The 144,179-nt window shown below is 42.1% G+C and overlaps 1 protein-coding gene across 1 annotated transcript; it reads left to right on the top strand.

Moving 5' to 3' along the window:
• Positions 1–65,338: 65,338 nt before the first annotated feature.
• On the top strand, positions 65,339–131,335 carry LOC121855735. The gene is made up of 7 exons (XM_042350830.1): positions 65,339–65,357; positions 72,837–73,328; positions 123,155–123,393; positions 124,690–124,830; positions 125,670–125,891; positions 126,228–126,357; positions 126,538–131,335. The coding sequence occupies exons 2-7, from the start codon at positions 73,253–73,255 to the stop codon at positions 126,705–126,707; spliced, it is 978 nt and encodes a 325-aa protein (XP_042206764.1). The 5' UTR covers positions 65,339–65,357; positions 72,837–73,252; the 3' UTR covers positions 126,708–131,335.
• The last annotated feature ends 12,844 nt before the right edge of the window (positions 131,336–144,179 follow it).

Here is a 144,179-nt window from a genome sequence, read left to right as displayed (position 1 = left end):
CAGATATTATATTTCTATACACACAATTTGCATATATATGAGTTAAAATCAAATAACTCCCTGATGCTGTGATGTGTTCGTTGACTGAATTGGCGTATCCAATGATTGGGTGACGTGTCCTACTGTTTAGTTCAGTACACAAATAACTCGGCTGGAATTCCGTCTAAAATCAAACCCCGTGACGAAAATTCAAATAAACAGTACAGCACTTTTCTAAGCAGTTCATGTTCCAAGCAGTAAAAAGGGTAACATGCAATGAATTTTTTGTGTCGAGAATTTCTAGTTAAGTCTCTGCTATCAGAGGCCATGTATCGAAAATAAATATGACTATTCGGAATAATAAATGTGCTTAATCTGTTTTTAAATATAAATTAAATATTAATACAACTTCCCCACGCCACAGCAACCCCCCCCCCCCTGTATATAAAACACTGGCAAATTCTAATCACCACAAACAAGTGCCACGTACCAACAGACCATACATGACCCAGACATCAGCACAGCTAAATGGTGTAATACATTCACCTGCATTAATATAGAGCGGGTGAGTGCGGGGTGCTATATATCACCAAGTTGCAAACCCGCCAGGAGCCTCCGTCTGAAAAGAGAGATTAACAGCTTGTGCATCATCCCAGCGGCCGCTGCCAAACTTACTGCTTCCATACACAATGTAGGCGTTGGGGCTGAAGTAAGAAGCGGGGCCGCCACCAATGACACCAGAGGACACGGAGGGTCTTACACTCAAATTTATACAGACAGACGACAGTGTTCAGAATACCTGGCCCCTAGACCAAGAGGGAGGATGGTGCACAACCTGACAGGTTGATAGGAAGGTAAATACACACGCAAGGAGATGAGAGGGAATTATGTTACATGCATGACCAACTGCCGTTGTCCGCCATCATTTATCTCACCACATTAGCTCGAGCTTATTAATATTCCTCCAGCACCTGGCTACCTTGAGGTAAACATGTCACATGCACACGTGCAGAAAAGCCTAATACCTAACCCCACCACCTTCCCCGAAAGAAAAAAAAAAGTGCCAAATGAAGCAGAACCTCCATATTAACAGGCTTGACTCACAAAGGCGCTTAATATGCACGGGGCAGCACAAAGCTTACAGAAGCCCAAAAGGGAAACATGAGAAGTTTTGTTTGTCATCTTAGAATTAAATCATCTGTAAGAGGCGGTGAGTGAAGGACCACCAACCACAGTAGTGTGTTACCGTGAAAACGAAAACAGTCTTTATCGGAAGAAAACTGTGCAGATTCCTCTTTTAGAACCAAGAGTGGCAGGTCTGTAATAAAGTCAACTGCCACGCCTGTCTTATCACGGAAGGATGATGTGAAGGTGACGGCTGGGGACCTGCAGGGGAGGTAAGGTTTAGGTCATCCAAGGTTGTTGTGGGGAGAGGTATGGGAGTTGGGGCGCCTACAAAGTTTGCATGCAGTGCGACCAGGCTCAGGGTTGTCAAGGTATTCCCAATAGAATCGATATCCAAGGCGCAGCGTCTTCAACACCGTCTGCAGAGGCCGAGTCAGGGGTAGATATTCTTTGTAGTGACGATTGGCATCACCAGCACTGCGTCGGAATGGCGCAGTGTGCAGTCACCGTGGATCTAAAAATTCGCCCAGTGTTCAGCGCAGCGAGGTGTATATCCTGTATTTGAGATGGTTGATAGAGGGGGCGAGGGTGGCTTCTTGTTTTCTTTGCGAGCTGATTTTTTTGGGGGGGCGAAACATTCAACAGTGCCTCAGACAGCAAATTTCTACGTGATAGGGAATCCTGAGATACTTAAGCCCCTCGAGGGTTGCTTGGATATGTTGGATGACTGTGAGAAGAGAGGAGGGGGAGAGGCACTGAACTACGGAAGCGTGGATGTGCTTTCGTTAATGTGGACGTAGGCAGCGTCCTTATTGACACCCAATTAAATGCTTTAAGTATCGGTGGAGGAGGCCAAGTTTAACTCCGATCCACACCACTGCCACAGTTCTTCCCAGGGTGTCAAGAAACTCATCATAGTACACAAGGACTATAGGTTCATTAGCAGCAGACAACAGTGTCAATTTTCGCCAGGCAGATGAGTTTGAGGACATGACTGTATTGGCATCTTTGGGGCCACGGAGAGCCTTCAGCTAGTATGTTAGCAACAATGAGCTTGACCTGAGATAAGGAAAAACACATGGCCATAATCTTCCCACCATTACCACCCAGGTGTGCGTCTACATAACCTGAGAGCAAACCAAACTTCATAAACAAAATACTGTCCTCTAACATAATTACGCTTAAAACATCAAACATGCACAACCAAATCGTAGCTTATGTAAATAATTTGATTAAGTAAACACATAACCAGACCATTACTTATATAAGTAAATGACTACCACAGCACTACTTAAGAATAAACTGTATATCCACTATCAAGGCGCTCCCGATACAAGAACACATATAGGAAAAGAACAATGTAAATAATATACCGTATATATAAAAACACAATAACACTCTTGCTGCCACGTCCCCCTGTACCTCCTATCACTCAGGCATCTTAACCCTCAACAGTAAGACTAACAGGCACTGTACACTGGCCGGCAGCAGGTGACCCAGGGGAAGCATCTGAGGTGTACAGAAGAGTGGTGGACTTTTACGTCGGCAGGAAGATCCTCTGACATTTAAGGCCAAAGGTAGTAGTGCGGTATGCGAGGGCATCCAGACCTACACAACTACCACCAGACAATAAGGCGGGAGGATGGTGGACAGGCGGGAAGATGGAGGGCAGGCGGGAGGATGAAGGGCAGGAGGCAAGACAACAACAATCAAGTAGATAGTATTGTGCGTCGTAACCATCCCCCAAGTCACTATACTGGCGCTCGTTCCTTCACCACAATAACCGCAGTGAGTGTCCCTCCAGGCCAGTGAGTGCATCATTGTCACTGAGCATTGCCTGCAAATATAAAACACCAGTAACGTGCAAGTTGTACCGCCGACACTAACCACTCTTAACGCTTATCACTCGTACACGCACGGTAAAGGCTTCATGATCTCCTTTAAGTTTATCAATCTGTGTGATCTATGAATGAGAGAGAGCAATTTCCCTCAGCGAGAACAGACGAAGAGACAACGTCCTTGTTTTCCATACACCAAAACCAGTGAGAGGGAGGCTGACATTAACCACACAACCTCACACTACGTATATTAAATACTGCAAGAGCGACACTAAAATATAATATAATTTAAATATAACGTGGAAATTCGTAAAAAAATATATATATATAATAAAAAAATAATATTAATTCAAAATCTGGAGTTCAAACAAGTTGTTCCAGAAATTACGAACAATAAAAAGTTAACCTCCGCACAGAAAGGGAATGCAAATTATGTTTCCCTCTCTGCAGGTCATAGTCTACCTGCGGGAAAATTACCAACAAATTTACCTCAAGCAAAATTCGATCTATAATCACCAATATATTTTAGTGATCTACAATGTACATTTTTTGGGGGGGGGGGGGGTAGAGGATGGAATCGAGTCTAAAATAATCTGGGTCTCGTTAGGTCCACCACCACTCTCTCCAACACCACCACCTTATTCCCCACTACCCCACTGTCCACTACCTCTCTCTCCACCACATCACTCCAACACCTTAACTCTCCACCACCACCACAATCTCCACCACCATTCGTCGCCAAGACCAATAGTATATAATTTACGCCCCGACCATCACCCGCTGATGGTCTATACATAACAAATGCAAATTATCACATTGTGGTCAGCCTCGCGTTTACGGTATTATTCAGGGATCGGTGCATTTCAATAATTTATTCCTTTTCTATCTATCTTTCTCGTTCTTCCTTATTATTCTTTGTTTATAAAAGACAAGACATACGGTACATCTTCCTCTCCTCATATCCTTATTTACAGGACAGATAAAGTACCTGTTGATTATATGTTTGATAAAAAGAAGAAAAAACAAGTTGAATTTCACAGTAAGAAAAAATCACGTTATTGCTGTCTCCCGTATTTTATGGCGTCATCTGTCAGTCCTCCGCCCCATCCAAGAACCCCGAGACTCGTGAACCTGTGAATCCGAGACAGGTTCATGAATCTCAGGTCGGGGGATTGATAGTTTTTTTTTCCGTGACTGCACCACCTAGAAAACCAAATCACCGAGTTAACAAGTATTTTCACATAATATCTAAAAACTTATTTATTTATTTATTTATTATTTATTTACTTTGGCATGACTAAACCCGGCATTAAGTTATTGATCGTGTCAAAGGTAATTGCTCAAGTATCATTTCGAAGTTACTGAGAAATCCCTGGCTGAAACACAATACCCCCGGGAGGACTCACTATCTCCTGTCATATGAGCACAGCGACCCACTCCCCGCTTGGTAAGGCCTCAGGCACTAATGAACAGCCTGCCTGTCAGCACCACAGTAATTAACAGGATCATGTTTTCCAGTCGTCCACCACCGCAGCCACTCATTCCTCACCTTGTTACCTTCTCGGCTATCACCTCTACGCATACTAACCTCTCCACTACCACACATTACCTTCTCCACTGTACATACACTAACGTCTAAACTCTCCGCTTGTATTCGCTAACCTCCCCATACCCTCACCAATCTCTCCAATACATGTTCCCCTCTTCACTCACACGTAAACTTCACCACTCCACAATAACCTCTCCGCTATCCTACAGTTGCTGACGCCTCTCAGAACTACACTTACAAAGGCTGGCTAACCTCTCCACTCCTACACTTTTACAACACATACACACCTCTCCTTGCCACAAAGACATGTCTGGTTAGGTTAGGTCAATATAGAGAAGATAATGTTAAGTGTAGAATAAGTTGTGATAGTTAAGTAGGATAGGGTTGAAGACGTTCGAGTAGAGTGAATTACGTTATGTTAAGCTTAAGCGAGGATGGTTAGGTTAGGTCAGTTAGGTAAATTACACAACCTACGAGTGTATTCATAGTTTTAATTTTAGGTTCGCTGTGTATTCCTATAAACACACATTAATAACGCACCAAATAATGCAACAAACACGTCACTTAACAGCAACAATGGCCGGTGTTTATCACTTCTCAAGAGGCACTTCTGGAGTGAGGCGGCGCTCGTCCTCTTGCTAGATTGATTATAAGGTCTGGTAGCGCGACTCCTGAGCTCCCGGGACGTCCTTCACTCACCCACCCACCCACCCACATTCACCCCCACCACACATACACCGACCCCCCCCCCAACCCACACACACACATACAGTAGCTATAGTGATCATATGTGTGTGTGTGTGTGTGTGTGTGTGTGTGTGTGTGTGTGTGTGTGTGTGTGTGTGTGTGTGTCAGATACTACCGCTGCAATGATTCCCCAACAAGAAAATAAAATATACACATATAAACTTACCCCAAAACATGAAGTTATGAATAATAATAACAAAGCAACAACACTGAGCAATTACTGAAAAATAACTTAACTACAAACATAAAAAAGAATCATAAACAAACATAAAAGAGAATTGCAAACAATAATTTTAGGACGGGAATAAGAAGCAGGAATACCGGACTAGAATTACATTTAATAATTCACGAAAAGCGACGCCTTGGAGTTTTAAGCACAACACGCCTGGCATAACTCACTGTCCTGGATTATAGCCAAGATTTATAAACACCAATTAGAGCTAAGGATTACCATCTCCACTGAGCGTGAAAATAAACACCGAGGAACATGTGGGAACAAGTAAGAAAAGAGAAGACTAGAGAACAATGTAGAACAAATATCAAAATTAATTAACTTGAACAGAAATTATAGTGGGAATCTCATCATGGATAACATGGGAGAACAATAATAGAGAATATCAGAGAACACAAGAGAGCAGGAAACACAAGAGAGAACAGAGAACACAAAAGAATAGGAAACACGAGAACTGAGAACACAAGAGAGAAAAAGAAACACGAGAGAACAGAAAACATAAGAGAGAACAGGGAACACGAGAGAACAGAGAACACAAGAGAGAACATAAGAGACCAGAGAACACGAGAGAACACAGTGGGAACCTCATCAGGATATCACTAGTAACTAAACAGCGAAGAATCAAGTCCTCGCCTCACGGAACTCCACCCTTGACCTCTCACTCACAGTACCCTCTGCCTGGGGACGATTCAATTAACTAAATGCACACACCAACGTTATAATACGACAGCTAATATCAACACCAATGAGGATTTATGGTTCCTGTCCAGCTTATACCTTGATGCTCCTGTGATCACACGTTCAGGAGTTTGTTATTATCATCGCTAAAAAAAGAAAAGACGTCAGACATAAATTTTTACTCAGAAGTAACGTTCAAAAAATAATATATGAAAAGGTCATGTAAATATTAAGCAAAATGTAAACAGATAATGCAGATGAGACGTAAAAATCAAGAGAAAAGGTGAGAGGGGAAGAGAGTTAGTTTGGTCTTCCGGGATAAAAAAAAAAAAACATACTTGAGAAACCCGTACATATGTTAGTGTCGTCTGCCACACCCCCCTGCCAAAACAACTCGACTGACAATAACCCATAAACAACAACAATAACAACAACAGCAACCAACATACACATTTCATTTTATGATCACAGCTATAAAAAAAAAGGTCTACCTCACAGCAACTATACCCAGTGATCGAGAAGTCCCTGTGCACCTACAAAACTATGCAACACGGGTTTAACAGGGACTTTTCGACCACCGTGTAGATTATCAGAATTACCCTTTTTTTATTATACAGTTTAGCAGTCCAAAAGATACGGCTCTCTTGACAGCAATACACTCACTTAACTTCGAGGTATCAAGGCTGTAATCTAGTATATGACCTATGAGGTGATGTCTCTCTTATGCCTCGTAATATTAAGGTGGTGAGTGTAGTGTGGTGTGGTGCAGCTCTACCTCCATCATCATATTCATCATCATATTTATCATTATGTTTAAACCACCATCATCATAATCATCTTTATTATGTTTATACCTAAATCATCATCATCATCATTTTGTTCTTTCATCATCACCGTAATCTTGTTCCTCCATCAGCACCATCATCATCATCTTGTCCTTCCATCACCATAATCTTGTCCCTCCATCATCATCACCGTAATCTTGTTCCTCCATCAGCACCATCATCATCATCTTGTCCTTCCATCACCATAATCTTGTCCCTCCATCATCATCATCATCACCTTCATCTTGTCCCCTCCATCACTATCTTACCCAACCACCATCAAAGGTCCCAGAACCAGTACTCTCATCCTAGCTATCCACATTCTTCCATTTACAAAACATGAGTCGAGCAACTGGCCAAAAAAAATTATAACAAAAACTCGAAGAAATTAAACCTTCTCTTCACACTAAACACGGCGAAGGAAAACTAATTAATTCTTCATCTGGCAAACAACCTCCAAAAGTTAACTTAATTATTTAATCTCAATTTAATTTCACGGATAAAGATTTTTTTTTAACTAGAATGAAAAGAAAAACCGAACTCTTCATGACCCCTTTAACAACACAAACTATTCAGATCATTAATTTAGTACCTTAGGGATAGAGGTAGGTGGTACTAAGCTGAGGATATAGGTAGGTGGTACTAAGCTGAGGATATAGGTTGGTGGCACTAAGCTGAAAATAAAAAAGTGTGTATCCAGCTTAGAGTTAGTGTCACTTGTAAGGAAATAATATCCAGCTTAATTTAGTGTCATACTTAAGCTTATATGAACTCCGACTAATATAATTTAATTCGACATTGAAAAAAAATGCCTTGGTGGAATATCTATCAGGAAAATCTAATATTTCCTCTCAATTATTCTATTTTGTTTTGATCAAACACCTATCCACATTACTTCCTTCTATCCTTCCACACGTTCCTTCCACACATTTCTTCCACACGTTCCATCCACACGTTCCTTCCACACATTCTTCCAAAATTACACTATTCTCATTATATTTACGTCTGTATACCAAATTATGTATTTTTCCTTCACCACACTCAAGCTTAGACTACATTAACTCCCAGCTTGATGTAGTTAATGAGAACCGGGGGAAAAAACAACACGCATAAACTAAAACGTGGAATTAAACAAGCTGGAATCAGGTTTATTCATTCTGCTCAAACCATAAGAGATGATTTAATTAACTGAGGTCCTATTGCATCATAAACACCATTTTAAGTTATGACGTAAACCCACAGAATTATAATACTTTTCCCTGGAGGAGTATAATGACCCCCCCACCCCCACCCCCACCTAAGACCCAACCAAACAAAGTCAGAGGCTTTCAACTGTTTCTATAATTCTGAAATCCCGTGGCAAGAGGATTTGGGTGACTACAATTTTAAATACTGAGAATTTCAATAGGATTATTTCATTATTTTAACGTGACAGCGTGAAACTTCTTTGTGTGTGTGTGTGTGTGTGTGTGTGTGTGTGTGTGTTAAGTACAATGACCTCTTTGACGATTATAATCCTTCTGCAATATACGTCAGGCGTCACTGTAAACAAAATGAAATAAAGAGGCACAGGGCTTAAACGGCTGGTGATACCTTTAAACACCTCAGAGAAGCATGAAGCCAACTGGCAGACATTAGGCGTCGAAATCAAAGAACAAGTGAAGGAAAGAATAACTAAAAGGGTTAATCTAGTCATTTACAAGAAAATTTACGGGTGGTCATCGATCGACTCCTCCCCTCCGGCCCCTTTATAAGGTTAAGCTACACGTCGTCAACACCAAAGCACAAAGAGTAAACATAAGCAGAACTTAGTAACACCTGCTGCCCTTGCCTCAGCCGCCACCTTAACAGAGTCATTTAAAGCTCAGGTGTTTTTCAGATGCTGTTAGGGGAGTAAAGCTGTTCTGTTATGTGCAAATATACAGAAGGGAAGAACTATAGTAAGCGACAGGAATCATAACTATTCAAGATCTATTTAAATTTAATTATTTCTAAGGAACAGTTACCCCAGAGTATAAAAGGCATTGATTAATTAAAAAAAAAATCCCATCTAATTGTTTTTGTATCCATGATATTTTTTCCAACATTGGTACAGACCCATGCAAGTGATTCACAATTCTCCAGACAACAGGAGCGAAACTGAGTCCAGGTCCAGGAGGATGATGCCGCTGTTCGACTCATAATGGCCCTTGAGTGACCACAAAGACCAGACTCCACTACGGGGGAAAAGCGGAAAAACCTCCAGTGGCGACCGGCGGAAGTCTCCAGTGAACCTCGAATTCCCCCGTCTTAAAAGCTCGCCAGAAAACTTCTCGCCAACTTAAAACTTAAAACAGATAATCTAACCCAAGTCTTTACTGACGTAGGTAAGTTTAGACCTGGGCAAGCCGCACCGGCACGTGTATGAAAGTGTAACTCTCTTGGCTGTATGTGTCAGCCAGTGTGGAGGTGTAATCATATTATAGCAGGAGCTGTAAGAGAGGCCACGCCCCTCCTCTACACTAAGACCATTATCAACTGAGAAAGAGGCGGGGATCTGGCCACGCTGTGTTTTGTCACCACCAGGACGATGAATCATCTTAGAGGCTGGTAACTAACTCTCTCTCTTGCCACTAACTCTTCTGAGACAATTGACCATCGGGGGTTGGTGGAGCGTATCTCTGCGGCTCTTTATTTTCAGTGATATATTTTAAATCAGATAACTTTAAGTTAACACAATAGACTTATTTACCAGTGGAATTATTTTCGGTCATTTTGAATATATATATATATATATATATATATATATATATATATATATATATATATATATATATATATATATATATATATATATATATAACATAAAAACAATAACTAAACTGGACAAGGCGAGGGAATAATATATAAGCAACACCTCACTCCAGCGAGGTGCCGGGTGGCGCCTCACACAAAGTTCCGCCCTACACCCAACTTTTGGCTTAAAAACTGCAGCTGTTAAGAGTTGTCACGGTGAATATATCTGCTAAGTGTGGACACTTAAATTCTTCCGCCCTCGTGGTATATTGTGGATACTTATATATATCTATATATATCTATATATATATATATATATATATATATATATATATATATATATATATATATATATATATATATATATATATATATATATATATATATATATATATAATGTTACAGGGAATCTGTGTAACTAGATACTTCACCAAAGCTGTAATATGTTGAGGTTAACCTAACCTAACCAAGGGATGTGAAAATATCAATGATCACGAGGGCATGTAACTCTCCCACCGCGCCACAGCCAAGTTTCAAAAGCCTATAACTCAGAAAATGAGAAAATGATGACGGTGATAACTTACCTTTTGACATTAACACCAATATAAGCGAACATTGACTGAACTTTTTGCACTAAGAACCTCCGGCCCTCCACTATCGGACTTGGCCAGGAGAGCTTCAAGCTTCCACCATTGGGTCTGGAGTGGACAGCCCTAAGCCTCCACCGTCGGTAGCCTGAAGAGCTTCAAGCCCTCCACCGTGGGATCAAGCGTGGAGTGCCTTGTTTACCCGGGAATATGAAACTCTCACCCTTAATGCCCGGCTCAACTAATTGGCTTGACATTTATACCGGTAACTTCCATTCAACTTTAACCTTATGTAGTGTATTTCCTTTACCCGGCGACCTACCGTATGCCTAACTGTTCTACAGGTATATAGCTCGTGGAATAGACAGGACGTTATCAGGTCTAACATTCGATATATACTGGGGTTGAGGACGGAGGTTGGTGATGATTAAAGGTTTAAACGGAGAGGGAAGATGTGGTGGAGGAGAGGGGAGATGTGGTGGAGGAGAGGGGAGATGTGGTGGGGGAGAGGGATGAGGTAGTGGGGGAGAGGGAGATGTGGTGGAGGAGGGGGAGATGTGGTGGAGGGAGAGGATGAGTGGGGGAGAGGGAGATGTGGTGGAGGGAGATGTGGTGGAGGGAGGATGAGTTAGTGGGGAGAGGGAGATGTGGTGGAGGAGGGAGGAAGAATGTGGTGGAGGATTGGGGGGGACTGGGGGTAGTGCAGGACCTATAGTGGTTAAAGATAGGGTTTGGGGTTATGGTTGATGGTGGGGTTATATGGTTGATGGTGGGGGTTATGGTGATGGTGGGGTTATGGTGGGGTTATGGTTGAAATTGGGGTTATGTTGACGGTGGGGTTATGGTTGATGGTGGGTTATGTTGATGGTGGGGTTATGGTTGACGGTGGGGTTATGGTTGATGGTGGGGTTATGGTTGATGGTGGGGTTACTGGTTGAGGTGTTGTGTTGAAGGTGGGTTATGGTTGAGGGAGGTGGGGGTTATGGTTGAGGGGTGGGGTTATGGTTGAAGGTGGGGTTATGGTTGAAGGTGGGGTTATGGTTGAGGGTGGGGGTTATGGTTGAGGGGTGGGGGTTATGGTTGAGGGTGGGGTCATGTGAGTGTATGAATAGGCTTCATAGGACAAATAATGAGGTTTAATTGGTGGGGAATAGCGTTTAGGGGAGATGGTGATGTTGTGGTAGTTGTTAGTGTGTGTGTGTGTGTGTGTGTGTGTGTGTGTGTGTGTGTGTGTGTGTGTGTGTGTGTGTGTGTGTGTGTGTGTGTGTGTGTGTAACGTAATTTACATTGTGTTGAGTAGCGTAGTTGCAGCTCAAGACGGAGTACAACACAGACCCAAAACTCCCCACTTAAAACACAGGTAAGAAAACACTACACAGGTACACAGGTATAAAGGGAAAAATAGCACAGACCGTCAAGGAATATATCAAGAAATTATCTAGTTTTCTCCGTAGCAACTCCAATTGAGACAAAAAACTACGAAATAACAACTACATTTACAACAACAATAATAACAGTATAATGTATATGATGAGGGAGGTGAAGCACGCAAAGCTGTTTAATATTTGATGCAGTATTAAGGGATGGCCTAAAAAGGATCTTACAGTGAGTGAGTGAATGAGTGAGTGAGTGAATGAGTGTGTGTGAGTGAGTGAGTGAGTGAGTGAACATTTGCAGTCAAAGAGTTGGAAAAGAACCTAAAATAAAAAAAGCATATGATTCAATAATTAACACTATTCTAATGCTTATTTCAATATCTTCGACAACAACAAAAAGTCAACGGGGAGGTGAAACGAGGGAAAACTATATCCATCTCTTAGCAGCATCTATGAGCGGTTACTTCCCTGAAATTAATTAATGATGATATTTTGAGGAAAGTTCGCTAAGTGGCAGCCGGCAACCCTTAGATACGTTCCAATAATGAGATCCAATTAAGTGTTGAGTGGCGGAATATTGGCAGTGACCCGGACCTCATCCCGGTAACTCTCTATACACGAAATTTGCTCGACACTTTCCTTCACTTAGATGAGATGACTAGTATGCTACGTAAAATTTTAATGAGACGACTCTATTATTCATTAAAATTAAATTATCCTGAAAGTTGGGTTTATTGAATAGTTGACACATTTTCCTATAGACTAAAGCGGTTTGGTGTTATCCGGAAACAGTTGTGTGATACTGTGTCATGTTGCAGTGACTAACAATAAATACTCAGCAAAAATTTTTATACTCGGCACCACCTCTCATACTGTACCTGCAGACCAGGCCAATAAAACCCCTGTAGTCTCGCAATGGAAAAAATGCACGATAAAACTCTAATTAACTTGAATATTTTAATGACTTTTTAGAAATTCACTATTGTAACCAAGACCTTAATTACAGAGAGCTGTGAGTCAGGGCACTGTCTCGACTGCCACGCAAGCAATGAAGTGTGAAACAGTCGAGCGATAAATATCAAACCCCACACAAGCAGAGTGCCGCTACCAGTGAAACACACACACACACACACACACTGTATAGTTGACCGTAGCAGGGTGCACGCTGGAGCCATTAGCCACAGTCGTTGAACGCTGTCACGACCACCACTCTTTTGATGAATTGACCACCGTCACACTTAGTCGACCGTCACACCTAGTCGACCGTCACACCACAACCAAAGAGAATCAACTCCCTGTCACCCACATTCACCACACAAGGTAACAGACCATGTGTTGGCGTGACAAATTACCTACCCGACCGACCCTCCCACCCCAACAATTACAGCAGCCTGGGATTTTGCCAATTATATATGACGGGGTTTCTCACTCCCTGGAACCTCGCCACGTCCACCGAGGGAGTGGCCACCGTTACTACTGGCGTTACTGTCACTCCTACTGCTGGTGTTACTGTCACTCCTACTGCTGGTGTTACTGTTGGTGATACTCCTATTAAATGTCACTATTGTTGCTACTGCTCTTATTGTATTTACTGTTGTTGATACCGTTGTTAACATTAAAATTGTAATGTTGTTAGTTACTGATTTGCTGTCATGAGTTAATGTTTTACTGTTTAATTTTTTACTGTTGTTAGTTGTTTTATTGTTTACTTTTACTGTTGTTCATTATTGTTTTACTGTTGTTATTACTGCTAGTGTTTGTCTATTTTATTTGAGTATAAATTACGGTTTAACTCCCCCCTCTCTCTCTCTCTCTCTAAACACACACACACACACACACACACACACACACACACACACACACACATACACACACACGTACGTTGCTAATTAGGTCACTTTCTGCCTTTAAAGGTGACTGTCTCATTCAGTATCTCCAAAGCCTCTGCCCGGGTACACTCCACATATCAGTCCCCTATACTAGTCCCCACGAGCACGCGCAGTCTACATCACCTACGGCGAGATTGACTGACTCACTCTCTCAGTAACACATTCCCCTCAAACACACCACTCCCTTTAAAAACTTAGTACACTCATACAAGGTGTACGAAAACTTCCGAGTCTGTTTACGGCCCTTTTCCGCGGTTGTGTTAATTACCTGATGTCAGCTGTTGGGTAAAACCAGGTAGCAGCAGAGATCAAGGGTTGGGCACAGCTCTGGTGACCCGGTTGCCATCAGGCATGTTGAAGCAAAGTTTTATGACTGGATGCCATTTATAATGCCAACCCACAAGATGGAAACAGCTGGCAAGGCAGAGTCACAACTCCCAGAGGTTATCAAAGACTCCCCGTGTGTGTGTACGTGTGTGTGTGTGTGTGTGTGTGTATATACCTAGACATGATCTTTTCCGGATACTGCAATAAACTTACATTTTGTTTCGAAACTTATGTCATATGCACATCCTGCACCAAGGCCCGTCTTCCCTGCCAACAGTTGCTAGACAAGGTTTTCACTTTACGATTATCAATTCCCATCAAGCCTGTAGAGTTGAGATTTTTATACACACACAGACTATCAGCATCCTGCAGTGTTCTCTCCAACATTTCATTCAGTGATTTCTCGAGGATGTTTTTCCGTGTCTCCGCTGTACAGTATATCACTCATAACAACTAACCCTGCCAAGTTTATTGAGCTTGTTATTCAACTTCTTAATGTTTCTGTGGCGTATTTCAATTCAAAAGACCAATCATGTTAAGATTAGCCACTCGAGCTTATTTCATCTTTCCCTAACACTAACCCCCCTCCCGCCACACACACACCTGGGTAGCGTTAGGGTGTTAAATCAGGATGGCGACTTATATTCAGGTAGAAAGCACAAGACCCGCTATGTTCAGTAGCCGAAAGTTTAATTATCAAGAGACAACAAACACCCAACTCAAAACATATAAACTCAAGAGAAAATCAACTTACCCAAGAATCTCCTACTGTACTGAAGACATATTAATAACTCGTATAGAACATTATTAAACTAAAACGGTCTCGGGTTTAATTAAAGTTATAGCACAAGCCTGTAAACACCGCAGCTCACTAAGTATAATTACAATCCTACAAATAAAACAACAGTCATATTTCATCCAACGCTCTGCCCTCCACACATTGGGAGAACTGTGATAAATTTGTCCCCAGGTGAAAGAGCAAAAATAGTGTACCAACAAAAGACAGTGATCGAATTTTAACGTCCTCCATTCGCCGTTGTGAGAAAATACAGTGATAACTTTCTCCCCCGGCAACAGCAAAATAGCTTTCCCGACACACGAGTTATTACGGCTATAGAGAAGGAGACCAGAGGCACCACTTTACTGTGAGTTAGGACGTGGCACCAGCAGCACGTGGCACCAGCAGGTAGTAACACCAGCAGCACGTAGCACCATCAGGAAGTAACACCAGCAGTAGATGGCAGACCCCCCCCCCCGTTGTTGACCACTCACCTGCCAAAAGAACACAACACATTTAGTACACCTTCCAGTTTATCAAGACTCATTTACCACCAAACATAAACACTATATTCACATCCTATCAACTACATAACAACAAAACGCCAACAGCTATCACATAAAATACCTGTCAAGAGAAACAAACAATTTATATTTAAAAAGAGTGAGTGATAAGACTACCACGCCGACACACAACAGTATTAACTAAGAGTACTACACAGCTTGTACAAATAATACAACAGAGAACAATAAATAAATACATGAATAAATTATCGTCTCCATGAATGTATCTGGTAAACAACACTGAGACTGACATGGAAGAAAAATCAGGTCAAATTAACTCAAAATGACACGATAAAAAAAAGTAAGTTTTTCGAGTTTTATATAATCTTGACCTTGGAGTATGAAAAAAAAATCAAAACTCAAATCTGAAATCCATAAAAATATTAATATTCAAAAGGAAATAATAATAATAATAATAATAATAATAATAATAATAATAATAATAATAATAATAATAATAATAATAATAATAATAACAGTCTTGAGTGGACAGAATATTTCCCAGCACAAACAAACAATCTCTTCACTAATTTTAATAATACATATTATCAGGGCCTTTAGAAGAAAAGTCACTCAGTAGTAAACAGCATGTCGCGATACCTGTAAACAACATATCAAGTTCCCCGTAAACAACATATCAAAAATCCTGTAAACAATCAAGACCCCTGTTATGTTTCCGCCAGATACCAATTATTCAAAGTTTCCAACGAGGCTAAAATGACGAGAAAAGAAAAAATAACGAGAAAGAAGGAAAAATAACGAAACAATATTCCATCCACCTCGTTAAGGACACTACACTTCTCATAACCCACCCTTGAAATTTCTACCAGTTATAGTGTCCCTAATCCAACGTTATCAACCTGGAAAATCTTACCATGAAAATGAGATCTTGTACCACCGAGTAAAAACAATACTAATATACTTAATACAATAACACTCACTTACATAATATTTTGAGTTAGTGTTAATATAACGATGTTGATGACAATGGCTGGTTTTGTGTTGGGTATTGTATTATGTGGTATTTTAATGGTGAATTGGTTCAAACTAGTGATGTTGGCCCAACCTGGTAACCTGCCCCAAACTATAGTGATTTTACCCAATCTGGTGACCTTCCTACGCCTGGTGATCTCCTATCCAGGTCAGTCTAACTGTGGCAACATGTCAGTCAGAGGGGGTCTACCCGCCGGCACGCAGTGTTGACACAGTAGACATTGAAAATACAGGTGGTGGTGGGAGGTCAGGCGCCGGGGCCAATATCCTACCATAAGAGAGCCACATTGTATAGGTAGAGAGCGAGCGAGCGAGCGAGCGAGCGAGCGTTCGTCAGGCGTATAGTGTCCAGAACTCTAATATTTATGGTAGAGATCGAAGTTTTCATACACTCGTTCATACAGACACTTGGTGATAGATTGACTCATATATCCTGTTACACTCATGCATCCTGTAGCACTCTGGCTCTTATAAATAATCTTACACTCATATGTGGGGCGTCTGAATCCCGAGACTCAGATGTATACAAAAAATATACCAATATCTCAGCTTAAAATCTTAAAGTAATCAATCAGAGCACCTCACCTTGCCTCACACTGCCCCGGTAACAGAATTTATCTCTTTTGTGAGTGACTCGTCAAAGTCTCCAGTGTACCCTTCAACCCACCCGGCAGAGGTCACAACATATACAGTAACTAGTAACAGGCCAGGGCGACTTATGGAGTTAAGCGGCTTAAAAAAGAATCAAGTTTAACTTTTTTCAGCTTTCTAGATACAGTAAAAATGGTTTAAATGTTTTTTCCTACTTAAAAGCCATTATAAACTCTGGGAAGTACAAAAGGTATTATATTTACAGTTAGAGTAGACTACTTTAATTGCAGTCACTAACACTACAAAATTAGTTCAACATTACATGGTGTAAAGACAACGACAATGTGGGAGATGACTGGGAAGGAACGAGTGGTGACCGTGTTCCCTCGAGGGGTTACTACACAAAGATGGAGACGCAGCTACACGCACTACAATTCTACAAGTCGCACAAACACCAAAATTTTAACAACTACAAAATTATAAATTCGCACGCCAGACTTGTCCCCAGTGTTGAGTACCGTACGTGATCAGAATGCATGGCTTCCTGTTGGCCGAAGAGCAACTGTTTTAGACGTAATTTTGCTACTTCCAGAATTATCAAATCCCATTTAGGACTTTGTGAAACTTATAAAACTACGCACTCTAGGGAGTACGAGTTAATGGATTTATTAATTTCAGTTTTACCCGGGGGCCAAACCTAAGCTCCGGGGATGACGACTCAGAAAAATGGTGTATTGTCGCGCAGCAGCAGAACACGACGCGTCAAAATCTCTTGGAGTTTTGCACAAGGGAATTGAGGCAGCGGGCGAGCAAGAGAGCCTAATGCTGACCAATGCTCGCTGTTTCGTGTGAGATGCAGTCGTCAGCAGCACTCTTCTGGGGATGGAGATGCTAGTTGATTCATTGTACTAATTCCGTGTTGGTTTACAGGGATTCAGTAATAAACCCAAGTCTTTCTAAAACAAAACCCTCTAGTCATCCACAGACGGCATTCCCATGATGAAACTCGACATGGATTATAAGCAAAGATGCAACAACTTTCAATAATGCATATAAATTGTGCAACAGTCACTGGTCTAAGTTTGAGAGTTTGTGAACTGCTAAACTTTCTGAACTCCTGTCACGCAAAACTAAAAACACTTATAAGTTTACACATCCTTCACAAACTTCATCATATACATTCCCTAACCCAAATTCACACACACACACACACACACACACACACACACACACACACACACACACACACACACACACACACACACACACACACACACACACACACACACACACACACACACACACACACTCTTCACCTCGTTCAAATCAATGCTCATCCACTGCACGCTCACATAAAGACCTTCACGAGTAATTAAATCATTCGCTGAAATGTATGCCAAGAAATTCATCTACATCTAACAATATCACACTGGGTAATACGGTCAGACAGCCTCATGGTGGTGTAACGGCTACTGTTATCCAAGTCACGTTCATATAATGTGTTGGTTCCTCACTTCTCACAAGCTACTAATTAATAGAAGTAGTAGTAGTAGTAGTAGTAGTGGGGAAGGTATGGCTGTGAGGGGAAATTGGAGGCCATTATAATGATAGTAGTAGTAGCTGTTGCTATAGTTATTGTAGTAGTTGTAGTAGTAATCGTCCCAGTACTAACCAAAATACATTTCTCTACTGAGATTTGTTTTGAAACTTTTTTGAGGGGGGGGGGGATGGGGGAAGTAGGCATTTCCATTTCTTTAAGACCATTAACTAATTTAAACACGTCAACAACTTAAACAAAAAACCTATATGAATATAGTAAAAATCTCCTAGTTGCCATTATAAACCCCACGATATATTCAACGAGCACACAGAGTATTAATAGCCACTGGATTAACCAAGCACAGTGCTGGTAACTTCCATCACACAAACTTCCGTAACAAGGTGTATTAGGTCTTAACTTATTATCAAAACTGACCAACACCGCCACACAGGCTCCGGATAATGGGAAATCTGAGAACCCCATGGAAACTACACCCCCCCCCCCACCCCCCGCGGAGAAACCACATACGACCCCCAAGAACACACACCAGAGAATCATATAAGACGCCTGAACACCTCCAGAGAACCTCAGAACACCTACAGAGATCTTCAGAACCCCAGAGAAACTCCATAACACCCCCTCAGAAAACCCTAGAATACTCCCCCAGAAAACCTCATAACCTAAACCTAAACGTCACCAGTGTAAGAAGATATATGACAGACGGGAAAAAATTAACATTCTTAAAACAGAAAAATTTAATTCAAAGGCGGAAGCGGATACAAAAAAATATGAAGCAGAAAAAAAAGAAAACAGGTACAATAATAAAAATGAAAACCAAACAACAGAGACGAGAGAGTCAAAGGATAACAAAAGAAACATCAAAAGACATGGAAGAGAAATGAAAGGGAAAAAAAGTTAAAAATCAAAGGGAAACAAGAAAAAAATGAATAAATCTTTCACGAAAAAAAAAATATATAATATTGAAAGAAAAACACAGAAAGGAGGAGAGACAAATACAGCTAAGAACAATAAAGACAAAGAGACTGTGTGTGTTAGCGAAGGAATGAGATCCACCACACTCGCTCTACCACCACACTCTGCACCACCACACACTCTACCACCATACACTCTGCACCACTAAACACTCTACCACCACACACTCTGCACCACCACACACTCTACCACCACACTCTACCACCACACCACTCTACACCACACACTCTACCACTATACACTCTGCACCACTAAACACTCTACCACCACACACTCTGCACCACCACACACTCTGCACCACCACACACTCTACCACCATACACTCTGCACCACTAAACACTCTACCACCACACACTCTGCATCACCACACACTCTACCACCACACACTCTGTATCACCACACTCTGAACCACCATACACTCTGTACCACCACACACACTGCACCATCACAGTCACCTTACCACCACACTCTATGCACCACCACACACTCTGCACCACCACAGTCACCTTACCACCACACACTCTGCACCACCACACTGCACAAGGGAATATACACTATGCAGGCTCTCATAAAGGAACAAAATAATATCCCAACCACACGAATCATCTCCAGATTGGCCAATAATACAACCTGGTTTTAATACAACGCCAATATAAGACTCCGTGACCATTACCAACAGCGAGCTAAGTCACGGCAACAATTCCTACGTAGAGGCTAAAATCTCCTTAAAATATTTTGTTTAATATTTACTAGAATACAAAAACTCTGAAAATGTTGTTATTGCTTTAGTCTTATTCGTTACTGCCGTCCTTCTTCTAGTATTGTGTTGAATCTACAAGACAAAAGAGGGGCTTTCATGACAGTAAAATTCATTATCTTCGACCACCAGCGTGTAGAAGGGTTCGTAAGTACGGTGATGCTTACAGTGGTCCTTAACTAACAGTGGTAGTCAGCTGATGTCCTCGCTTAAGACAATAGTGTGTTACGATGTTGATTCACCTTAATGAAAGTGATTAACATCTGGAGGTGTACGGCAGCCTCACCTGGAGACGCTTTGTGTGATGAAGATTGTCCTTAACGATCTGGTTAGTGGTCCCAGGTAACGCAGTGATGCCTGGAGCAAACACAGCAGTGACCAGCACCACCAGCACCTCGTGATACCGTGGCAACACTCACCATTGTGTTGACTCGATGTAGCCCATCACATGACCCAAAGTCAATAGCTTCTATATTAACCTCACACGACCTGTCACACAGTGTGACCCAGTATGGTTACTGTGATGACACTACGTGCAAATCACATGGTCTTGAAAATATTTGTTTTGGGTCTGAAAGGTAGGAGGCGCTGGGTCATATCACCCATATAACATAATTGACGAGGACTAACGGATCATGGGGGCTCGTACAGTATTTCCCACATACACAATGTGAACCATACGTAAAACACTCGTTACGTCAGTATATATATATATATATATATATATATATATATATATATATATATATATATATATATATATATATATATATATATATATATATATATATATATATAAAATGATGATGATATCCTATACCTGACACTACAATTATTTCCACAATGTTGTCAACACCAGTCCCCTTCACCTACCATCACACTCATAAACTCTACCTTATTTCATATAAAATCCAAATAAAAAAAATGAACCTGGCAAGTTAAGTAACACGACAATAAACAAGAAGAAAGAGGAGGAAATAGAGGTCAGACATCAGAAAAAATGAGAGAAAACAAAGAAAATAAAGATGAGCAGAAGACAACCAACTACAGCTACAGCTATAATGACCCTCGTTAAGGCAGCCGCAACAATAAGACAGACAGACAGACAGACAGACAGACACACAGACAGACAGACAGACACACAACACACCTCAATCTCACAACAGGAAACACCAACTATACCACCATCACTATATCACTTACTCAATAATTCCACACAATTCACAATTTTCCCCCTGGGCTAAATATTTCCTTTACATCCAATACTTATAATTAAACAATATATTAATAACATTCACATAAAGACTCAACTAAACACGAGAACTAATTACAGGGTAAAGAATAAAACAACTCCAAACAAAAGCACAGTAATTATCTCAATTGAATACTATTAGCATACATAATAACCCTCCGATAAAATTGCTATTGATTCCATACACAATTTATTCCGGGTGAATAATGTCAATATTAATAACGTGACAGCTCGGTTTAGATCTATCAATCACATCACTAATATAGTGATTTGTTGGATATGCTAATTTCTGAACATCGCTTCACTTTACATCCGGTTTCATTGATTGTCGGGTACAGTATAGATAGAGGAGATGGATTGCATAGATAGATTAATAGATTAGATAAATTTGATTAGATACGCAAGACAGACAGACGGACAAGAATAGATAGATAAATTGATGAAGAACATGTACAGTCGCTCAAAAAAAATACCTTTACAAAATTGTGCTGAGAAAATTTGAAGCAACGGGCGAAGGATTTTGACAACCCTACCGAGACAACAGGAGTCACAGTGTTCATTCTGAAACTCATCGACCCCCTCAAGTAAAGATAGTTTTTTGGGTGACTGTACTGCACTGTACATACAAGTGTAAATACAGAACATAAACAAACACACACACATGCGCGCGCACACACATACACTCCCTCCCACCCACACACACACACACTCCCACCCACACACATACATTCCCCCCCACCCCCACCCACCAACGTGAACGAGCAACAACTCTCTCATAACTCTCCAGGGAACGATAATGTGTGAAAGAATAATTACCACCAACATAACACAGACAGACCAGCCAGGACAACACGTCATATGAGGCAAAATGTGCGTTGCGTGTGGGAGCGAGGAGGAACATCCCGCTGTGAGGTGTGGCGAGCACTTCTTCTTGTGGCCGCGGGGCAGGAAGGAGAGAAAGTGGAAGGAGTAGAAATATGATGTCAGACTTAAAGAAGAAAAATAAAAACACAACGATAATCAATGCTTGTCTATATTAAACACAGTAACACACATACCTCCATTAGCTATAGGATATGTCAACAAACTCGTAAAATAATCAAATGAAAGTCAAATTCCCTTGTGTGCTCTAATGACACACCTGGGGGTAATTACAAGCACCTGTCAGTCATTTGGCGTTGAAAATGAACATCGGGCGTTGGTGAGTGTCTGGGATATATGGCGTCTTTATGAGTCCTTGTGAGGCATACGTGTTATAAAAATCTATCTGGCATCCTTATGAGCATCTGTGGGTCTCCCAGTGCCATTTGGGAGGATATGTGAGATGTCTGGGGGGTAATTATGAGCCGTGATGATAACAGCTGGTCATTATGAGCAGTGATGATAACAGCTGACGTAATTATGTGCAGTGATGATAACAGCTGGTCATTATGAGCAGTGATGATAACAGCTGAAGTCATTATGTGCAGTGATGATAACAGCTGACGGCATTATGAGCAATATTACAGCTGACGTCATTATGAGCAGTGATTATAACAGCTGACGTCATTATGAGCACTTAAAAGAGAGCATAAAAGCCAACAAGTGACCTTAAGTAACCCATAATGATGTTCAATTTAGACGTGTGTTATTATCACCAGGACTTAGGAGTGACTCAGAGCAGTAATGAGCAGCATCAACATCATAATAGAACTCAAGGGAGCGTGTGAAGAGGTAAGTAGCTCCCCGCGTCTCCAGCTGCAGCAGACTGGATCATAAAGCGTTGAAGAGGCCCATAAAGACAGCTTAAAAATATGATAAACTCCCGGAAGTGAAGACAACAAGCTTCCCAAACTCAAGACAATAACCAAAATTTGTGAGTAAAGAATAATGAAAGAAAAAAGACGAAAAATCTTAAATTACTCAATAAAACACGATAAAAAATCAATGATGAGCCTGTACAGTAATTTCATACGACGTTAATACAAATCAATTTCATATTAACTCTCTCCAGTTGTTCCCTTTGTGATGAGTGCAAATTAATACGTGACGGACAAAGGAATGGATGTAGCCAAGATATGTACCTCTCTGACTGAAATGGATAGTAATAATAAAAAAAAAAAAATAATAATAATAATAATAATAATAATAATAATAATAATTGTTGTTAAGGTGACATGGACATATTGTGAGAGAATGAAGTCACATATAGGTGAAAAGAAGCGAATAACTCAAAAGGGGAAGAAGGTATGAGAAACACGTGAACACCAAGGACAAATAAGGATGAGGTGAAGGAGGCGCAAGATGAGAAAGCAGCGGTGTGTGTGATGACCTGGTAGCATGGCGGTGAGTGGTTTGGGGGGGGTTATACAGTCCCGCTGGTGGTGCTGGGGGGTGAACGAGGTAAACCAGATCTTGGGGTCGTGTTGTATAAATGAGGAACAGAACCCATTTCTTAGGGTAGTTATGGAGAACGATAGATTATGAATGAAGGGTGTAGTGTGTGTTTGGTCTTGGTTCCAGCCAGCCTGTATTATGGCATAGTTTAGTTAGCAAGTATGAAAGATATAGGCAGTGTGTGGTGTCATGTCATTTGGAGACGAGACAAAAAACGTACAAGCGAATTACAGGACACACACACACACACACACACGTCAGAGCTGAGGACCATCTACAACGCCTTTATTCTCCCCAAACTAACGTATGCGTCACCAGCCTGGTCGTCTTCTCTCAACTCCACCCAACAACGTCAGCTAGAGAAGGTACAGAAAAGGGCCTGCAGAATCATGCTCGGCGCAGAATACTCCGGCTACACCAACGCTCTCTCCACCCTGGAAATGCCATCCCTCAGTGACCTCCACCACCAAGCACTGGAAAGGTTTGGCCGTGGACTACTACACCACCCTCGCCATCGCCACCTCCTGCAGCCCCCCACCCAACTCGCGCAGTCCGCCACTACAACAAAATTCAGCCCATAAGAGCCCGCACCGATAGATATAAGAACAGCACCATCCCATCTATTGTTAAAATAATAAACAACTCCTGATTTATGTACTGTACAGCCCTGTAAATGTATTGAACGTATATTATTATGTCTAAATCACATGTAAGTTTGAATATTTTCAACCACCGGCTGCAACTCTATTAATAAACCGTTTATTATTATTATTATTACACACACACACACACATGATAATAATGATGATATTAATCGTAAATTCTTCAAGATCCAGCTTACTAAACATTACGCTTTCAAAAAAAAACATAATAAAATTATTTCGGTTCATTGTTGGTGTGCTTCATCCACGAGGACAGAAGGGAACACACCACAAACAGTTAAGGTTTCATTATCAAGGATGGACTCATGAATAAGTTGCTGTAAAGGGCCTCCTGAATATGTTATATAACGTTGAGAACACCGGACGAACAAGTCCCTGAAGGAGGCACCAACTCAGGACCCTCCGCAGTGTGTACCCGGGAGCCTCGAGCAGCCCTGATCCTGTACAGCACTAAGGAGAAGGCAATGAGGCAAGTTACAACAAATATTACACCAACGAAAAAATATGAAAAAGTAGAATTTGACTACATTATTCTTACCGCAAAACATGATAACACAATAAATAATAATGCCAGTTTAAGAACCAAATATACCCATGGATAATAATTATGTCCCCGCAAATGTTTAAAGGAAATATCAGCGTGGTAAGAACAAACAGCCCACATAATATAAAGACGTATTGAGCGGCGTATGGACCAAATTCAGGGTAAGAATCCTACAACTTCATTCTTCAAGGCCCGCGTCCCATCCCCAACAAACAATAGTTCCACAATTGGCATGGCGCTCCGCTGTCCACAGTGAATAACGAATTTCTATCACAACCTTATAGGAAGCTCCGTTACATCTTTATAACCAGAACAAGTTATTCTATCATTTTTTATTTATAAGGCAATAATATCGTTGATGTATGACTGCCAGAATTATGATGATAAATTCTAAAAAATAAAAATAAAACCCCTCTTAAATTCTGACCTTCAGCCGTTTAACCCCTTGTATAAGAAGAGGGCTTAACTCCTGGGTATAATATAATCGTTATCAAGGGACTAGGTCATCACATTCATGAGGTTAAGTCCACGTACCCAAGGTGTTACCACTTCGTTAACAAGTTTAACTCAATTATTACCTGCACCGTGTCATAACCTCCACCTTATCAACGCCACTATTAACGGACTTGACCCCGGCTTGCTGTACACATCTCCAATTGTCAAAATCTATTATTTGCTGAAGTTGTTTGGTCGATACTTTCTTTTAATACACAAAATTCACTACGAGGAAACAGCAGCCAGTGACTCATGGCATTGGACAAATGTCAAACTATGCCAGCAGTAAACCTCAGAAAGATTTGGGTGAAAGGTACTAAGTTTTGTCGTACATAAAATATCAACAAATTGTTATATAAACTATAGCAAAATAAAGTAAACTTTGACCTTATACTCAAAAAAATATCAAAGCCAATTTAGTGGTCGTCCCAGACAGGGTTCAACCATCAATAAAACCAACTGAATATATACACTAAGAATCTTAATGTTATCAAGGAGTAAAAGACGAACGGACGATGGTGACTCTTCATAAGCTTTTCTGACTCGTATAACCTAAAGCCCTCACAAATTTAACAGAATACCAAAAATACTAAATATATTTACTCTGCTTACGGGGCGGGATATGATAAGCCCGTTACTGGAAAGGAAAAAAAAATTATATATATATATATATATATATATATATATATATATATATATATATATATATATATATATATATATATATATATATATATATATATATATATATATATATATATAGAGCAAAGGAGACAAGAGGTACTACAGGGAACCAACCAGTAACATACGCACAGCCACCACCATGTTACCACCGCTCACTGACGCCAGTATAAAAAAATTTTCACGTCAAAATTCGAAAAAAAAGATTCACAGAGGCTTAAACGTCTATAAAAACAACTTAAATACCAAATATCCCTTAATATAACCTAAAAAATCTAAATATCATCAAACACGATTCACCCCAGAGCAGAGACTAACAGAGTAAACATGTCAGAAACAGTTCATCACTAATTAATAAATATAGGAGAGTGTAATCATGGATGAGACAAGACAGGAGAACAAATATAAAGTATAATGAGAATAAACAGTAAGTACCGTGTAAACATTGGCTGAAGTTTAATTAACATGAATAATGTGGAACCAGTAAATTTTGGCGAAAGGATAAATCAGAGTAAACAATAGCTAACGAGAACTATTACTATAACAGGTAACGAGAACTATTACTATAACAGGTAACGAGAACAATTACTAGAACAGGTAACGATAACAATTACTATAACAGGTAACGAGAACAATTACTATAACAGGTAACGAGAACAATTACTATAACAGGTAACGAGAACAATTACTATAACAGGTAACGAGGGTAACAACCAGAAAAAGACAAATAGGTAACGAGTAAACAATGATGCAAATAATATCAATATAAACAACATAAAAACCAACATAACTAAACAAAATAGATTGAGGTCACCAACCCCAGGAAATTTGACTCTTAACATCCGTGTCCAAGTGACCTTAGTGCGGTCAAAACGCGACAAAATCAGGAGAAAGAAAAGAAAATCTAATTTGTCCCCGATTGAGTTGGGTTATATTCACACAACGTTTCATCGATAGCCGTTTTCTGTTGGTTTGAGTTGTAGAGCGGATGGGCGAGTAGGCGAACGGGCAAGCTGACGGGCGAGTGAGGGCGAGCTGACGTGCAGGTGAGCTGACGGACGGGCAAGCTGACAGGCGGGCGAGCTGGCGGACAGACAGGCTGTTAAAAATGTAGGTTCAAGACGAGCAAGTAGGACTGAGTTACTGTTATAATATGAAGAGTAAGTAAACAGTGTGAACAGAACCCAAGGGACGAATGTGGTTAAAACTCTGAAAGATTAATTGGACCAGCAAGCAACGCGCCTTACAGTGACATTCCAAGACTCTTGATATATGACAACTTTCACGCCATCCAAAACATTACATCCTGTCAACCCCGGGAAGATGACTACGCCCAGCACGACAAACGTTCCTGGCAGAGAAGTACAGCCAGCCAGCGAACAAACATTCCCAGCGTACGTCATTGTACACCCTGTCACCCAACAAATAGCTAACACTCCCAGCAGACAACAAACATACCTAGCGGACAGCAAACACCCAACCGGCAACCATACATACACAGCAAATATTCACACTCCCAGCAGACAACCAGTACACCTAGTAGGCAAAAAAAAAGAACCTCCAATCAACCAACAAACCCTCCCAGCAGACAACAGCACACCCAGCCACATAACAACATACACCCTCAGCAGACAACCGGTACAGCCAGCAGACTAAGTCCGGGCGGGGGAGCGTCTGTGAAAATGCTGGTGCCGCCAGGAAGTTTCGACATGAAATATTAGTGAAGGGCAAACTTCCTGAGTGGGAGCGCCCTCTTGCTGTCTGCTACGGGGCTCTCACCACCTCACGGAGCTCACTGTCCAGTTGAGCTCACAGTGTCCCGCGGAGGTCTATGTCCCGTTGAACTCACAGTGGGTTCTAAATCTGGAGCAGCTCATGGCATCCTGTGGGACTCAACATCTCGTAAGCTTATAACATCTTGCAAGGCTCTACATCTCCTAGAGCTTACAGTATCCCGGGGACCTCTTCATCTAGTGGAATGCGCAGCAACTTGCTGGGCCTATTTATCCAGCTTACATAATTTCCCAGAAGTAACAATATTTCACGGGTGCTAACAGCATTTCACGGGGCTAACAGCATTTCACGGACCCAGCAGCATTTCCTAGACAGACAGCATTTTACGGAGCAACTCCCTGGGAACAGTATCTCGCCAGACTCCCAAAATCCCTCACTTGGATCCCAGCATCTGTTAGAGCTTTACGTATTGTCAAAGATACACAAGCTCGGGGCGTTCACAGCATCTCTTAAGCATTCACATGTCGCGGACCTCCCACCACCATCTCCCCTGGCATCACAATTTCGCGGGGCTCCACATCACACCAAGCCTCGGATTGTTCGTATATCCCATGAATTTATCCCAATACTGATATATATTACAGGTATTCATTCTGTACAGGAAACTCTCCGTCTCTATACGTAACACGCATATATACCAAAGGACACTATAACCTGAAACCAACATATACATTACAATTACCATACGCAGACACCCATTGTATATTCTGAGGTCATACACATCAACATAATACAAACACAGTATATATATATATATATATATATATATATATATATATATATATATATATATATATATATATATATATATATATATATATATGCGTTATACATAATCCCATATGTTCGCGAGTCATAATAAACGTTTAAGAGTATTCACATGCGTCATTCCCCCACCACCACGTCACCCCCTCCCCCACCACCTCGCTTAACCATTCCCCTCTACCACGTCACCCCCTGCTAACCAGATCTCCCCTGCTGCTGCACAATGCCCGGAGAACTGCAAGGCCCGGCATCAATAACCAACCTCTCGTGCATCATTCTTGCCAGGCGGCGGCGTCTCACCAGCCGCCTCGGTGTCTTGGTTCATCAGTAAACATCTCCTCCCTCTCCTGGGATCTGTTTACGATTCTTGTATCTTCAAGCGTTAACTTCCAGGTTGGGACGCTGAGTCGATACAGTAACACGATACATGTGAACGTTGTAAAATAAAGTAACAAAACAGTTAATATCATCTAATAAAGAGTATTTTAAGTTAGTACCTTGACTTGAGGGGCAGGTGCAGCGCTCCCCTCCTATCCTAAGGACAGGCAGTTCGATCTCGGGGCACCCCCAGTCCACCCAGTTGTAAGTGTGTACCTGGCCGTGCAGTTGGGAAAGTGAAGGTAGTCGAGTGTAGTGCCGGCCTCCGTTGCCCCCATGAGGCCCGAAAAGCTTATTATTGTGCGCTGTGTTCATTATGTCACGAACGGGCAGTCAAGCCCTTGAGACTCACTTTCACGTTGAGTTGAAGTTAATGTAAATGTGCCCAAAGCTACTTAACGTCATTAAACCAAACTGAGTTATGAGCCTCCTTCATAATGCCATTAAATACTAGACAGTTTAACTTTACACCAAGTGTTCTGTTGACTACATTCCCTAGTAATTACATTAACTCAAGCTCTTAAGTCTCTTGTGGCATAAAAAATATTTATAAGTACCTCGTAAGAACAATAAAAAAGGGCGCTCGGATATTTTTTTTGGAAGAGAATTTTCACAATAATTTATTACAGCGCCACAAGGAGACAGTAACATGAGAGCGAGTTGTCGTACATTTGTTAAGATCTCACATAAAATTACACTCACCACTACACAATTAACGTCTTACATTTTCCTCGACAAATGTTGGGCCTCATAACAAACATCATCTCCCTCACTGGGTATAAGAACCGCGGTAGTCTGACTGTAATACGACACTATATTATACCTTAAATTAAATGAAGAAAATAAATGTGTGTTAATATCTTTAGTGATGGGAAAAACTCACCACACAAACCACTAACAATCCGAGTTTCCATGAAGGTGGCTGCTTGCTCAAGACACCTCAAGACATCATATTAGGCGAGGTTTGTCAGGCATCCGGCATGTTGAAAGTGTTGTTCTTTATATCGCTGAATAAACCAAGTCGACCCAGAGCTAAACACGACGACATCCGGGAATAAATCTGGAATCGAGCCACACTCTAAGCGCATTTCACGTCAACAGTACACTACGAGCCAACTATCAGCCTATGTTCACCTGTATCCCTAAACCACGACTTTAAAATAACCCGAAGTTCATCTGTAAAACCTAACCTAACCTAGAACCACTAATTTAACAAAACACTAAATTCACTTGTATCCCTGAACTGAATCATTACCGATAACTTAACAAAATCACATCCCTCCTCGGTCAACCATCATTATAAAGTTGACCAAACCCAAATCCTACGTTACTAAGTCGCCATAATCAATCAACATCAATTCCCCAACCACAACTAGAACCATCCCAGCCTCCCAGACCGACAATAATCCTCACCTAAGAACCAAACATCTTAACTAACTCAACAATCAACCAACTTGCTCAGTCAGTCACAACACTCAAGACTAACCAAACCTAGAAATAAAATTAATCAGGCTTCATCACAAGACAGATCCCACATCAACTAATTTGGTGTAGGCGTTAGGGTAAATTAGGCGATACACTAAATTGCTTGATACACCAAATTGGGAAGTCTGGTAAATTGGAAGATATCCTAAATTACTTGGTCAAATAAATTAGGCAATAGAGAAGATTGGGGGTGTGGGCGTGAGACGGATACACCAAGGAGAGGCGACTCACCACATAGAAGAACCAGATAAATGGGCATCAGGTGTGAGGTGTGTGGCAAGTATCCCCTGTATATGGGAGGTAGGTATGAGGGGTGGGTAAGGGGGTGTGGGCGAGTGTGTGGAGGAGTAGACCAAGTGTAGAATCGTGCCCGGTCTCTGGAGGATACATGGACTCTTCCCTCCCCCCACACCACCACCATCCTCCCTCCCACCGGCCAAACCCCAGCCAGTATTGACGGCTCCACCACCACCTCCTCTCACCGAACCCGCCCACCCTCACCCAGTCAGTCCCTCCCCTCCACTGACCCCGCCCCCGCACACACATACATACATACACACACACACACGCACGCACACACACCAGCGACACCCACTCGCTACACACCCTACAACCACGGCGCGACCTAAATTTGCAACGACACCCCCGCACTGTAGTTCCCACGATACTCTATCTTTCCTTCTCTACAACAAAGGGTTATTCACGAAATACCCAACGCACACACACACACACACACTACACTACACTACTACTACTTTGCTGTCACTCGGAATCGAGCATGACGAAGTAGTGGTAGTAACTGTGCCGCCCATGTGCAGAGTTGTAACTTGAGACTCCCGGCAGTCATCTCTGCCTGTCCCCGTCGCCACTCGTCGGTCGCCATAGGACTTTTGGAAGTATAGGGGTTTTGATGATGATGAGACGTATGATGAGCTGTATGATGGCTGCGCGTGAGTTGATTTATGTGGTGAGGCAGGAGCGCAGGCAGCAACCACACATTTTGGCTCTCCCTTTTCCTGATCCAGTGGTGCAAGTGTTGCAATGAATGGGGAGAGTTGCAATGGACTGCCGATAGCCCAGTTTGTTGGGTTTTGCCTTAGTAGCCTGTCCATCATGCATTGCCTTCGTCCGCCGGTGTAGTCGTTGGGTTCCCATGGTTGAATTAAATTGAATTGAAACAGTTTGTTGAGCCAGAAAAACACGGATACAGAGTGGATAATAATAACACTATTAACATGGCTGAGCCAGTTGAGAACATGAGCTCTCTTTGAGGCACCTGATATATACTATACACTTATCTCAAGGAAGTATTATGTAACATTTAGTATCATTTGGAATAGTACAATAGCATGGTGGTAATAAGAACACCTCATAATGTTACCACGGTTATCACTGGGGGAGCAGTACAACATGGGTTGTACAGTAATAAGGTTGAACAAGGTCACCTCTTCCGCCTATATCACCGCTGGGGTCTCGTTGGAGCTCTGTAAGCATGTCTGCCTGATGCAGGGCTCCACCGCAGATTTTTCGTTCGGGGTTTACTCCTGTAGCCTTTTAACTTCCTAGGTTAATCCACAAGGCAGCGGGGTAATGGTTGGTAGGCGCCAGAAAGTGTTCACATGCCAGTGGGCCTACGCAATCCCTGTGGGGCCCACTGGTACTCCGAGATCCCCTGCTGGTCTAGCCTGGGCCCACGAGGAGGCACAGCAGGAGTCTTGATGGTGAAGAGGCTATGTACTGGCAGGGGAAGATTTATGCAAATTGCTTCCCTGTTCGCCACACACACACACACACACACACACACACACACACACATAAGAAAAAGCTCATAAATAAGGTACACACGCAAATGCAAACACCGACACACATGACACACATACATTTAGAAACAAACGAACACATAAATACTCTCACACACACACAAATACTAATAGACAGACTTAATTATAAACACACACATACTCAAAAACACAGCACACAAACACAATAATAAGCATACAATTCATAAACACAAACCAAAACACTCACAAAATTACACAAAATCAAACAAACACTACAAAACACACACACAAAAAAGCACACACTCACACCAACAACCACACACCTACACACTAATAACCACACAAACACACGCTCACACCTACACACTAATAACCACACACCTTTCACACTCACATACTAACAAACACACACACTCACACACTAATAACCACACATACACACAGTCACACCTACACACTCACACGCGTTAAAATAATGAATACCGCGCCAATGGCATTTATTACGTCTTTGTGTTGAATACTAAAAGTGATACAACAACAAGAAGTTTTTTGTTTTTTTTACGAGAGCAATTGTAGTGTTGGTCCCGCATCTAATATACTGTTTGTTTTTTTATATTTCCTAAAGAAAATTTTACACAGCATCTAGACAAAAGTTCATCCAGTTACGGCAGGTGAGAGGCTGATTTATGAACACGTTTATAAAGGTAACTAATATGAGGAGCTTTTTTCTGGGATATGGGAATGACAGTTTGATAAAATGACCATGTTTATATTGATTCATTAAAAGAAGTTAGACTTGAGAAATAACACACACACACACACACACACACACACACACACACACACACACACACACACACACACACACACACACACTTCAGTATGCATAAGCCTCAACTAAACAGTTGCACAAACCTGGGTACTGAGAGACTGCATATGAAATAGCAAAAAAAAAAGCACTTCCACCCCGTTACACAACCAGGTTTGGCCCAAGGCTGCGGACACACAAGATGCGCTGCTGAATCACCTCATTTCTCAGTCTGGACCATTTACCAAGCAGGCCGCCTCAACCCACCTATCCCAGCAACCATCGCATTAACGCCCACCCCCCTGCAACACACCACACTAAACAGCCACCCCGGAACACACCATACTAAACACCCATCCCTGCAACATACCATACTGTCACCCACCCCTGCAACCGTCTCAACCTACAGTACTACCACACACACACACACACACACACACACACACACACACACACACACACACACACACACACACACACACGTTAATACCCCAAGCAAGACGAGAGAAAAGGAAGTGAAAACGCGAAAGGAAAGGAAGTGGGTCGAGGAAGTGGTGAGGAGAAACAGGAAGAGGAGGAGGAAGAGATGGAGAGAGAGAGAGACAGAATAAGAGACGTGACTAGAGAGATAAAACAGAAGAGGCTTGACCAGAGATAAGAGAGAACAGACGTGATGAGAGAAAGAAAAGTTAAATAAAAATTAGAGAAATGAGAAGAAATAAGAGAAATAACGAGAAAGAAGAGAAATGACAAAAATGGGGAGAGAAATAACAAGAGAAAAGGAAAATAAGAAGAGAAAAAAATGACAAGAGAAAGAAGAGAAATGCCACGAGAAGATAGACACATAAAGAAACTCGGGGCCATACAAACAGGTGAGATGAGAACTGAAGTAAATGATGAAGAAGTTATAAGGAATAAGAAAGCGACAAGGAAGAGGTAAGTGAATGTGAGTGAGAAAGAGAGAATGAGCAAGAAAATGGACTAGTGAAAGAAATGTTGAGAGAGGAGAGTGGTGGACACGGTTAGTCACGAGAGAGAGAGAGAGAGAGAGAGAGAGAGAGAGAGCCGTGTTCCTCAATCTTATTTTTTTATCTAGGAGTGGAAGGAAAGTTGTGTAGAGTGACAAGTACAGTATGGGGTGTTCTAGACTGAGCCCCCTCCCCCCTCCTTCTCTCCCCTCCCTCGCTCATCCCCTCCTCTTTTTTGTTTTCTCGTTCCCCTCCTCCTCTCGTTCCCTCCCTCGCTTACCCCTTCTTTTTCCCCTCCTCCTTCTCTCCCCTCCCTCGCGGACCCCTACACACCAGCTGCCACAAAACTATGTTCTTTCCTTTTTTAAGCCTTAACCTACAACAACCACGCCAGCTGTTGTATTCCAGCCTTAACCTACAACAACCACGCCAGCTGTTGTATTCCAGCCTTAACCTACAACAACCACGCTAGCTGTTGTATTCCAGCCTTAACCTACAACAACCACGCTAGCTGTTGTATTCCAGCCTTAACCTACAACAACCACGCCAGCTGTTGTATTCCAGCCTTAACCTACAACAACCACGCCAGCTGTTGTATTCCAGCCTTAACAACCACGCCAGCTGTTGTATTCCAGCCTTAACCTACAACAACCACGCCAGCTGTTGTATTCCAGCCTTAACCTACAACAACCACGCCAGCTGTTGTATTCCAGCCTTAACCTACAACAACCACGTCAGCTGTTGTATTCCAGCCCTTAACCTACAACAACCACGCTAGCTGTTGTATTCCAGCCTTAACCTACAACAACCACGTCAGCTGTTGTATTCCAGCCTTAACCTACAACAACCACGCAGCTGTTGTATTCCAGCCTTAACCTACAACAACCACGTCAGCTGTATTAGTATTCTACCGTATCCTCCCCGTCTACTGAAGAAATGCGCCTCCGAGCTTACACATGTATAGAGGCTCCATCCATCCTAGTCAGTAGTCTAATACCTGTTTCTACAACTGTCTTTAAAGTCTCTAACATCTCTCGGTCTCCAATCTCTCACAGTCTCCTACATCTCTCAGCTTTCTGGTTAATCAGGAATATGTTTCCCTCTCCCTCCCCTTAAGATAAAATGTTAGGGAGAATTTAATGTTATGATTCTTGATATTCTGACACCCTTCGATAAGAGTCTGTAGTATGAAACTCTTATCTCCCTGTTTCCCCCCTTCGGTATTTCCTCCGTTGTTATGTTGTATGGCGTCATCTCCAGGCAGGTCTCTTGCTGTTCTGTTTCTGTTGTCGATAATGAATCACCATCTTCCTCCTTTCCCATCAGTACTGGTGTTCCTAAGGACTCTGTGCTTTCTCCTAATGATTTTCTTATTTCCATGAATGATCTCCTTTCTCCAACTAGTAAAAATCCAAATCACACTTAAGTCGAGGATTCAACTCTCCATCTTCAACCTCTTTCAAATTCATTCTCATCTTCTCTTGCTCTATCTTATTCTCGCCACCATCTCTACTACTTCCTCAAATTCGTTTCTGGAAATGATTCCCCAGCGAGGCGGCCGTAACCTGGCGAAATTCAATATTTCTAAGATCCAATTTCTCTCCTCTTGTTCCTTCTAAAATTCTTCGTGACTTTCCATTACCATCGATGGCTTTACAATACTGCATTAAACAATAAATATAGTTGGCATTAATATAACCTTTGACCTGTCTTACCCTAATACAACCCAACTGCCTCCAAAACACTAGCAAACTCGTTCGGATGTCAATAATGCATCCCTGCTGAGCTATTACTCTAACTATACACACAGGAATGATTCGTCGTTTTATAGAATAGTGATCTCATACCTGGAGTGGGAGCCCTTAACGCTACACACACCTGCTAGATTAAAGTCGAGTCTCAAGCAATTCACCCTATCAATTCTCTCCCCTTCTGACTTACAAAAGCTTGACCCACTCTCCCTTCACCTCCATATTGATTCCCTCTCCCTATTCCATATACACTATTTCCGTTTTTTGTTCCCACGACCTGACTGCCTCCCATGTTGTTGTAGTCAGGTTCTTCCTCTCTACTGCTAAACATTTGAAGCAGTTTTTTCTTTCTATATTACGTCTATCCAGTCAACAATGATCTGTCCCTCTTTAAAAGGTAAGTCTTCTACCATCACAATATTCTCCCACAATTTCATTCTTTTTTAAATCCGCCTAAAAGGTCTGGCTTCAGTGAGTACATCTGTCTATGCCTGGAGGTTGATTAAAAAAAACGACGTTCACTATTTTATTCTGGCCTTTATCTACAGCACATACATCAAGTGTTTTATTCTTGATTTTATTTACAACAACTATATCCAGTGATGTATTCTAGCTGCTACCAACAACAACAACTACTGTATCTTACCTTCTACCTACAGCAACTACAAGAACGGCATATTTTAGCTTCTCCCTCTCCCTTTGTCCTTCACATACATATTCATCCTCAACGCCTTTATCCCATCTACCTCTTTCACTTCCCCCCTCGTTAATTTTCCCGCTTACTCTTCTTCACCGTCACTCCCCCCTTCCTCCTGCAGGTGGGTCATACGTCAACAAAGGCATCCTCTTCACGGGCGAGTTGGAGTGGCGACTGTGTCAAAGTTTTATGTGCTTGTCATCTTTTTATGGTTAAACTGAGAGGTGCAACTTCTTCCGCGGTTTGTGAGAATGTTCCTGTGTGTCGTGTGTGTGTGTGTGGCTCCCTGCCAGGTCCCACGCGCGCGCGCACACACACACACACACACACACCTCTGTTAGGACTATCATTGACGTTATACAGATCTACCACCAACTGGTCCTTATCAAAATACATATTTCCTGGTTCTAGTGTTTGACAGGACAAGGTTTCGATACCCATAAATCGCATCACCTAAGAAACTAAGAAGTAATGAGAGAGAGAGAGAGAGAGAGAGAGAGAGAGAGATACTTTTCTCTCTGGAGGGGAAAGTTCTCGACACAAAAAACACCCTCAAAGAGGAACCGGCAACCCAGAGAGACAGACAGATAGACCCAGGCAGAGAACGGCCACCAAGACCTTCTACTGCTGCATGCCGAGTTCAACTACACGACACGACACCCACTGCATGACCTGTGATGGATCCCTTTGATAATAACTCAAATCTGTTGCTGGAGAGTCGAACGATCACTATAATGCGTGCGTCAGAGAGCAACTTAGTAACGATACAAAATTCACCCAGGAACTTACGTACATCACAGCAGTGTTAACACAAAGAGATGAGGAGTTATAATAGCAATCATAATAATATTTAAGATGAAAGAATAACAATAATAATCATAATAGTAATAAAAACAATAACACTACTACTACTACTACTAATAATAATAATAACAATAATAATAATAATATTCTTCGCAGTACTGGCTCTATCATAAGAAACACACATTAGAAATAGTTCAGTCCGATAATAATCGCAGAGACAAACAATCCTTGGCCCAGGACCCAGCTGTCTCTTGCCCTCCTCCTCAACGTCTTTGGGTGATGGAGCACCATTAAACCCACACTAGAGGCCTCGGGGTAAGGAAACACCATTAGACGATACTCCACAACAAAATCTCCTTGTGTTGGGAAAGCCACTAATAGTTCCTGGACGGGTAAGAAGTGTTAGCTATCCACGACACTAGCTAAATGGGAGGCGGGGTATAATAATAAAAAAAGACAGTGATGGGAGGGGGGTGAAGACTGATGATATCTTCCTTCCGCCCCTCTCTCCCTCCCCATCACCGCCTCCGCCATCCCCTCCTTCAGGCAAGAGAGGCCACTACCCGCCACCACCATTGTCCGTCCAGGCCGCCCGCTCCCCACAACAAGACACACGACCAAGGAAAAGCCATACACAGTACACATCTTTGTCTGGCTTGAATGAGACGCTTACGGACTTAAAACAATAAGTCTTTACGTTGGTGAATAAAAAGTTCACTGGACAAGATAAAAGAAGATTAAGACACCTAAAAAAGGGTAAAATAAAGTAAAGATGCCACAATACTCATAACCAAAACAGCAGAAATAGAAACTACAGACAGGAGTAACAGTGGATCAAGAACTGACCATAAAACTGTAGTGTGGAAGGGACAGCAAATCTTCCGAACATAAAATTCCCCTCAACAAAAAAGTGAACACCACCTGACAACTGACCTTACAACTCTCATGGTGCAAGGAACTTAACTCTTAACACAGTAAGCTAGATTAACTTCAATTCAACCGAAAAAAAAATAGTTTCTATTCTATAAAAGGAATATGTATACACATTTTAAGCCCAGCAGAATAAAAACAAATCCTAAAACAAGCTGACGAAAAACAGACAGACAGATGGTACGACAATGTGAAAGTAGTGCCACATATCACCTTTTTTTTTTCAAACCAAGATATAAAAAATAAGGACAATAAGGGGGAGATATTTCCGTCAACTGACCAGAAGACGTCCACACAAAGACACGACAACTATCGGTATATCCTCCAACTTCCTGTGAGTCGGAGAAAACAATAAACACATTCCCGCCCAAGCACAATAACATGAACCTCCCAAAGACCGCCAGAATACGTGGCAGCCGTCGAGTTTCTCATGTGTGATTACTACTAAGACAGGGCGAGAATCCGTCTGTAAAAGCCCCATTCTGGGTTTAAACACTTCCAGCCAAAACTGAACCATTACAAGTCCTGGAGAGAGTAGCTCTTAGCTCTGATATTATTAAAGTGAGTTATAGTTACGGTAATGTTGGCTGGAATCCAGATTAAAGTGGCCGTCTTAAAGCTAGCAGCCGAGCTAAGCCTCTTACGCTACTTGATTTATAAGTAATACGGACGGATCCACATGAAGATTTGCTATGAATGGGCGTCTCGGAGGGTCCTTCACTGGCAACATGATCGCTTACAGACATATCCTAATCAATATATTTCGCAGGTGTGTTGCTCAGTATACAAACCTACAAGATAATGCCCCGAGTATATCTTCCCACTATGATATGTCTCACAACTACCACCACCACCACCTCTCCAGTTATGTCTCACAACTACCACCACCACCACCTCTCCAGTTATGTCTCACAACTACCACCACACCTTCCCAACACAAACGTAAACCTGGCTTTAACAAACTATCTCGGTGAAAAAATAATGATAACAATAACATATGAGAATCCACAATCAGACTGGCAATATAAATGTGCATTTTAAGAAACATTTTTGTTTAACTCCAAAACAAATCTAGACTATAAGCATTCAGTAACGTGAACAATCTCATTGGACACAGGCACAGCATTTTAAACACTATACTACGAGGGGATTGGGCCAAGATAATGACGGTGGGCAGCAGGCAATAGCCCCACAATAACCTGGGGAGGGGGGCACCAACACGCACTAAACCCGACAACACACACCGTCCTCGTATAGTAACACACACACACACACACACACACACACACACACACACACACACACACACACACACACACACACACACGTTTGGTCTACTACGTCTTAACTGTTAACTCCTATGTATCTTTATCTAAGATAGCAGTTCTCATCTACGTCTTGGGTTTCACCTGTAATCACGTCCTCGTGTGTAATTACGCCTCCGTCTGTAATTGCATCTGTGTTTGTCGGCGCGAGCGCGCGCGCGTGTGTGTGCGTGCGTGTGTGTGTGTGTGTGTGTCTTTCTCTCGGTCTCTCACAATACTGACCCGCTCTGTACGTGCAATAATATATACAGTACATTAAGTTACCGGAAAACATTTGATCTCGAACAGGAAAAATCCACTAAAAGCGCACGCGCGCGCGCACGCACACACACACACACACACCAACGCAACTCCATCACCTACAACTAGCATCAACATCCTCACCTTACAACCACCACCATCACCGCTGCCAAACATCCCTCTCACCCCTCCACCAGTAACTCTCCCGTTTTCCTCCAAAGTCCGTCGTGGAGGAGGGCGAGCCTTGATGTCCCAAATACATCAAAGTCGTCCTCCTTCCCCCTCTCCCTCCTAGTCCTTCCTCTCCCCCCCCCCTTCCTCCTCCTCACCACCCACGCTGGCACCCTCGCTAATAACCCATCATCACGCTGGGATTTACTTCATCACTACTGACGTTAAGCGAGTATTCCCCACACTACAGGGGAGGACAACAGACATAAATAGGCAGGCAGGGAGGGAGGGCAGCAGAGAAGGAGGGAGGGAAGCAAGCAGGGAGGTAGGGAGGGAGGGAGGGAGGGAGGGAGGGGCATTACCACTACAAATGAGGGCATCACCATAAAAGGGGAGGGCACTTTCATTAAATACGGGCGAGTTTATTGCGATATGCGAGGGCGTTAATACAACTGTCGAGTAGTGAAGACATCAACACAACAACCGAGGAAATCAGTACAAGCGAACACACGTCAACAAACTCATCTCATCAAATAAAATCAACATGCAAATTTTCACCAAAGTTCTGAAGTATTCGCTATAACCAAATTCCAACTAACCCAACAGATTGCTAATAGTACAGTAGGCATGTCAACATCACACCTCTCTACTACTATTATGGCGATTCAACTTTTATTTCTACCATAACTATCAATACCACCAGACTTTCTACAAGGTGCAATCATAATACAGCCCCTCCACTTCCCTGGCTCGTGGAGACTTGATAATGTAGCAGGAGTAAGGGTAACAGTTAAACACATAAGCGCCCCTCGGGTAAGTAAGACACACCATCACAAACAGCCAAATATGTACTTCCGAGCTCAACCTGACCCTAGAGTCTACTGCTACACAACACTTAAATTAACCGGAACACGATTGGTGAGCAACGTTATTAAAAAAAAAAAAAAACAATTAGGAAACCATGATACCAGCCACCGTCAAATTGTTTAAGTCTAAAATGGTCCATAACACTAGTAAACAATGTAGGTACACACTGATAATCGAAATTGACCTCAATATCCATCATGTGAGGCGGCCAGCTACAGTATATCTCGTACACCAATCCATGAAGACTTTTATCCTAAGTTACTGAACAGAAAACGACATTTACTACAGAGGTTACACTACACTACACTACACACACACACACTGGCACCATCAACACCACACACCCTGGCAGCACTAGTGGCAGGAAGTAAGCTGAGACAGTGGAGGTGGTGGGTAGACTGGCCCAGTAAGATGCCTCTGTGTCCTGTCCCATGATCGATGCCGGCCCCCCTCCATCTCTCCTCCTCTTCCTCTCTCTCTCCTTCACTCCCTAACCTCCCTTAACTGTCCACCGTTTTCCTCTCCCTTCAGTAACCATCTTCCGCCACTGGCCACCCCCCCCCCCTCTTCTTGATCACACACACACACACACACCTAAAATCGACTACTCTACTTAACATCATAGTTAGAAAGAACAAGCGACAGTAAAAGAAAGGAGTGTGTGTGTTGCTCATATTCCAGTCACCCTGTGTCATGAGGATAAATGATTGCAAGAGGGGAAATATAACACAACTATTGTGTTTATTTTTATATATATATATATATATATATATATATATATATATATATATATATATATATATATATATATATATAACACACACGGTACCTCCTTAATGGTAGAAGCATATTTCTATGCCATGCTTCTTTCTTGTTTATGGTCAACAATTAGGGTTACACGCCAGTCCGTTTCTTGGCCAATTGTTGTGTCCAGCATTAACTTGATCCAACAGCCACAAAAATGTTTTTCAATTTCTAATCTAGGGCTCTGTTCGACCTTTAGGTCACAAAAATTCATTCAGGGGGCCGTTGTGTTCACACAATCTTTAAACACTGCAGTAACCAATCTGGCTGGACTTGGGCCAGTTGGGCCACACATTCCTTTATACTACGCCATGTACTGTATAACATTTTACTTTGTGCACTATGATCCAGGGATTTTTTTGGGGGGGGGGGAGGGAGGCAGGGATTTATTGCATTGGTGAGCGAATGCAATAAACCCAGCGAAACGACATTCGCGAGTAAAAGCCCACTTTTAAAGTTATTATCATTATCAATTATGCAGTAGCAACAATAATTTACTCACTAATCTCTTTTATTTCCTGTGAATGTAAACAACATTAATATACCCCGTGGGAACCCATTGGGAGGTGGGGGGGTGAATTCTAAGTTTGTTGCGTGGGACAAAAACGTCACAAAATTCAAAGTCCAAATACAATACATTGTTTACGTAAAGTTAGTACTGTACTTGTTGATAAAGATTACATGACATCCTCAGAATCCTCCACTGTACAGTAATTCAGAGTTTTCGGTAGTTTAGGGAAATGCTTTTTAATGGCGAGAGAAAGACAAATTGATAATATAGAGTGCATATGAACCGGAGAATGCAAAGAACAAGACAAAATAGAAACGAGACTCTAGGAAGAGCTTAAAAAACATGGAAAGTTTTGCAGTTTAGCGTAAAAGAGATTGAGTTGGTGGCAGGGAAATAAAAGAGACTATTGGGAAATATACAGCGCCGGAAAAAATGGAAATGTTAAGATTCTGATAAAAACATTCTGAAATAATCTGAGAATAAAACTGAAAATATATTAATGTGTTTATATAGAGGTGGGATAATGAACAGGACAGTGGATTGTTAGACTAAGTTTAGGTAGATCGAAGAGTGGAATATAAGTCGAGTGATGTGACTGTATACTCTGAAGGCAACAGGAGTTAATAGTGAATGAAAGGTTATGGGTGATTAGGAATAAAAAAAAGATAAGCAATAAGTAAATTTTAAAGTCAACGAGTTGAAGAAAGAGTTTGTAGTTGAATTAAAGAAACGGTGAAGAGAAGGAAGGCTTTGTAAATAACAGGCCATGACAAGCTTGTAAAGATAACGAATGGCTGTTTAGGAGGGAACTAGACACTGTGTGAAATAAAGGAGAACAAAAGTATACACAAGTCAAGAAAGAAAGAAAGAAAGACAGAAAGAAAGAATTTGGTTTAGAAAAGAGGAAATATATAAAGACAGAAAGAGTAAGTATGTAAATATATAGAACTACTCTTAAATGTATCAGAAGTGTGAGGCAGAATTATCAGAGTAAGGATTTGGTGGTTAATTATGTCAAAACGATTGAGTAAAACGTGTCAAAGAATAAAATAAACGTATCTAGACAATAAAGCAAGTTTGTACAAGTCCATCACTTTGAATGAGACAAGAGAGGAAAAAAATATACTTGATGTTTTTAGTCGCCTTACTGTCCTTTAAGTATCTGTCAAATTTGAAATAAATATCTCTTCCTATTTCTATACAATAAAGCTGGATGAGACTGAGAAACAAAATGGCTGACCGTCCACCATTCTGAATGAAATCTGACAAGAAATGCGTCTGATGTCATGAATGTCTCCGCTGTACAGGTAATTTGTCACTGAGGCACAACTCTTGACAATATACCTGAATTTATGTCGTGAATTGTGACTTGGGATAAATGTTCATTGAAATGGCTGTATAGAAAATATTTTGCCCTTAACCTTCAACAGTAACACGAACCATTAACTTTATTGTTCCACGCACATAACAGACACCCATGTGAACTTTCATCAATATACCTCCTATGATATTTCGTGACCTCAACCTGTGTGACAAAGACCCTTTACCAAGGAGTGATGATACAACCAGACAGGACAAACCTTACGGGTAATTTACGAATGACTCAGTTTCCTTCAATTTTTTTCCCGATAGTTTTCCCAAAGTTCACCGAGTCATGGGGCGTCTTCGCATTTTGCATATTTAATAAAAAAAAATTTACACGTCTGGTTTAATTAACGCATAAATCTCTACTCAGGTGAAATCATCTAACATAACTTTGAATATAATTATGTTTTATACAGAATTTGAAACAGTTGTGACGTAATAAGAGAGTAATACGGTCATTAAATCTGACATTTAATTAGGCTAATTAGCACACGAACACAGACACACACACGTACGTACTGTAATACTCTCCTGGATGTGTTCACTGCTGTTAATGTTTTTGTTTTTTTTGTTTTTTTATGGTGAGCAAACTGTCGCTGTTCCAGTTGGTGTCTAGTGTTCAGTTAATATTGTATAACTTCCATTTAATATTAATAGTGAGTTAATTAATTATCTCACTTACAAGCGAGCCAATATACCCAGTATTTACTTCGTACACCAAAACTCAATGTTACATACCATGAATATTTCCTTTCTTTACACCCCTGCATAATATTCACGGTTATGAAGGGCGAACAAACACACGATCGAACAACAGCTGCAAAATTCCGCGACATATTTACTGAACGTTCATTTTCAGGCCGTTGTGCTGCCCGGGGGCTGCCACCCTCACACCTTTTGTTTTTCCGTCTTTTATTTTCGATAGAATGACACGAGCTACAGGCACCGACCCAACACTCGCGTTTCAGCCTCAAAACACTAAACGGTTGATAAAATCACCATTCATTTCTTTGGTTTATTAACGGTTTGTTGACACAGGACTTCATTAATCGTTTAAACTATAAGTACACTGTGTTTCCCATTAAAATTCATAAATTTATCCAAGATGTGTGTTTATGAGAGATGACTGGACACTTTCTCTACCCCTAAAGCCACGTCGCCCTCATCCTGCACCCACCAACTTCCCCTCGTGTGTTACTCCTACATGCTAAATCCATTTTCATGAAACTTTACGACCCTCTTGGAAATGTTTAAAACCAAGAAAAGTTACAGCAAGGATAACATAAAGGTAGTTAGCACAAATTACTGACGTCCTCCATGACCAGCAGAGCATCAGGCGTCACTGGGAGTCAGCTTATTTATCACACAACTATCTGTCACAGGGATCCGTTCCACATCTTTTGTAACTCACATACCATTACGACTATTTTTACTCAGACTCTGAAACCACATTTTTCCCTCATGAATAATGCACAACACACGGTCAGTCTACATGTTGATGAAGAGAGTTTTAATAGTGTTTTCGGCCGCTCCCAGTAATTCAGGAGCCTCATTCATCAGTCCTGACATAGAAATATCTCTGAATGTTTTTTTCTGTTCCAACAACTCTGCCGAGTTTACACAGAGGAGCTAAAATGTAACAGTTTTGGTGTCGAGAGTAATTCAATAAAGAGAAAAGTTTCGCCATGTTTGTCAAGATAAATATAGGTTCTCAGGATCCTACACCAGTAAATGTTTATATTATTACCTCACATGACATCCTTCGTCGCGGTGGTCATCATCAGCCAAGATAATGAAACACACCATCAGATTGTCTTCTCACTTCCCTCTCTATCCTGCCACACGGTATACCACTTTGATCCTCCTCACCCTATCTGGTCATGTAAGTCAAAAGGTTCAGAAATGACTCCCCACATGACCGCTTCTAAACACTACCTTCTCAATGTTCAGTCTACATGAAATTCGGAATTTGGGGAACTCAATGGTTCCAATAGTCTGTGTATCAGTTCATCCCTGAAAGTCCTTATTATGACCAAAGATGTAGCTTATAAAAATAGTAGACATGTTAACCCCTCCTACCTAACTCGCCCGCCCTGCAGTATATCACAGTGAAAATAATAGCCTAAAACTGGCCCCCTAAATTTCATGATGATAGTGTTTTCATTTTAATGAAACAGATGAATAACAGCAGGATTATTTTATAAGTAATAAAAAGAATGAGGGAAGAGGCACTAAATACTTTAACTTACCTCCCCTGTGTCGACTCCCATCACATTCAATGGTAATATTAATATCGTGTATCACTACTTACTATGTACCAATGGTGACTCAGTAATTACCCTAATGATATTACATTAATGTTTCACTCAGTTGCTATAACAAGAAGGCATTACGTAACTATCCCTCACGAATTTCACCATCAATAAAGTCTCAGTGTCACAGCCACCGAGCCACACACTAAGATAACGTTCTTATCCAGTAAAGTTTGATCTGACTGGTATTGTCAGACGTAAATGAACTGTTGTGAGTGTGTATTTCCTGCCTGAGGAGGACAGTGAATCCTCTCCCCTTTAAATATTTTACTTTCATACGACAGCTGCCACACTCACTCCATAAAGTTGGCTTCTTTTAATAAGCTCTTCACGTCACAAACACCTAAATTATTGGCCAATAGGATTCCCTTGCAATTACTTTGTTAAACACTGAACCAACATCAAGAGCTACAGACACCCAGCAAAACCTCTACCAACACAAGACATAACAACATACGAATACTTGGTGAAGGTCTCTATAATTCCTGGAGGTGAAGTTTGAAGACGAAAATTCAAAAGTCGGTCGATGATCATGACCCTGTGACCTTGACCACTGACCCGTCTTCGCTCAACACAAACACCTCAAAAGGGTAACTCTTAAAAAGTTTGTATGAAGATGTGGCAACAATGGCCTAAAGCGTTTGGGCAGCAGAGCTTCAATGCTTCATAAGAGACATCTTAGACACAATGGTCAAGGATTTCACGACAATCGATGATGCACACAAATTTTGAGGTCCTGGACAGTGTGGGGAAGGAATGAGTTACAACACCTGTCATCATAGAAGGTTAGTGTGCACGCCTGCTATTTTATTACGGTCTGGCCACTCACCGACCTCTACCGCAATAAGAGAATGATTCTACTCTGAGGTCTGATTATAATAAAGCAAAAAAAAATCAATAATAATTCAAAGACCTACAACAACATGCAAGATTAACATTAAACGCTATGTATAATAACTTTATCAATAACATGAAACACTATGCCAACCATCAAATCAGCAGCAACACTTCAACGTAACATGTCATCAATTACTTATATTGTACATAATATACAGTATATAATATGTGTGGCAACTGGCATCAAAGGTCAATTCCAAGAAACTGTATTAATCCGATAATTAACCTGAATGATCATCGTTTACAAAGGTCAACACACCACCTTTGTCACCTTCGTCAAATATAGACACAATGCTTAACCTCACTTCCTCAATATGGACGCAGGGCTCGGGGGAGGGGAGGGGAGGGGGAGGGGAGGGGGGAATACAATAACTCTCTACTCCACAGACACGAGCAAAAAATGAGAGGCACTTCCATCAAGGTTATATTGCCCGTGCTTGTTGAAGTGTATCTGGCGGAGGCTTTCTGACAGAAGAACAAACTGAAGCAGGATGGAACTACCCAGCTCCTCGATCTCACGCACGAGTGGGGGAAGGAAAGCTAATCCCAGCTTGGACGGCAGGAGATTACTTCTAGCCTATAGGGGAGACTTACCCTACACAAACATACACACACTCAGGTACACACGCCTACAGGTACACACACACACGTTCATACAAAGAAAAGTACAAATTAGTGTGTGTGTGTCTCTGGAGGATATACACGTACACCTTTCTATGGTGTAGTGGCCTCGCCTTAGTAATGTACCACTCAAAAATATCTCAGTGGTGGTGAGAGGACAAAAAGTGTCACCTACAGCACCAACCCCCCTCCCACACGCCCATACACCTACACTAATCCTCTTCAACCTTCCAGTCACGCCCCCACACATCTGCGCTACCTCCTGTACCAACCCTCCCTCCTCACGCCCCACACACCTGCACTACCTCCTGTACCAACCCTCCCTCCTCACGCCCCACACACCTGCACTACCTCCTGTACCAAACCTCCCTTCCTCACGCCCCACACACCTGTGCTACCTTCTGTACCAACCCTCCCCACACCCGCAGAAGCCCTACCACACCTGCACCAACCCTCCCTAACCTTTCACTCACACCCCACACCTGCACCAACCCTCCCCACACCTACAGTATCATAAACCACTAGTCGTTTAAATATGTGTAAAACTTCCGTGCGATTCCCACATCAACGAACAAAAACAACCCTATTAGAAAGGATTATATAAAAAAAGTAAAAAATAAAAATAAAATATTGACCCACCTCTAAAATTTAAAATATCGTGGGTAATCTATTACACCTAATTAAAAGTTACACGGGAGTTTAGGTGGAAAAAAGATGGAGGGGAAATTTTTTTGCCAATATCCGGGTAAAAACTTTCTCAGTCTAAATTACACATGAATAAAACTTGTCATTAGAGGAGACTTTCGAGTAATGGAATTGGGTGGAGTAAACTTTGAAGCCCTCAGCCTCACCCACTCTCTATCTCCCTTGTCCCTTCTTCACAAGCCACGCACCCTCTCTCAACACACCCTAGAGCCACGCATCCTCCACTGAACACACCCTCAAGCCAAGCACCCTCCACTAAACAAACCCTAAAGCCACACAACATTCCCAGAATACACCCTCCCCTCAACACACTCTAAAGCCAAGCATCCTCTACAAAACACACCCTTCCTCTAGCACGCTAACCCAATGACCGTACACACCGACTCTACACACCCTATCTCCTCTCACCCTAGGGAGCGACACACACCCTTGCTCTTACCTAACCTAACGGAGGGAGAAGCGAGAGAGGGCTTGTGTGTGCAAAGATAACATCTCCATAGTAATAACCGGCTGTAATGATCATACTCGTGCAAGATGGAGGCTCTGTGTGTGTGTGTGTGTGTGTGTGTGTGTGTGTGTGTGTGTGTGTGTGTGTGTGTGGAACCTTAAGTCTCCACAGTAAAACCTTTAAAGTCTCCACAGTGGAACAAAAACGATCACCTAACCCAACCTCCTCTTCCTCCTCATCACCTCACCTTTCCACTATAATACAGGTGACGTGTTTATTACTGTACACACCTTAGCCTCCGGACACACCTTCACCATTCCCTGCCTTCTTATTCTCCATTATTCAACCCTGCCGTCTGTGTTTCCTCTCACTTCTGGGTTGTAGGGAAATTTTTACATAAACTTTACCTCTTAAATTCAGGAGAAATAGCCAATTTGAGGTATATATATATATATATATATATATATATATATATATATATATATATATATATATATATATATATATATATATATATATATATATATATGATAAAATCACACGGAAAATTAGTCTTTATATATATAATTAATGGTCGAATGAGCTTATTTTAAGTTTTAGTCCAACATTAATTATTACATATATTACTACAGCTTCGTAATATCTAAGTAGCCATTACAATAATCCTAAAGCACCATCATAACCATAAACTCATCCTGGGAGCATTATCCTTGGCGCATCCTTGATTACCCAAATTAGTATCGTATAGCTCATCTAACAAGGCCATCCCCGCGGCATATTACCGCCATTAACATCACCAACTGGCAGCACCATTACCGCCACTAACCACCTGCAACTGTGCCATAGTGAGGCCGCCACTACCACCATCATCAAGTGGCAACACGCTCGACACCTCCTTCGACCACCAACAACCACCACCACCAGCTTTATTGCCATCATTTACGGTCCATTAGTCTCGACCCACAACTACCTTGCTAACACTGACACGCACGAGATGCCGACGACCACTGGCAACACACACACACACACACACACACACACACACACACACACATACATTTGCCGTAATGGAATGTCAATATGTGATGGCAGTTATCCGTGCACTAGAATTGGCCACCCCGAGTCTACCTACCCTCACAGCAGACCGGGTGGCGGCGGGGGCCGGCGTGCTGATGACGGGCTCACCGTTCCCTCACAAAATAACTATATACTTGATATGCAAATTTACCCGAAGCTGCTACTCGACGTGGGTAAACAGTGGTCATATATAACCCTTAAAGAGGAAGGCACGCCCCCTCCTCCCCCCTGAGGCTAACACTTCATCACTGTCCACACTAGTTACATTACACTATCATGGGTATAACGTACAGTACAGGGGGAGTGTTCACAGCACCACAAGTGTATCACCACCCTGAGACACTCACCAGGACCACGGCTTGGTAACACACACTGACTATACAGAGCATCAGAGCGAACCATTCTACTTCTGAACCATTATGAACACACACACACACACACACACACACACACACACACGGGTCACGTTTTCTCTTATGCTAGCTGGTAGCAGTCATCAGTAAGACACGACAATCTATACCTTACATCTAACACTGGCCTTCACTCCTTTGTGAGACAGGGACTTTAAGAAGACTTCACCCAAACGCACCCATTTTTACTCTTCCCATCCTCTATATAAAATATCTCCAGCAATAAAACAAAGTGGTCAGTATTACCGCCCAAAATACAAGCTCAGCCTCCCACTCGGCCCTCTACACAAGTCTCTCTCTCTCTAATAAAGGAGTTTAACCTTCCCTTCATCAGATCCTCTCGTCTAAAGTGAAGGGGAAAGAGAGAGACCCGGTACATGTTTTGTCATACACTTGTCTTCGTCTAATGTATTATAAGTCAACAGCCACTTTAGTCTTCCCTTCCTTTCCTAACTCAGAAGATTTACACCACCATATATTTATCCTCCTTATAAACCACCTCCCTTCTTAAGAGTCTTCCCGCGTCTTTGTTTGTGCTTCTCTATATCACTAGATGCCGGGTCTGAGCTTATCTCTTGCTTCCTGAGACTCCCTCCCTCTCCACTGTCTCCTCCTGTGTATCTATCTATCTCCTTTCAATTATCATTTCTTCCATCGATTCTCTTCCCTCTTTTCTTGTCATCTTAAGTTATCTTCTGCTTCACCTCCGTCTCTATTATTCCTGCCGCTTCCTCTATTTCATATCACTTTCAACTCCTCTTTCATCTTTTTCTTTACATAGTCTTTTCATTTATTTCCTCCGCTCGTTTATTGCTCTCTCTTCTCCCTCCTCCTCCTCCTCCCCCATCTCTGAATCTCCTGTTACAATTCTTTTATATATCCATCTCTTTCTTCAATCGCTTTCCCACTTTCATCTTCAAATTCATCACACACACACACACACACACACACACACACACACACACACACACACACACACACACACACCATGTTACTAACCTTCAACATGCTCTGAAAACTAAGTTAAATTAATCACAAACACACACACACAGACTTCCCAAACCAGCTGACTACTTCTAGAGTGGGAGGGAGGGGGCAGGGAGAAGGAAGGGCAGGAGAAGGGGAGGAGGGGCAGGGAGAGAAGGGAGGGAGGGAGGGAACGAAGGGGAGGGAGGAGGCAGGGAGAAAGGGGGAGGTAGAGAGTGGGGAGGGGGGGGACAAGTTCTCAGTGACAGAGCGAATGGTACTCGTCCCCCACTCAAGCCATACTCCAGTCTGTATGGAAATTTAATTGCTTTGCTTTATCTCTGAGCTGTGAGTGTTTCATGTAGGAGAAAGATTACATTTAGTGAATGATGAGTGTTCTTTTTTTGTCATGATTCAAGAATGACGTATATAATTGTTTTTATTTTTTTTAGGGAGATTAATCGACCTCTCTCTCTCTCTCTCTCTCTCTCTCTCTCTCTCTCTCTCAAATTTCCCCAGGATCACGGAAAGAGATAAAATAGAGAAGAAAACAAAAACAATACACGTGGAGATTTATACAAAGACCGAGCAGAATAAACGATAGTGTTGAAATTGATAAACAAAATAATAACAGAAACAACAAAGAAAACGGCGCTGTAAAGAAGTAGAATAACAGAACAGTAATAGCCAGGGAACGATAACATCAGAGAGAGAGAGAGAGAGAGAGAGAGAGAGAGAGAGTACAATGGAGGAAGGGAGGAATGAACGAACAAAGGAATGGAAGAAGATAGAAAGGAAAGACGAAATAAGTAGAAAGGAAAGGAAGGAAGGAAGGAAGGAAGGAAGGAAGGAAGGAAGGAAGGAAGGAAGGAAGGAAGCCTGAACCACGAGTTGCACAGTACAGTAACATATCGTGAGGTGTGGTTCCATCGGCCGGACATTACCCGAGGTATTTAATCAATCATACTACAGATGATAAGTATAAGATCTATAAGTATGGTAGTATAAGTAGTTTAAGTACAAGAAATAAATAATTAAGTAATTTACGTATTATCTTAAGGAGTAACATTAAGTAAAAAGTATACAAACTTTGCATATACAAACAGCCAAAATTAATACAATATTGGTGTATGAAAGACTATCACCACAGGCCAGGCAGTAAATTTTAATTACTTTTCACTCGTGTATCTTAATAATAATAAACCAGAGCACAAATTATCATGAACGGGGGAGGGATGATACAGTGTGTCCTCCAAGAAGCGGCTCTCTCACTCTTAACTAATGTTGGAAAAAGGAGTGACAATTTTATTTTATTTTTTATCTTTTTTTGTCGGAAGGAGATAAATTAGCCGCCGCACACACACACACACACACACACACACACACACACACACACACACATATTTAATCTCTCTCTCTCTCTTACAAACAAATTTTCCCAGAATCTTTCGTAATTGTGTGTGCTCGAATGACCCACCCGGTTAATGTTTATTAAATATAACAGCCATTGTAGAAGTGAACTGGTACTATAGAATGGGTGAACGAGGCCACTACACCCACCTAATTATCCTTAATTGATAGTGAGAATTGCCAACTGTCCACGTTAGCAAATTCTCGCGGCTGAGTTTTTGACGACACACAGAAAAGTTTAATGTTAACCCCCCCCCCCCAAAGGTCGGATTAGGTGAAGATTAGACACCCCAGTTTATTTCACGTGAAGATTAGACACCCCAGTTTATTTCACGTGAATATTAGACACCCCAGTTTATTTCACGTGAATATTAGACACCCCAATTTATTTCACCTGATGATATAAATCCCAAACGCTATACGAGGGAGTTAAGTTAGGTTAGGTTACCTTAGGTTAGGTCAAGTTTAGGGTGGTTAAGTTAGGTTAGGTTAGGTTTAAGGTGGAATAAATTGGGGTGCCTAATGTTCACGTGACCCAATAAAAGTCAATGAATGTGATATCTGCCCTCCCAATATTCGTTAGTCCTGGGCTTACACAATAAGAGTCCTGCAGTTTGTACCGTATGTTTCTTTGGACACATAAGCAGGATCTCAAGCTATTGCCTTAACACACACACAGACACGCTCCCTAAACTCGTCTTAACATCAAAAGTGCACCGCATCCTGGAAACCAATAACATGCGCCAATGAGTGCTTCCCCCCCTCCCACTCCTTTCCCCCTCCCACTCCTTCCCCCCTCCCACTCCTTCCCCACTCTCTCCCTCCCTACCTTCCATCTCCCCCCGCATTTCCCCAGCCCTTGATAAATACAACACGTCACCTTATTTGAGCCAGTTCCAAGGGTTACCGCCAGGCTTTACTCGTCCAATTACCATTTGGTCTCGAACATCCAAAAACGCATTATATTTTCTTTTATGATATAGCATTTAATAAGCTACATCAATGCTTAACAATAAATAAATAAATAAATGAATAAATAAATAAATAAATAATGTACCTTTATTTATAATTGTAAACGGATTCTTCATTAATTCATTTTAAACATATCAAAATTAACATAATATAACTCACAAGACTTAATGGGAGAGTAATTACATGCATACATACAAACGTCGTCTTTGTGTGTGTGTGTGTGTGTGTGTGTGTGTGTGTGTGTGTGTGTGTGTGTGTGTGTGTGTGTGTGATGAAAATTCTAAATGAGGTCATTATATTCCCACTAAAGCCATCTCTATCGAATCATCACCCGAGTATATTTATACATATTTTAGTTCTTTGGCTAAGTGAACATGTTGATATGGTAGCTATAGGAAATTATTATTATTATTATTATTATTATTATTATTATTATTATTATTATTATTATTATTATTATTCTTACTACCATTGAATTGAAACAACTAACACAATCTACGTTCAAAACTAAGTAATCTCCTCTATGTTTTTCTGTTACTTTCCTCACTACTGAACCAAGATCCAGCGAACACGAGAAAAAAAAAAGATCAAATTGCCGCTGTATAATTCACCACGGAAAAGAAAAAAAAACCGCTAATTTAAATTAAAACTTTCCATTTACAGTAACATGAATCACCTCTATCAGACTAACATTACATACATGAGCAGTTTGTTTATGTGGATATCTGGCCACGAAGGATACATTTGATATTAGCGTCAACACACAAATCATCCCAAGGCGTTTATCATCTATAGGCCTAAGCGTCACAAAGACAAACATCAAAACAACAACAGGAGCAAACAGTAGGGAATCATATTAGCAGCCTGTTAACGGTGCCTGTTGGCTTAGCTTATCGAGAATACTCCATAAATGACCAATTTCCTGCAGTGATTCCCGAATTCCCAACAGGATTATCTGACTTCAAAGCAATCGTTCATAGCAAGCAAAAACAATTATCCTACTTAACATAATTCTTACCATTTTTATTGCTGTTTCTATTACTCTTTTAATGTTGATTATGTCGGCTCTTCGTTATAATCATTTAGTAAGGTTGACAGCAGGGATTAAATTAACATAACTAGAAGAGAGACACAAGCACGTATTTCAAACAGCAACAACCTAATTTTACATGTATTAGTGTGTGTGTGTGTGTGTGTGTGTGTGTGTGTGTGTGTGTGTGTGTGTGTGTGTGTGTGTGTGTAATTAAAACAACCCAATAAACCCAAAGACATCGATACATAATAAAATCTACTGTCCCCCCAAAAAAACTACATATTCAGCGTTCGTGTCCTCTCATGCCACACGCTATCTTCAAGCAGGAAAAACAGAGTGAGTGAAAGTTACATATCACAGCTGAGGAGTGATGGGAGAAACAAAAAAGCGCAATTACTGAACCAAACCTCACCCCCTAAATTGAGTGTACAAATGACAGCTTCCATTTACCACTGATGGGACGCTACATCAAGCCCGATGCTGCTGCTATTTACTGCATGTTTGTTTCATCAGGTGGTGACGATGATGCCTTTGTCCCCTGTTGATGGGTAGGAGGGGTAGGGGGGGGTGGAGGGTTGGGGTAGGTGGTATAGGAAGGGTAGGAGTGGAGGGAGGTTAGGGTAGGAGGGGTAGGAGCGGAGGGGAGGTTAGGGTAGGAGGGTAGGAGTGGAGGGAAGGTTGGGGTACGTGAGGCAGGGGTGGGGGAAGGTTGGGGTACGTGAGGCAGGGGTGGGGGAGGGGTTGAGATGAGGTGAAGGAGGGTTGGAGCAGATGAGGTAAGAAGAAGAAGTAGAGGATAAACAAGGAGTAAGTAAAGAGAGAGAAAATCATGTCTACACGAAGTTACATTATGTAAACACCAAAACAAAACTATTTTCTCCTCTGTAAACAAATGAAAATAATGACATTTATAATTAAGAGAAGGAATTCAAATGACAAAATATATACAAACACACACTGACCCCCCACCCAAAAAAAAAAATCCACGCGATACTTGCCAATCACTCAAGAGTTTCACGGGTCACGGGACATCAAAGGACTTCTAAAATGCCACGTTGAGGACAATTTTCATGCTGTCGCCGTGTAAAATTGCCACCGGAGCGCGAATATCCAAGTTCTACATCAAAATAAGAGAATAAATGGGTCCACTCTCCGCCGTATCAGTGCCTTGTACTCTAAAAATTCTTCTGTATTAGTGATGATAAACTATTCCTGACACTGCCGAAATTCCTCTCACGTACTTCCAAAATCCGTAGATAGCGATTTACACAAAATTCTGTGTCTGATAATGTCAAAATACGTCCCTGGTCCTTGCTGAAATTTGTACCTAACATTGTTGAACTATGTCTTTGTATATTATTGAAATGTGTATCTGATTCAGTGGAAAAATCGGCCTTTTAATAATATGGAGAAATCTGCCTCTTATTATGAAAAAAAAAATCTGCCTGTAATATAGCCAACATTTATTAACCCCCTCCACACAAAATCTGGCCTGCATCTTGTTAACATTCTCATCAACTAAAATCCATCCCTTAATCTGACAAAATAGATCTTTTATTCCTCGAAATTTAATAACTTAATATAATAAATACACTCAATCCGCTACTTTACGGCCCAGTCACAAATTATTGAGAAATGAAATGTTATTCCTGGGCGCACTAAGTCATTCACCGTTATATAAATTACTGGATTATTCAAGTCAGACTTACCCCTGGCTCGTGAATTATCGAACACAAGCCAGATTATAGATTGAAACATAATAAGGCATATGATTAGTGAGGTGTTTTTAATATATGCTTTATATAGCAAAAATAATATAACCTACAATTTGTGGTTTGTGGTGTAAAATTGTAATATAAAAACTCACTATGAAGAATAAAATATCTTATTATATTTATGGTTTGTGGTGTAAAAAAAATAAATGAAAGTGGTAGTAGTTGGTGTAAAGAGCAAAAAAAAAAAACCTAAAATATGCAAATAAATAACGCTTATGGTTAACGTAGTGAAGATTAAAATAAAATAAAATAAGAAAAGCTTCCCGTGAAAATAAAACTAAAAACAAGTCAGCAAACAGAGTAAAAAATTATCATACAGAATGAAAAAAAAAACGAGAAGCGAATAGAAAGAAAACTTTTTACAGAAGTTACAAGGGAAAAAAAAATCAAATATAACCTTGGTGGTGAAATTTGATTTTTACACACATACAGACTCTCTCTCTCTCTCTCTCTCTCTCTCTCCGATGTATGAGTAATTTAAAACAAGCTTAAATCATCACAGTTTATACAATCATGACATACTACTGTATAAGCTTACCCCGTACAGTACATACCAGCTTACCCAGATGTGGAAACGAAGCATCAAAGGGAAGCTTATTTATGAAGCATATATATACGAGATACTTCATCAATACACGCTTACCAAAGGGCCAGATATACTAATAAAACGATAAACAGTCAAACAGATGAAAAATAGGTTGAGTAAATAGGGAGACAAATTATAAAACAAAGACTTAATCAGACATAATGCAAAAAAAGACTTAACAAAGAGTCAAACATAAAACAAAGACTTACCAAAAAGACTGACCAATTAAGAAAAACGTTAATATACCAAGCGACCACAAAAATAAAAGAATAATATGGCCAAATCCACCACCAACACCAGCCTTACCAAATCGTATGGAATAAAAAATACTGACAAGAAAATGAATTATGTAAACAATCTTATGTCACGTGGCGAATGACCCAAGACTGTGGAGGAAATGATCATGATTCTATTGAGGGTGATTCCTGATTACGTGAAGCCTCATCTCTAAATCGTGACTGGTGATGAGGAGGAAGAGGTGGTGGTGGAAGAGGGTGAGGAGGAGGTGAAGGAGGGGAAGAGGAGGACGAGGAGGAGGGAGAGGTGAAGGAGAAGAGGACGAGGAGGGAGAGGTGAAGGAGAAGAGGACGAGGAGGTGAAGAAAGAGAAGAGGAGGTGGAAGAGGTAAAGAAGGAGAAGAGGAAGGGCGAGGAAAAAGAGGAGGAGGAGGAAGAAGACGTAACTTGTAGCGTGAATGAATTGATTAGTTTATTATGATCCCAGAAAATATGGTAACTAATTTACATACTATGATGTAGGAGTGTGATGACTGACCTGTTCAATGAAACCTGGACCAGTGTGATAACTTGACTTATTTTTAGTAAGATTTGGACCGGTGTGATAGTTAATTTACTAGACAAGAGCTGAAGTAATATGAAATTAATTTGTTTGGTAATGCCCAGAAGTGTCTCTTAATTAATTGTTAGGATGAAGTAGAGTTTGATATTAAATTTAACTAGTATTACCTGATAGAATATAAACCGAAGTAGAAAAGTAGATGATTAAGTTTCCTATAGGTGACCTTAGCGGAGGAAATAACACATTTAAAGTTTCAACGCATATTATCATTAGTTTATTCCAGACCATTATAATAGAAACTACTACCACATACTTGGAGGGTCTGGGACAATTTAACATTCAATACAAACACGACTGCTTTTTGCCATTTTTTCGCTTAATAAAAAAAAAATATTTGTTACGAGAAATCCAGTCTAAACCAACCGGAGTTGGGTATGCAAATGAACATTACCATAAACCAGGATAATCAAGGCTACTTAAAAGTACTGATAGCCAAAACTTAAATACCCTACAGTGAATAATAAACCACTTGATAAAGGCGATAAATGATAAAGAGGGGGATAACGAGGAAGAATTAAGCGTGGGGTGGATAACTGTGTTAAGTGTGAAGGGTAGTGGAGGCAGGCAGGCAGGGGTCCCTCGAGTGCTTCCTCTTTAACCCGCGGGACTGGCGGTCACCGCTCACACCCGCACACAACACTACCTGGTTACCATACCGCTACCACTCCACGGTTACCACCATCCTTGCCTCTCCTACCATACTGTCGCCTTACCTACCATGCTCTCTCCATGGATGATAGCAAGCCTTACCTACCATGCCCAGTCTAGGGAAGAGTATGTGGTCCTACCATACTCGGTCCTGGCTATTATACCTTCCCTCGGCTACCATACCCTGACTTGTTTCACCTGGATCAGACTACCTTACCTAATAATGGTTACTCCACCTGGATTTGATATCTGTAGTTAGGCTGAGTTACTATACCTGGCCCGACCTGCCATACCCTGCCTTGCCTACAGTACCCAACCACACATACCATACCTGTCCTTGATTACATACTCCTCAAGCTAGAGACGCTATCACCCCTATAGGAGTTAAAACCAACGAGCGCTCCAGAGTCACACAAAGTTCCCCGAAAAATCACAAACTGTTCCCTGGTGACTCATGTATCCCAGGAACTGTTAGTACAAGTCCTCTGAGACGTCACCCCTTCCCCTCGACCCCTCAGTGTGTGTAATTTGGCAGGGGTGAGAGGGGGAGCATCTGACACCCCTCTCCGTCCCCTAAAACACTTATCATATTTATTTTTTTAATTATTACATTGTACAGTGATCCTATATTACGTTAGTCTACTCTCAAAAGATATACTGGAATAATGTCAATAATAATGTAAATATAAATAAGGTCAGCTTATCTTCCCGACGCGAGCACCAACTTCTTCAAACTTGAGAAGCAAATTCACTCTCCCTTAACGGATGATTGAAATTTCTTACTTTTACTATTACTCTGTTGATAGGAGGAGACAAGTAAGAAAAACATCCACAGAAAAACAGACAATGTCGTTAGTTTTTCTTCCCGCTGCAGTCAAGGAATCAAAACGAGAGAGAGAGAGAGAGAGAGAGAGAGAGAGAGAGACGTAAACAGTAAGCGGATGTACTGTACCCAGCGACCCGCGGCCAGACGAAGATGGACTCGCTCAATACGGATAATAAAGGAATAAAGTGCTTCAATTTGTGAGAGTTTACCAACATATCAGTTTTGTGTGTCCAAGTGACGTCACAAGATGAGGTGGTGGGTCCAGCCGGATCGCATGCAGGGATATAATGGTCTCTCTTTCTCTCCAGACAGACAGACAGACAGACACACTTATGACTCTCAAGTAACAAGCACCATAATAAAATAAACATTACTAAGTTGCTATACCTCCCTTCCTCCCCAGCCACCCACATCATATCTACGGTAACTTAAGTGCACGGTCTTAAGATTCGTCTGTTTACTTAGAGCTAAGACACTAAGCTCTCTCAGTAATGATCCTAACTGACTGAGAGAATTTTTTGCCCGGCCAGCTTTGACGCCGCTTTATGCTGAAGACTCGGTACAAACTCGACAACATTTTACCAGCTTTCTTTGTGCTGCTGCTGCCACCTAAAGTGACTCAGGTAGTTAGGTGTTGTTAATATATGGGGTTATTTTAGAGACTCAGAGGCCTCGTATAGTATCAAGATAACCGCCCTCACCTGCTGCCGCCATTTATAACAACCTTACAGCATTATATACATTAGCAAACTAACGTAATAATGTAACACAGTCATAACTATCATGTGAGGAACAACACAGAGGTCGAAAGACTCCGTACTGAAGGGTGTCTGGTATTCGAAAATGGAATCTATCAATTTACAACAATGATGGAACAATATATCTTGCTTGATTTATGGCTTTCGTTCGTTTTAACTATTCCCGCCCATCACGTATACATATCAACTTTAGTTTCAATCAGTTTACAGATACTGGAAGGTAAGGATAGGATTTCATAACTGCTTCTCTAAAAATAAACTAAACTCACTTTATTAAAACTTTCTTATTATCATCAGTCGAGTGGTTCTGAAAAAGTCAAAGCCAAGTTTTTACTTCACGATGCCATGAAAACCTGACGGTCCCAGAGCGATTACCCAGAGAAAATATTAAGAGCACTTGCTATAACAAACTTCCAGAAGTTTTATTAAAATCGGCCAGGCAATCGAAGGTTGGGGACGGCGTGACACAAGGCAGACCTAGCGTAAGTTCACACCAGTAAAATGATAAAACACACAGTAGACCTAACTGCGAATGGGTACCGAAATTTTAGTTGGAGTAGTGAAGGTGGTCGGGTGCAGTGCCGGCCACATTGTATCTGTTTACCGAAGTGTGTTGTACCCGAACTGCTCCTGTGGTACCTTCTTTTCACCATTCAAATTATTATTTTTTTCTATAGTACTGAAAATTATCACCTCAATGGATGGAATATTGTTTAATGACATTACCTCCATCAGTGTTTACATTCCGTGCAGAGAAATAGCTCTCTTGGTGAGTACTTACACTTGAACAACTTTGGAGAATTGAGTCATTTTACATGAAATTTTTGTATCGACCAAGAGTAAAACTTCTCTCAATTTCCAATACTGGAGACCGAGCAAGATTGATGACACCTTTGTGCACGTGTGTTGATGATAGTGATGCTTCCAGCGTTTACCAGTCTTTAACAACTCTACCCTAACTGTGAGACACGTTGTACTCATCACCTACTTTATCATCAAACTGTCACCGGTACACACAGTTAAAAGGACAAATATCGGCGTTAAGACCAAGTGCCGATAGTATATTTACATTCAATCCCATGGCTCTATTTTTACAGTTAGGGATAAAATATTTATTTCCTATTTTTCGATCATTTGATATATTGATAACTTTACTATTGGTGTAACTGGTACTTTTTTTTAACCCTTTTCTAACGTGGATGATATAATGTGAGGAGACTTTCAGAGATGTTATTTTACTTTAATTTATAATTCTATATCTGATCAAATTATTGTGTGCGGCTGTTTGTTTATCTTTGCCGTTCCTGTTTATTGAAACAAATCGTCATTAGCTTCATATATTCGTAAATGTTTCTAGAGAACCGTGAACTAAAGACAACGATCTCGATATACTGCAAATATACCTTAAATACGGACACTGTTCTACACCAGCTTGGACCCATAATTGATAAGACTAAGCACTGGAAAGATTATAAAATAATCCTAAAGAAAATAAAAAAAACACACACACATAATCTGTGTGTGTGTGTGTGTGTGTGTGTGTGTGTGTGTGTGTGTGTGTGTATGTGTGTGTGTGTGTGTGTGTGTGTGAAGCATTACCCTTACTGAACAAACTCGTGCCAATTGACAACAGTACGCCTTTGTAACAAATGAAAGCAACAAAACAAATAACGCGTCTTTATATTTTTAGTCGGGTTAAAAATTCAGTTTCGTGTAGTAACTGACAAAACAAATAACAATAATAAATCACAGACATGACTAACTCACGCTCGTCCTGGATTAGCCAAACTAAACCTGACATCGACAGAAAATATTCCCTTTCCAAATTGTGATAAAAATGTGTTTCGTAAAAAGTGGAGAGCAACAAAGAATATATCATTTTTACAAGGAATTTAAGGCAAGACGGACTACCTGAAGAACTGAGGTGCGGATAATACAAGATCTACAGTAAGTCTAATATAAAGCTTCATATTTGCAAGAGACACTAATACACAAGTGACACCTCCTACTACAACATAAGAACAAACACAAACTGCCAAAAATAAGGAGTCAATTTGGTTTGTTTTACTGATTGTGTTGAGTGATTTTTAAGGACTCTTGAACACCCAGATGTTTAAAGAAAATTTCGGTACCAGACTAAGAAAATAAAAAGTAAATCCTGGAGATATGGAACGAAAAAGATCCCAACACCGAAGAAAGGTATTTTAAAGTTGAGGTGAGTAAGATACTTCACGTAAATTACTCAAGAACAATAAGGCTGTTCCACACACTTTACAGACTAGCACGACACCACAGCTGTCCCTCATGTTTCAGAATACGAATTAACCAGATGAACCCTCACAAGATGGACCAGGTTGTACAGGGTTGGAAGATAAAGGGAAGCATTCCTCCACTTGCAGCTGGGACACTAGTCAACACTCCTCCCTGTCTTGTAAATTATGGACCCTCGTTGAAGACCAAATCGTCACTCCATCCAACAAATATAGTGTAGAACAAACGGCCTCTGATGCACAACGTAAAGGTAAAATTGAATACAAGTACCCATTTACAGCTGGGTAGACTGAGAGTGCTCCGGAATTGAATTAACGACTCTTAGGAGAAAAGGCATATAATTCTGGATGGCAGGATAAAAGTATAAATAATTAATAGGTAATATTGAAAGTATGAGGGACAAAGCAAGGCAGAGACGGGTTGATGAATTAAATTAAAAAATGGGACCCAGAGAGAGAAAATTTGGGAGGATTAGTAAAGTCAAACCAAAACGTATGGAGTGGAGAGCCATGGTCGCCAACACCCTCACACACGGGGATAACACCTTGAATGATTGAGTTATAAACACCAAATAAGAAACCAGTGAGCCAGGCTGTGTGTCCATCACGGTGGATGAAGAACACAACAATACAACCAACCCAACTTCTCAGCCTCCCTCCCGCTCCTTCCACAACCCAGGAGCTGACCCCACACATTCCCATCTACTTTTAAACTACCAGACACCCTAAGCCAACTACTGTTCTTTTGTACGCCGGACGCTCCTCAGGGTTATGGAAGACGTAATTCACATAGAGGATTATTCAAGGGCATGGCGCCATTCACTCCGCAAAGGACGTGAATCAATGTAGGGCAGGTGTTGCTGACTCTTTAAGACGACGCCTCTCGAGACACACTCACGTAGGTCCAAGAGCATCACAATAACTGGCTCGATATATGGGAGACAAGATCCAGATACTTAGCCATGTTCGTATATTTGAGTAATACAATGGACATGGCTCATAAGGAGGACTCTTTAAAGTCAGCTAGGTGTATGGAAGAGCGTGGGCTTTGGCGGAGACGGTAGCCAGCAGTCTGAAAATTGTACGATGGATGAAGACAGTCAGTGGCTGGTATGGTGCAGACGTTGGCGGGGTCCTCAGTCTGGCACAAGACTTGATGCACAGGCAGGCTAACAGGTTCCCGACGCTGGCTGGGTACACAGTCTAGAGACTCTAGAGAGTCTAGAGCACGGCTTAGTGCAGACAGTGGCTGGTAGACGCCAGACGTGGGCAGGGGCGTGGAGACTGTTGCTATTAAGGTCTAGACGGGCGGGGTCATTTAATGTACGACATGATGGAGACAGGGAGTAGTTGGGCCCGGGAGTTGGAGAAGTAAATGATCTGGCGAGAAAAACCTGTTGGAGATACCGAAAGGTCCGAGTGTTGGCGACGTTATTGTCTACCGTAAGTCTGAGAGCAAACTGTGACATTTAAAGTCCAGGAGTTGAAAACATAGTTTCCCGTAAGTCTGGGTTGAGAACAACGTCGAGTATTCTGGCGTGGCAGATTATTATTATCATCAACATAATGAAACATTTTAGGAATGTAAAGCTACAATACTAACTGACATAACAGTTTGCAGTCAAATATAAACACAAGACTTTGTTTCTGTTCACTCGTGGCGAGAATTATACAAGTACATAACTCATACTGTACAATTCTTGTGTCATAATATGTGTACAGAAACACAGCCTGGAAATTACAGGCTGGCATCATGCCTCATCCTGAAATGTGAAATTTTATGAATAGCAGCATATATATATTAAACGTCGCTCAAACAAAACTTAACCACGTCTTGATATTTTACCTAAGTTAGGTTCGGTTTTAGGTCAGGTGGGGGTAGAAAGGGCTCTTATATATCATGTGCAGCAGCAGACAGTTGTGGTCAACGCCAGGTGGTGGCCCGCCTTCCCTGCATGCCAAGTGACCTACTGACCGCCGCCTCCCACCGGCAAACACTGGCCAGGTAGGCCTATGTTTGCCAGGAGGAAACAGAGGGGTGTGTGCCTGGCGGAGCAAGGATGAAGGAAAAGAAGGGTCAGACGTGTGGTGGAGGGAAGAAGAGGGGTATTCTGGTCAAGCGTTTTGTTGAGTGGGGGGAGGCAAGTGTCAGTCGTTGTGGCAGAGGAAGGTGTGGAGGCGTGGGTCAGCCGTGTCGTGGAGGAAGGAGGAGGCGCGGGTCAGCCGTGTGGTGGAGGAGGTAGAAGGCGCGGGTTAGGCGTGTGGCAGAATGAGAAGGAAGAGGAGGCAGGAGTGAGGTGAGTAGAGAGAAGGAGGTGAAGGTCAGCCTTAAGACCGAGGAAGAGAGGAAGTTTGAGAACCGTGAAGAGGAGGGAGGCAGGGAGTCAAGGAGATGTATGGTGGAGGAAGAGAAGAAGAGAGGGAGTCAGGGAGGCGTTTGGTGGGAGAGAGGAAAGGAAGGAGGGACAGGGTAAGAGAGGGAGACGTGTGGTAGAGGAAATGGGGGAGGGAAGCATGTGGTGGAAGGAAAAAAAAGAGGGATGCGTGTAAGGGAGGGAAGGAGGCATGTGGCGTAGGAAGGGCGGGTGTTAGTGAGGCGTGCAGTGGAGGGATGGAGGGAGAGAACAAGTTTGGGAGGAGTACAGTAATAGGTGGGTTTTAAGGCATGTGGTGGAAAGAAGGTCAGGTGTGTGGTGGAGAGAAGGTCAGGTGTGTGGTGGAGGGAAGTGTGAGCGAGGCGTGTGATGGAGGAAAGGAGGATTGGAGTCAGACATAGTGCAGAAGGCGGGAAAGAAGCACACGGGTCAGATGTAAGGTGACGGGAGAGAATGGAGGAGAAAGAAAGAATGAGGAGGGGAATCACGAGTCAGGCACGTAGTGGAGGGATGGAAGAAGGCGCGGGTGAGGCGTGTGGTAGAGGGAGGATAGGGAAGGATGGAGGCTAAAGTCAGATGTGTGGTGGAAAGAGGGAGGAAGGAGCCGGCCAGGCGTGTGGCAGAGGGAGGGATGGAGGAGGCGTGTGGTGGAGGGGTAGAGGGAGGGAGGGAGGGAGGCGCGGGCACTAGCAGGGGCGCGGGTGCTGGTGGACCTCAGTGTCTCGCAGGTCGGTGTAGCGGGTGGAGGAGGGCCGGGGAAAGAGGGCAGCGGCATCACTGGCCATCATCTGTCACGCATCGCCACGAACGGCCACGTACAGCCACGTATCTCACGAAACAGCGGGCTGCGTCGCGGCCCAAACGGCTGGGCTGCCTGGGGCGACGCTGACCTTCCTGGTGCAACAATCCCTCACAAACTCTCGTACAGTGAGAAAAGGAAATATGCGGACGAGGGAAGACTAAATGTGACCACTAAGTAGTGTTAATAGGGCAGGAAACGACAAGTTGCAATACTGGGGGCGTCTTAGTGCAGCAGGTTGAGCCACACTCGTCACCGGCTCAATTCTGCAGTCATCACTAGTATAACTTCATTACCTCGTGTCGTAGTCTCACTCACAGTGATCCTGCTTCCTCCATAGCAGGAAATTATCTCCATTCTAACTAATCAATATCACTATTTTGCTCATACACTTACCTAATCTTCCTATCGAGGAAGTTTGTAAGATAATCATAGTTGCAATGCTAAGTGCAATACGGGGAGAGTAAATGACTATTCTCACGTTAAATCTGACGAATCAAGTGTCTGTCACAAATCTAGGTTCATTAAACTGACGATACAATATCAACTATATAAATCCTTTCCATCACTCATACACAAAACTCTTAAGTCTATCCCTCAAGATCTGTGATAGTCCGTGTCCTAGTAAGCAAAGTTCACACACACATATTTAAGTGCGATAATCTTCTCTTACTGTAGATAACTCTCCTTCTCTCTCGGGAGCCACGCCCCCCTCCTCCCCACAGCTACGCCTCTCACAATACTCAAGTACTCTACACAATTCTTACACGTCTGAATCCTAAAACAACTAACCAAACTAAATCTATACTTCCAGCCCACAACCACGCCACCTATGCTCCAGCCACGCCCCCACCCCACGGTCACGCTACCCACACGGCCATGTTTCCACATATTCATCCACCCATCCACACTCCAACACCATCCACATAACTACCAATCACACCACACCATAACAACTCTCAATCTATAACCACGTGATTCACCTAAACACATTACAGCAACCACCAAACAACCACGTAAAACCACTCCATAACATCGCTACCTGTACCAGAATGTCCACAACCACGCCATCTTTACCACATTCCAACCACTCTATCAGTATTATCCACGCCACACCACACAACCACATCACCCTTGACTCTACTCCTACACCTTCAACCTAAACTCCCCCTCCCTGCCTTCCCATAACCATGTCCGCCACCCTAATGTTGCTCCTCCACCCTCATAACCATGCCCCCATCCTACTGCTGCTCCCACCACCCTACTGTTGCTCCCCCACCCCCATAACCAAGTCCCACATCCCACAACAAGGCTCCTGGGGGTACACGTACTAGCCTCTCCCCTAGACCAAGAAACACAAAAACACAAACGTCATCATCTCTTACAATACCTTATCAGTGTTTCCCTCCCCTCCCTTGCCCCCCACTGACAAGATTTATAGCGTCACGTCGTCTGCCCAACACAAATGTTACCCCACACCCCTATATTTCTACGTCGTCTTCCACTCCTGATAAGAGGAAAAAATAATGACATACTCCAATCTGATTCCTTTATCTTGCCAGTCGCCCTCACTCCCTCCCTCCTTCACCCATTGCCATACTCTCCTCGCCTAACATCCTCCATCATGATCCATTCACTCCATAATATAACTCCGGTTCTAGAGTCCTTCACATCTATGAAGGCTTCAGCGCCAACCAACTCCTTCCCAATAGTCAGTCTCTCTCTCTCTCTCTCTCTCTCTCTCTCTCTCTCTCTCTCTCCTCCTTACTCTTTCCGTGCATCTCCTTTCTTCAATTCCCCCTCCTCCACCCTGGCAACTCACCCACATTCAACATTTTCTCGGTTAGGATCCTCTGGGACGACCAATTTCATCCTGTCCCTCGTTCATCCTTGTCCTCAGCTACTCCCTGCGGCTTCTTGCTCTCAACCTGTGTCCCTCACGTCCAGGAGCCACTATACCAACCACCACAATGTAAACACTGGATTTTGGAGCCGGACCTTGTGCTAGCAAGAGACCGGTTTTCATACCAACCGAATGTCAAGTTACACTACCAGGCATCTGAACTCAAATGATCCCAGAGCCGGTGAGGGGGAAACAACTAAGGTTCCTTCGCATCTCTCTCTCTCTCTCTCTCTCTCTCTCTCTCTCTCTCTCTCTGTACTTGACCAAGGCACAGGAAAAAAAAAAGTTCCCTTCAATTTAAGACTATCTTCTCTTTCATGTCGCTTCGTTAATAATTAAAACTCAAACATTAAACCATCGCACTCCAGGTCTGGTGGTGTGTCAAGGAGAGAAAAAAGCAATCATAGAGCGTCCTTATGTCAGGGGACCGTAGAAGTCATTGTTGCTTGGAGTATATGTGAGTCTGACGAGGAGGGAGTAAGCTTGGCCTCCTAGGACATTTTGCCTGTGTGTGTGTGTCATCCCCTCTCTAACAGTGTTGTCATCTACCTTACTCCCTCTCCCCTTTAAACCATTCACCCCCTCCCTCACCCTCTCTTCCTCCTAAGCCTTCCTGCTCCTTGGTCCCTCCTACCAGAATCAATTAATGTTTTTCCCCTCTCTCTCTCCTGACCCCTTTCTCATCCTTCCTCCGCCCGGCACTTCATAATATCTCTCTTCGCCCTCTCCCCATCTACAACCATTCTACATTCTCTTCTCTCCCCCCTAGTTTCATCTTCCCCTTCATTGCTCCCCACCCTATCTATACAACACCAAGGCTCGTTATCAACACCCTTGTACTCCCTCTAGGTAGTCCGGTAACCCCACACACTCCAGCACCTGTCTACGCTGACTCACTACTGTGGCTAAATTTCACCTTTTGGCCTTAAAGAGCAATTTGACCTTTGACACACTCTTGAATTTCTTTTTTTTGTGTTTTATCGAGGAAAAGTTTGACACCCCCACACACACACATACACCCACACACCCACCTGTTAATATGTCAGGTTATAAAAAAGCGTACAAAAAAATCTGAGGCACAAAAAATCTGAGGCAGACACAGGCATCAATACTCGAGGTAGGAGAGAGTGGGTCACACAGGACTATAGGGAGGATCTGAGAGAGAGAGGAATGATACCAGGAACAAGTCGTGGGTCTCAAAGTGGTCGCCGTCCTCACTCTTCCAAGACAAAGGACATCAATGGCAACCCGATGAAACTAATTCGGGGAGGTGAAGGACACGGGTGGTGGTGGTGGTGAAGGATGTAGTGGTGGAAGTGGTGCTGGTAAAAGGACTAGTGATGATGGTAGTTGTGGTGAAGGTGGTGGTGGAAGTGGTGGTAGCGGTGGTAGCGGTGCGGTAGAAAAGGGGATGTAGTGGTGGAGGTGGTGGCAGTGGTGGGGGTGGTGGTAGTGGTGATGGAGGTGGTGGTAGTGGTGGTGGAGGTGGTGGTAGTGGTGGTGGTGGTGGAGGTGGTGGTGTGGTGGTGGAGGTGGTGGTAGTGGTGGTGGTAGGGGTAGTGGTGAAGGTGGTGTAGGAAACGGGTTGTGGTGATGTAGGAGAGGGGGAATTGCAGTGACAGTGAGTGGGTGGGTGGGTGGGTAGATTGGTGACAAAAACGACAGTTGTGGTGACAGTGAGTGGACGGTGAAGGCGAGTGACGATGGTAGGTAATAGTGGTGTTGGGTGATGCCTTTGTGATGATGGATAATTGAAGTGGTGTTTGTATACGTTAATGGTGTGGTGATGGTAGCGGGTACTGGGTGGGTAGTGGTTGTCGTTTAAATGGCTTGTTGATGTTGGTGACAGGCATTACCACACACACACACACACACACCATCACCAACACGAATATCACCATCATCATCACCACCACCACCACCAACCAATATCACTATCATCACATCACCAATATCAAGATCATCATCACCACTCATAACATCATCAATAACACCATTATCACCCCCACAAACACAAGAACTGTCCACAACAATATTCTCGGAGGAAATTTTTCTCCAAACTTTCAATTCCTATTCAAGTCAATTTCACACTGACCGATTACAAAGTTGTTTTCATCCCCTGTGTTGGTGCCAAGTGTGAAGGTTGTGTGTCAGAATGGTGATGTCAAGTGTAGGGTTGTGTGTCAAGTGTGAGGGTAGTGTGCCAGAATGGTGGTGTCAAGTGTGAGGGTTGTGTCAAGTGTGAGGGTAGTGTGTCAGAACGGTGGCGTCAAGTGTGAGGGTAGTGTGTCAGAACGGTGGCGTCAATTGTGAGGGTTGTGTGTCAAGTGTGAGGGTAGTGTGTCAGAACGGTGGCGTCAAGTGTGAGGGTAGTGTGTCAGAATGGTGGTGTCAAGTGTGAGGGTTGTGTGTCAGAACGGTGGTGTCAAGTGTGAGGGTTGTGTGTCAAAGTGGACGTGTCAATTGTGAGGGTTGTGTTTCAAGTGTGAGGTGTGTGGTGTGTCAGAATGGTGGTGTCAAGTGTGAGGGTTGTGTGTCAGAATGGTGGTGTCAAGTGTGAGGGTTGTGTGTCAGAACGGTGGTGTCAAGTGTGAGGGTTGTGTGTCAAAGTGGACGTGTCAATTGTGAGGGTTGTGTCAGAATGGTAATGTAACGTATGTTTTGTGTCAAGTGTGAGAATAGTGTGGCAATGTTGTGGTGTCAAGGATGAGATCTGTGTCAATAAGGTCATGAGCAAGAGACGTAGTGTTAGCATGGTAGTGTCAAGCCAGAGTTGTGTCATTGTGTTGCGGCCAAGCATGAGTGCCGCGTGTCAATAATCACAGCGCCAACCATCCCCCCTCCCCTCCCCCCAGCCAATAACCCCCTCCCTCCTCCACTCAGTCAATAACCCCCTCCCTCCTCCACTCAGTCAATAACACCCTCTTTTTCCCCAGTCATTAACCCCCTCCCTCCTCCTAGAGTACAACACCCACCTACATTGATCTGTTTCACCAGTAAACACCCAGTCTTCCTGTGCGTTCATGAAATGGTGGTGAGGTGGTGGTGGAGTAGTGGTGGTGTAGTAGTGGTGTAGTAGTGGTGGTGAGGTGGAAACGGTGAGCACGTCCCCACCACCACCGCCACCTCCCCCATACCACCACCACGTCGCCACTACTACCACCTCCCCCATACCACGACCCCACCACCACCACCACACCAATTTCCACACACCTCACAACACCACGTCCCACCATCCGCCTCACACCACATCACTATGGCTCTCCTCACGCCTCAAACGCACTCACACTCCATCAAGTTAAGTACTTGGGGCATACATGCTCAGTCCGGAGAGGCAAGGATCATACGCCGTATTTATCAGTAATATATCTCGTAAGGATAGATAGTCCACACATAGAGTGATGCATCTCTCTCTCTCTCTGTAATATTACCAGCCACTACACTCAGCAGTAATATAACCAGAACAAGTTAAACACAAAGACTTCCCCGCGAACTACCTTTATTAGACGGAACGTAACACCACACCAGTCAACACCATTTCACTTATACGTCATCGAGAGAACTACAATAACATAAGCCATAACATTTACATCAATTACCACATCAACCGCAGAGAAGAATCATAACAACACATAATCATCACAACTGCAGTCATAACTACCTACATCACCATCCTTATAAGCATCATCACCAACAAAAAACATACACATTACACTACCACCAAAGACAACAAAAACATCATTGGTGACAACACGGCCTAGCAACTTCGAGTATAATGAATGAACACACACACACACACACACACACACACACACACACACACACACACACACACACACACACACACACACACACACACACACACACACACACACAAAGGGCTATAAACACTGATAACTGTGATTTATATAAAGGTTACTGCGTCTATTTCTCCTATATTACCTCCGATACAACCTTATAACGGCTCCCTTCCTTTCTCCCCATCCAGTACCCATTCAACCTTGATATCTAACCTCGCCCCTTAAATTCATTCCATCCTTTCCATTACACACACACACTGCACAATACCCCATCTATTGTGTCGTCTCTAACACCCCCTAACACACTTCCCTGCCCTCTCTAACGCACTCCCTCTTCTAACACTAGCCTCCAACACCTCCCTAACTATCCTTAATAAACATTTCCCTCTCTAAGACACACACATTATCGTCTCCACCACCTACTCCGCCTCCTTGTTCTATTTTTCTCCAAACCTAAGGAGCCCTCAGGTTTTCAGCGTCGAGGGGAAGCAACAGGTGTTGTAGGCAGGAGTAAACCCTTTAAAGTATCCCCCTAAGGTGCATCCTATACAGAGCGTCCCATTACGTGTGTTCCTGGGGTGAGGCGACAATCATGCCCCGTGTCCTCTGGTGGCTCCACTGAGGGTGATAATGGGACCTCGGGAACAAATGGTCCACGGTAACACTCTACACAACAAACATCCTTACACCAGTAACCTTAGTAAATAATATAGTGTCAATTACCGTGACTAACACCTCATGGTACAGCTTCCCTCAAACCACATTACCCTTTATACATTTTTTTCCCATAAGCCAAAATTTTAGAATAAAGAATAAAATATTTTTTTCTGGAACAAAGACAAATAATTACTCATGGGACTCATTACCCCGTCAGCAGCCAAACATCAATATGACAATTCCTGGGTGACTTATAAAATATCTTGACTCATATTCAATACTTTCCCTCCCTTGCCTCATTTTTTCTTCATTTTAATTCCTCATTTGAATATCCTGGAGAGTTAGTTCGACTCTTCAGAAGACCTCATTTTTTTTTTACTTCTTGTTTTAATCCGTAACTCTTCCTCGGTGGACCAATGCTCCTCTACATCAAATTCCTCTTCTTTTCATCTCCCTCGCTATTCACAGGCACAACACCCCCTCCAATGGACCACTTTCCTTTATACTGTCCTCTTATGTATAAATATTTACTTACCCGCCCATCACTTCTTCAAAACCAGGATATCCTTTACAACACGCACCATTTCTATCCCTTTTTGCCCAACACTAAAGGATGGAGGAGGGTGTTGACACCAATCCTGGGCGGTGCCACTCCACACGACCAGATCCACATTTGGCTACTTCTCAGGCTATTACAGTAGCGAGACAAGAGCGTCCCGCCACCAGCGTTACTACATCGTATTGATCTCCTTCCTTCCGCTTATATTCAGGGATGCTACGCTGCCCTTCCGCATGTTGTTAATATCCACAACTTAAACTCCTCCCGACGTATCCAGAAAATATCTGTAACATATCTTGAATTCGTTATAATCATTTTCACAAGTGACGTTAACGTATCGTATTGATTATAAGCCTACTAAATAATTACCTCTCAACAGCCATCATCGTGTTAAAACGCAAGACTCGGCGTTGAGAGCATTTCGTTGGTGTAACTATGCACACATTGTTTAGGGATCGTTTTGAACCTCTAAAAATCATCGACAACTAAACGCGCCTTAATGTCCTTTAAACACATCTTAAAGCTTTACTCTCTCCGTGAATGGTAACGACCACGTTATATCTCCACAACTTTCAGGACTACGACAACGGTAGACATTAAAGAGACACCACAGCAGCGAGCCAGTCTGCGGACACCTGGTTATTAATTAGTGATCACCAATACCAACTCCAGCACAGTAAACTTCACTACATCATACAAAGTGAGGAATCAATAAGAAAATTGACACCTCAATACATACAGGATATATGAGAAAATATTTGAAATAAAGTGGTGAGAGTGGCGGCAGTGTCCGGATATATGAGATAGTGAAGAGTGAGAGGGAGTGTGAGGAGCAGGGAGGGAGTGAGAGAGTGTGTGAGAGAAACGTGAGGAGGAGGATAAAAGGAGCGCGAAAGGAAGACGCACCTGCGAAGATCACAGGAGTCGTCACAGAGGAGTAAAGGATTACCAGACAATACCAACAAGACCAAGAGTCTCCCACCACCACCACCATGAACCCAGCTAACATCCAGCCTACATTCATGGGCTTCTACAACAGTATGGCCACCTGCTTCAGGAAGTACACAGGTACAGTAATGTAACCACCTACACCTGCAAGGTTTGTGCCACTTCACCACAACAGCCGTTATGATGGGTATTTATAACACTCTTTTCATTCCATCCTATATTATCAATTACCTCCATTAAGTCAGTCAGTTATATTAAATATTTAAGATGCACGAGGTCAACCAAATCCAAGGGTTTGTAATATATTTTTTCAACTGGATAAACAGTAGTTAACCGTATATACAGTATCTAGGTTTTGACATTTACAACAACGACAAGAAAAGTGAAACTAATCTCTTGTCATGAATTGTTAAGATAGCCAACTTGTTCTCTTAAGTCGTTTTGTAAACTTCCCGGTGTAAACATTTGGTCCAATTAAACATCAACGCATTTATCACAGGTCCAATGATAAACAAAATATTACAAGTCGGTCACCTATAATTCTACTTCTATAATGTAAGTATCTTGAATTGTCTAGTCTGCACACAAGCTCAATTACAAGCTCAATATATCATATAATGCAGTAAATATTCTTAGTTAAAAGTGAAATGAAGTGGCATAGTTCAATCATCAGCTCAATTTTTTTCAACCAAGAATTCACATGTCTAGTAATGTACTAAAGGAAATGACACACTACAGTAGATCCATCTTCAGCTTTCTATCTGAGGTGTCAGAGGCAAGCCCACCTTGAACATGGGTCACTTTATGCTAAAATATATTCCCTTAACTGGTCCAACTGTCACATGTAGCTACCAGTTCTTGGGTCTCACACAGGTAAAGAATAACAGCGACACGCCTTATACACACATACACACAAGTAGCTGTTATCATTATTTAATATGAATCAGCACATACAGTACAGACAGAGACACAGAGGCCTCCTCCTTGAGCTCATTCTCCCACGGAGCTCCAAAGCATTCCAGCTTTGGTTGGGAATTCCTCACCACATTCTTGGACGGTTTCAGGTCGAGCCAGGCATTCTTGGAACTTACTAACACAGGAGAATATGGCCCTTGATCCGGACCGTCTGAATCTTGATCTGTGGTCTACAAACCTCCTTCATTATTGGCTAATAACGAATCTGGTTATTCTTCCCTTTACTGGTTAATAATACATCCAGACATCCTTGCATAAGATAAGTAGCCGGTGATGGACGCTTGACTTGTGACGAATCGGGAAAATCCTTACAGAGAAAATACGAAAACTGGGAATGTGTGTGTTTCTGACGAGTAGAATTAATCCAAGACCTTCTAGTGTTAATGGTCAGTGTTAAACCCAAACATTGTGTGTTACTGACCAATATGGAGCCCAAACATTCTCGTGTTAGTGACCAATAATTAACCCAAGACCTAATTGTCTTGACCAATGACTTGTGTTAGTGACCAATAATGAACCCAAGCATTCTAGTGTTACAGACCAATAAGGAACCCAAGACCTAGTTTTAATGACCAGTGACAAACTCCCATCGCCACACTCGCAACAGACCTGACAACAGTGATAGGCATAACATTTGAGCTGAACAAATAACACTCAAGACATCGTGTGCATGAGACGAACCTCCATAAACTAAATAACTATTACAATTTAAAGATGCCATCAGTGTGCAAATACTAATATACTGTATGTAAACTGGTAAACAGTCACATGATTACTCGAGAACCAGGCAAGAGTTTTTGGGGGGTAATTACACAGAACTAAGGTAATTCTGACAACGGTGTAATTCTTCAGCATGGTCTTTACTTCTCATCGATGGCCCCATGAATAACCTAATCTGACACTCTGGGTGGCGGGGTGTTGACCTTACTTACCCAGGGAGAGGAGAGCATTAACGGGGATGTGGCAGAGGAATTGTCCTTTCTTCCACTGACTGCTCTTTGACCTCACTCACACATCAGCGCCTCTTGGAGGTCACCCACACATTCTTAAACTCTACCTTATCTTTTAACACCACGATTTCCCCCCAAAAAATTTGTATATTATAATGTTTTTGTTTTGTTTTGAGTTTTTTCATACGATTAACGGATAATTTGAGCTGAATAACAAAGACAGCCAGCAGAGAAACACTTAAAGGCTCACCTGCTGTAGATATATGTAGTGTTTCCCTAACCTAGTACCAGTTTCCTCACTGGTCACCCTTCATTCCTCTCCTCCCCTGCTCTCGCCCCCTGCTACATCTATCTTCCCCGATTGTCCTTCCCTCGTTCATTTATCCTCCCCTGATTACAATTCCTCTTCTATCTATCTTCCCCGTTTATCTTTTCCAATACCTACTATCCTTCCCCTCAATTTTATCAAGGGTGACTCCTAACGCCTTTACTGCTGTATCATCCCCTTTAATACGGTGCCATCACAGCGACGATCCTCCTGCGTTACCTGCTACAGTACCATCCCTGGCGGCCCGTTGCCCCCCCTACACCCCTAATGGTCCTCTCCCTCACCCCCAACTTCTAAAGGCTTCCTTCCTCTTCCTATCTCCCTCTGAGAGCCACTCCCCCCATGCTAGCCTCTTGAAAGCTCTCTTTCTTACTGTACACTATCCCTGAAGACTTTCCCCCTCATCCCCACTCTCCTGAGGTTCTCCCCCTTTATCTTCGCTTCCATGATGGACTTCTCCTTCACAGTAACCCCCCTATAGGCTCCCTCTCATAACTTAGCTACGCTGTAAGCCCCCTCCCCACTTACCCATGGCCATGTGTTAACCCTTAAGTGCAAGAGCAACACACACACACACTCGGGTGCAGTTGGTGCACCTGTAAGCTTCTATTAAGTTTCACAGACTCATGCTGGGTGCTGGAGCCCTCAAGAGGGGAGACATTTCCCCAATGTTTACTTATAATTAGTGGAAGCTCTCCGTCACCAGGAATTAACTGCATTTTAAAGAGATTATCTCATCCACTGAGAATGAGTCTCAGGGGAGCCCATATTGGATATATTCTCCCGGCACCTTGCACACAACACCCGACACGACTTCTCACTTTACCCAAGAAAACGTTCATGTTGTCACCTCCATATAATACCACGTGTTGTCTCCCGTGTTTGAGTCATAAGAGTATCAGATAACCAAAGGAGTCTGAGATGCCTACCACATCAACTATCAACAAAGCAAGTGTGCGAGCATAAGGCTGTGTTGGAGGAGGGCCCCCCAGTCCATGGAGGGCCGAGTGGTTGAGCTGTATGGTAGTTGTTAGAGCGTTATAATCAGAGGAACTATATTATCAGACACACTCTTGCAACACACCGTCTGTCACAAGTATCTCTATTTCATTATTATCACCTCCATGTCTCTCACTTTTATTTATATCCTGTCTTCTTGCCCCCATCTGGCTCCATGTGGCCAGCTATATCATGGGTTACGGACGGAGCATCATTCATAATCCCTTCTTTGCTTACTCTGGGAGGATTATCCCAGCTAGAGCGTATTATGTCATCAATACATCATCAACAGAGGAAAGTTACTCACCACCGAGGCATACATTCTTCTTAGTTTACCTTATGAACATCCGCATCCAAGGGAAAAAAAAACACATTCTTATACGATGAAATATTGTGAACCTAAAATGCATCATAATTCATTAATAAACTAAAATTACCCCAAATCAATGAACTAATACAACGTAAACAGAGTCAATTACAAGTGTCCACGGGGTTATTTTCACACACTTCTCTGTATCACTATTATAAAGGCGTGTTCTCAGCTACAGTAAGGATAAATAAAGAAATGGTGTGTGTGTGTGTGTGTTAATGATGCCAGAGTGTGGAGGTTGGCAGGTCACGTGAACCACCTCCACTTCCTGCCTAAATGGCTTCATCAGCGCTGACCTACACTAACGAAGGGTACTTGGACCTCATGTATCTTCTAGTCCAAACCTACAATAACTGCCCGAGTGTGTTCTGTCCCTTTAACTAAGACAACTCTGTTAATATTCGTCGGTGATTAAGTATTGCCGTAATAAGCGTAATTAATGTCAACTATTGAATAACACTGACCGCGTATAGGTCTCCAGGACTAACGGTTTAGATCAGTAGAAGTTCCCGACAGTGATGCAGGCAGTGTGACCGTGCATGTGTGTGTGTGTCACCCCTCATCCATGGGTAACACACTTCCTTTCTCGTAAACACTGCCCACTCTACCTCTGTTCCTTCCCTCCCTTCCTCATACCCCTCCCTCCCTCTCCCCATCCCTCCCTCCCCCACGAGCCTTGCTGGCGTGTAACAAGAGACGTGTTTTGCATTTTAATAACTTGTTTTAAAGCCAAAATGAAGGCCATACATATAGTTTTATTGGAGAGTTTGTTGGACAATAGGTGCTTGAGTGAGGTGGTGAGACGAAACTCCCTCACCTACTCCCTCGCCCACGCTCGCTGACACTTGACCTCTGACCTACAGCCTTGGCCAGGGAAGAGAGGAACACGGTCAAGTCAACTTAACCCTTACTGGACACTGAGGAGGTGGTAATGGCGGTGGGATGTAAGCATGGGATTGTGGAGGTGACGGTATGGGAAGGAGATAGGAGGGGAAGATATGGGAGGGGAGGATATGGAAGGGGGCAGTCAGGGAAGGTGATGGGAAGGGTGATGTGAGGGAAGGAAGGGCAGGCACACTACACTCCATCTTGAACTTGCACACACACACTGAAACAACACGACCCACACTGACATCCTCACCACCACCACCTCCACCATCTGTATCACCTCAATCATTATCATCACCATAATTATCACCATCACTATCATTTGCATCATCACCTCAATCATTATCACCACCACTATTACCACTATCATCATCACAACAACTATCACCACCATCATCACAACACACAACATTAATACAGGGGGGGGACAAACATATCACACCAACATTAAACACAGAAGAAGGACGATTCAACAAGACACGTGATCATAAAAGCAAGATTGAAGATATAAAAGACCACACATTACAGTACTAAAAATAAAGTATTTCAATAATAATGACGGCTTTAGGGAGGACTTTCAGGGGGACGCTCGTTTTACACCTGATGAGTAAGTAATTAATTGCTATATTTATCACAGACTAAAGCCATATAAGTTATCACCGCCTGGCCAATAGAGACAAGTAGCTGCTAATATAATTGTTTATTCCGATGAGCCGAGTGTTGCCTTCCATATTAATAATTCAGGAAGTTTATGATGTCTCTCTAGATCTAGGGGGTCCAGTTATAATCACCGGGTGTAATTAGCAGTTATATTTCCCGGGTGTAATCACAAGTCATTATCACCCACATTAATAATCCAGTCACGAATAGCGGTGGAGTTTGCGTTAACTGACAAGGTGTAATTATTTTATTATCAACTGTCTCTCAAGAACGAAGGGACTCAGGCGGCAGATGACAACGCCCTGACTCTTGGCTGTAACATAAAACACGGGAGAACCATCACCACCAACACCATCAAGACTAAAACCGTGATTCCGTACAATAAGGAATGATGGAACGAAATCTTACACATACACCACCATCCCCGCCTATTGTATACAAGCGGTGATGGATGGAATGAGCCCAATTAAACCAAGAATGGCACCAGTCAACCATGAAACAAGGCAGGTCAGGCTCAGGGGACGACCAAACTGTCTAGAAACTCAGTTCAACCTTGGAAATTATATAAATCAAATTAAGTATCCATGATTATCGTGAGGAACAACACTAAGAAGGATGAATCGTGACATTCCCAGCTGACAGGATGATGATCACACTCAAGAGTCTGGACAAATGGGCACAAGAACAGATACAAACCAACAAACATAGCAAAGATACACAAACTCGGGACAAATTAGATCACACATTAGGCTGACAGACAATACACCCGGGTTGAAGCCAGACAATAGTGTGAGGTAACCTCCGTCTACCTGGTGTAAGGGAGTATAACGCCTCCTACCTAGTGTGCGCGCATACCTCCACCATCTACCTGGGTGAGAATATACTTTTATCTACCAAGTGTACAGGATACGGAGCAAGTACAACTTTCCCCTCAGTAAGATACAGGAGAACAAACTCATGAACTAACGAGTGAGGTAAGTGAGGGTGCCGCCACTAATGAGGGGTCGCCACGCCGGACTGCCAAAACAAAAGGGGCACAGAATTCTTTTTAGTTCAAAGGGCTGCGTGAGGCGCTGGCACACGAGGCAACAACAATGGGTAAATGCCTCTCTCGCTCACTGAATGCCCGCCAACTGCTGGCTATTCATCACGGCTAGCTATTTAAGGAACTGGATATTCATTAATAGCAGGATATTCATTTACGGCCCATTATCCAATACTAGTCGGCTATCCATTCATGACTGGATATATCTTACTGGTTGGATATTCACCATAGGCTGGATATTTAGTTGGATACCGAGGCGGGTACGACTCACCAGTACTGTCGGAGGCTGGAGGGGCTGGTGGGTGAGCCGTGATGGAGACCAGGAGTAACTACCAGGAGGCCCCGAGACTAATCAATTATCCTCCATTAATATTCTCACCATCCCACCCTCATCGACCCGCTGTTCCGCCTCCACCAACCATGCCTAGAGACATCCAAGAATTTCTGTGGTGGATCCCTGCAACTTGGCAAACTTAATTCACTGTAGTTCTTCCGTTCTCTCCTCTTCCCGTTCTCTCCTCCGGGTTCCTCCGTCGCCTCTCACTCGCTCCCTTGCAACATAATCCCTTCCCTGGCGTCCCCTCTTAGCCCTTAATCCGTGACCATTACTCCTGGTGGCACCACATATCTCCCCCTGCTGCACCAGCTGCTGCTTCCCACTGATACACCACTACCATCACACGGCCCTCAAGGAGACGCCAACACCCTCGTATATATACCTGTTGTGTGGTATATAGCGCCACACCAACAACCGCATATACTACTCTAAATATACGGAGGCATCGCATATTCCTCTCTTTTCCACACTCAAGACATAACAAATTATTTATTCAATAATAAAGTCCCAAGTACCACCTTGAGAACATTCCTCCACTCTCACACCAGACAGCACCGCCGCCATCACTCACTCCGCCACTCATTAGGGTTCTTCCGCCAGCTGTCACACGGAGACAAATTTCTTTACTTTTGTCAGTCATCAGGTGTTTTATTCCATCAGTCAGAAAAAGGCACGCTCCCTCACTCTGCCCATCACACAACCACCCACTCTGCGACCGACAGTTACCCAATCTACCAGTCAAAATAACTGTTCGTTGACCACGGAGCCACACCACCTTCACACGTGACTCCACAAAATAAACAATTCAATGTTACATATAAGGATGGCAGACGCAGCACCACAGCACTGAATACCTATCCACCTCATTAACATTTCCTCAGTAGGTTGTTGTATCCTCATAATCCATAGTGATCGATGTTGCTGATCTTCCAGTGAGTGGCAGTATTATGGAGGATCATGGAGGATTCTCTTAGCTCAAGCTCGCGTTTCTGGCCCGACTTTTACAGTATGGGGATTAACACGACAAAATTAACTCGGTAAAAAATATATATCTCATTAAACCTACTTTACAGGGGAAGAAATAACACTTAAATTCTTTCTTCAACTATACCGAAAATTTAAGGTCATTTAAATATAAACCTAAACTAAACTAGACATAACCCCCAAAATATTAGCCTTACAAAACTCTTATACAACTAGTAATGTAGATACAGCCCAATTTTAACTAATCTTAAAATTATTTACAATACTATTCCATATCTTCTTATCAAAATATATGAACACAAAACTACTTATATTATTGTAACAGAAAAACAAAACGTATCACTAATTAACAAGCAGGTGAGACCGTACATCAAGGTGAGCGGCGGCGTGTTGGGGGAGGGGAATAGGGTAACAGCATCAACCCGGGTAAGATAGACGGACAGACGCACGTGTTGAGCAGTAGTTTGGCCACTCCCAAAATAGACCTACGCCACATCCCCACACTAGAGCGTTAAAGCCACGGTAGTGTTGACAAGACCCCTTTAACATGACGGCACGTTGCCCTACTACTGTGTACGACCCCTCCTCCTCCTCCCTCCTGCCCCGCCCACATACCTCCCCCGCATCTCAGCCCTCTCGCCAGGTGCTTCTCCCACACCTCTCACCTGCACTTCCCTCATTATCCCTAAGAGCGCCCTCCTCCCACAAACCTGACCCGGTAATAAGGTACACTACGAACTGGCACACCGTGTATATTATGTATATAACTAATTACCTGCCAGCTTTCTTTCCAAATCTGTTTTATAATTTATGTTGTATTGGAGTGAGGTGGCAGCAACACGCCGAGGACACTACGCAGATGACCTTGAGTGTATCGGTATATCCATCTCACCACTCAAGTTTGTCCCCACTTCAAGCCCTGAGTGTTGTCTATAACTCGTCAGTGTTACTCCCATTCTTTTCCTCTCCTTTCCAACAAACAGTTCTTGGTGTTTACTCCTCTCGTGTCCTTCACCACCTCCCCTCCTGCCGCCGCCCGCTACCCTCATCAATCTCTGCTCACCCCGGTAATAAGTTTCACATATGGTCGGCCAAGCGTATCTCAGTTTTATTACACGGTTCCTGTCTGTAGGCATCACATCCACAACTCCCAGTCCCCCCCCAACGTCTTCTACCTCCACCCAAGACTTCCATCACCTCACAATCCCGTATCTCCCCTTGATGGTCCGCCACCCAATATGATGCAGCTCTGTGTGTGTGTGTGTGTGTGTGTGACCACCATCTATCACGAAGAAATAATATATAAGTCACCAGCATAATCAAAGGCTTAGGCAGTGAGGTCCTCAAGAACATCCAGACACCTGACACGCGCACTCACCAGCAAAGACATCCTACACGAGGCTCTTCATGTCTTGGGGTAACACACACACACACACACACACACACACACACACACACACACACACACACACACACACACACACACACACACACACACACACACACACCTTTTTACATACACTCTTTTCACTCATATTCGTCATACAAACTCAGTATCATTTCGAGTATCCCCTTTATGCTAGTCGTCCATCCAGTCATCTATCCTGCCATCCATTCTGTCATCCACACTCCACGTATTGATTTACCAATTCATCAATGAGTGAACTTTCAGACGACCAAACCCTCCTGACGAGAACCATATAACTTTAAATAATTCAAAATATTTCTCCTGAAGCACATTTCTTACTCTATTCCTGGTGCATCATGCTGGACGTGTGCTGACATGGTCTCCTTAATTACGATATACCCCTGACGTGACCAGGAAGCACCAGCGACTAACTCATCACGAACCCTGAGATTTCTTCCTTCCTTCCCTGCTCCCCTCTCCTCCTCCACTACCTCCCTTTAATGTTTAAATGAAAAAGTTAATGACAGGAGTTAATGACATGGTGAAGAGGTCTCCAAGTGGGCGGCGAAGGGTGGTGAAGATTTAGCGATACTGAAGTTCTGGTGTACAAAGATGGTGGTGATGGTGGTGTGTGGGTTTGGAGATCAAGGTGTGGGCAGACAGACAGAAACACACACACACGATATTTACTTTAAAAAAATACGTCTCGTAACCACCACATCATTGACAGATCACCACCACAACACATCACTAAAGTAGCATAACACCACATCAAATCAGCAAAACATCACATAACCAGCACATCACCACCACATTACATCATATCATCGCTACTCCATACCACATTACCATCACATCACCACTACACCACACATCCTCACCAGTAATACATCACCACACCAAATCACAACACCTTTCATCAACAGACATCAAACAAACACAAAAAAGGAATAAAACGAAATATAACGAAAAACACAAAAAACAACCTGACATGTAAAGGAGAAAGAGAGAGTAATAAGACACACTAACATATCAGATGAAAAGGGGAAACAAGAGAGAAAATGAGAATAAGAGATGTGAAGGAAATAGAGGAATAACGTAAACAAAGGAGACAGTAGATACACGCCAGCCAGCCAGCCAGCCAGCCAGCCAGCCAGTCAGCCAGCCAGCCAGCCAGCCAGCCAGTCAGAGGGGGTGAGGGAGAGAGAAAAACTTAATGGCTGGAAAGAGACAGAAAAGAGAGCGCGGACATCACAGAGAGAGGACGAGGGAGTTGATATTGGGATGAAAGAGAGGAGGAAAATGGGGGAAGGGAGATGGTACAGAGGAGGACGGGAGGAAAAGAGGAGGAAAGGGGGAGGGAAGGAAGGAAAGAGGAAGTGAAACTGTGGGTAGACAAAGGAGTAAAGCAGATATGGTGAGCACATGATAGATAGATAGATAGATAGATAGATAGAGAAAACCAAGCCACATATTATGAAAGGTAAAAAGAAACACATTGACTCACTAACACCTAACTTCATTCTTCTACATTTCTTACAATTTACACAAAAGACCGACTATCCACGTGTCGAGGTTTAGGTTTAGGGTTGGGTTAGGTTAATGCTTATACACATACTACACGACACAACTTTACTTGACAAGTTCGATACCCAACAGCTTTACCCGCTATCAAAAACACATCAAAACAACACATTTGATCGCTTACCACACAAAACAAGAAGCAGGGAGCCACCCACACACGTATAAGTCTACGGTATTGCATTGCCAGATTTCACTACCATCAACCCCGGGGAACAGTACAGTGACCTTTCACTACCCACACCTTTCTCACACAAGAATTCTCGATTAAATAATCCCCTTTCATCATATCAGAACTAATTATAATATTACAACACCAAAGAGATATTGCAATAAATAGGGTTATTTTTTTTCCTGTACACACACACACACACACACACACACACACACACACACACACCAAAGGAGTCGAGAAATAAAAAAAAAATCTTCCTTGATAAAAAAGAACCTGTTGCAACGAGGCAAGAAACGCAATGATTTTTCTTTTTAGTGGGGTGACCATAATTAAGAAGAGGGGATTGGGGTGGGCCAGGAGAGGGACTCCATCTATCACCACCCCGGATTCATCAGCGAGATGCGTCCCGAGAGATGCAAGAGGCTGCTGGTGGAGGTGGAGCACTGTGGTTGGTCGTGGCCTTAGCACTGCGAATAACACCGGCAAAGGTCTCGTGAAAAAATAATGCCCCGTGTTGTAGGTTTTTTAAGGAAAAGGGGAAAAGTTTGCCTACGTTTCTATTTCTATTGTTGGTAGAGAAACTGACTATCAATCTTTAACTGGAAATACAAACCAATGCAAAGACTGGAGACCGACTGGGTGAAATGGACGGGTGACAGTTCAATAGAGTGGACTATAATATTCCTTGAGTGGATATCTACCACATAAGATGGATGGGTGGATAAATGCAGGTGTGAATTTTAGATAGTCACAGTGTTGATCAGACAGGAAAGGAAAGGAAAGGAAAGGAAAGGAAAGGAAAGGAAAGGAAAGGAAAGGAAAGGAAAGGAAAGGAAGGGAAAGGAAAGGAAGGGAAGGGAAGGTGGGAGTGGATTAGTGAAGAGGCCCATTCATCACCACCACCTGAGCCCCCAACTCCATCATCACCTGCTTACTGCCCTCAACACACAAGGCACAGTTCACCTTTTATCCTCTTACGTTTTAATGAAGTCTGAATCGTTTGATAAAAATAATAAAAAAATCCAAATAGACAAAAGGTTTAGGGGGGAGAAAATACTGAATACAAAGAGATGAAGATAAAAACACACACAACACAAAAAACAGTGGAAATGAAACGAGAGCAAAGATTAAACACATCGAAATAATAATAATAGCCAACCTAATATGAGAACACTTTATAAAAATGAGAGGTAAAAACTACAACTGGGAAACAACATAATAAAATAGTAATAAAAATAAAATAACAAAGTGGTAAAAACACAAAAAGGAAAACTAAAAGATAGACTAAACAGGATATAAACACGTGGAAAGAAGGATAACGACGGGTTTCCAATGAACACTTTATCACGTAATTTTGAGGCGAAACATCACGGTATAATATCCAGTAAATTTTTGACCGAATTGTACCATTAATGACACAGCCTAAGGAGTTACTATGTATATACCTTGTGTGTGAGGCGAGAGTAGGGGGCCAGAAACATTCATTAAACAAGGCATTAAGTGACTATCATCCCCTAAGTCCTAATTATAAATCAACATCATTTAATCGAGGGTGAAGGTGAAGTTCCAAGCCTTGCGTCTCCCTTGGTAACATGTGAAGGAAAGGGAAGGAAGAGTAGCACCTAGATAATAACACACACAATTAATAACACCAACCAACAAGCGTATGAATCCCCTACAATTTTTCTTTTCTATATAAGTGTGTGAAGACTGGGTAAACAAGCCGAGGTGTACATAGCAGCAACCTAGAAAAAGGGACGTTTCCACTCCTCTTACCGCGTCGTTAATGAGGTGTGGAGACAGGAGGAGACCCCGTAACCATCCCCAGATAAAGACCAATTAAACACGCAGCAGGCGATTTCTATTCCGCTACTGTATTCAACTTGGCTCGAGTTTTGCCCTGCGGGACCCTCATCACCACTCACTTAACCTCCTCCTCCACTCACTCACTCACTTACTCAAACTCACATTATTTAAGAGGCTTTAGCAAAATTAACATCTAATACGACTATTATGAAAGTTCACAACATTAAAAATAAATTGTACACAATATTCTATGGTCGTTCCTTGTGTTTAAAAATAATCTGTTCATATGTATTCTCCTTTCCTCAGCAGTAAACTGAACCACTCTTCACGGACGGTGTCGATGCCCGCCTAAAACTCATTCCTACCAAGCGGAGTGAGGAAGGAAAAGAGGCAGTAAACAATGGGTGGTGCAATATTCCCGCGTCGCGCAACGGGAGGAAATCCATAACTAAAAATAACGAGAAATCCATTGTAACCTAAACTGTTTCGATACACGACGAGGGGAGAAAACCGCCTACATTTATCACCCACAAAAAGCGTATTTTACGGAAAATCGATATCAGTCGTACCTTTATCCTAACCGTCCTCCCTTCATCCAATCATACACTTGTAAGAAAGTCTCAAAGGAGTGAGAAGCACATAGAATAGAAGGCCACCTTGTCACGGGCATTAAGTCGCTATTCCCTCTGTAAAGGCGGAGAATCTTTCTTTAGTGACGACGCTGGCTTAAGACTAACTTCCCCCCCCCCATTCCTCCCGCTCCACATACCTATTTCCCCAGGCACCACATCCCTCTCCCCACCCTGATGGTATCGGGAAACAGCGAGGCCCTCAAAGACTTCTCCTGAAGTCTTTGAGCTCTTGAATACAACTCAAATCCATCCCGCTGCACACTCAACTTTTTGACCAACATTTGTTTGATTCCCCCAAGGCTGCTCTCGAGGGAGTTGGGGAGTTTTGTTAACGACCAAATTATATTTACTCATAACCCAATCAATAGCAAATCATCAACTCTTACCCCAAGAGGTCGCAAATGGTCAATGCACAAGGAGGCAGTTTCAGTAAAGACAGTGACTCTTGAGAAGACGTAAACGGTAAGGTGCGGGCCAGTGAGTGAGAGCAGCGTGTGAACAAGGTTATAAAAGGCGAGATACACAGCGAAGATGAAACACTCTATCAACGCTAACACCTTAAAAACTCTCTCCCACGTGATCTACCAAGAAAATACTCAAGTTAGGAATATCTCTCTCTCTCTCTCTCTCTTTCAACACTTTCCAAGTCGATCCCTGCCAACACACAAACAAAGCCCGAGACTGACCCCCTGGGGAGGAAGATAACCGCCACAATACACGGCAACCACCACTTCCACCTCCCTCTCTCCCTCCTGACCTTATTCTTCCTGGTCGACCGCGCGTCCATCACCCACAAACCTCAACCACATATCCTCACTCACTTCTCCCTGCCTAAAACAAAAATTTGTAGCAACGTAAATCACCTAAAGTCCGCTGCTGTTCATCGCCATAACAGATGCATTAAGACGTCAAGCTAGCTCACGTGCCTTATAATTACACAAGTGACATTTGAGCCTTCGTACAGGATTTGACCGTAGACTATCCCTTGCTTAATTATGTATTGAAAGAAAAATAGAAAGATTCAGTTCATGTGAGGTAGGCATACGGTATAGTCAAGTGTGAGGGTATGTGCAGTGGTCATGTGTTAATGAGAGTGTGAGAAGTGTCGTGTACTACCAAACATCAACATGTGAACACTGCACAGGACTCTAAACCTCCTACTGAAAACACGATGCTGTTCTGGGGGTTGATGGCGGGGTCCACAGCTTTCATCACAAGCCGTCACCACCTTCCCTCCCGCCTGTACTGTAGTAGGGGAGGTGTGAGCTCATTCATCTTGTAATGACAATATGACCAACATTATTAACAACAAGGAAAACAAGCTATTAACATTTAATAGGAAACTTCCTCCGGTGACCCCAAGCTTAACAATTTATTCGGGTACACAAACATTCAGTATATAAAAGAAAACCAAAATTATTCACGTTATGCACTGTAATTATCAAGAATAAACTCTGGCAATATAGCAAGAATCCAGTGAATTTAATAAGTTACAGAATTCCGGATCAACAAATTTACAACTTGAGAAACTGTTAAATCAATGTAACGTGTCAACATGGCAGAGCAGCCGTGGGAAAGTGTCCAGCTGTCCAATAACCCTCCAACTCCATCTTACTTTAATGGCAAATAGCAATCTTTCCAATCTCCGGCGAGGGGCATGTTGGAGGCTGAAACATGTGTTTACCCTCTGCTGGCCCCGGGTCAACACGCCAGATACTTCTGCCACGCACTCTTCTCTCTTCCTTACCATGACTATGCCTCACACAAGCTGTAAACTCATAATTATTAAGTCAAACAACTTTCCAGTAAGCCTGAGTCAAAACTCTCTTAGTTACCCTGTTAAAAATTTACAATTAAATCTTTGCAGACACACAGTAATATAATTTCTGACAACTTCCTAGTAATTTTAAGTAAATCACCTCAAATGTCACTATTAAGCACGACAATCTTAAATATCTTCCTGCCAGCACCACACGAAGACTGCCTAAAGCTACGCTAATATAAGGCCAAAGGGAAATCTAGCGTATGATCGCCAACACATTGTGTAGATGAAGGTGGGAGCAGACAAGTGGCTGGCATAACGAGTGGGCGGGCAGGCCCAGTGTAAGCCAAACAGGACAGCAGCGTGGAGCAAGAGCTTCAAATAACCTTCATTTTGGTACAACTTATGTGTCCAATACAGGCACGCGCACCTCCACTTACGCCCCATTAACACCCTTCACTCACCAACCACCATCAACACAAGCAGCTCCACCTTCCTTACCCTTCCCACACTAAACATTCTTGGCGAGCATTTATCCCCATCTTTCTCAGAAGAACTTTTAACGCGAGTTGGTGTTAAGTAAACAATATTTTACAATAACAAGACAAATTCGTTTAAGATTGCAATTCTTATCATTTACATCCATAAGTTCAACGAAAATAAATGTTGTCTGATTTTTTTTTACAGTGTCCTGCAATGCTCATTGGTGTTGAATTTAACCATCAAAAGCTACTTAATATTTCGAGGCACAACAATAATATCCCAAACACAATGCTATATACCACAACAATAATATCCCAAGCACCACAACACCGAACTTCCACAACAAGGAGAACTCAAGAGCCGTGCACCAACTCTCGGGTCTCCACACCCCGCATTTCACTTACTGTGCTCCGCGGCCCCTCACACGAATACCGCCTCTTATGAAACATTTCGCTTAACGCTTCAAACTCTACACTCAAGCGACCCCATTGTTCATATATCTCTCGCTTCTCTAATAACATAAATTCCTCACAGTCTCGCCCTAGTTCAAAGTAACATTACAAATAAAATAGCTATATGAGCTTGTATTCACAGTTCCGGAAACATGGTGTACCTTCAGTTTCAAAGCCTTTGACAACTTGTAGAATGACATCACACTCACCGGGTTATCATACTTACTTTTCCTCGTCAGGTATATATATATACATTACACTTATCATATACAGAAATACTTCACTACAGTTCGTCACGCATCTCAAGACTATCTAAGAAATATTTAACAATCATACACAAGTTGTTAAAATATGTGTATACCAGTGTGCATGTGGCTAAGTGTGAATTCGTACTAGTGTGTGTGTGTGTGTGTGTGTGTGTGTGTGTGTGTGTGTGTGTGTGTGTGTGTGTGTGTGTGTGTGTGTGTGTGTGTGTGTGTGTGTGTGTGTGTCGTGTGTGTTGTGTGTGTCGTTTGAGTAGTGTGTAGTAGTAGTGCGTGTGTAGTGTGAATAAAGGAGTGTTACAGCCGTAATCATGATAGAGCAAACTGTTTAGGCAGTCTTACACACACACACACACACACACACACACACACACACACACACACACACACACACACACACACACACACACACACACACACACACACACACACACACACACACACACACACACACACACACACTCACCAGCCACCCCACCTGCAGGCAACACACAGCGGGGTCCTCAAGTCGGAGTGCGCACAAGTAATTTTTTTTTTTAACTTCACCATACTGCTACAGCTGACCCTCACCACCACATACCTGCAATATGAAAGTAAATATAAGTTACCATTATACACTATACCGGTACTACTACATGTATGTATGTATGTATGTATGTATGTATGTATGTGTGTATGTATGTATGTATGTATGTATGTATGTATGTATGTATGTATGTATGTATGTATGTATGTAGGATCACTATTTACACCAGATATGTTGAGATACTATTTCTATTTCGTAAACAAATGAACAAACTATTTTCCATCAGCACTAATTGTAATAAATACCAGTTAAAAAAAAGAGACAAAGTTTTATACGAAATAAATAAAACATCAATAAAATATATTAAACTCAATGAGGTGGGACAACTAAGGCTAGGTGTGACTCGCCTTGAGGGTACAGTTAATGGCCCTACCTGATACAATATTAATAGTCAGTGAGGCACAACACTCGGACAGGGTATAAGTAAAACAACACGGGACACTCAACATAAAGTAAACAGTAGCTGGAGGCGATAAATTTCACCCCCCAGTCCTCTCCCTCCATCCCCGCGCTGGCTAACACAACACATTTATTTTCACCACGGCACACACACACACACACACACACACACACACACACACACACACACACCAGCAGGAGCCTCTCACTCCAGTAGAGGTATGGAGGTCATCATCACTTGACACTTCAATAAGCACGTACCGGGAGACCTTGATGATTCACGTACATTTTTGCCATCCACGTACATCTTCAGCCAAAGGTTCAATGTTCTTCTGATTTTGTTGTTGTTGTTTTACCGAGCGAACATTAAAAATTGTTCGCGTTATATTTTCATTATTTAATTCACTATGACATTCCCAACATATTTCTGAATATAAAGCAAACTATTTTCTAAAACAAACGTAATAAATTTAGAATAAAGTTTTCATAAAAACGCGAAGATTTGGAGAAAAAGTTGTTTGCATCTTTACAACTATGATAAAAAACAACTCCCGAAAGCCTTGCTAAGTAAAAAATGGCTTTTTCTACCCTAACCCTCGTGAAAAGTTTGCTTGTTGATATCAAAGTAAAAAACATCTTATATATGATTCAACAAAATTCAACTGTCAGGAAATAAATTATATATGCGAACAATGGATTGTCGGAATTCGATTATGCGTAGTTTATGGAGGTGCTGGAATTATACCAACACTGCCACCAAGTTATATTTCTGTCACTACCATCCTAAAGTTGTCTTATTGCCTCAGATATACAACACAGTCAAAATTAAATCATGCCGCCATCATGGTCATACAACCTTACACCACCCGAAAATTCAAACAAAACTAATGGACTATAACAATGAAACAAATAACACCTGGAAATGATAGAAGCAGCAGTTATTGGATTACACCACAGTAAACCACTAACACTGCCACCACCATGACTGTACCGCCACTAGCGTTATATCATGTCACTCTGGGGTACACGTGCACCTTCACAATAATATGAAAGTAACAAAAACACCACCAATCAGAACACGTGCGTCAATACATTACAACGTCACCACTAAATAATCACAGCGACAACGGAACGAAAAATAGATATATTAATATTCATTACCAGATTACATTAATATACAGTATGGATCACTGCCGAATTACCTGGAGAAATAAATCCCATTTTTAATATCCGCTATTAATTATGTGTGTATATATATATATATATATATATATATATATATATATATATATATATATATATATATATATATATATATATATATATATATATATGACGCTAATATTACAAAGTGCCATGATACAGCCATTACCCAGTAATTATGTTTGCAACATTATCACCCACTACAAAATCGTAACTATAACAGCATCATTGTAACTCTTGCTGTAACAATCTATGTTAGGTTATATCCCCACCACCGCTCTGTCAAAACAAACAACTGAATAAACCAGAGGAATCAATAAGTATTTTAATTTACAGTCTAATGTTTCCTCATCTCTTTTGGTCAACCTTTTCAGGATGGAATGAACCGTTAACTGTCTATTTACCCAAACAATAATTAAGAAATAATAAAAAAAATTACAGGTAGAGTGACACCTGATAAACAAACCAACAGTCGTAAAATCCTTCGCTATCCCAATAAATTTACATATGACTAGCCTTTGAAATTGAGGAGACAGGATCATGTATAATATTAACATTCATACCTGGAGTCACCACTTACACCTAATAATGTTGTGTGATTAAAATATATCGCTGGACCCGTTTAGTAATATAATGAAACCATCAAACAACAAAGACATTTAAACACTCAGATAATAAAAAAGAAAAAAACAATCATAATACAGTTAGGAAGAAGACAATATCAGCCAATTCTAAACCGGCCAAAAATTAAAACAAAACACATCACACAGTACCAGCAAACACATTAAAACAACAAGACATTCAAAACACATGGTAATTCTGGTGCAAAAAAAGTTGGCATATAACACAAACATCTAGAGTAACAACAAACATAAAAAGACTAACTGGACCAAGCAAAGGATAACCATGACAATAAAACACACGCTCATTACTAAACAACCACACAGCACACCACAAGACACAAACACCACATGAATACCATAAAAGGAAGGATGAGAAACAAAACAAACACGGCGTATAAAAAAACAAACACAAGCCTCAGATCAAACACACCAAACGACGACATAAAGTAGACGACAGAAAGAAATTCCCCCCAAAACAAGTTTTTTCCCTTATTTTGGGCGGGAAAGTTGGAGCGAGTTCCAAAATTGGCGGGAAATAATTTTGTGTTGGAAATGGAAGGGGAATCACAATGCCTAGTTCTTGTATAATTAGAAATGATAACACACACACACACACACACACACACACACACACACACACACACACACACACAGTTTCCCCTATTTATGTGTAGAAAAATGAAAAGCCCAAAGATTGCAGAGTTTAGTCAGGATATTTTCACCATAATCATAAATCACATCAAAAACATCCGGCCATATATTTAAAGTGTACATTAATCTTCAGTTATTGCCGAGCCCGAAATGGATAATCGCTAAAAAAAAAAAAACATAACGCGCCTGCACACACACACACGCAGTCAGATCGATAGTACCAACCTACCAATAACTTGTTTTCACTTTTCCTCCCATTTCTGATCACGGGTGTTTCTGCCTTTTCCACCCTCGCACACCCTATCACTCTTCCTCCCTCCTCACACACCCTCCATCACCCCCTTTCACACTTTCTCCTCACTCTCTCACACACTCACTGGGCCTCTCTCCACCAGCTCAGTGCCTGTGACCCCCTCCCCACCACATGAGATTAAGTTACGTATAATGACCGACACACACACAATGGGCCTCCTGATGACTAAGCAACACCATTTTTCCCCTAACCACATTCTTTGTTACACGTTTGAATTTTCCCTTCCACGCGTAAACAGTTTTTGGCGAGAAAAAAAATCTAGAGAAAAAGGGGAAAGACAAAAGAAAAAGAAATATTAGAGAAAAAACGAGAAGAGGAAATATGAGAAAGAAAAATAAAAAAAGAGATATATAAAATGCTGTGCCGCTCTATAATCAAATTTGTGGTAGCGTCCCAGTTATGAATGTGTGTGAACACTGTACGAGTGCACAAAAAAAACTTTATCAACGCTCTCACACACACACACACACACACACACACACACACACACACACACACACTCGGAAAATAGTGTAAAGGAAGACGGGAAACAATTAGCGGGAACAAATATGATCTGGGAAGAAAACCGGTCTTACCCCGGGTTTAATTTCACCCCGATGACCCCCCCAAGACGGTTTAAGGTCAGGCAGAAGGTCAAGACTCAAGAATCCCATATAACGAGTTGAAGTATGGATCATCATCTTACTATTGTGATAAACTAACACTATTATCAGTAAATAATACCATCTAGATTAACAGTTTACAACATTATATCATCCATGTTTAAACCAATCCCTCCCCACCTCTCACAAAGCCCAAATAAACCTGCATTTTATAATCCCTCCTCAAAGAGTTCATATAAACCTACATACATAAAAATTCCTGTCGTCAAAGGGTCTTCTCTCTTCCAACTTACTAATTCATTATTTTTTTCACTCTAAATGAAAAAACGTGATTGAAATTCACTCTTAACTTGTATGATTTTTTACCATCATGAGAGGACCACCAGCAGTACCTGACGGAGATACAAACGAAAAAAATAAATAAATAAAAAAAAAGGACGAAATTTTCACTCATCTTTTTTTGTAATTAACACACCTCACAAAACAAAAAACTTCATAATTCTTAACATTTTACATTAATATTTGTTACCATAAATCCACCAAGTTATAATTCAACCATAAAATACCCCCTCCCTCATCCACCCACCCACCGGGAGGAAAAAATGGACACTGCAGTATAATAAATTTCCTTTGTAGGTTTCCATTATCATTTATCAACATTATAAAACTGAATCATCACCAGACTCGTATATTTACCGCTGTACAAGAGTAGGAAGAGGAGGAGGAGGGGGGAAAAGAAGTGAGGAGGAGGAAGAAAAAAAGGAGGAAGAAAACGGGGGAAAAATAAATGGAGGAAGAGGATGAGGAGGACCCAAAATGGAACCAGTCATTAAATCATTAGGGTTGTTAGTGATACTCCTCTCACCATATTTGTTGGCGTATCCAGTCACTTCATTGGGGAACCTTGTGAGCACTAACACACACTGGGCCATATACTGGGTCACACTAACACACACTGGGCCACACACTAACACACTGGGGCACACTAACACACACTGGGTCACATACTGGGTCACACTAACACACACTGGGCCACACTGACACACACTGAGCCACACACTAACACAGAGGGCCACACACTAACACAGAGGGCCACACCACTTCACCTCCACTTCAATCTCACAATATTTCCCCCTTCATTATACACTCTTTCTACTCCCGTTCGTTCTCCTTTTCTTTCATTTCTCTCAACACACTTTTCTTGTGTTCCCAACAACTTTCTTAATTAAGTCTTTTCTTTGATGTTTCCCCGACCTTTTTCAATTTTTTCCCTCTCTTCCTTTACGACTTTCCCTACCAACTTTGTGTTAATTACCTTTAATCCTCTGAAGGTCCAGTATATAAGGATCCTCTTGCCTGATGCTCTCTTTAACCCAACACCATCAACACCATACACACAGCCACTTAGCTCTCTCTCTCTCTCTCTCTCTCTCTCAAAATTTTACGTTAATTCTCAAAAAAAAAAAATCTTACGACAATTCTGCTCCCGGTAATAAATGATGTGGAATCGGATTTAAGGTAAATATCAATGCTCCTTTATAGTGACCTCTATTATCGTGTTGTAGATTAACCGGCTAAAGATTATCAACAGAGTTTTCTTAATGAATTCCCCTACTAACTCACAGAGATTAACACTTAACTAAACAACTAACCTCAGCATGTGCTCAGTTAGAAGCTGTTTCCCTAAGCTACATCAGCGTGGAGATAATAACAACTTGTAGAACTAATTCTAACGTGGGCAAAGTTATAACGAGTTTTCTTAATGTTCAAGAATAAGATTATAACGATCTGTATAACATATTTCAGCAAAAACTTACATACAGTATATGTTATTTTCCTAATGTTCAACTACCTGTGTCATTCATAACTCGAGTCCACCTGAAGGGTTTATGTTAAATAAACTACATAAAACTTGCTTTTATACCAGATACATTTTAATACATGATACATTTTTAATTATTTTTATCATACACTTCCCCAGTCTGAGTGCTTTACTTACAATTACTTGCATAAAACTTGCATATATACATAAATTAATTCCCTCATAACCTCTAGTTTTTCACATTAGCATACATTACCGAAGTCCTCCCCAGGTTAGAGGTCATTAAAATATCGTTAAGGTTTATCTAACCCAGATTACCGCACGTAGGAGGGAGGCCTCCCCGTCCTCAACCCAGCAGGAACAAGACTCATTTGTCAACACACACCCTTCACACCAACAGCTATGTAACACACTGAAACAGCCATATCACGAACCTCTCCGCAGATATAAACAACAGTGCACAGGTAAACGTTCCTCAGATAAGGCTAGAGGAGTGTTAACATGAGGATTACCCAGTACGGTGGATAGTGTGCCTGGTGGAGGAAGAAGCAAGTGGATACTGTGGAGAAGGTGCCAGTTAAATTAGAAGGTGGCAGGGGACAGGCACAACGGGAGGTTACTGCCAGCCGCCCAACTACCCGCACCCTCACCACCATCGTCATCTATCACCGCCTCTTGTCTTACACTTGAATCAGATTGGTTTTCCATTAATCACGTCGACTCAATAAGCGACGATGAACCCGAGACAGAATATACACTGATGGAGACTTGAGTAGAGTACATATCGTCATCGAGGGAAGAATGAGTTAGTCCAGTGATGATGGGATCTGGGGGACTACACACCGTGATGAGGACTGTGGGGACTATTTTAGGTGACGGAAGCAAGATGGAGGGAGTTGGGACACGGACGGACTGTAATGACGGAATATGGTAAGTGCCCCCCCCCCCTCTCCCATCCCCAGAATAAAGCCACGGGGGAATTCACATTGAGAAAGAGAATAAAGGAAAGTGTATGCTGGTCAAAACCTTCAACGAAGTGAAAGAAATAAACGACTTCCCGGAAAAGGAACTGGGTGGTTGGCAGAGATGACGAAGGGAAAGCGGAAAGGAAAGACATTTAAAAGAATCTGGGAGAAAAGAGAGGAATCTATTACCTCCAAGGCAAATGGAGAAGCATGAAAGGTAAAGGGATGGAAGAGCTATGGGGGTTACATTATATATATGTCGTCATACAGACCGACCTGCCATCAACACTCATGACACACCCTCTGTAACGCCTTATCATCAGACACACCCATAAAACAGATGAAGGAGCAGCACTCACACCTACTCTTTAAGACTAACCAATTTATAACAGATATTCTGGATTATCAGATAAATTTGTATCTGTTATCACGGAAAGGACGTTGTAGATAACTTGCCCTGTGTTTCTTTACGAGTTTTACAAACCCAAAATTACAGTAAAAAGGATTAATTAAGATCAATAAAGTTATCTTCATTAGCATACTTGAGCCGTGTTCCCTCCCCAGCGTCTCCCCATCTTACCAACGTTACGATCAAAGTTAAATGAGTTCACAAATACTTTATAACATCACGAAGTGGAGAAAGCAGGGGAAAAATATTAAAATTAATATATTACCTGGGTATAATGTAATACCTCCTCCATGTTAAGAAATACTAGTACTTCCTTCTGTAGTGGCCCGGGACAGCTGACTTTACAGTTAACTAATATTGGCAGCGTACAGACTATTAGGACAACGACACATTAGGATTAAGTCTCATTAGGACCATTCCAAATGGTTACGTTAAGTTGGGGTCAATTAGCCTGAGCCCGAATGAGCGGCCACCATAACGAACGACGCCCCATAATTAGTGTGGGCTCAGGCATCATCAGCCTAAGAAGGTGTAGCAGCCGTCACAAGAGGCACTGTTATACTCTCTAACACACACACATACACAATGTATGTGTGTGTGTGTGTGTGTGTGTGTGTGTGTGTGTGTGTGTGTGTGTGTGTGTGTGTGTGTGTGTGTGTGTGTCATATGAGTAAAATTTTAGTGTTTATGAACAAGAAAAAAGGGGAAACGATGTATCTGACAATTTCCATATATAATTCTCACAATAAAAGAAGGAATAAAATATTATTCTTTTAACTCTCACATAACGGAGAAAAAACGCTTCATTTTAAAAACATTTCGCAACAAATTCCCCAACGTGGCAGCAAAATTGGTGGCCCCTTTCATCACCCATTACTGGGCAAGGGCCGCACTAATACCCAGCATTATTTCCCACCCTAAAGAGTCCATTATTCCTGCCCATCCTCCCGTCATCACGCTCAATTGATGCTGGATTCAATTCCTTAAGTGAATTCACTCTCATCAACACAATGGTGACTAGCTCTAACAACATTTTCCACTTGCTTAATTCCTGTTTACGGTGGCAGACTCACCTTGTCCTTAAGTTCACACAAATTAAACATGATTAAACAAAACTTATGTACAGTAATTAAAGCTTCTCTTACTCCTTCAAAAAATGCTTAACACCAACAATATTTTTTCCCTTTAACATCAACACCAACTCACCCTACCACCCACACACTGTACTTTCACCATATACATAATACTCAGAAACACACGCCAACTTCTTTACCTGTGGACCTGTTCATCACCTCACACGCACACGAGGCTACTTACCTGCAAACGCCATTTTATGCACACACACAAACACACACATACACACACACACACACACACACACACACACACACACACACACACACACACACACCACGGTGAATCGCGCTCTTAAAACATCTGAGAAAGCAGTGAACCACAACAATATATTTCGGGGATTCTCGGTGTAATTAACTCCATATATCAGGAGGCTGTGAATTTAGTGGCACTTATTCTAATGGCTCCAACAATACACCCACCACACGCTACTCATCCCCACACTCGCTACACTCTGCTGTAACTCACACACTATCATCATAAATTTAACCGTTTATTTCATCTATTTTCACTCATTCACTCCATTTGTTTTTATTGTAAATGCATTATCGTCAATATCTGAAATGAACACACACACACAAATATATAGTCCCATCAGCTGTTACAACGGATTGACGTATACACATCTGCCTACAATAATAATCTAACTTAATTAAATCACATCCTCTTGTTCAATTACTGTTCAAATCCTCCTACTCAACGGTTTTATTCCCTCGTGATAAAGGTTCTAACAGAGTCCTCCCCTTCATCTACCTCCCCTTCCTCTTCCTCCCCTTCCCATCCCTGTATACGAGGTCATCTCTCCCTCTCTGGTCAGTGCCTGGATGGGGGTAAATGGTCCTAGACACTGCATGGTCTTTAGTTCCCCTTCCCTACTTCGTTACTTCCCAGCACTAGAATACAAGCCCTCACACCCTCATTCTTAAGTCTCCATATCCCACTCCTTCCCTCTCTTAACACTTCCTTAAACCCTTCCTTCCCTCTCTTAACACTTCTTTATATCCATCCATCCTTTTCTATATTTCTCTAACCCCTTCCTTCCCTCTCTTTATATTTCTCTCAACCCATTCCCTCCGTCTCTGGCCATCACATGTTGGTGCTTCTGTCACTGCCACGACCTCACACATGGCCTCCCCTCATTTTTTCCCCCGTCGCGTATTCCTGCCAACTATTTTTTTTTCTTGGCTCAACCCACTTTATAAATCGTCTTTATGATGTTTCTTTTTTAACTTATAATTCTATTTGTCTCTGATGCTCTCGTTAAATACCGTCGGCAAGAGATTATTAAAAATTATTGTATCGTTAATATCAGGATTTTCCCCGGGACATTAGGTAGAGCTCATCTTCCCATGTCATTCTTCAGGATCAACGCCCCCACGAAACGAAAAATCCTGAAGGAGTGACCTTTAAAAACCCGACCCTGAAGAGACACTCATCCTCTTAGGTCCTTCTAGAAATATATTTTGACTCGTTATATACCACTAAATACTAACCTCCAGAAGTGATTATTCATATTTAACCCATTACTACCATATTTAACCTGATCTGAAGTTGTCAATCTGAAATAACTCATTATTTAAACCCACTCATAATGTTTTTTTAAGAAACCATTCTGGAACAGTGTTTTTTGTGTATGACCCCCGAGGCACCCATTAAGTGCTACACTACACGAGCGTTACACTTAAACGTGATCTTCCTAGAGCGACACCACTTGCCAAAGATCTTTTCAGCAGCGACCCTTTATAAGCTACCATTTTGGAGCAGACCTTTCGAAGCCAGCCATGAGGAACGAGCCTTCAGGAGCGGCACCAAGAATGGCGTCCACTCTCAGGCCATTAGCTCGTGCTGGGCTAGCTGTGACGGGGAGTCAGCGGTGTTTAATATCACTCCAGCTAGCTAGTTCTGTTCAACATAGTGCACAAGTTTGTTGGGTGACGAGTTTGTGGGAGGATGGCCACTGAGAGGTTCAGGAAATGGGCGACACGGGGAGGATGAAGTATATATGAGAGAGAGAGAGAGAGAGAGAGAGAGAGAGAGAGAGAGAGAGAGAGAGAGAGAGAGAGAGAGAGAGAGAGAGAGAGAGAGAGAGAGAGAGAGAGAGAGAGAGAGAGAGAGAGAGAGAGAGAGAGAGAGAGAGAGAGAGAGAGAGAGAGAGAGAGAGAGAGAGAGAGAGTTATTAAGGAGAAAGAGAACTCATTATCCATAATGAGAAAGTTTAATGAATTAGGGCACGGAAAGGGCCTCTCATCTGGCTAAATCACCAACATCCTAAAGTTGAAGAAGAAAAAATCGACACAGCTGCGGCATATCACAGCTGGGGGTCAAGATGCCTCACCAGCCTAAAGCTCTTCATAACGTTACTCATCACCTGTGCTTTTACTGGAGATGTTCTGCATAATATATAACAGAGTCTTGTTAATCAGCTACTACAAGACACACAGCAATAATGCCAGCGAGACACTGTAATGATGGTGATGAAAACATTCTCACCACATCCCCACTTAATTAACACCAGAGTAAGTTGTCTGGATGCCACTATACAAATACGAGTTGGAGGACAATGAACACACCTGGAAATACTAAAACCAACTCTGTAACCAAACTAGTCAACAATGCACCGAATAATAACCGAGGGATAATTGGCTGGCTTTATGGAAATATTCAACAACAAACAGAGCGAAAACAAAAAATAAGGGAACAACTGGAGTGAAATATTGAGAATGCTGATCACGTGTATGAGTGGGTTGGGTTGTGGGTGGGTTGGGTTGTGGGTGGGTTGGGTTGTGGGTGGGTTGGGTGTGAGGAGAGGAGGGGATGTCTTGAGACCTTATTTACCATGCTAGAGTGCCCCAAGGATCAGTCTTGGGATATCTCATGAAAGGTGAGGACACATCTCGTACAACCGCCCCACCCCACACCCCTTCCTCACTCACCCATCCCAACCCCTCCTCACCCCCATCATAACCCCCCCTTCTCACCAACCCCTCCCAAACCCCCTTCAGTATTATCTGGCGCGGCACCCCAGGCAACATCCCCGAGCCTCACAAAGACCCTTCAAGACCTACACGCCTACACTTCCACACCCAACAAAAGACCTTGAGACCACCAGATTCCATGAAAGACCTACAAATATACACAACCTCCACGAAGACCCCTCAACTTACCACATTAACACGCCACAACAAAGACCCCTAGACCACCACCTAACCCTCCAGCACGCCCCAACAAAGTCCCACCAAGACTCCCCACCTCCCCTTCTAGCAGACCCCAACAAAGACCCCCTCAAGACCAGGCCACATCTCTGTTACCCGGAGATAGCGTCACCCCAAAGCGAGGGGATTTATTACACCGCTTAAGCCAGACCAATGGGGTGAGAATATTGAAATCTGCTCCGGGCTGATGAGGATTAATTGACTCGACCGCGAACAAGAGATGGAATACAACCGACCGTGAATTCTACCTCGAAGAGCCTATTATACACTCCTTAACCAATGGCAGAGTGGGACGTCGACGATAACGATGATGATGCAGGGAGTATTGGGCAAAGAGATGATAAACAATGCGGAAGTAACAGTAGACGGGGAAATAGGCACAGAGGAGTAACTTAAGAGTAGAAGGAAAACACAAGAACATCGAAGAAGTTACATACATAGGAATGAGGTGAATTATTCATGTTTTTATTTCCTCGTATTTCCATATACATCTATTACGTCACACTCTACATCACGGTTTGTATAATATTACAACCTGATGCTTTATCCACGGTCGAATTAACTAAGAGAGGAGGGCGGGGAAGACACTCAGGGGGAAAGACACTCAGGGGGGAAGACACTTATAGGCGGGGGAAGACACTCAAGGCAGGGAAGGTCTGGAGTATTAGTAGGCTGAGGTCACTGAAGGAGGAGAAATTAAGCTGTAATGAAACTCCAGCATGAGACTACAGCGGGAGACTCAAACACACACGGTTACTACAGCCAAGGGAAACACGAGACGACAATATCACACATAGCAGGGGGGAATCTCGAGGAAGAGGAGAGGTCTTTAGTGTCATCTTGAAGACTCTCGGCACGTAAGCACTACAGCATGAGGACAACCAACCTACGCCATCTCATTTATTACCGCGGTCTCTTAGGAAAATCAATATATACTAGACCCCAGCTTACATAACCCCTGCTGCAGTACAGTCCTCTATAACACCACCAGGAAGGGCAGTCCATATTTAATTGCGGTCACCTCTTCACACCAATACAAGGGAAGATTATAACAAAGGTGACTAAACGGTAAAATAAATATGTTTTGTTCATGTCTGATACAACTAACCATTTGGCTTCGTATGTTTCAGTCATGAAGATATTTCTTTCGCCAAACAACAGACTAGTCAAGATTATTAGCATAGCATAATATTTCATTCAACACATTCAATATTGATCACAAAACACTTATACTATTTACGGATTCATAAAGTTCTGCCTAACCCACCTTACGATTAATTACTAATTCGAGCCTCATTGAAGTCTTACACTTATCAACCTAAGAGCCATAGCCTCTTAAGGTGTCCAGATGAGGCAGATAAGCTAAAAAAGCATCACCTCAAAACAAGACTTTCAGCCATGATGTTCGGTATGTGACGTATTCTAGCTGTCCGGAACAGCGGGTGATAGGACGATCTGGGAGAAAGAGCATGGGAAGGAGAGAGATGGTGGGGTGGAAGGGAAAGAGATGATAGGATGGAAGGGGTAAGAGATAGTAGAATGGAAGGGGGAAGAGAAGGTAGGATGGAAAATAACCAGTACCAAAGAGACATTACAACATGGGGCTTGTGTTGACAAGGTAACGTGAGAGCCAGCGTGAAGGATCTGGTTATCCGAGACAAACACAAGGCCACGTTGGACACTGTTCTTGTCTCACCTTAATGACACTCTGTACTCGATCTTTGGCGGTACACTAATGTATAGAGCAGTAATGTGCCAGTGCCCAAGATAACGGTGATAATGGCAGCATACTGAACTCCTTTAACACACAAAACTTAAGACAGTCCACAAAATAACCGCCGATTATACAAGAAAACGTGCTTAGTATGATTGGCTGTATAATGTAGATATGCATGGGAGAAAAAAAATACATATTATAAATAAAGGGTCAGAGTAACAGGGGAAAGTGGCATGTGGATGAGGACCAGAAAATGGGTGAGAAGGAAAGGGAGAAGGGGAAGAAAGGGGGGAAAATAAGGAAGGGGGTGAAGGGAGGTGGGGACAGCAGCAGGAGTGGTGGTGGTGGGACGCGCGGCAGCACTCTTACTCCAGCTCACCCCTTTAACGCTGTCCTAGGAGAGGTCCCCCTCCCATCCCCTAACCCCATCCTTCTCTTACTCTCCACCACACATCCTTCTCCTCCCTCTCCTCTTCCCCCAATCACCAGAAGGATGCACTCTTCCCATTCCCTCCCTAACCCTCCATTACACACTCTTACCTTCCCTGACCTCCTCACACATTCTCTGGCACAGCCCCTCCCCCCTCACTACCGTGGCTACATCAGCGCCACCCCCCTCCCCGTCCCCATGTGGACGTTCCTAACCCCATCTCACTGCTCCCCCCCCCCTTCCCCCCGCTCACCAGTTTCATCATGCAAAAATTAATAACGAAAAATCCTCCCCATCACAAATTGCGAGGAACACAAGTTTAATACTGGTTGATGGTGAGGTTCACTAATGCTCGGGTAATGTTAGCTGATGCTCTCAACGATAATGGAACTAGCGATTGTACTAAAAGGTGGATATGGTAATGAAGAAGCAGAACACCACAAGCGGTCTGCTGCTTTACTGCATTTCAAGTAATAACACCCAAATAATGCGCTGATAATGACTTCCAAATGATACGTTCATTCAAATAATGAGGATATTAAGCTTCCACTGAAATTTTACGCACTTCAACACGAGCAGTTCAGTGTTACAACACTGTAACTATTGTTACACGTTTCTGAGTGTGGATATTATGTAAAGGGTGCATGCAACATCCCCAAGATCACTTCGGGATTAGTGAAAAAGAACCAATCAGTAAGCAGCAGAGCCGAGAGCGTGATAATAGCAATCTGCCAAAATAAATTTGTCAGGGTCCGGTGCCGACACAACTGTCGTAACCCACCACCGCCCTCCTGGAAACCCACACGATGACAGCCTCAAGAATCTGGCCAAACACATAAAGTATATAATGACCACAACTTTCACTACATATGTAAAAACTATATGTAGGGATTGTCATATATCACTAAGAAGAAAACGGCACAAAAGCTTGAACCTCTGAGTATGTTTTCATTCCAATAGAAAGAAAAAGAAAATAACAATCATATGTATCCCAACAACTTATGAACAAACTTAAATTTTCTCAACACATCTTTACACGTTTCCCGCCAACCAATCCTCTCTTTATTAAACGGCCAGCATGGTAACACAGGCAACACCCACAGTAAACACCAGACAGTCTCCTCCAGACCAAACACCATCACAACCAATCATACACTCGATACACCATTGCCGTTTATTAAAGCACACCGCACACTGAGTATAATAAACGGATAGCCCGGTCATAATCCAAACATTTCAGATAAAAGTCAAACTACCGATATTTTTTACACCCCACGACAAACAGACCACACGCCCGATGTCAGAACACCAACCGCTTTAAAACCATTCCCCAACATTAAACACGGCGAATACAAAAGACTACAACCCCTTTGACTAACCACAACAAAGGCCAATATCAAGCCAAACACACACACACACACACACACACACACACACACACACACACACACACCAGAATTACCTCTTCAACCTCCACTATTCAAAAATATTAATTGAAAAACGTGGTTGATTCATTATCTCTCCCAGCACGACTGATCTTAACCAGCTGCTGGCGTCACTTAGTAAACTGTTTAATGACCACTGAGAAAGACAGAGAGGAGAGAGAGAGACAGAGAGAGGGAGAGAGACGATGGGGATGATGAACAAACAGAGGAATATAACAATGAGTGAGAAAGAAACGCAATGAAAGAAGCCAATATCAACCTAGAGGGGTCGAGGCACGAACGGTGGAGAAAGGTTCGTAAACTATATTGGAAAGAAGTGTCAAAAGTGTCAGGAAGGAGGAATAATAATAGACTGTGGGTGAATAGAGCCATACCAACTTAAGGGAAAGTTTACAATGAGGAAGGAGGGCGCTAGGGACTCTGAAATGAAGAGAGAGAGAGAGAGAGAGAGAGAGAGAGAGAGAGAGACGTTTACCACCAATGACAATTTGAGCTTACTAATCAAGCCACTGAGTTAACCCGACAAACACAACAGTTGTATAATTCTGACTGCTTCGTGCTAACACCAACAAACATGGAAGAAACACTTGGAAAGACAATCAGACAGATAGACGCAAAAAACAGAGGAACAAGAGAAAATGAGAAAACTAAGTGAGGAAGATAAACTGAGCATAAAAATTAAATGAGACACAGAAAGATGAGTAACTTGAAGTATAGATCACCTGAGAAAGATTATAAAATGTTCAGTAAATGGCAGAGGGGGAGAAGAGAAGTGAAGAAGAGAAGGAGGAGGAGGAGGAGGAGGAAGGAGAGTTACAAAGATAAATGAAATGGAAATCAAGAGAGGGAGAAACTATTCACCAAAGGGAAAGAATGCAGTGATTCGAGAAAGGAGAGAGGGGAAAAGGCAAATGAGAGCGACAGACAGACAGACAGACAGACAGACAGACAGACAGACTTCACAATCTTGTCTTATAATAAAACTACTCTCCACTATCATCCCCCCTTCCAAATCTTTATTGTTTATCTCCTCCTTAACTCAATCCAAACAATGGAGACGAATCAAGACAACAGATTGAAAGATAACATAACACAACACAAAATAACACAACATAACACAACATAACATAGCATAACATAACAATGAGAGAAGAGTTAGCATGGGCCAATGATCGCCTTAAACAACACACTTGGAGGAGAATGAACGACCAGGCTCAAAGTTCCGGACAACATAATATATACAAGGACCAGCCCCAATTTGCTCTGTCAAGTCGCCAAGAATAACAACTCTCACATTTACGGGACTTGAAGGAGAAAGAGAAGTGAGAGAGAGGTGAGAGAAACATGGGAGACGTGAGAGACATGGCAGACGTGAGAGAGACGAGAGATAGCAAGTGCCTCAGATGTTATCACGTGAATACATCAAACACGTGGAGTGACTGGCGGGGCGGAGAAAAAAATAAACTTCCATTCACTCACACACACACACACACACATATCAAGGTCTGAGAAGAGAAAAGCCACTTGAGAAACACACACACACACACACACACACTTGACGAGAAAAGACTCTTGATGAAAGACACTTGAGTGGATCACCATGGAAAACACTCAAAAGATATTCAGAGTCAATCACACACACACACACACACACACACACACGCGCACACACACACACACACACACACACACTAAATTAATAATAAAACCACCCAAGCATTCAAAAAATAAAGAGAGATAAACAAATGAGAAATGAACTACGAAATCGAAACCATTAAGACCAAAAAAATTAATCACGACATTTAAATTCCTGTATAAGCCCTACACCGAGCTACTCATTCACGCCATTGAACAGTCATACATACATATACATAATTACATACATACATACATACATACATACTAAGCCTTATCCTGAAATCTATTTATTTATTTATTAATTAACTTTCACTGCCTCAATATAAATTCAATGAGGCTGTAGTGAGAACGAGAAAAGAAAAGAACTAATTAAAAGATCAAGTTTCCTTTATACTGGAGAGAGAGAGAGAGAGAGAGAGAGAGAGAGAGACTTGTTAATAAAGCTAAGAAACCCAACACGGACAGGACAAGCACAGAGCATATAGAGCAGCCAAGGTGTGGGTAAAGGTAACACAAAGGAACCTCCCCCTACCTCCACTGTGTACCTACCTCCTCGACACCTCACTGACAAGCCAATTAACAACACACAAGACTAAATACCCTTTAAACCTGACGAGGGAGACCAGCGCCAACACAGGGCACTAAGGACTAGCACACAACTGGATTACACCGCGTGGGGGGTGGGGGGTAAGTAGATGACACGGCTGACAGTTAACCTAGTGGTAACGAAACGACTGACAGACACAAAAGGATACAAGAGATGAAAGATGGAATGAAAACAAGATAAACAGAAAGACGAGAGAGAACCGGTAATACTATGCGACGCTCAGCCAGGGACGACACCACCATCATAACCCAGGCCAGTAAGCCGCGCCAAGAAGCTGCAGGGGTGAACCTTAGTGTGGGTGAAGCAGAACGTAGATGAAGCTCAACGTGGGTGAAGCTCAACGTGGGTGAAGTGAAGCAGCAGTGTGAGGAAAAATTGCCTTGGGACATATGACCGACAAAGAGCAATGACGGCGCTGGTGAATGGCAAACGTGAGGGGAGGCTGAAGTGCGCCCAGACAGGCATAGAGCTAGCTGGCATGGTGTGGGTGAGTGCGGTGTGATGGGGGTAGTGTGGTGCGGTGTGGGTCAGTGTGTGGTGTGATATGGGTGAGTCTGTGGCGTGGGTGAGTCTGTGGTGTGGGTGAATGTGGGTGAGTGTGGTGTGATGAGGGTAGTGTGGTGCGGTGTGGGTCAGTGTGTGGTGTGATATGGGTGAGTCTGTGGTGTGGGTGAATGTGTGGTGTGGACAAGTGTGTGGTGTGGTCGAGTCTGTGGTGTGTGGAGGGGCCAGACTATCGACATTAGAGTTGGCGTGTGGAGGATCTGCGGTTTTCCATTAATTGACTGGACAACCTTTAGCTTACACCCTCCGATGGAAGTTTGATACTTGGGCTAACACAATTACACAGATGAGAGAGACGGCAGCCAAAGACTTACCCAAACTACGACTATAACAACACCTAGTAACCGGATGTCACAACTTAAGCCTCAGGAATCACATGGTGAGATACAAGGACACTGATGTTAAATTAGCACATTGTATTAAGCAGATCTCGTGTTTTTTATTTCACCGTGTAAATGAGAATAACATTTACACTTCAATGTTTAGAATTATATCTTTAAATTCACTTATTTCTAAACGTCATGACAAATTAGCCCTATAAAAGAAAACAGTGTTCTTTTAACATACATTACTAAATACAGTATATATCTTAACTATCAAAACATCATTCTCTATTAAAACAAGTCTTGGTCCTACGCACCCGTTGCCTAAGGCACCATCATCTCGCCGTCAATCGACTCACCGCCCTAGCATTAAAAACACCCACAGGAAAAACAGGTAATCATCTGCTGAGCCACCATCACCCATTCCCACAAAACACGGTAAACAAATTTTCAGACCCCTGAGGCGAAGAAACCTTACGGTAACAAAATCTGACGGAGGGAGAACCATGGCGTGTTTTCTGATGGTAAAATTAATTGAAAAAACAGCCAGTTCTTTTGTCTAACATATAAAGCGAGCCAAATTAAATTCACAAAAGAATCACACACAATATTGTGATGTATGACAGAGATTCCATGTAATACAAAAAAAAATCTCAAAAATAATTAAAAGCTTCGTATTACATCATGAAAGTTTTTAATTGAACAAAGAAATCAAAGCGTAACACACACACACACACACACACACACACACACACACACACACACACACACACACACACACAGTACCGGCAAATATATTTATTAATCTATTTAAGTACTCGTATTTCTTCATCAAATTCTGTTTACATTTTCTCACAATAACAAAATTAACAGTGGCCATTAAGATAATCAACTCACTATTTTCCACATTCTCTAAAATAAAAAATTAAATTGTAACTTCCAAATCCCTGACCATTTTATAAAGTTAATAAAAAGTTATCACATAAAAGTTGGCAGGGAATTTCCAGAGCACAAGTCGGGGTATTTTCCAGGCTTCCCGGGGCTCTGAGGAACAAATCTTCACGCTGATCACACTTTTTATGCCAAACTTTCCTCCTTCACTTACAAGAATCACATAAAAATACAACTAAATTAAAAAAAATAAAATAAATAAATAAACCAAGTATACAATATTATTTTGTGAATACTGAACGACGTAAGAGGACATTTTTTTAGAGGAAAATTATGAGGAAGAAGGACAACGCCGGTGACACCAATACACCTTAAAATTCCTTCCCTTCCTCTCTTTATCACCGTTTTCACTTCCATTCCTACTTTTATTCCCTATATCCTGTTCTTCTTGCTTCTTCCCTCATTATTCTCTCTCTCCACATCGCCATCTTTCCTACTTCCATCCCTGCTCCTTATTCACCTCCCTCCCTTCCTTTCATTAAGCGAGTCTGCAATTTACAAATGTCCAAATGTCATCTTGGTAATGAACATCAGGCACCGTCGATCACCAGACATTCACACGAACACCCGAGTTGTATTTACATATTCATCTAACTCTTGGCGAAACGTTGCCCCTGGGAAATACACCCTCGGGTCACATGAAGATTACACACCCCAGCTTTTGATTTCACCTATAATTAAACATCCTAATGCTTACCTAACTTAACCTAACTCTGTCCAGGTACCGTTAGGATAGTTAATCTTCAGGTGAAATAAGCTTGAGCAGTGTGTGTGTGTGTGTGTGTCAACAATACCTACATCAATGTCTGTCTCTCGGGTGGTGTGGGTGAGAAGTGGAGTGAGACATCAGACTGGTGCTACAAAAAATACAATAACAACGCCTCTATGGTTCCTAAAATTCATAGTAGATGGGGATAGGGGAGAAGGGAGGAGGGGTGAGGGAGAAGGGGGTGAGGGAATGAGGGGAGAAGGGGGTGAGGGGAGAAGGGGGTGAGGGGACGGGAGAGAAGGAGGGGGAGACGGACATTGCTCTCTGTCACCTGTAATGGGAGGCCGTGATCGTCCTCCTCACTCACCCATTTCTCTCCCACTTACTCGGTCTATGTTTGTATTCTCGGCTATATAAACTTCCCTTTATTTTTACTGACGTCAGGTTACGGTTTACTTTCAATTAATTAAATCTATCTGTGCCCATCTGTCTGTCTCTGTCTCTCTTTCGTGTTTGTGTGTGTTTGTGTGTGTGTTAGCATGCGTGTGTGTGAGTGTACGTGTGTAATTAGTGAATCCCTATCCTGTGCAAGCTATTCAAGAACATAATTTCACTACTGTACTCACTTTATGTAACCTTTAACACGGCCGCCTGTTGCCGAAGTAGTAGTGAAGGGGCTGGCGGCATGGTATGAGGGATTTACACTAAGTGGGAGATGGTGACGGAGGAGGTTAGCGCAAGAGGTGGGTGTGAAGTGAGTTGCCTGGCGCCCTCTACTGCCACTTACCTGAAAAAGAAATAAAGAACAGTTAGTGTGGGTAGTAAGAGTGATGATATACTTAGAATAAACACGTTAATATTTTTATAATACCTAGGTGCACTTCTTCACCTGCATCATCGCATATCCTTATTCACTTTTAGTCAATAAAATTCCATCTCAAAGCCATTCAGTTCTCAGATAAACGCTGGCAGACAGCTTGGCTGGGGTGTCTCGCATGCAGAAGATGGGTCGCCTGAAACTGCCAAGATACACGCTGGGAGCCATTGTGCGTCCACATACCCATTACCTCCAAGAATGACGATTCTCCACCGACCTCTTTACTCCTAATCTACATGGTTGGAATAACCGGAGGAGGTGAAAGATGCCGGTAATAGGAAGGGAAGGTTCAGGAAACCAACAAGTGAAGAGGAATAAGGGGGGGTGGGGGGGTGGACAGGTAGAAGATCGATTTTTGTAAATAGGTAAGGGAAGAATGTAGAAGTGGCGGAAACACGAAGGCAACAAGCAGGAAGGACAAAGAGAAAAAGTGACTAAGAAACAGGATGGACTTAGGTGGTAAGGTGACGAGAGAGGGAGGGAGCCTGCAGTCTTCTTCTCCGGTTGGCAATTTGGGTTTTATGGCACAAGAGGGAAACAGAGACCATCACCACGCTCGTGCATCTTCACCACGGCTGCCACGACACCCACAATAATGTGTCTCACCCCCAGTATAATATATATATATATATATATATATATATATATATATATATATATATATATATATATATATATATATATATATATATATATATACCTGTTAGTGTACGACATGAGATGTAACTTGGACATTAACCAACGATTGTACACAAGTAATCAGACTGATAAAAGGAATGTCTGGGAATTAAATGAAAACATTAGAAGCACAATAAATGTGACACAGCGGAAGACGGGGATGATCTGGCTACCCCATTATCGTGGAGCCTTGTTGGTGTGTGGTAATAACCCCCACGCTACCAATACTGGAAACAGTGTTCTCCTTCCTCCTTAGCCCCAGCTGCCTCCCGGGACACAACACCCGCCATAACCCCACGCCTTTGTCACCCTCAACCCGCCACCCGGGAAACAGGTCGGGGCTTCAATAATGGTCAATAGAGAGCAAGGAGGCGGGAGATGAGGTCAAGGCGAGACGTGCGAGGGCAACAGTAAGGAGCCGTGTCTCCAGGCCGACCGCGCCACATGACACTGACGGAGCTCGTCCACCACCTCCCCGAGGTACTAAGAGCCGTTTCGTGGCTCTTCGTTATCTCTCTTCCACACCATCTTCACTCTTCTCCGTCTCTTTTTTTGTGTTCCCAAACACCTCATCTCCTTATTCTTACCAAGCTTCCATCGTTCTCCTTTACCACTGCTTGCCTCTAACATGAGATACAGCCTCACTGTGATATACATCATCATAAAGAGAGTTCTTCGTAATACGTTGCTCGAAGAGCTTATATGTCAGGAAGATTTATCCGTTTACCGAGCTGTACGAGGCTGATGTGCGTAATATGTTCGGGTGGAGATGAGGAGAGGGTTGAAAAATGGCTGCAGTGTGCTTGAGAGGCATTCATAATGCAGCATGTCTTCCACCATACATCCCAGTCTGCTAGAAACTTAACATTCTGACAAAATCAAACAAGTACGCAAATGGACTGCATTAATAACATAATTATCGATTCACCATAAAGTATCTCTCTCTCTCTCTCTCTCTCTCTCTCTCTCTCTCTCTCAGCTGACCGATATTGTCACAAGAAGTTATCAGTTGTACCAAAAAAAAAATCACTGATGTTAATTACTGCATTGTTTCTTTGTCAAATGAGCTAATACATATAAATAATATATCAATTTCGTTAGTTTTTACACGAATAACGATACTTGATAACTAAAACACACCAAACTGGGGAAAAGTGGGATGAAATAAAATAAAAAATTATCCAAGAGTCAGGAATCGTAGAGGGTCTGCAGGAAAAATCTTACCATCAAGCCAAAGTTATACGTAAGCACCACCAGAGGGACACGAGATTCATAAATAAGTATATGAGGCCGCGCTATACTTGGTCCTACTCTGGGAGAAAAACAAATCTGATTGGTTACAACTTCGAGCTTCTGCATGCCAAGGCTCTGCTGTAACTTGTGGGTTCCTAGATGTGCGGTTTGAAGGTTCCTGCCATGGGTCCCGGGGCCTTTGTGTACCATATAGGTTTTAGGTTCTGTAGTTCTTGGGTTAAAAGGTTATATTATTTCCAGAGTTAAAATTAGGATCTGTTTTTCTACATTCCATAATCAGAGACGTCAAAATTTCAGTCTATTATTCCATTCTGATTCTAGTACCCGTGGCATGTGGATTTAATGCAATTTTAATAACTGAATTTGCGTCTATTTCACTTTTATATTCTGTGGACATTACCAAGTGGAAGAGAATGAATGAGTGAGTGAGTGAGGCTGGTGAATCATGTAAGAACAGAGTAAAAGGATTCACATGTTCCTCGATCATGGTCGTGTATAAAGGAGCACACAAAAACAATTTCCCGCTCCCTTCCACTCGGCAACTTCCACACAAAAACGTTTCTCCGATTCCTCACTCCCACCGCGCGTCTCTGGGCAAAAACTCTGGCCACCATCGATCACAAGGTCCACATTTTATCCAGAGGCAACTAGTACGTCCTATTTACAACATGGACATATATCACTAAACAAGCTATAAACGTCAAGAAAATCAACCCCCATAAAAAAATTCTACCTTAGATACACTCCCAACAAAGGTAGACACGATGAAAAATTTCCATACACAATTCTCAACGTTGATGAATTTTTCCATAAAGGGTAAAGTGTATCCATCACCCTCCCTTATCCCACCTTACACAACCATAATGTTTTCCTCAATAGCTCGCACACCCCAGACCTTCCCGTAAAGGCTTCCAGACCCACTCATACTTTGCTCCAGAATCATGCACGGCCCAAACCTAATGCTCGCCCATCCTCCTTCCAGCATAACTAATGATCACGTTCAGATATTTCCGTCAAAATTCTCAGACGTCTGGAAGATCTTACCTATACTGACTCAGCTTTTCTGTTACCACTAAGTGTAGCTCTTTCAGTCAACAAAATCACTTCGGCTATATCAAGTATTTCTTAAAAAAAAAAAACGCAGTATACGCGGACAGATAATAACTGTTTGCCTACTAATGAAACTGTTTGTCGTTTTTATTCATAAATTTCTTCCTCTTTTGTCTCATCTGCATAGGTTGCATTTCATACTTGTCCTTTTAATTTCAATCTTAATTCTATAGTCTTTCTCTCAACTGGTTATTGCGCATCAATCTAAACTCGTGTCTGTCAGTTTTATCACATTTTCTTCATACCTATTTATTATCAACCTTTAATTCTGAACTATAACAACAACTTTCTCTAATAATACTCACTAAAAAAACCTTTTCTATAGTAAGAATCGCATGAAATAAAACGAAAATTTTTCTTCATTTAAGAATGGTGAAAGAGTCGTTAAGACCAGGGCGAGGGGGAAACTTGGGAGAGTTATCGTGTATAATTTACCAATTAAGTTTTTACCTCCTTGGTGGGGAGAGAGGGAGAGAGACACTACTGGAACTCCTCACCAATCACGACAATATTTTTCTATTATTCTTTAACCATTAAATCCTGGAGTGGTTATAGAATTAACATGACAGTATCACCACCTAATACAACGTAGGATTATCATAAGGCTCCGATGTTGTGCTTTCATATTCATTACAAAATCTCCGATTTAAGGGAAAAAACGTCAGTCCCGACACCCCACTGATGGTTCACGTCCGTCCTGGTAACACTGCCACATAATTACGATCTCATGTCCAACACCTGGTGGCTGCTGATGAAGACCCGGGCAATATCACACCCGAGACGCGTCACTCACTCAGGTGTAAGATGGTAGACGTAGTGATTACATAGTGTAGGCGTACTTGTAACCTATAATCTGCCTGCGTTAATTTTTAATCATATGATAAAAAATACGGAAAAAATGGTCAATTCTAAGATACATTTATTTAATTCGATGATCTGCAATTCAGACACCACACAACAAGGGACTCGTACACGTCACATATGCGTCACGGGACACTCCTGCACTGTCACGAAAGTCACACACGTCACGAAAGACTCATGCAAGTCACGGGAGACTCATACACACGTCACGGGAAACTCATACACGGACACAGGAGTCACACACGTCACGGGAGACTTATACACACGTCACGGAGACTCATACACGGTCACAGGAGTCACACACGTCACGGGAGACTCGCCCACATCAACGAGACTCAGGTCACGGAAGACATCTAACAAATGTCAAGGCGAAAGTGTTTTATTATTTAATTCCGGCGCTAAAGTTTGTCCGAGTTTTAGCAACCGGTGAGAGCCAGCACTCCCGGAAGTAATTTAACCACATGGAATGTCGGAGTATTTTAACTTTATAATACTGAAAACACACACACACACACACACACACACACACACACACACACACACACACACACACACACACACACACACACACAAGGAATGAACCAGATGACAATTGTAGGAAGAAAAAAGTCGATCCCATTTTATTTACGATTCTTCGGCGTTTCCTCTGCCTCGTGACACACCGCCTGACACGACTTGAAATACTTTTGAGGAACTGTCCTTTGATAGTGTGTTAATCACGCCCATCAAGCTTTTATTAAGTTCTTTGTTGTATTCCAAAAGGCGACTTAAAATCCCCCCCCCCCCCTGAAAAAAAGATAAAAGCCTGAAGGAACCAAGTCAGTTAAGTACAATACCGGGCATTATTTCGATGTCTAATTTGATCTAGTTTCTTTATAAACACGGCTGGGTGGGGAGGTGCGTCTGCGTCTTGTTGTTGTACGATTCAGCCATTATTAGTGAAACTCCGGTTATTATTTATCAGATTTTTATTTGCAGTTGTACTTCCACACAAGACAACTAATTTTAGGTACAGGTATTAATTTATCCTCTGGGTAAGTGATAGTCATGAATCATTACTTTGGTAAAAACTTTTCCTGTTTTAGGTCGTTGGTTCCCCGTGTATTTTTAATGCAAACTTTTAATATTTTCCTTCTGGGTAGTAGTGATAATACCATGATGCGTCAGGGGTCACTACTCGAGCCAGGAAGTCTAGCTCCCGACATATTGACGCCGCTACTGCTGACAAATGCGCAGACGATTAGATTTTTTCTTCGTCTGATGATAATAGTGGAACCCAACGAGCTACAACCCATCTGAGAGGTACTTCGTCAAGAATAATGGTATGGGCTGTTCCTACAGATCCCTAAAACTTCAGCAATGTCTCTGGCTGTCAGACCCTCACGGATTTCTAACGTAAACTTGAGCTCTCACTTCGGGTGTGTTTGAGGTAGAAGGTTTCCCCTTTTCTCGATCAATAATCTCCCAGCCTCTCGTGACCGGAAGAAAGGTGATTTGTATCGCCCAAAAAACTTACACACCAGATTACGTCACAACTTGATCTTGGTGTGCCTGTTGGGTCATAGTTTCTCTGAGCCTACGGTAAAATCCGCTATACCCTTAATTCAATTCGTAAAGTGTGTTAGGAAGGCAACACGTGTTCTAACTTATTCTCTCAAGTTTATTTCTGCAACACTGGTGAATCGAGTCGGTAGTTATGGATCCAGTCTCTTTACTTACTGAACAAATTTAACATATAATAATAATGAAAATGGTGATGATAATATTAACAATAATAACATAATACCGTTCACAACAACCCATCGTAAATTACAGCCAACATAGGTTTCTTCTTATTAATACCAAAGGCTAAAATAAACCAATACGTTTAACCAGATTATGATCACGGGCGAGACTTGATAAATTACTCCCAATTTTAAGATAATGACCCATTATTAGGAGCTCGGCTAAAAACACTACCACTACTCTAGCCCTCACCGTGAAAACAGCATTAATTTCTTATCAGCTTAATTAGATATGTATTTATACTGTTAAAACACAATAGCATGACATTACCCAATAACCTTTAATTAAACCCAAATGCATTTTAAAAGGTATAAACAATTCCAATACTAGACATTAAATCACCATCCAAACTTCACCTGACCTGACCTGCCCCGCCTCGACTATGAATCACTGACACTCGGAAACTTGCTGGGGATATTAATTTGACTCATAAACCACTCACTATACCAAAGCTGGAGAGACAATTATCTTATAAATATTCAGGTCTAAAACAAAATTTCATCGGTAATATAATTTAAGCACCCATGACATCCACACCTGAAGATAAGACACCCTAGATTATTTCACCAGAAGATTTATTAACTTTCGCTACCTGAGGTGGTTAGGTTAGGTTAGGGTGATCCAATTTCAACACATAACCCCTCCAGTGTGTGGCGTGAGGTCGACCTTCAGCCAACACGAGGCTCACCTTCAACATCACACTTGAGATGACAGAGCGAGCACACACACACACACACACACACACACACACACACACACACACACACACACACACACACACACACACACACTTCCTGAAGATATCTCTGTCCTTTCCCAGATGTTTTTTATTTAATTTTTTACTATACATAACTATTTCATGATAATGTAAATATGTCCTCTCTCTCTCTCTCTCTCTCTCTCTCTCTCTCTCTCTCTCTCTTTCTTTCTTTCTTTCTCCCCTCTCCCTCTCTCCCTTCCACCCAGCAAGAAAATTTACGAATTTCTAAAGGGTAATTCTAGGGGCAGGATTTCCCCTTAAGGCCCAACAGGTCTAAATCGGCTTTTCCTTTGAATCAATAACAGACCAGTCAAGACCATAAGCCCCCCACGAAAGCGAGCCAGGTAGAGGGGGGGATTGGGCATTCCTATTTATTTTCCTTTATCCTCAATATTCATAAAAAAATAAATTACTTTAAGGTTATTTTGTCCTAAAGAGAGTTCACGTTTAACCCAAGTTCCAAAGCAAGTTTTTTGAGTCATAAATAAAACCTAATTTTTTTATTGGTTTCATATAAGGATTTAATTTATATAAGCGTTATTTTTTTTTCTAGCGTGGTTTTGATTTACGGGTAAAAATACACTAACACATACAGTAGAGTTACTTTAGAATGTCTCGCGGCACAAGAGACGGCCAAGTAAAGTCTCTTTCACATTTGCTTCAATAGCCGCTTACTTCTTTTCAAACTTGGTACGGCTGAAGAATGTTTATGCTGACGAAAGGTTTTTGTTTATTTTCTTGGAAACATTTGACCGTAAGAGGGACAGTACAATGACCGTACGAGGGACAGTTTTTTATAATGACGAATTCAATTTTTTATAGACAATTCTCGTATCACCTGAATATTTGCTCCCCCAGCTTATTTTACGCAAGATTAAGCTGCACTCTACAGCTACCTATGGGTTTTGGTTAGGTTAGGATACAATTAGTGATAAATCTTAAAAGTGAAATAAGCTTGAGGGCTAAGCTTGAGGGCGCAGCTTGGGGGGAGGAGAGGCCTAAACTTCACGATATCCCAATTTTGTTCCAATGAATAAAGACCCACTACCTCAAGGGAATTAACCCCTAATACCACCTTACAATAGGGTAGATTCTGCCTGGGTTTTGTTCAATAACCCAGACAGCATAACTTATGACCCCCATCACAAGATCCTGGAGTCAAGTACATAATTACCCAACAGATGAGGATGGTTAAATTACTACCTTCACTAAACGAGGCACTTACGGGGTACTGATAACGAGCCAATTGTTTACCCACTCGTCCAGGGTTAACTTATTAAGGGGTCAAGAAATCAATAAACAGGTGATGCCTGTTCTCGATGCTGGGAATCTTTGGTAATCGACGCAGTTATCTATCTATATGGTCGTTCTGTTCTCTCTTCACTGGCATCACTTACTGTCTTCCTAACCTTCCGTCTCTCTACCAGTCGCCTTCCTTCATCATTACCCATCTAGGTGTTAGTGCTCTCTCGTTCACTTCCTCTAATTATCATCCGCTTCGCAATTAGTTTTCCTGTATATAACTCGCTCAACAAGTTAGTAATTGGTGTAGAATGGCCTCTGGGGTCATCACCCGTCCCTTTTAGAACAGGCAGGTGGTTGGTCTTGGTTAATTTAATGAAGGCAATTCCTGGTCACAGATGTAAAGTACAGATGAACGCGAACCTCTGTGTCGATCTCCCATGCAGACACACAAGCATGTCGAACAAATATTGACCACCACAGACGTACACATACGCCTGTCAGCATACACACATACACATAATCAGATACCTTATTAATGCTAACAATAATACAGTTAACAAGATTCTTTCAGTGATCTTGTTACCCATCCCGTCTTCACATACAGCATTCTAATCAACCCAAAACTTCCAGATACAACCCAGTGATATCATGTCATGTCATATTATAACTTTCTGAACAAGGTTGATATAGGTATGTGAGCCAGACGTGTGGTGTGTGTGGAGGGGGGGTTACAGAGGAGTAAGCTTAAGCATCAAATCAGTGGGAGCAGTTCTCAGTTTGGTTAAGGCAGAGCAACACGCCGATGCTGGGACCTCCACCCGACGTATTGATTCCTCCCCGCCTGCCTGCTGCTCCCGCTGGCCCTAATGCTGCTGCTGCTGCTGGCAATGCTATCCCCTGCTCCTGCTGCAGCTGCTGTTATTTCTTATTGTTTTGTTGTTACTGGCATCATTGGTCCTGGTGATGGTAGTATTAATTCTTGTTATGGGTGATGCTTCTCCCACCGTTGGCTCTGCTGCTGATGATATCACAGCTCATATTGTGTCTATTCACCTGTTGTTGCTGCCACTGTTGGCGGCATTATCTCAGCTCTCCTGTTCTTCTGAATGGCTCTTACAGTTGGTTCCTATTTTATGAGATGCTATCTGCTGTTGCCAGTGTCTCCCCCTACTGCTACTGCCTCTACTGATACTTTCCCTTCTGTTGGGTCTCTCTACTACACACTCCTACCCGTTGCTAATGTTATTATTGCTATTGTTAGCCCCGACGGTGTCTTACTGACCTTGTTTTGCCCCCCCCCCCATTTTTTTACCCTCCAGGGATGACCTTCTGCCTTTCACCGCGTTAGCCCTCTTGACCCTCCTGTGTAAACATTCCATCTTTTTTTCCCTTCGTTAAATCTTTATTCAATTTTCTTTCACCTTTTTCTTTCTCCTGGTTTTCTTTTTCACCCTTGTTCAATTTTTTTTTCGTTTCTTTTCCTCTCTTGTTCAAATTTCTTTCGTTTCTGTCTTCCTTTTGTTATCTTTTTATCTCCTAGTTGCTGCCATTAGTCCGTATCAGTAGTATCTTCACTTTTATCCAACTGTGACTCAGGCCTTCACTTTTTTCATTCCATGCCAACTTTATCGTCATGTTCTTTTTCCATTCTTCTGTTTGTTCTAGGCTATTCCTTCACTGTACTTCCTTTCCTTCCTCTTCCTCCGTTCTCTAATCTCTCTTTCTCCTTAATCTCTCTGACACTGTTCCCTTATGCCTCTTCCTCTTCTCGATTTTCTTCCTCCTCCACTCTCTCCCTTCTGCCACTCCATCACCTTTCCACCCTTCTGCCACTCTTCCACCCTTCCCATCGTCTCTTCCACCCTCCCCCTTCTGCCACTCCATCACCTTTCTCCTTTCCACCTTCTCTCCCTCTGCCCTGCTGCTCTTCTTCTCTCCCTCAAGTACCATTATTCTTAAATTTGGACAAAGATTTAGCCAGCCGCTCCTTCCCAGGTCTCATTTTCCAGTTACTTGAATGTCTCCCGGCTGAGTCTTCCAGCTGCAACGCTCCTACCAAAACAATAACACCACCTTCCTCTTAAACACATTTTCCCTGTTAAGACTCTACTATCTTAACACACACACACACACACACACACACACACACACACACACACACAGTGGTATCCTTAGCCCCTAGCTTTTCTTTCTTGTCTGGAGATGTGACCATTTTTTCGCCTATCTAAAAACTGTCCATTACAGTGAGGGGAACACAGCCGTATCACCCACCTTCCTCAACACTTTTTATCATTCCACAAAAATTTTCTTTCTCTCTCTCTCTCTCACACACAACATATTTCCTCTCTCGTGTTAATTTCCTCGCTTTGTACTTCTATATTTCCCCAATTAAAACAATCAAACTTTCCTTTTTTGTACAAGCTAATTTTTTCCCTGCCCTTAAGTCATTCACTTCCTTCAAAAAGAATAATTTCCTTAAAACCGTCTTCTTTTATTTTCATTTATCTGTTTTGCTGAGGGAATCATGCTGAAGAGGCTGTAACCCCACACACACACACACGGTTACGATTAAGGCGTTTGTCGAAATACACTCCATACAAACAATCGAGTAATATCTCATTTGTTAGTTATATATATATACAAATAATTCCCTATGGCGGACACACAGCCCCTGTACAATAACTCGATGTTTACGGGATTATTTTGAAAAGGGGGGAAAATCTTAATCCATTTTTACCTAGTTGTAAAAGGCCTCCATTTTCTGATACAAAGGTTGAAAAGGTCTCTTAAAAGTATAGCAATATTGTGTAGCTTTTTTTCACTAGTTCTCGAGAGACAGTGTATCTAGGATGGCCATTGTCTTTATAAAGTTGTGTAGAGATTTCCGACTCTAGCCACCATCCGGCCTCCCCTCCACCATCCGGCCTTCGCTCCACCATCTGGCCTTCGCTCCACCATCTGGCCTCCCCTCCACCATCTGGCCTCCCCTCCACCATCTGGCCTCCCCTCCACCATCCGGCCTCCCCTCCACCATCCGGCCTCCCCTCCACCATCCGGCCTCCCCTCCACCATCTGGCCTTCGCTCCACCATCTGGCCTCCCCTCCACCATCCGGCCTTCGCTCCACCATCCGGCCTCCCCTCCACCATCCGGCCTCGCTCCACCACCTGCCTCTTTTATGGACAAACATCCATCACTGTTTATACTGACCTGTTACCATCACCTCTCTATACTGTTTTATTACAACATGTCTTCTTCCTTCTTTCGTTCAATTTCTGGGATAAACGAAGGTCACCAAAATTAGACATTACCTATGTTTAACCTTCATTTGTTCATCATCCCTCACGCGCTCAAAACATTTTAAACCTCTGAAAGCAGAAGCTCTTCCCTGGGACGGTACAAAGTTACTATCGAGACTGGCTAATGTATAAGGCGGCCGTAATAACCAAACACACTATAAAACCGATATACCACCTATCCATTCTTCACAACTATCAGGATATAACAGTTACAAATAATCCATCAGACTGTACAAATATACAACAAATCCTTCAATGGGAATTATGTAAAATAAAACACACTAACCACACAGCCTTGTAATCTGTAACTGAGCCCAAAAATACAATAAGTTTTGCTTTTGACGACATGACGTGACACAGGATACATGCAGAGTCTGTGTTTACTGGCAGTAGAGGACGGAGGGGGGTTTTCATTGGCAGTGGAGATGTGCTAAAACACGACAGGCTGAAGGGAGTTGAGTAAGCTTCTTTGTTTACTTCTGATGTTCACTGTGCTAACCTACATCTCCTCCACATTTTTTGTTTATCTTTACAAAGCCTGTCTCGTCTCCCCTTAAATTACTTGAAAATTTCTCAGAATCTCATGAATAAATTACAAAACCTCTTCAAGTTAATTTTATCCTTCATACTATAGCCTTAAGTTACTATGTTGAATTAGGGACTCTTAAAACCACTGTCTAGGCCACGTATACCTCAGACCACACTTAAGGCATTCATTAACAGAGGATCAGAGAAGATGACAAATAAGGTACAAAACTACGACACATTAATCATCCACATCTACCGTAGAACTTAATGCCTATCAGTCATTCCACCATCTAGCTAAGTCACGGCATAATTTTTACCTGAATCTCATATTCTTGTGTCGCATTAAAATATACTACTGTACCGAGATTGCCTTTAATGAGTTGGTTGTGTACGTTCAGGAAAATATAAGGCAATTAGAGAGTTCAGCTGATGATGATATAATAATTAGCTGTGCAAGTGACATCGGTCAGTAGAGGTGGTTGTTATGACCCAACAAATCACTAATTAGTATCCTAGGGTGAGGCATGTCATTTGTTAAGTGATCTCTGTAATACAACCTCCTCGAGCATAACACCACTGTGCCACTAATTCTTAGTTTCATCTTATACGAGAACAAGAAATAAATCTATATGTCTGACATGTATCAACTTTCCAGCGAGTTATGTTGAATTAGTTTGGTGGAAGACTCACCCAGAACCAACTTAGAAGGGCAATTGTTTTATAAATCAACTTGTAAACAAGTTCCCGATCAACACGCTCGTTTTCCCCCATAGCCTGTGTGGTTTACGTACATTTTCTGTGGTGGTCCTGGGCTGACAGGAGGGAACTGATCTATAAGACGCTACTCCTCACCAGTAGTAATGACGCCCACAGTCCTGGTGTGGAGCACTGTGGCATTGCCTGTCTAACCGAATATTGACACCCGGCATGATGCACGTACACCACAACTGCATAACACACTAACCCTCCAAAACTATATGAAATCTCTATTCTTCAGGTACTTCTTGTTGACATTTTCATTACTTACCGTCTCACATTACTAACACCATAGATCACCACCTATACAACAGTGCTATATGGAGTCATGTCACGTGAATAACATATTGTTGCAGACACACCCACTTAACAGCCACCCTCTCTCTCCCCCAGCGCCCTTGGGGACACGCCGTAAGGATGGAGCCAGTGGGGAAGGCAGTGAAGGTAGTGCCCCTGGGGAGGAAGACCCCCTGGCTCAGACTACCGCTGGGCAGGAGGCACAGCAGCAGCTAGAGCAGAGTCAGCAAAAGCAGGAACAGCAGCAGGTGGAGCCAGAGGAGCCAGAGCTGCCCAGCGAGCCTGAACTGCCACCTGATGTTCTTCACAAACACGATGAAAATATCGTGTTTAAGGTGAGTTACTCCGCATGTTACTGATGGTAATATCAAAATAATTCTTCTTGTACGCTAAAGCCTTGTTTTCATTAATTAAAATCAACACTGTTAAATATTAAAAAATATTAAATACGATAGTAAAAGTAAACAATTTCAATAATTAAAGAGAACGTACAGTTTATCAAGCCAAACTCACTTGTAAAAGAGAGAGCCACCGGAAGGTAGGGTCTATGGAGTCAGAAATAAATCCTAATTTAATTGCCAACTTCACATAAGAAATAAGAAATCTCTTCAAATGTCAGTTTTTCATTAAGCAACAACCGGATTTAAGTCTTTAAAAGAGGAATGCCAGGGAGTATAAAGCAAAATGCTCTCTCTCTCTCTCTCTATCATCATAAATGACTTGGCTCCAGGTCACAAACTGTCCACTAATGTGCTCAAGCTAGAAAAGTCTGACCTAAAACAAGATGAAATACTGAAATTGCACTAAGCCTTGGGGGCACAGGGGGGCAGCGTAGTCACCACTAAACTCGATCGTATTCACTTCTCCAACTGTAAAGTTAGGTACCCATTAACTATTACCTCCTCTGTATTCACTTGGCTGCAGCATAACCGATGAAATAGCACACAGTAGTTAAAAATAAGCTTAATGAGAACAATGCTCTAACTGCCCACTGTTACAGATTACAATAATAATAATAATAATAATAATAATAATAAATTCCTCCTCGAATTAATATAGATCTCAAGAAATGAGCCTAGAGGCAATGGATAAAATACTGACTTTTGTGTTTAACAGATGTAGAATCACAGCAGCAAGCTACCCAAATCACGATACCCTAAACTCCAGCCCTGCGATGAACAGTGTAAATAACAGCAGTATTCGATTGCAGTCTCGCTCTTGGCCTTATCTTGCATGAACATTCAAGCTGATGCCGTTTTGCATAAATTTACATACAATACACCTAGTTAGCCAAGTAACTTGGAAACACTCGTTAATTGACTAAGCTGCTTCTGTAGCTGGGGTATGTTTCTTTAATATAATTTGGACGGGAGACACACAAGCATCTAACGCTACATTACACAGCAGTATATTGTGGCACAAACTGTTTTTGTTAACAAGTTTCAGCAATTTTCCAGATCGATAACATTTCAGAGACATTTATAGATGAACTGCCACACTATTCACATGAGCAACTTTGTTTCATAGACAAACTCTGCAGCAGTGTTGTCACCATATACGAGAGGCCAGTAAGAAAACTGGGGACGAGAGACTGGTGAAGACATCCTGTTAATCTACTCTCCTGTTCCCAGGTACTGACGCAAGAGTACAGCGACGCAGCCGTCGACCTTCTGTGTAATCATTTCTTCAAGGACGAGCCCCTGGGGAAGGCACTCTATCTCGACAGCCCGAGGGAGGTCGACCACTGGCTCTCTAAGGTCTTGCCTCACATGGTAAGTAAACACTCAACATGTCATTATCAATATTTATTAATTTATTTTATGACCCATTTTGGAGACTGCAAAGTACCGAAATGGCAACCAGTCAAGTTTTCCCGTTAACATTTAGTCCAACAGCTAAGACTTAACACTTTCCACCAGCTCAACCTTCAGACTCCAGTAATTAATAAGATCCATTAAGACTTTCCTGCTAGCTCAACACAAGACCTTCATAAGAGTGCCGCTCTTTTCATCTCCTCAGAATCAGAACTTAGAATACATTTCTTGTTAGCAACTTTAATTTATCAATCAATACAGGCTTCTCGCTCTCGACCACACACTGCTACCTGGATATTAATGCATTATGTGTTGTTGTAATTAAATTTGCGTTATGTAACCACCAATGCTATGGTAATCGTTTTAATACTAAGGTCAATATTCCTTTCCTGGTATTAAGTCCACTGTCATCATAAGAACGTCAACATAGCCTTTTACAAACTTTCAATTGCTGTTTCACCATAGCTACAAGTTGCCCTCATAGCTAGTCTTCCATTCGCCACTTTTCCAGCCCAATAAATCTGTGTTCAAGCTTACCACCAAGAGGCTAAGTCTGATGTCTTCACTTTGTCATGGCCTCCTCTAGATATTTTATTTTAAAACTTCTCGCAAGTTTTATTTTATTTTCAATTATAAAGTTTAGTGATTACCTTCTTACCACCTGTGATCCTTGAGGCACTTCTCCCTCATCATACTGTGCCTAAACTAGTCTCACACTGATCCCTCAATTTATCTTCAAGTGCCTCAATTTCTCCCGCTGTCCTCCTGAAGGGGATCTGGTGATTTCCCTCCTACAGATCAGTCACGGGGTGTCGGTGATGGCGATAGATGAATCAGCTAACGGGCGGCTGGTGGGTGTGGCCATCAATAGCATCAAGAGGCGTGGCGACGCCCCAGGGCCTGACGATTTCCTCGCCTGGATCGACCCTAAGAAGGATCCTAAGATGTTCAAGATCATTTCCTTCCTCACGCAACTCGCCAGCGACATAGACTTCTTCAGCCAATATAGCGTCGAAAAGGTACCGAACTTTATTCAGTGACATAGAATATACATTAAGTCCGAAGTCAACAAGAAAATATAAGCCATAGAGAAAGTCAAAGAATTTTTAAACCCTAATAAGATATTTTCCAGCCTTAACCCTCTAACCGTAATGAACAACTTCAAGGATATTAATCTGACCAACGCCAAACGATTTTATACAGCTCAGGGGAGCTCTTAGTAGCTAGAGAGTTAAACACTTCACCTTCCTCTACAAAACCTTACTTTAACCTAATAATCTTACAGTATTACCGCACATAATCTTGATCCTGATGTCTTGATCCTGATGAAGTGACAAGTGTTTTCCCGTGTACAGTTCTTCAACTTCGAGCTGTTGAATGTGGACAAGTCATACGGCGGGCGCGGCATCGCCTCTATGCTAGTCCAGCAGAGCTGTAACGTTGCAAGGACCCAGGGCTTTACCTGCCTCGTCGCCGAAACTACAGGTGAGCGCTCTTCCTCTCTGTTCTCAATGTCCTGTACATATGCTCGTAAATAACGCTCAACCCCGTCCTTAACTCCAACTAACATACAAGTAAGTAGGGATAGACTTCACTAATAGCTAACCTATTGTATGTGTAGTTTCATTCATTACAAAATGATCATATTTACCGGTGTGTCTACAGGCATCTTCTCTGCCAAGATCTTCGGGCGACACACCTTCAAGACCATCCGGGAGGTGCAGTATTCCCAGTTCCGGCAGAACGGTCGCATCGCCTTCCCCAACACTGGTATTCACACCTCAGCACGCGTCTCTGTTAAGATCCTAGAGCCCCTTGTGCCTAACAGCACTTAAATCATGCCAGTCAATGCCTGGGGCTCGGCACTCATTCCCGGGATCCCACTAAACACATCTTCATGTCCAATAGTAGTAATTAATAGGGAGGTCAGTTCCTTCGCCCCAGCTAGGTACTTCATTGCCACCGATGATTGGTTAAGTGACTAACCTCAACCAATCACCGGCCGCCATGCACTACCCAGCGAATCATAATAAGTCCATTTCTCCTGTAATTATATGAACGAGCATGCTTAGAGGATCATGATGAAAACTACATATTCAGAACATTAACTGACAGATACGTCATACCATAGTAAATGTACCGGTAACTACAATAACATTTCTATACAACTAGAGTTAGACACCAAACTGTCAACTCCCACTCTTGTCTGATACTATAATCTAAATAATGATGTGTTTGTTACGTGCTGTGTAAAGATTTATGATATTGTTTCAAGGCGCAGGAAATATATAAAGCCTTAAGTTTGTATAATCTAGCCGCCTGGCTTCCCATGATGGTTTCATTATCTGAAGACGTGCAGTATAAGACAGTAGGAACATTTCTAAATGCTTATATACATATACCTGTATAAACTTTGCCATTTTTAAAGTAAATTAAACGTGTGTGTTCCACTGAGAATGAAATCAAGGAACATGTCTTCTGTGCCGATGAGATACATTTCCTGAGACACGTCTCGGAGTAACAATTTCACAATACTCCGATAATATTCAGTATTTGTACACCGGGATCTTCAGAAACCACCGAAGTACCATCTATGGATAAAATATGACTAAACATTAAGTATTTACTGGGAAGTGTACTTGCTGCTAATAAGAAATATGTAATCTCTGTACTAGTTAATGCTTGAGTAATGTTGTCACTCACGTGGAACGTGTGGATGACTGTGTTGTTTGAATAATGTTAGGAGAGAACTCTGTTGTCTACTTTTCTTGGTTGTATCATACAAACACATTCCGAAACAAAACACTTACACAAACAACCCAAACAAACCGTAACATATTACAAAACCAAAGGTTAAACGCCAAGACTTAACAGCACTAGAAATTAAACTCAAATGCTCGAATAAATCTTCCATAACTAGAATACTTACCTAAGTTATTGTCCCTAAAACTGTGGTGTTGTTTTAATGTACAGCTAGCTGGAAGAACCATGAGAACAACAACTGTATTTCAAATGGGCTGCGTCCTGCTGCCAATTAAGGTTGGATAATACTTTACATTAATGCGAGAGTATTAGCAGTTTTGCTGTAAACATTTCTTTATTAATTTACAAGTTCTGTCTGTTATTAACCAGCTGACCAAGGAGGGCATTTCATAACGGATGTAATGAATCGTGTTACACAACACCTGTGCCATCAGCTGTGAATCCAGCGAGTAAATGACCATGTTATGTTGAGCCACAGCACTGGTAGAGGTGCAGGTGCGTCTGTAACAAGGAGTTGATGAGTGGACTACTTTAGTGTTGTGGGTAGTAGAGGTGTGGGTGGTGCTGGGGGAGGAGGGGGGGGTCTTCAACTTCCTGCCTCTACTAACTTCAGCCCCAACACCCAGGCCAGTAAAGGCACCTCACTACCCTCAAAAACAAAGACTCGTCCGTCACTATCCACACACACCACTCTAGCATTTGACTAAAACAATGGAGTTTGTGTGCCTCTCGCATCAACTTTGGAAAAAAAAAGGTGGGTCGGTCAACTCTTTATGGCGGATAATTATGGCTGTAAGGATGGTTGTATTTACATCTTTTGCTAAACATGCAGAAAAGCCATTTATATATTTATTAACTCACCCAGAAAACTCATGGTAAAACGTTTTAACAGGTGAATCGGGATACCGCACAAAAACACAAATATAACAGTTATGACTTGGCGCACAATTCGCCGCACAAAACACCAACCAATTTACTCTACTGTTCAATCAATAAATCTAAATAACTAAGAAATATTCAAATGACAATACTGAAATCATCATAAAGGTGAACCAGTAACACCGCCTCCACTATTATTAGTATGATAATGAAAGTTGATTCTGACGTCACTTAACACCTGGGAAAATCTTTATTTTCAAGATAAGAGAGAACAATGTTTCTTATTTTAACGTCATATGTTCTATATTGTTATACTTAAATGTAAAGATATATAATTTATACTGTTATACTACATAGAGTTTTACGAGAGATATACAACGTCAATTCATCATACGTCACAGACCACGAGTATACCAGCAAGTATACTATATAAACCAATAGACATAACCCATATTGGCCTGCACTTAGCTTCAACTCTCTCTAGCCTCTCATGTATGTGTTAAAATTTTCCTTTTATTCCACTACGTAAGCTAATAGCTGAGTTACCATCTGCATCTATTACTTCTTCACAACTCGTCGCAATAGGCTATACAGGTATACGAGTACCTTATTTATATGACAGAGAGAGAGACTAACAGCCCGTCTTATCGACCCACCTTGAAGTTTATTATGTGTTGACAATCTTCCAGTCATCATGAATCAGACACACGCGAGAGGTCCTTCCACCCCGCGCTCACCATCAACACTTTATGGACATTGTACTCGTGGGCAACAAAAATTATCCGTATCTTTCTATCCGGTGAAGTCGCCCGGCATTCTACATTGTGTAAACCTGTGTGTAAACGGCTCATTTTTCGGTCTGTTTAACTTCATTGGGAGCACTTTTCACAGTCTTTGTAACTTCCCGTTGAAGAAAGAACACTTAGAGTAAATACTTTATATCGACTATAGAAAACAACTCAACAATTATAGGGCTGCCGGGTACCCTCCATCAGTAAGTGTAAGCGGTATCAACAAAACGTAATAGTATGGCATAATGGTACTGAATGTAAACTGCCTTCTGAGTGCGTCCCCTAAACTCAGCCTTAGGACGGACTCGCTGGCGGGCACAGTCGGCGAGCACCAGCTTTAAGTGTCTTCAGAAGTAACAATGGATCAAAATACACACCCCTAAGACACAAGTTACTGGCAAGCTTCCCACCTGAGCCAGGAGTGGTGGTGCTGGGCGGCCCAGGGGCACCACGAGGGAGGCCAACTCCTGAAGCTGCACCTCAACAGGCTACCACACCACTGTCAGCTGCCAAGGGGTGCTTAACCACTTTCATGGGCCCAGTAACATCTCCAGGAGAGTAACGCTTTTACTGCGAACTTCATGTACTCCGGTGGTCTACCAATACCTCCCCGGGTGAGGACATGCCAATAAGTAACAAGTGTTTCTACTGGGTAGTTGAAGCACCCAAGGGTATCCGGATATGTAGGCCGGGCGATGGTAATGTCAGTAATAGCCGACATCGCCAGAGGTGCGGCCTTCGAGTCTTCACAACCGTGTTCGGTGTTTTCTTTAAGATGTTGTTCTGGCCTTGGCCGCTCCTAAACTCTGCCGCTTGTCGCCAGTGTCGTCCTGTACCCTGTCACTGTTATACATAGAGCCCTCTCTTTCCACATCTACACTCTTATCATTTTCTGAACAATCACTCGTCAAAATTTCCAAAATCTGTCGTTGAATATCGACCAGAATAAATATTTGGGGGGATAAACACCAAGTGGCTTGAGGGTGGAGCACCTGTTGCAGCTGGGAGAGCAGGGGACCAATTGGTTCTACCAAGAATGAAGGACACAGAACCAATAATGATTAGAAAGCGAAATATGGAGGCAATTGTAACGTAGTGTTATTACCTCTAACAAGCTGTTCTTTATGGGTCACACAAGAGAAGTAGCTAGTTGTTAAAAATCATGTGATTTACAGTGCAGCAGCTGCGAGGGCACAACCCACTCTCAGGCTTCTCGGCTGCCGACTACACTTTATAGTTAATGAAGGTTGAGGTTACAAGTTGTTGCAGTACTCTTACTCTAACTTGAGATGTCTTCCTACTGGCAACAATTCATCACACGAGACACGCTCTCTCCATAGCCTGTATCATAATACACTTAGCATTAGTTCCTAAGGGAGCGAGTCACTGCCCCGCTGCTACTGGAGCTCCGCCCCCTGGCCAGCGGCACGTCACTACCAGCTGCCACTTGGCTGGTGACTAATTAACTTTATCTTTGCTTCCCTGTCTGTGTCGTAGGAAAACTGTAAGGTCGCTAACACAATCACCAACTCTTGCTCAACTGAAGTCCCATTTTGATATATATATATATATATATATATATATATATATATATATATATATATATATATATATATATATATATATATATACACGAGTACTGTAAAAAACGAAATCACTCCCATAAAAGTCGTTTGTAAAGTTTACCAATAAAAAACCCAAGCTGGAAGATGTTGGACCTGGCCGTCTTGTCTGCGTCAAGATTGGTGTTGGTGGTTGTTCAGTGGCCGTAGCTTCTATAGTCTGTATACATGCATATACATACCGTATATAAATAAATACATATGCTACGACACCACTGTAAAGAATACATGTTGTTATCGCTGTTCTTGTTGAAGCCTTGAAAATAATTTCTATGTGTGAAAATATTACTTTTGGGTGTAAAACAGGCTCTAGGGTGGCCCTCGCCGCTGCCTACGGCCTGGGCTAGGCCGATGATGCCACTTCAATAACACTAAAACGAATGTCAAATTGATAAATGGTTAATGAATCGTGTTGTTTTATTTAATTCCTACTACACACAACAAACATTTCCAATATATACATACAGAGAGAGAGAGAGAGAGAGAGAGAGAGAGAGAGAGAGAGAGAGAGAGAGAGAGAGAGAGAGAGAGAGAGACACACACACACACTAACACACACCTTAATTAATTACAACAGGTGACCAATATGACAACAATACCTAACACCTTCACACAAGACGTACACAATAAAAGATTGTCCAAAACAGACACAGAAGAACATCAACGTCTTTATAGGTGGAAAGAATCCTTGATTTTAAGGCTTCGTCTTGTATATAAGGAAAATACTTATAAAGACTGGCCAAGAGAATAATAATAATAATAATAATAATAATAATAATAATAATAATAATAACACCGGTAATTAAAAGAAAAACTTTGCTACAACATGTCGAGGCATCCAGAAGAAACAAGTACTATAGAGATGGGAGCAAGTCATACAACAGCTTGACTACACACTAACACCATGCAAAGCTCTTGGCTACGTAAAAAAGCGGTTCATTCAGCACAACACCGTCATAGGCATGATCATCTACCTCGTCCTCACAGGCCAGCCAGTGATAGAAGGAACGGGCACAAACATTACCATATACTGTACATAATAGCCCCCAAAATTATATTATATACCCCATAACATTCACTACATCGTTAACAGTATATAGAAGAATGCTACATCAGGCCTGATGAATCTATTAATTTTCCACTAGCCTACACAAATTTTTACAAACCCGAAATATTGTCCAAATGTTGGGAATACCCTGTGTCTAACATTCGAATTCATTTAATGAAAGTTAAATTTTAAAATATCAGTAAATGAATGAACGAATTTATTGGAATTAGAAGTAACAACAGTAATCATTAAAACTACTGAGTACAGTTAAAACTACAGTAGTTCGATACGCCATTACTGCACTCATATCTATTATAAATAATAAGAGTCGTTATAAAAATGCATTTGCTTTCGAGATAGTTTTCTATTATTTTAATTGAAAAAATATTTAATTCTTTTTTGTTTATAGCTAAACAATGTTCGACACTCACTTTCGCATGCATCAAAATTATCACGCGCCCGACACACTAATAAATATAAAATTTAACTTGCCCCCATGGGTTATTCACTCGCCACGGGAGTGCGGGCGAGCGAGTTTCCGAAGCCCTTTGTACTGTATATAAGCTGTGTAACACTTACCATCACCCATAGATAAGCATAGGCTAATTCGTTCTCTAGCATTTTAATTTCCTATAACTAAATGAAGTACTGACAAGCTACATTCAAACTAACGAACTTTAAGCATATACTAAGCTACATGCACAAGCACCAAGAAAGACATTTATAGATACACTGTTCATAGTGCAATTCATCTTTTAGAGTGTTCGTGTACGTGTGTGTGAGGAACTATATGGTCACTGTTACAGGTTCAATAACTACACTGTTAAATCTATCACTACATGAAGGAACGTGAAGAACAGTACCTTAAGACTGAACAAGTAGCTACTAGATTCCGCACTGAACAATCGTTGCCACATGCTGGACAACTTAATAAAGTCTTTGTGTACGCAAAATAAGTTCCCTTAGTTTGCATACTCAACACGTTATATATCTTGTCATAATCACCTGAACCAAGGCATGTTAAACCTGATCTAAGTTGACAAGGTTACACCTGATCCAAGTCCATCAATAATATCCTTCTCCATACAAGGGTCAAATCACCTAAAATACAAATCACTATAGAGACTAAATCAGTAATCACCCTACACAAATGTTACAAACTATTTTACATATATTAGATGTTTCATAAGTGATATAAAACAAGGGTAAATATTTTGTGTATCACGATTAATGTTCATAGTAATCAACAAAACTATATTACACAGCTAGAAAGACGCTATTCAATTGTTTATTTACATGTACTCAGCTATTTCCTTTCACGTTCACTCGCTTGTCAACTTTCATGAACCAACGCGCCAACAATATACTACTTAAGCATTGGTAAGAGTCGAGATCTGGGAGCTGATGATATAAATAATACATGATAAGAACGTCAGTGTTGTGTGTAAAACCAGTCTCTTCTATGTTCAAGCACTAGAGTTCAAGATTAATTTAATATCCCGGTAACGTAACTTAAAACACTGGTGTGGGTAACAGTAGCGAGCGGAAGTAGTCCCAGGGTTGGGTGGTTTTAGGCAAGTGACTGCAAGGTCCGCCAGTCAAGCAAAGCCAATTATTCTGACGACCTTGTAATGTAAGCCGCTGGGACGTCGACCAAATGAGTTCAATAATTGTGGTGTATCCAACCAATCAGTACAGTAATCCCAATCCTATCAGTGTAATTTGTTAAGTAAATAAAACTATCAAAATTATTTCAAACCAGAGAACATCAAACACAATTTACCTCTCTAAGTTCAACCATAACAATATTATGTAAATATTCAAGTGCTGGGTTTTTTAGTTTTATAGGCCAACTGATAATATTAAATGTCGTAGTCTTTACATCTATCACAGCCTCCCTTCAACACCTGCTGTAGGGCTGAAGGTCAGACACAACACCTGCCATCAGTAAGACCGGTGGCATGACCCTCATTACTGAGTTGTGGACAATAACTGGAGTGTATCAGATACATTACTGGTCAGACTACTGTGGTAAAATATGTAATCACCTGTACACTAAATAGGATCGAGATAAATATTAATTAATTTATATACACAGTAAGGTAAAACTATTTTGATTCGGTTTACAAAAGGCCTTCTAACCTGTTGTTTCCATCCCCCCCCTCCCACACACACACGATTAATCTGACTGATTTTTTTCAAACAGGTATAACTATCTGGTTTTATAAATATACATTAATGATAATTATTTCACAAAGTATAGTAATTATTCCACAGAGTTACATTTGCTGTTTCACTAAAACGTAAATTAAGTTGAAAAGATAACCAAACTGTAGCAAAATTAAGTAAGGTTACGTTGAATTATATTAGGTTAATAATTATGCTATTTATACAGTTTGTATTATAATTACCTACATCTTGTCTATATATAATCAGTCTATATTTACTAAAAGAAAGAAACTTATATAAATCACCATTACCAGAGAACAATACAACACAACACACCTGCCTAACCATCTAACTTCTTCAATAGTGACAAAATATCTCACGAGGTATTCCCTGCTCCATCATAAATTCCAACGTATTGTTTCCTCGTAGTGTGAAATGAACCGAGAAAAACATAACTCGCACGAAGTATCAGACAATCACAGTCAGTCTCCAGAGTAATCCCCTTACACCGCCCCGCCACCACCCTCTTGCCAGCGTCGACGTTGCCTGGGGGAACTAATGTCGGGAGAAATACTATAGAGGTCAATGGCCAACTTTGCTCACGGTTCACTATCATAAACCTTCTTCTGCTGTCTCACAGTGCATGAGGCTGAGAGTTTTATACTCGATATATATGATATTTATCCTTACTCTTATATTCAAAACAGGTTTAATATCGGAGGCACTCGTTTATAGACTTCAAATATTATTCTTATAAAGTGAGTGATTGAATATATGAATGAGAGAGAGAGAGAGAGAGAGAGAGAGAGAGAGAGAGAGAGAGAGAGAGAGATATTACAACCTTTACTGTAGTTTGAAACTATTATTGTAAATAACAACAAACACAAAATACCCTCCAATTTAATAAATCGTTGTAAAAATTAAAATCTCGTACTTTATAAGCAGGAAACACTCGAGTAATACAGCAAAGTCTCATGTCCGGTATTACAAAGATACATCACATTAATAAAACCTTTACGCATACAAAAACTCAAAGCAAAGTACAATGTTAAAAGTTTAATATCCGGTAACCAAGCCACACCATTTACTAACCGATGTTTCAGCCCCTAAAATGCACTTTGACTACGATCGACGAGTGAATTCATTAGTTATTACCGACCCATCGATCTCAAGTTCTCAGTGACGTGGGATGGAATGTTGAGAATGTATACACCAGATGTCATATATGCCCACCTGTACACACGAACGAGGACATTCTTAAGTGCATACCAGTACTACCAACCATGGACACGACACAGGCAACCACCGTGGGCAGGACAAGTAGATGGTAGTGTTGGAAGCCCTAATTAATTACAACCAACTTCCTCTATCAACTCTCACCACAGCCACTGCCACCAAAACCAACTCATCACACCTACAACTATAACATTACCTACAACACGTTCCATCACTACAACTAGTTCTATAGCCACCACACACTCTCAACCACCACAATTAACGTCACCACCCCAATTAACCCCACCAATACAACCACCACCATTATGTACCAGTAATGGGTGTGGTGTGGAGGGAGGGAGAGAGGCAATAACAATGCCATTATTACTAAAGGGGGGGGGGTAAATATGGATAATTACATGGGAATTGCAATATGCAGAAATTGCTTCACAAACACCACCACCACACTGATATTATCCCGTATTCTAACTCTTTTCTGAGGTAACACTCTCTCTCTCTCTCTCTCTCTCTCTCTCTCTCTCTCTCTCTCTCTCTCTCTCTCTCTCTCTCTTCACTACCAAAACAATCAGTAACACCCTCCATTAACCCAGTGACGTGTTGTATTAAATCTGAGGTAATCCCACTAATCCTAAAAGAAATACTTATTAAATCTAACCCAGGCATCCCACAAATCCTTAATCCTAATCTTGGTACTTCGTTAATCCTTACTGCATGACGTATTCTATTAAATCTGACCGGGACACCCCATTAATTCTTCCTGACATATCCCATTATATCCCATTATTAACCCAGACTCAAGCACCCCATTAACCACGACTGAAGCACCCCATTAACCACGACTGCAGCACCCCATTAAACACGACTGAAGCACCCCATTAACACGACTGAAGCACCCCCATTAACCACGACTGCAGCACCCCATTAACTACGACTGAAGCACTCCATTAACCACGACTGAAGCACACCATTAACCACGACTGAAGCACACCATTAACCACGACTGAAGCACCCCATTAACCACGACTGCAGCACCCCATTAACCACGACTGAAGCACCCCCATTAACCACAACTGAAGCACCCCATTAACCACAACTGAAGCACCCCATTAACCACGACTGAAGCACCCCATTAACCCCAACTGAAGCACCCCATTAACCTCAACTCCAGCACTCCATTAACCCCGACTGAAACGTCCCATTAACCCAGACTGAGACAGCCATCAACAACACAGAAGTGGATGGTGAAGTATGACCTTTACATACAGCCAATAATAATCCATTGAAATAAATAAACACCAAGCACGAAAATAGTGACAATAATTCAATTAACCCGTTTCTTTTTCTTATATAATACGGATTTATGGTCCAGCACTGTTCATTAAGTTGTGTCATTCATTATTTATCTTGCAGGATAAATGCGACCATTCTGGGGAGAGTATTCCTCAAAGACTAGGCATTCGCATCTGGTGTAAATCCAATGAGTTAGGCATCGACCCACCGCTGGCGTGATTCCCAAAGGCGCTTGTAAAAAAATAAAAAATAAATGTGTGTGTGGGAGGGGTGGAGGATGGAAGGGTGCTATGGCAGATATTATACCAGCGATAAACAATAATCAAGTGGAAGGGATAGTGGAAGAGAGGATTGTAGTGAAGGTGATTCTTGCAGGGGAAAGGCATGTACGAGAGAGAGGGAGAGAAAGTTGACAAGAGTGAAGGGAGTTTAGAAAGATGTAAAGAACGGGAAGGATAGAGAGATCCACAAGAGAGGGAGAGAATAAGTTAAGATGTAAAGAGGGGGAGGGATAGAGAGAAGGGAAGGTCGTGGAGAGAGATGCAGACAGGGAGGAGAGGCGAGGTGAGCATGACCGTGTCCCCACCTACACACTGCGATGCGTGTTGGTCATCGTAGCATTAGTTTACAACAATCACTATGCACGTGTGCTCCCTCCCTCTACCGTGCATGCAACTCATTAACTCATATTTTTACTCAGACAGCAGGAGGGTGTGGGGCCCCAGCGAGCTGGTCTGGTCATGTCGTGCAGTGACACTGCACCACCGGAAGGTCCAGGTTCCAAACTGGCGCCACACAAATTGCTCCACATTACACAGAGTCATGGCATGAATCGACTTATCCAGGGGTAAATTTTTTTAACCTTTTCGCTCTCAGAACATCTCTCATCTCGAAATAGGAGGTGCTTTGTTTTGACTACTTCCAAACTCAATTTCCTCCGCGTAAACAGCATTTTAAACAATTTTAGGAGAGCAACTCCCAACTTATTTACGAGTGAAAAGTTTTACACTAGCAGCTTGACACTGTTACAGCTACAGACCGTAATAACTCGTGGAGTATAAGGCCGGCTTACTGAAGGTACTGACTAAGCACCGGGAAGCCAATGACAGTGTAAATTCGTAGAAGACAATCCTCTGACGGCATTATATTATAACACCTTAACACCTTTACACTGACTATTTACCTGTACAATAACCCTGAAAATTCACTGTAATGTTCATATAAATTTCAAACAATGCATAATACCTGTCACAGCCCCCCCACCAGTTAGGCAGAGGGGAGAGGAGTCAGGCTGGAGAAGACATACAATCACTGGCGGTCGATGGTAGGTTGAAATAAGGTCAACCTCCCGCTATTATTACTTTGCACGCAATACGGGTCACGAGAAGGTATCAGAGTAGCCACCCCCGGCCTGGTGTTACGTGAGCGACTGTGTTCAAGTCCAGACACGATATTGGAGAAAGAACTCACGAGGCAGTGTTGGAGAAAGGCAGACAGCACTTGCATATTAAATGAAATGAATGAACACCAACATGACATGAGACACTAATACGTAAATTGATTTTATAGCCATACTGTACGTGCATACTTTAACTGTCTTGTCCTGGAATGAAATAAAATATTAAAATCTCTTCTTACTGTGTTTTTGCTCACATGAAGAGACAGGTGAAGGAAGGTGTGTAATAACTAATAAAACCCACTGGTCGTCGAGCAGCTCCCCCGGTACAGAACAGTACATGCTAGCGAGCTTGTTCAACAGTGGTCAATGGCAGCTGAACTTCTCGGTATTTATGTTCCCTGTTGCATTCTCCTGTAACAGTGCATAAGAAACATGACACACGTCTCGGGCTGCTTGTTAAGTATGCAGGTCCTTCCGTCCACCGAGAATGAAGCAGCTTCCCAGAGTTAGGTTGAATCGACCCTCCCTCCCTCACCAACATTCTCACACTCACTTTTCACTTTTTTTTTCCACTTTACTTTATGGTAAGTTCCTTAGTCTCAGGCAACGGGTCGCACTGCACTGTAACCTGCCCCTACGGCCGCTCATTCTCTGCTGTGGAGGATAAACAGGAAATAACATCAATATAATAAACTCGTGCGTATTAGCAGGATACCAGGGCGTGAATCTGTTTAGGGTGCAGAAGTTGCCGCTAACACAATAACAACACCCTGAGTTAACGAAGTATATGACTTGGTATAAAGAAATAACTCAGAAGTATCGGATACTCGCCAACTGCACTTGGCTAACCAATAACCTGGAGTACGATCTGACAGCTGATCAATATTCAGGCCCCCAATTACTGTTGAGCAGGCAGACAGTAAGTAATCTCTCCTGGGCACTACATTTACCAAAACTACACATCAGCAGTAAAGACGCTTATAACCTACAAAACACGCAACATTTCAATGCTGAGCAGCTGTCTATTATACATAAAAGTCCTGTGCAGTCATGGATGGAATGCTGCTCCAATTAGTATAAATTCCCTTACTTTAAACCCACATTAAACCCTTTCAAAAATTACTTTATTTCTCTTTGTAATATTCTCCTATAAGAGATGTTTACACCATAAGCTTCAATCTGCAGACCTTCAAGAAAAACTAACTTTCATCTGGTGGCGATTACCCCTAAGTGCTAAGATGGCGAGATTTTCGACGTTTGATATATGACCATCCATTCCTCACCACGTATGATAAAAATAAGTTATCGACCTTCCTGAGAAATGGTCTCAATTAAGATTCCACTTTCTCAACTACAGCGGTACCATCCATCACCATTAACTATTATAAATCCTATAATATTATGTTCCTTCAGTCCAGTAATAACTCTCATAAACACATCGTCAGGTACGACAACCCAGACCCTCACAACCTTGACGTGCCCTGCGGTATATGGCTACTGGTAACCTTCCTTACTGGGGCAGGCGAGGGCGTGCAGCAGTAACAAGGACGGGTACAAAAGGTGGCTCTGGTTGTGGCAATAACCTCTTCCTCACAACACTATTATGTAAAATCTTGAGCTTAAAGAAAACCTTACAGTGACTCATCTTATTACACATTCATGAGACATTGTGGGGATACCCGCTCACTAGGTCAGGTACTTGGAGAGGGGGGGAGGGTCACGGTGGGGAGGAAGGGAGAGGAGGGAAGAAGTCATGATGAGTAGGGGGGAAGGGTCAGGGAAGGAAGGGAGGGGGGGGTTTAGAAGAAGTAAATTGGAGAGGGGAAAGGCAGAAAGAGGGAGGGAAGAGAGAGGCAGAAGGGAGAAACACGAAAAAGGGAAAGGGCAGGAAGAAGATGGAGGAAGATGTGAGGGAGGGAGGGAGGGAGGGAGGGATTAGGAGAAGCGGAGAAGGGATAGTGAGAAGACTTATGACAGGACTAGAAGGATAACATTCAGCAGCGACGAAACTACGTGCCTGGAGTCATGCCATCCTACCAGCATAATGGACACTATGAGAGAACCTACTTAAGAGAGGGGGAACCAACACGATTAAAAGTTTAGGCGTTTTCTGTTCCTTTGTACAAGATTCATGACTAATGGATATTTTAATGAGTGGGTGAAATCATGAATGCAGCAAATCACATCATGAATTATCTAACTGGAAAAAAGGAAACTAAGAACTTTCCAGATCATATGTACGACAATTGGAAGTGTCAAATTGTCCGGGTGTATACGAGAGGTTTTAATATAAACAAGTATACTACACAGTCTAAAGGTGCCAGGCTCACATGGTGTGGTGTGAGGGCAGCCAAGGACACCAGAGGGGCCCTCAACGGCTCCCCTGCACCATCATCAGTAGCAGGTTATGACGGTATAATAAGGCCACAAGCTGTGAGTCTCAGGTGTGCGGGGTGGCCTAGCATCACGAGACACACGCTACGTTTACAACACAAGGCAACCAATACACGCTACTATCAATCAACAAACACACACTCATCTTTTAGTCAATAAAAAGTAGCCTCGTAATGACAGGAAAAAAGATTATCGTAATATAAATAAATGAAAGGTTGCTCAGTGTGATACTTAATGAAATATCTTGTGGGGCTTCCCTAGACGAACTGATATACTACTTACTATTGTTTGTATATCAACATGTGCTGTATATGTACAAGAGTGTACCTGCACTGTCTACGTACATGATGAATCAATGTAAAGTAGGTAGACAGGTATATACAAACAGGTAGGTAATTACGATACAAAAAACATAGGAAATGTGAACTCGAATGATCGCAAAATAAAAATCAGGTTAACTTCAGCAGTAAATAAACTTCAAAAGAAAACACTTGAGAAGCAGCGATAGAGAGGAGTAACAGCGTCAATTTAGAGAGTGAGTAGGGTGCTCGACGCTACACCCACTTTGTGGTACAGAAGGATCCATTTCATGAGGTATTTGGAATGTATCAAAGTTGCCGCCAGTGTTGTGAGCGAGGCCCGACACATGCCAAGTGTGTGAAATAATAAAATAATAATAATTATCGGTTTATTGAAAGAGCATGGCAGCCGGCAGGCTGAAAATATACAGTTACATAATTGGGGAATGGGCCTCTTGATTTACAAATAATATACAAGTAACATAAGTGATACAAATATGATATACAATAACTAGGTGGGGAGAAGCTCAAACTACAGGGCATCTCAACATAGTGACAGTGCAAAAAGTAAGATTGAATGGGAGTGAATACACTGGTTGATTACAAGTTATTGATAATTTTTACAATGGTTGGGACACACACACACAGACACACTATTGTTATATCCCCTTAATCTTGGGGTCGGGGATGCGATGGGGGTGACTAAGAATAAGAATGCTTAGAAAATTTCAGTATTACAACAAAACTCTTAACAATTGTCCAAGACAACATTTTCCCGTAATAGTTGGGTGATCAGGGCAAGAGTATTACCACCTCGATGCTCACCCTCGTGCGTGTCTTCTGCTTCTTTTAACAAGCGTATAAGTTCGTGTTAATGGTGTAGTGGTGATAATCGTGTGGTGGTGGTGTTAATGATGTACTTTTGTTGTGTTTGTGACGTACCATGAAAGACTTATCCTCGTACTAAATGTTTCATGTAGCTGTCAGTGAAATAAATTATACTGTAATTTATGATCAGCAAATTCGTGGTACTGTATTGGGTTCAAAGTCGTTAACAAATATGATGTGCACATGAGCAGCTCATCATTAAAACCTAAATACACAGCCCGAGGGGAACTCAACCACAAGAGCTTAATGATACAAAGACTAGTTTGTTTGTTTTTACTTCTTAAATTTATCCTGTGATTCTATCCTTAACACATTTACGGCATAACTTCAATAATAACTTAATTTTAATCTAACTTTTATATACTCATTAAAAAAAAGGGACAGGAGGAGTGATTCTCATATTTCACATAAACAAGGAACCGTAATTAATAAATAATATATGTTGCCAGCTACACAGTGTTATGGGACGGCCTCTGCTCCGTAATAACCTCCATGACAGACAACACTCAGACTGTTGTGTAGGATGCCTCTCTCTCAACAAATTTTTTCCACACCCGGGCACAATTAATCTACGTGTTTTCCTCACAACACAGAGGACAGAGTGTTATACTGCTATATGTAACACACTTATATATAACATACCGTGCACACTGATAAAAAATACATTTCCTCCTGTACTAGTACACATTCCTTGACAATGCACACTATGCAGCATATACACATTTAAGTACTAAATCATTCACCATTCTATGTAGCAAAATCAAAGCCTAAACCCCCATACTGCACACTATCACAAAAATGTGTTCCACTCCCTACAGCACCAGCAGACTACAGCCACACGATACCGTAGGTCCATCACCCTTCCTATTAACGTGTCTCCTGTTACCATCATACCTTGACTGCCACGCACTACCTACCATGCACAGTACTCGTAAACGTGAATAACAATGAAGGTGTACAACTGAACGTGAATAATGATCAAGATGTACACTTGAACAACATACTCAAGGTGTAAACATGAAAGTGAATAACAATCAGTATGTACACATGAGTGCGTACTACAACCATGATGTACACTTAAACGTGAGCAACAAATGAATGGTGACGAAGGCATACACAGTGGTGGGAGGGAGGGTGAGTGCCTGGCTGCAGCGCCGCTCTCCTCCACTTATTGACCAACATGCGGCTCAACTGATCGTGTCCCCCTCCCGCTCTCAGGGTCACACCACCGCCACATTGTTTATTCACACACCTAAAAATACCCATCGACAATCTCTCACCTTGTAAATAATACAGTAAAAGTATACGTCCGACCTTCTTACTAAAGCTGTTTTCTATTCCGTCCTGTCATAGGCTGGGGAAGGTACTCCACTACTCGTGACAATATACCCGTTGAACACCAGAGAAGGTAGCCATGACAGTATACCCGTTGAACACCAGAGAAGGTAGCCAGGACAGTATACCCGTTGAACACCAGAGAAGGTAGCCATGACAGTATACCCGTTGAACACCAGAGAAGGTAGCCATGACAGTATACCCGTTGAACACCAGAGAAGGTAGCGAGGACAATATACTCGTTGAACACCAGAGAAGGTAGCCAGGACAGTATACTCGTTGAACACCAGAGAAGGTAGCCAGGACAGTATACTCGTTGAACACCAGAGAAGGTAGCCAGGACAGTATACTCGTTGAACACCAGAGAAGGTAGCCATGACAGTATACCCGTTGAACACCAGAGAAGGTAGCCAGGACAGTATACCCGTTGAACACCAGAGAAGGTACCCAGGACAGTATACCCGTTGAACACCAGAGAAGGTAGCCATGACAGTATACAACACCAGAGAAGGTATACAACACCAGAGAAGGTAGCGAGGACAGTATACCGTTGAACACCAGAGAAGGTAGCCATGACAGTATACCCGTTGAACACCAGAGAAGGTAGCCAGTGTTGAACACCCCCGTTGAACACCAGAGAAGGTAGCCAGGACAGTATATACCCGTTGAACACCAGAGAAGGTAGCCATGACAGTTTACCCGTTGAACACCAGAGAAGGTAGCCAGGACAGTATACCCGTTGAACACCAGAGAAGGTAGCCATGACAGTATACCCGTTGAACACCAGAGAAGGTAGCCAGGACAGTATACCCGTTGAACACCAGAGAAGGTAGCCATGACAGTATACCCATTGAACACCAGAGAAGGTAGCCAGGACAGTATACCCGTTGAACACCAGAGAAGGTAGCCATGACAGTATACCCGTTGAACACCAGAGAAGGTAGCCATGACAGTATACCCGTTGAACACCAGAGAAGGTACCCAGGACAGTATACCCTTCAGTCACACTCTTATCAGCTGAAGTAAAGTAGATACGTGACCACAGCCCGACTCTTGTTACAAACACTTTACTCTCACTTAATCTAACCTAACCAAACACTTTACTCTTACTCACACTATGACACTAACTAAAGGAAAGCGACACACCTCACCATCTATGAAACTGTTTATGGAAATTTTGCTCTCTTTTTTTTA

The sequence above is a fragment of the Homarus americanus genome, unplaced genomic scaffold, assembly GCF_018991925.1.
Source record: "Homarus americanus isolate GMGI-L3 unplaced genomic scaffold, GMGI_Hamer_2.0 scaffold15894, whole genome shotgun sequence".
NCBI lineage: Eukaryota > Metazoa > Arthropoda > Malacostraca > Decapoda > Nephropidae > Homarus > Homarus americanus.
The sequence above is the reverse complement of the archived record's forward strand: the minus strand, read 5'-3'. Positions and strand labels throughout refer to the sequence as shown.

Excerpts from the sequence above, each read along its gene's own strand:
- LOC121855735 (XM_042350830.1), top strand. The coding sequence starts at position 73,253 with ATGAACCCAGCTAACATCCAGCCTACATTCATGGGCTTCTACAACAGT. Across the intron at positions 73,329-123,154 it reads CTGCTTCAGGAAGTACACAG|CGCCCTTGGGGACACGCCGT; the intron begins GTACAGTAATGT and ends TCTCTCCCCCAG. Across the intron at positions 125,892-126,227 it reads GCCAATATAGCGTCGAAAAG|TTCTTCAACTTCGAGCTGTT; the intron begins GTACCGAACTTT and ends TCCCGTGTACAG.